Source organism: Mustela nivalis (genome assembly GCF_964662115.1).
Source record: "Mustela nivalis genome assembly, chromosome: 5".
NCBI lineage: Eukaryota > Metazoa > Chordata > Mammalia > Carnivora > Mustelidae > Mustela > Mustela nivalis.
In genome coordinates this window covers 156,658,450-156,792,203 of record NC_139024.1, presented here as the reverse complement: position 1 = coordinate 156,792,203, position 133,754 = coordinate 156,658,450, and the positions used below count along the sequence as shown (strand labels likewise).

The following is a 133,754-nucleotide window of genomic DNA, read 5'->3' as shown; positions in this document are numbered from 1 at the left end:
GCACGGTGACAGGGGCAAACCCCCACGGCGCCCCCTCCCGCCCCGACCCCGGGGACAGCAGGGTCACCTCTGCAGAGGGGCGCCCTCTCCCTCCTGACCCGGCTCTCCCAGCTCCGCGACCTCCCCGCACCGCGCGGGACGCGAACACTCAGACAACACGTGGAAAGATGCGTGCGAGTGTGCGTGGCGGACGCCTCCGTCTGACCCCACCTGCTGGGGCCCGGATCGGGGTCCGCTGCGGGCGCGGGGTCCCGCCCGACTCTCGGGGTCTCAGAAGGCCCTTCCGGGGGCGGCGGTGCGGGCGGCCTGCGGCGCGGGGCGGACCCTCTCAACCTTCCCGCAGCAGCCACAGCACGCAGCCCCCGGCCCGCTGGGCTTTCGGCGCTGGGGACGCGGGGCCCCAACTGCGGAATGGGAGAAAATATTTACAGAGCACAGGTCGGGTGGGGGTCACCGCAACTGCGCGCACTTCGTTGGGTGGCGCGTCACTTGCCTCCCCAACCCCGCAAATGTCACGCGGCAGCCCTCCCTCCCGCGGGGCGCTGGCGCCGCTTTCCAACACTTACTTGCTCACTTGGGGTTTCGGCCTTTTCATTTCAACCTTTTTCAGCATTAGTCTGTTTTTAAAAGATTTTATCTATCTGAGAGAAAGAGCGCGACAGAGGGGAGGGCACGAGTGTGGTGCGGTGGGTGAAGCAGGCTCCCCGCGGACAGGGAGCCCAATGGGGGGCTCGCCCCAACTCAGGACCCTGGGATCCCGAGCTGAGCCGAAGGCAGAAGCTCGACCGACTGAGCCACGCGGAGGGGCTCCTAAACTTTCCTATCGCTGCATCTGGTTGCCACGGAGTGAGCCTTTAAGAAAGGCTTGAGAATGGGTACGTTTGATTTTGGATATCTTCCAGCACGAAAACTGCATCATTTTAGTGCTTCCGTCTAGCCTGGGGAACTGTCGCTAGGATTTCAGTATCTAAGAGGTAAGTGGGGAACGAGTCCATGTTAGAGGAGACTTGAGTCTGGAAAGAAGCTTGATAATCATCCAGTAGAAAAGGGAGAAGCTAAAATAAAATACTTCATAAATTGACCTCTGGTGGAAAGAAGGGGTCAGTGACAGAATTCCGTAAACGCGAACCATTTTAGGTGGTGTTGCTGTCGATTCCATGCAGAATGTAAGGAAGACTAGTCGTGTCTCAGAGGACACCCCAACCTTTCCTGTACTGAGGTATGTTCAGCATCTGCCTCACTTACTCTCTAAAATTCTCCAACCAAAATCAATCTCATATTCACTCTTTGGGTTTATTTTGGTGTATTTTTATCTCAACCTTTACTTAGAAAAGTAAAGGAGGAACAATGGGATGAGAGCTGTATTCCTTTCCTCTAGACTCACCTACGCATGCTTGCCACTTGCTCTCTCCTTCATATACATCTTTACTGCTCTTATCTGCTAACCCACTAACCCCCTTGAAAATGTGCTGCAGGGGCCCCTGCGTGCCTCAGTTGGTCAAGTATCTGCCTTTGGCTCAGGTCAGAACCCCAGAGTCCTGGGTCGGAGAGACCCTGGCTGGGCTTCCTGCCCATGGGGACTTCTGCTTCTCCCCCTACCCCCAGCTCATGCTCTCTCTCTCAAATAAATAAAATCTTTTTAAAAAAGAAGAAAATGTGCTGCAGTACCAAGAACCTTTACTCCTAAACACTTCAGCATGTACCTTCTCAGAGCAGAGACATTGTCTTGTGACCACAATACAATGACTGACTCAGGAAACCAGACCCTGAGGCAATGCTGTTACTAAACATATAGTGTGTGTTTATGCCAGCTGTCCCAATAATGCTCTTCACATATGTTATTCCAATCTAGGATCCAACCTGAGATCACACTGACTTTAGTCATTATATTTCTTTAATCTCCTTTAATCTAGAACAATTCCTCAATGCTTCTCCTTTATAACATAGATACTTTCGAAGACAGGCCGTTTACCCCAAATTTGGGTCTGTCTGATGTCTCATGACTAGATTCGGGTTACACGTTTTTGCCAGAAGTACCGCATAAGTCATGATGTGTCCTTAGTGAAGCAACTGTATCAGAAGTTCATCCCGTTCCTAGTTGTTTGATCGCTCGGTTAAGGTGTTGTTTGCCAGATTTCTCCATGGCAAAGATGTCCTTTCGCCTGGATTATGTGTTTGAACTTGGGCTGACAGCTCCTCAGGCAGGGTGGTCAGGAACCTCTGACCACCAGCGCCTGCAGGATCAGTGCGTTGTGGGCCCCTGGCCTCCACTGCTGGTGATTATCTGCACAAGGAACCTCCTTTCCTTCCTTCCTTCAGTATCTACGCAGCAACTAATACCTGTCAGGTACTGCTCGAAGTGCTGAGATATACTGAGAATAAAAATGGTTCTCAGCTCAAGTTGATCCGGAGGCCTCCCCCACTGGGTCTCCTGAGACCTAGGACTTAACAGGTAACAAAAAACCAACGCAGACTTGTAAGAATGCACTCTGTTTAATCCCCCATGCCAATTACAATGTCTGTATTGTTGTCTAGGGCTGTTCTCAAAATAAGGCTAACCAAAACCTATTTCTTGGAGAGAAATGTAGAGAGTATATGTGAGTCGAAAGCCAGTTCAAAGTAACAGCTTTTATCAAGGACAATGATGCTATACAGAGAGAAACATCCGAAAACATAAACAAATCGAGATGGGCTTTTATTTTTTTTTAAAGCTTTTATTTATTTGACAGAGATATAGAGAGTACAAGCAGGCAGAGCAGCAGGCAGAGGGAGAGGGAGAAGCAGGTTCTCCACCATCAGGGAACCTGATGTGGGGGTCGATCCCAGGACTCTGGGATCATGACTTGAGCTGAAAACAGTTGCTTAACCGACTGATCCCCTCCCCCGCAGGCGGCCCTCGAGATGGGACTTCTAAAATCACATTCAAGTAACCCACAAGAAGGCAGGGAAGAGAAACCACAGAAATGCAACACAGTGAATAAAAAAAATAGCAGACGTAAGCCTTAAAGTACCAATGATTTCATTAGATGGAAATCATTTCTATCCTCCAATTAAAAAACAAAGATTGGGGGTCTGAATTCAAAAACGTCACCCAAGCATATGCTGTCTACAAGGACCTCACTTTAAATTTAATGATATAAGTAAACCAAAAGTAAAAGGACGGGAAAAGATACATCAGGCAAACCTCAATGCCAGGAAAGGAGAAGCAGGGATTATCCTTTTGCTGGCTGTCTAGATTTCGCAAGGTGTTGCAGACAATGTTAGTAATGTACATCACACTTAAAAATGTTAGATCTAGGGACGCCTGGGTGGCTCAGTTGGTTGGACGACTGCCTTTGGCTCAGATCATGATCCTGGAGTCCCGGGATCGAGTCCCGCATTGGGCTCCCAGCTCCACGGGGAGTCTGCTTCTCTCTCTGCCCTTCTCCTCACTCATGCTCTCTCTCACTGTCTCTCTCTCAAATAAATAAATAAAATCTTTAAAAAAAATGTCAGATCTATCTATAGCTGTTATGAAAGACCCTGGAGCCGCAAATTGCAAGAGGTTTATTGATTACACAGGCGCCTGCAGACGCATCAGCCTTTGTGGGCTGAGCGCGCTGGGCTAAGTTGGGGAGCAGATTATATAGAGCAAGGTTGGGGTGGCGGGAAGCGAGTTTACAGAAGCAGATGCTTGGTTACAGGCATCTGATTGGTTAACTTAAATCAAGCATTGTCAGGCACTGGGTTTAAGGTGCTGTGGGCACATCAGGTTGCTAAAACAAGCCTTTACCAAGGAGGAAGGGGATCTTTCAGTTACACTGTGGGTAGCACAAAAAAATGAGAAAATACTCTTCCATTATTTGGAAAACACCATGAGCTTCAGCAAAGAAGTCCCTCATGTCATTGCCTGAGGGTTGAAGCTAAAAGAGGTTTCAGTTTTATAATTTGTAGGACGGTAAAATGCTGGAATGAAAGGTTTGGTTTTTCCCTCCTTCCTTTGGTCCTTCTCAGTTGTGGACTCAAGGAGTATATTCACAAGGAGAAAAGTCTGCCCTGGGCTTTCGCCCTAAAGGCCCCACTAAATTTTGAGCTACTGGAGGCCAATACCCTTCTGTTCTCCCCATCAGTAAGACTGTAACACATCTTCTATTCACCCAGAAATGGTAATGCTAGGGGTGGGGATCAGGAGGCGTCTGCAGACCACCCACTTCTGGTCAAAGGCTTGGTTAGGGAGGTAGGGAAACGGGCAAGTCATCTCACACGTCCCAAACTTGGATATTCTGGTGTCCTCGACTGGTACTCAGAGTAGTAATTTCAATACTGGGAACGGCTAAAGCTGGTTAGAAATCCAAGTGGTTCCGGGTGCCTGGGTGGCTCAGTCGTTAAGTGTCTGCCTTTGGCTCAGGCCATCATCCCAGTGTCCTCAGGTTGAGCCCCATGTCTGGCTCCCTGCTCAGTGGGATCTGCCTCTCCTCCTTCTCAAAAAGAGAGCTCATGCTCTCTTTTGGCTATCACTGTCTCAAAAAAAATCTTAAAAAATAAAAGGTTTGATAAAACATAAAAAAAACCCTCATGAATTCAGTAGAAAAATGTAATTTATTACAGCTGCCCTTGTGTATTTTTTCACCATACTAATTAATACTTCATTGTAGTTAATAAAAGTAATCACAGGTAAATTTCTTGTTGATATTTCGTTTTTTAAATTCTCAACTCTTCCAGTATTTATGACCTTTATAAAAACTCTGTGATGTGGCATCTCTGATTTTCTTTAAATAACGAAGTTCAAGAAACACTTTATTTCAGATTTTAAAAGTCCTGGATTCTTCCTGAAGTTGTCACCTAACACCTGGGCAAGGTGTCCAGTTGTCCTGAATCCTCTGGTCCTGCATCAGGGCTGAGTTCCCATGGCAGGCTCCACGCCGCTACTCCGCCGCCAGGGCCTAGCACAGTGTGGCCGTCAGATCTCGGAGAGCTGTGCTCACTGCCTGCCAGGCTTCCCACACTCTTCACATTGACAGGGTTTTTCCTCAGAGTTCCCTCAGACTCTTAGGTTTATTGAGCTCTGACTTCCAACTGAAGACACGCCCACATTTCAAACACTCAAAAGGATTCTCCGCTGTGTGGATTCTGAGCCGGTGACTCAGACCCTTCTTCCGACTGAAGGCTTTGCCACACTACACTAATAGGACTTCACCTTGGTGTGAGTCCCCTGGTGTTCGATAAGATGCTCTCCCCTTGTGAGGGGCTTCCCACACTCAGACCACGGGTAGGTTTTATCCCCAGTGTGGACTCTTTTATGGTTCTGCAGGCCAGGTGACTGAGTAAAGGAATTCCCACACTTGTCACACTTACATTTTCTTGGCTCAGGGTGGTTCCCGTGCTTCGCTCCCAAGCTGTGTTTACGAAGACCCGACCACACTCACCGCATTTACAGGGCTTCTCTCCAGTGTGACTTCTTTGATGTATGTATGATCACACTAAAGACTTCCCACACTTAGCGTGCTCGTAGGGCCCATCCCCCGAGTGGATTCTGTGATGGATCATGAACTCTGAGCTCCGGCTGAAGGCTCGTCCACACACAAGATGTTTAGTTTCTCTCCCATATGGGTTCTCTGGTGTTGGTTAAGTCCTGCATCCCAAGTGAAGGCTCTTCCACACACTCTACTTTCATAGGGTTTTTCTTCACTGAATTCGCCAATGCCCAGTAACGTGTGAGCATTGCCTGCAGGTTTTTCCCACACTCATTAGGTTCATAAGGTTTCTCTTTGCTGTGGAATTGCTCACGTTCAGTGAGGTCTGAACTATGGCAGAAGGCTTGCCCGCAGCCTGCACACGCAAAAGTCTCTCTCTAGTATGGGGTCTTTGATGCTTTGTAAGAATCGATCTCCAACTAATACACCGGCCACATTTACTACACTGAATGGCTTTTCTCCAGTGTGGAGTTTGAGATGTTGGAAGAGGCCTGCGTTCTGACTGAAACCCTTGTCACACCCTTTACAGTGATAAGGCTTTTTGTTGCTGTGAAGCCCTTGGTGCTGGGTAAGTTCTGCAGGTCTGACGAAGGCCTTTCCACATTCCATACATGAGTCCGGTTTCTCCCCAGCGTGGATCCTCCTATGCATGAGAAGGCCTCTTATCTAGGTGAAGGTTTTCCTACATTCCTTACATGTGTGTATTTTTTTTACCTGTGGCATGTCCATTCTGCATTTCCAAATTTCCATTAGGCTCACTGTCTCCAGTGTATTTGGCAAGCTGAGACAGTTCTGTCATGTGTGTACATTTGTATATGTGTACACAATACACTCATATATGTAGCAACACACATATGCATGCCTGTACTTGTATTTATATATTCATATGTATATAGAAGACATGTACAACAAAAACAAAAAAATTATGTTAAGATCAAACATAATTGTCCTAACAGACATATCGATAAATGCAAATGGATTAACTCATTAAAAAAAATTTAGATTTGATCACAGACCAAAAATCAGCTCTATCATATCTACAGGAGACACATATGCAACATAATGATTGAGAAAAATCATGGATAAAGGTTGGAGAAGGATATGTTAAGCAAAGGCAAATAAAAAGAAGGCAGAGAAAGGGGAGATTCAGGCCAAAAGCATGAAATGAGACAGAGGACTACTTAAAAGTGCTAAAATAAAGAACACGATTTGCAATGCAGATGTAACAAACATGAATAATTATGCAGAAAACAAAAGAGTGACAACTTTCCTGAACCAAAAAGTATAGGTGATATAAAAAGAAACAGACAAAACAAAGAACAGACTTTAGTCGTCCTTTCTATATCTGAAAAATGCCAAATGGATAAAAAATATTGATAAAGAATATTCAGAAAACAAACTCAATAAATTCAATCTTATAGATACACATGTATGTCAAATTCTGATCCTGAAAATAGAACTTTCAGATGTGCAATGAACATTAATGAAAACTGGAGCACCTGGGTGGCTCAGTGGGTTAAGCCTCTGCCTTCAGCTCAGGTCATGATCTCAGGGTCCTGGGTTCGAGTCCCACATTGGGCTCTCTGCTTGGCAGGGAGCCTGCTTCCTCCTCTCTCTCTCTCTGCTTGCCTCTCTGCCTACTTGTGATCTCTCTCTGCCAAAAAAATAAAATCTTAAAAAAAAAGAACATTAATGAAAACTACTGGGTCACAAGAAAGCCATAGTAAATTAAAAAAAAATAGGAATCACACTAACACTCTATAATCACAATGCAATAAATTAAAAACAACATTAGAAAACAAGCTCTTTCATCTGTCAATTTTTAAACTCCAATAATTGCTAGTTCAAAAACAAAATGTAGACATACATTTCAGATTTTCTGGAAAATAATAATGAAAACACTACATTTGAGGACATTTGGAATTCATCTAAACCAGTGTTCAATGAAATATTCACAGCATCAAATACTTTTTTAGTAAATAGGAGAATGAAAATATATAAATCAACCCAGCTCAAAAGTTAGGGGAAAAGTGGGTTGCCTGGGTGACTCAGTTAGTTAAGCAGAGTCTGACTCCTGATCTCAGCTGAGGTTTTGATCTCAGGGTCATGAGCAAACCCAGCGATGGGCTCCATGCTGGGTGGGCGCTGGAGCCTATGGAAAACAAACAAACAAAAAAACACAAAAAAGCAAAACAAAGACCGCCTGCTCATTTATGCACTTATTGGCTTTTCTCGCTTCAGTGTCTCAATTCCCACTCCTTGTGCTTTTTGGGATCACCTTTGCTACAAAATGTTAAAACCAGAAGTAAACCAACCAACCAACAAAGGAGAACTCAAGAAAGCAATGTTAAAAATGAAGAAACCAACTACAATTAAGTAGTGATGGAACATAATGGTAAAGCAGAACGAATACATCAATATAAATTCATGTTTGTTAGGAAAAAAAGTCTATCTAGCTCTGGCCATGAAATGTCTAGAAACAGTGTTATCCACGTGATGACGAACACCCCTAATACCCAGATTTTATTCTCCAATAGCATTCTCTGTTAACAAGATCACCAGTCTAACAAGATCCAAGGCTCCTTCAGGAATGGTTGATCCCAGATCTGGGTACAGGGAAGATACAAGGTGAGCCTGAAACAAGTTATTTTGTTCTAAAAGCAAAAGCAATCAGTCAAAATGAATAGAGCCATTATTAATAGAGCAAAACAGAGTTAGAAGCAAGACCAAAGACATCCACACAAGCCAAAGATGTGTGGAATGAGAGTGGATTTTTAATGTGGGGGCTGAAATACACGGACTCAATAAAAAACTGAAGTCCAGGGCACCGGGGAGGTGGGTGGCTCAGTCAGTTAAGCATCTGCCTTCGGCTCAGGTCATGATCCCGGGGTCCTGGGACGGAGCCCCATGACAGGCTCCCCACTCACCAAAGAGTCTGCTTCTCCTTTGCCCACTCCCCCCATGCTCTCTCACTCAACTAAAAATAAAAGCTTTATAAAAATAAATTCCTATGTCCATAATGATACCAACCCAGAAAAAGTCTGAAAATCTCAAGTTGCCATTTAAGATGACTAATAAACTGCTTCTTGAATTTGAAGATTGGTAAATAAAGGGGAAACAGCATCAATCATGACTACCTAGAAGGAAGTGAGCCAACAGACAGATGTGATGAAGGAAAGCTTTAGTACGAAGAACGCCAGTTACTTACATAGAAGGAATAAAGAATTATAAAATCATCCCATAACCCTTAATAAAATCGTTGACCCACACAAAGATTATCAAACAGCTGCCATTTGTTGATGGGAAACCATTTGCATAGTGCCAAGGTGACACCACATAGTTAGCTACAAGTGGAAAAATTAGCTCTTCAGTGAAGGGATCACACTGTCATCGGGCCAAACCAGTGATTTTTTTCCCCCAAAACCAGTGATTTAATACTGGGCCACCAGGTATTAATGTCTCTTATTATCTAACACTAATCCTAGCCAAAAATGTTTAACTTGAATCCTTCAAGCCTGGAGATCTAATTTCCAGTTCATAGGAAATACAAGGCACATGGACAGCAAAGTAAATGATACAGTGTGGAAGCAAGCAGAAAACTCCAGAGCGTGGGAAACTGGCTTGGGCTCAACAGAAACTCTGGGGAAAAAATGGGAGAAGGAAACTGTTCTACAGTAAAAAAGAATTAAGAGGCATAACGGCAATGTATCATGCCTCCCTGAGTTGAACAAATAAGCTTTAAATACATTTTAGAGGGGCACCTGGCTGGCTCAGTCAGTGACCTTTGGCTCAGGTCATGATCTTAGGTCCTGGGATCCCCAGCCTGCTCCTTGGTCAGCCGGGAGTCTGCTTCTCCATCTTCCCACCTGACTGGGACTGTCTCCCAGCACCCCCACTGGTGCTTTCAAATACATAAAATCTTTAAAAAATAGATTTTGAGGGGCACCTGGGTGGCTCAGTGGGTTAAAGCCTCTGCCTTTGGCTTGGGTCATGATCCCAGGGTCCTGGGATGGAGCCCCACATTGGGCTCTCTGCTCCGCAGGGAGCCTGCCTCCCTTCCTCTCTCTGCCTGCCTCTCTGCCTACTTGTGATCTCTGTCTGTCAAATAAATAAATAAAATCTTAAAAAAAAGAGATTTGGGAAAAAACGAGACTATCCGAACTTAGACTGCATTTAGATAACATGAAAATGTACTGATAGAGGAAAGATCATGAACTCAACAAAATACCTGGTTATAAAACAGCACAGAATATGATCTCTTTTTGGTAAAAGGTACATGTGTGTACACACATATGCATGTAAATACATATGTACATAAAAAGATACACAGATATAGAATAAAAAATCAGTTATAATCTCTGGGTGACAATATCATGCTTTACTTTATGTTGCTATTCTGTATTTTCTAACTTTGTACAATTCATATATACTTCTCTGGCAATATTAAAAGGTAACCTTCAGAAAAGTCAGCATAGTTTTATATATTATAATGTTATATTTTTATATAGTTTTTATATTATAGTGTTAATATTCTATGTGTTTCTACTGAAGGATATAAGCATCAAAATACTTGAAATAATATTTGCTACTAGACCATAAGTAGAAAATTCAAATATGGATATTTAAAACCCACCATACTACTGAGGCTGCTCTGAAATGACTTATTACCTTCTAATCATTATTACCCCAAATGTCATCTTTGTCATGTTCTTTAAAAACCCTTGTCACAAGGAATTAACGTGTCACACTCCACAAAAAAACAAAATCCAACTCAGAGGTCATTTCAGTCCAAATTCCCTAGAGAAACTCTTGCCTCACCTCCTTTCTGTGATGGTTGGGGCTCAGGTCCTATGCCCTTGAACTGGATCGCTGGGGGTTTAACCCATGTGCATGAAGATTCTTCATCTAGTATCTGAAGGGTCACTGTGTGCAAAAGGATTTCCTGTTCCAGAGCATGGGCGGAAACCTAAAGACAAGCAAGTCATTAAGCTTTAAGGATATCAAGCATTTAACAGAGATTACACCTCTGGAGGAGTGCACAAGAAATATTCTCCCAGAGACTATGAAAAAGAAGTGAGAGGGACGCCTGGGTGGCTCAGTTGGTTGGACGACTGCCTTCGGCTCAGGTAATGATCCTGGAGTCCCAGGGATCAAGTCCCACATCAGGCTCCCAGCTCCATGGGGAGTCTGCTTCGCTCTCTGACCTTCTCCTAGCTCATGCTCTCTCCCACTGTCTTCTCTCTCAAATAAATAAATAAAATCTTAAAAAAAAAAAAAAAAAGAAAACGAAAAGAAAAAGAAGTGAGAAACCAGGGCCTTATTTCCCGTCTGGGGCACTGAGAAGCAGCCAGAAAGGTAAGCTAAGCAAAGTCTGATCAGGTCCTGTTTCTGTAATTTCACTATGTGTGTCGCCAGTCTACCCAACCTCTCTGAATTTAGTTTCCATGTATGCAAATTGGGAATAATTTCACCTACTTCTCTGTTGCTGTGAGAGTCGAGTGACCTGTAACGTAAGGAGCATGCTGCTGCCCGTTCTGTCTGAAACACAAAATGCCTTCAGTATCTGCTCACCACCCCAGAATCTGCTGTTCCCCCTCTGCTCTTTACCGGGCTGGCTTAGCAAGAAGCTCGCTTCCCTGCCGACACTGGGTTTTCCCAGTGTTCTCTGAATTCCACAATAGAGAAAGTTTTGTTCCCAGCTTCTCAAAACCACATTAGACCAGCGTCTTCCTGTTTGTGCATTTCTCTTCCCAGGTCCTCCAGCATGGTGACCGCCTGCTGCCCGCTCTCCGGCGGCTGCTGAGCACCCGGGCCTGCAGCGCCTCCCGCAGGTCAGAAACTGCTCCAGCACCAGCAGCTCCAGGGCCAGACTGGGTACAAGGGAACCCCCTTAGCAGAAGTGTCTGAACTGTTGCCTGAAGATCTCCCAAGCAGGGGCTGGTTCTCTGGAAAGCTGACAGCCTGACCCTTTGGGTAGTCCTCCAATTCCATCTTCACCATCGCACGCCCCTGCCAACCCCATCTGGCTTGGAATAACCGGCCAGCGGCCTTTCTTGTGCACAGCGCCATCCTGCCTGGCTTCTGCTGGACTGCCAACTGGAGGCTTCTGAGAGCATTCTAGGGAACAGAATTAAAGGGGATAAATGGCAAAAGCTGAGAAGAACTCCACAAGAAGGAAGACCCGTAACCAGAGTGACTAATTTTTTTCATTCATTAAATCCACAAATATTTATTAACAGAGGCCTCCCTTGTGCAGAAACTGTTCTAGGTGCTCGTGCCCAAAGCAGACCCTGCCATGCTGGAACGTCCGCTGCACTTGGGCGATCAGCAGACACAAGGGTGACCAGCACGCGCGAGGTCAGGGGGTGCTACGTTGTTGCCGGTGGGCAACAACGGAGGCGGGGTGGGCAGAGGACACCAGCGGCGCGGGAGAAGCCCGCAAGTCCCGCAGTAACTACACCAGTGAGGTCCCAGCCCAACGCAAAACTTACAAGCTTGTCCAGGAACAAAAGCCTGGCCTCGCCACGTGGCGAGAGCTTCTCATCAGCGGATGCACGCTGCGGGGGTTAGCTTGCTTCCACTTATGCACTCCTCCCTGGCAGAAACAACCTGCTTTCTTGGGATGTGCAGACCGCTGGCCTTGAGCAGCGAAGGGCCAGGCTTTCCCAGAAGGCAAGGCCTGACTGCATTAGAGAGCAGCCAGCCTGTTCAGGGTCGGGTCCACATAAGAGTAACAGCGTGGACACCTGCTTCTCCCACGTGCAACCCCTCCCTTTCCCCGTGCCTTCCCTTCACAGCCCTCCAATTCGCCCTGGGTGGGGACGATGGTGCGTCATCAGCAGCTCCAGGATCTGCTCCTTTGTGTGCACATCTGGCTTCAGCCACTGACAGCAATGATCCTGGGGCCTGCCTAGAAATTCGTGGGGTCCTCCTGGTAGCAGAACCGCCTGAAATGCTAGTGAGAGAGATTCCGGAGAGGAGGCACATTCCCAGTGTAGACTGCTCCCAAACATGTTCTTCTCTTCCAGTTTCCCTACGTGCAAACCTTTCCTTTCCTGGGGAGTTCAAACGACAGGAGTCAGGGTTACAGGCAGCGACGGCTCAAGCCTCTGACTCTTGGTTTCTGCTCAGGTCGCGATCCCATTGGTAGTGAGATGCAGCCCCACAATGGGATCCACACTCAGCCAAAGATTCTCTCCCTCTGCCCCTTCGTAACGTGTGCACTGGTTCTCTCTCTCAAATCTTTTTTAAAAAAGTAAAAGTTGACTTCTTCTTGTCTCTATTTTCTCTGCCATTAAACATAAACCTCTTCTGAAGTAGTCACTCTCCAGATAAGCAAATTCACATCTCCAGGGCCCAGTCACATAATGAGCTGGAGGGTGATGATGCCAATGAGGTCTGCCCCAATGATGCCAGATCTTCATTTTTCAAAATAAAATGGAAGTCCCATTTTTTACATAAAAATTTCTAGATTTTTTAAGTTGGCAACTAATTCAATTCTTAAAAACAATGAATGAGCTACACAACTGTCCACAAAACGTATCAACTTTTGACTGCCAGGTTTCATCTCTGGCATAAAATTCGTACTGCCAGAAAGTTAGTGCATCAGCACATTTCATGGGAGAATTCCTCCAGTTGGTTGAAAATTCCTCAAATATACAGGTCTTCTGTGAAAGCCTATATTTTAAATTTCAAAGTGCCTAACTTCCGGGAGATTTATCCACTTCTGTCTTATATTTATCGTATTTATCAACTTCCCTCTGGTCTATAGACTTCCACCTCCCAAGTATTTCCTATCTCAGCCTGGAAACAGAGCTTAACAATGAAAGTATTCTGATGAAAAGAAAAGAAAAGAAAAGAAAAGAAAAGAAAAGAAAAGAAAAGAAAAGAAAAGAAAGTACTCTGATGGCAGTAAGTATGAACAATTAGCACCTCCAGAGTTTCCTTGTTTGGTATTTATTCACACCATCCCCCCCCCCAATAGGAATATAGAGAAATACCCAATTCTTATATATTTTATAATTTATAAGCTTTCTAATTTCTCAAGTCCTAATAGTGATAAGCATATTTCATTCAAAGTAGAAGACAACAGCAATGCTTCTCAGACTGTTTATCCAAGGCTAAAGAGACAAACTAAAGCATAATGAGGACATAAGCATCCAGATGATTGGAGTGGAGAGCGCAGGAGCTGAGCTTGAAACATCTGTTGGTTTTTGGCATAAGAAAGTCACAGGGATGCAGGAGAAGCATTACAGATTGTGGCACCTGATGCCTCTTCAATCCCAACACTAGTGATCCTCTCCAGCTGGAGTGCTGGGTGGCCAAAGGTAATTCTGGGATTTTTTTTTTTCTCCCCAGAGATAAACTAGAGGAGAAATATGTATCACTGAGATTTAAAAAGACAGAAAGAGGACACATGAATAAAATAGAGTTGAGGATACAAATATCCATAACTCTTTGCCAAAACCTGGGCCTTTCTCCTAAGCTGACAAAGTGCACAGCAAGGACTACAATTGTGTGTACTGCTTTGATATCTTCAAGCCTTGTGGGGACCCAAAGGCTTAACCATGGGTTCTCCTGCTCTTGCTAGGTGTGCCCACCCAGCAGGAAGTGCTCCCTCCACCTGACTAGTTCCACATCAACAAGAGTAGCTGTAACCCACCCCGTCCTCAACCCAAGAGATTTCATCTCCTTACCTGCACAGAAAATCATTCAAACGACATCCTCCCAAGACCAGGGGTCACCTCATCTTCTTGTTTCTACAAACCCTGAATCCCAAAGCCCCTGTTCGTTCACTGGGCTCCCAAGTGGCCCCCATATGGTGTGCTGTCCTCCTGCCCTGGGCTGTGAGTGTGATTGATAAACCGCTGTCAAACCCATCTCTCCAGTGGTCAGGTATCCTTGTTTGGCCATCGTCAGAATACTGGGGCGAGCTATCCCCCTCATCACCAGGGTGAAGGAGAGACAAACAAAAAGGGCAAGCCATAGTCATTTTGTTTTGTAATTCTTTTTAAAGATTTTATTTTAGAGAAAGGGAAAGCACATGTGGGGGAAGGAGCAGAGGGAGAGGGACAAGCGGACTGTGTGGTGAGCAGAGTCCAACATGGGGCTCAGTCCCACAACCCCGAGATCACGACCTGCGCCAAAATTAAGAGTCCAATGATAACCAACTGAGCTGCCCAATAGTCATTTAAAAACCTATTCCTGGGGCACATGGCTGGCTCAGTCAGAATAGGCAACTCTTGATTTTGGATCAGGAGTTTGAGTCTCATGTTGGGTTTAGAGAGTGCTTTAATAAAAACTAAACAAAAACAAAAAACAAAAAAACTAGCTTCCTACCTAACCCTTACTTACAAGACTTTATAAACATCACATGCCCCACTCATCCTGCTAAGTTCTCCTTTGCAGAGCATGCGTACCAACGGGCTCAGTGGTCCTCTGTCCAAATCATGGGAGCCACTGTATCAAGATACTCAGGGTGAGACAGGGTTAGGGTCTGTGATCAAAGGAACGAGACCGACACAAAGCAAAAATCAAACAAAGCTTTATTTCATGCCCAGCTTCAAAAATCAAACTGACTGGTAGGGGCCATCTCTTACCAAGAGAGGACGATGATGACCCCGACAAGGTCACTCCCAAGAAGGCCGCTCCAGATGAGGCCACTCTGGACGAGGCTGCTCTGCAGAGGCAGCCACTCCAGAGGAGGCCGCTCTGCAGATGAGGCCACTCCCTGGTTGGAGCCGCTCCCAAGAGGCCACTCTGGATGAGGCCGCTCCCAGGACAAGGCCGCTGACCAGGTCGCTTCCCAGACAGGGCCACACCCTGAACAGGAACTGCTCCCCGGTCAGGATCGCTCCCAAGAGGCCATTCTGGACAAGGCTGCTCCCCAGAGGAGGCCGCTCCCAACGACAAAGAGGCGATGACGACAGCGATGATGACAAGGAGGACAACCCTGATGACACAGACTCTGCTCCCCATGACGCCACTCTGACAAGGCTGCTCCCCAGAGGCCACCATTCCAGACGTGGCCGCTCACCAAGGAGGCCGCTCCCTGGAGGAGGCCGCTCTGGATGAGGCTGCTCCTGACGAGGCCACTCAACGACGAGGCCGCACGCCCACGAGGCCGCTCCCTGGAATGACGCCGCTCCGCTCCTGCGAAGTCCCTCGCGGCAGGGCCACGGTTCTAGGCGGCGAGGCTGCTAGAGACCAGCTGAGGCTCGGGGCTGCAAGGCCCCTCAGGGCGGGGCTGGCGGCTCAGGGTGGCCAGGCTGCTCGCAGCTCAGAGCGGCAAGGCCGTTCACAGCGGGGCTGCGGCTCGGTGGTGGCGAGGCTGCTGGCGGCTCTCACGGCTCTGACAGAGCGCGGTCGGCTCTGACGACTCTGGCGGCTCCTACGACTCTGACAGTTCTTAGAGCTCTGGCGGCCCTGGCGGCTCTGGCAGCTCTGGCAGCTCCGATGGCTCTCCTACGCCTGCGCACCCTCGCAAACTAACCTTTATAGGGGTGGTTGAGCCCCGCCCACACATAGGTGGCCAATGGGATTTAAACTCACCTCAGTAAATATATGTGCGCCCCACTGATTGGATGTCTTCACCTGGCCTGACCCACCCTTGTATCTAGGCTTTGCGAGTAAGTTCCTCTGGGAGGGGCAGGGTCAATCTAAGTTCACTGCATAGGGTCAATCTACGTTTACTGCAACAAAATGGCTCCCTCTGGCCAATTAGGCCCTTACAGACAGCGACTTCGAGAAGAGCCCAGGGACCACAGAGGAGGAGCCTGGAAGACCAGGAGAAAGAGAAGCATTCATAGCAGACACCAGCACGATGCAGCAGTCTGCTCCCCGTGATGTTACCAACTTCTTTCAATGATATCACAATGATATGATATCACTCTATTGCGATATGACTGACTAGAATAAGAACGGAATGGATTTACCACATTCCTGATTTCTTGAATTTACTACAGAGTGATAGGGTCTGTATTCCTCACAGATCTCTAAAGTGTTCCGTGAGCCCTGATTTATGATTAAAGGCTCTGTTACAATTAGGATACACACACAGACTTCTGCCCTCTGTGGATTCTCCAATGACAAGGCTTGACCTCTGAATGAAGGTTCGTCCACACTTCTCACACTGGTGGGGCTTCTCCCCAGTGTGGATCCTCAGGTGCTGAGTAAGGCTGGCTCGCTCAGAAAGCCTTCTCAAATTCCTTCCATGCTTCTCCCCAGTGTGGCTTCTCTGACATTCCATGAGTCCTGACCTCTGACTGCAGGCCCTCCCACACACATTACACTTGGAGGGCTTCTCCCCAGTGTGGATCCTCATGAGTCCAATAGGGTGTGAGCTTTGGCTAAGGGACTTACCGCGCTCTTTACACCCATAGGGTCTCTTCCCAGTATGAATTCTCTGATGAAAAACCAGGCCTATGTTTTGACGGAAGGCTTTCTCACATTTGTTACGTCGATACGTCGATAGCGTATTTCACTGTGAATTTCCTGGTGTGAAAGAAGGGCTGATTTATAACTCCCAGCTTTCCCACATGGATTACATTGATAAGGTTTCTTCCCAGTGTGCATTCTCCAGTATTGAACAAACCCTGAGCTCTGACCGAAGGTCGTCCCATACTCCTTACATTTGTGTTGTTTTACTCTTGTGGGGTTGACCTTTTGCTGTGCTGATTTATCCTCATATTGAAAAGTTTCTCCACACATTGCATCCTGGAAAACACCCAGTGGATTCATTTCTGCAGAAATCCGCTTTGGAGCTGATTCCCTAGTCATATAGTCCTGGTTTCACCTCCTGCTGGAAGAGCAAGTCAATTACTTAAATGCCACATGCCCCGTATAAGGGTTTTGATAGAAGATTAGGGTAAATAATCAAGAACCATCATCCTAATGGTTTTTGACACTCACTGCACCCATAAGTCACAGAGAATACAAATAAATAAAAAAATAAAAGCCTTCTGAGCCCTCAGTAGGATCTAAAAACTCAAAATGGCAGGAAAGAAATGAGAATTTCCTGAGAATCTTCAAAAGGTCCCTTCCAGTATTCGTCCCCTGTGTAGGGGATCTAGGCTGGCCTCTGACCTACCTCATTCAACAGAACGTGGTGGAAGAAAACCCATGTCAGCTCAAGGACAGAGGCTTTACACAGGTGCAAGTGCATCTCTGCGACCCCTGAGAGATGGCAGAGGAGCGAACGAGAACCTGAGGCCTAGCCGCCCCAGAGTCTCGCTAAGCCCAGTTTTCTGGCCGTCTCCTGCTATGGTATGAGCCAAGGGGGTGAAGTATTTGGGGCCTCACAGTCCAGGAAGCCCCGGCTGATGGCAGCTCACACTGGGATCCCACGCCAGCAGAGAAACCACCCCTGGGGGTGTGGGAGAGAATATACTGGTTGTTCCCTTCAGCCAGCTTTTGGTGACAGGGCAACATCATGAGCGGGGTCATAGTATAGAAATCGAAACTAAGACTTAAATGCGTGGCCTGTGATCACGTGGTACATAAGCAGTCAGATGTGGCCTGGAGCACAAGTCTGGGGGAATCCCAAGCTTGCGTTGTTTACTACAAAGGAACAAATGCTCCTGGTAAAAATGTCAACAGTACAAAAGGTATGAAACTAAAAAGTCCAAATCCTCATTCACCTGTCTCCGTCACCCCGTGTCCCCCTCCCCCTTCCCTCAGTCGTAATCATGGTGGCCTCGCAGCCTGTGTGACGATGCATCTCCTGCTCTTCCGTCAGCAGCTGTCAATCTGCAACTGCATTTATACACACTTTCCTCTCCCAGTATTTTCACATAAGTGCCAAAGATTTTCACATAGAGACACGCATGGAAGCATCATTTATTCTAACAAAAATACTCGCAACTACTTTAATCTACATCAGGAGAAGACTAGGAAGTTAGGATGTATGTATGCAACACAAAACTCAAGACCCATTAAAAGATAAAGTATTCTTGGATAAGAGCAGTATTATTTCTTCAGGTGGTGTCCAGGCCACACCCACCCACCGCAACTGAGCAAAGGAACTACGACCATGGCATCCACTGATTTAACTACAATGTGAGGACAGAACAGCAGAGACAGGTCACCTTGCTCATCACTGTCGCCGCGGGGCTCACCGTGGGCTGGACACACAGTCAATGCTCAGTGGATGTTGGTTGCAAGAATGAATAATATCTTGAATATTCTCATTAGGTTAAAAAAAGGAAAATACAAAGTGATGCATGTGTGTGTTAAAATTTACCCAGGATCTGTGTTAATCAGGGAGGCATGGAATGCACTATTCTGAAGAAAGAAGCTTTACTCTCACAGACCCCTCGCAACAGCTGTGACACGTCATGCAAGCCATGCAGGAAAGCATGCAGGTCAGTCAGGAGACAGAAGGGGAGAATGGGAGGGGAGAGCATGGTCTAGAGCCTTACTTGAGACCCCCACCCCCCAAGAAGGAATGGGCAAAGTAGGGTTGGTGTGCCGGGTAAGTTTAGGATTGGATGGTTTGAATAATTTTGGCAGGTTCTGGGCTATAGGGATGTTCTCTAATGGTCCGCTACCTGACCCTGGGGAGGGTGGTTTACAGCAGGAGATATAGGGATTTGCTATGTGAGAGTTTGATTAGGGAGATGGCTGGGGATGGTCTCTGGATTGTTTGGTTTGTATATGAAGGGGGTGCTTGCAGGGGGGGTTCTCTGCTGTCTCTAGGACTCATCTAGCCCTGGGAGGGGCAATGTCACCAGGATGAAGGCCCCAAATACCAGAGCGTCAAGAATATAGAAAATAAGAAAACAAAGTCAACACAGCATAATACCATATGACCTAAAAGAGGGACATGGGCTTGAAAACACAAAGATTTTAGAAGTATATATTAGAGGTGCCTGGGTGGCTCAGTGGGTTAAGCCTCTGCCTTCAGCTCAGGTCATGCTCTCAGGGTCCTGGGATTGAGCCCCGCATCAGGCTCTCTGCTAGGCGGGGGGAGCCTGCTTCCCCCACCCCCCCATCTCTGCCTACTTGTGATCTCTGTCAAATAAATAAAAATCTTTTTTAAAAAAGTGTAAATTAAAGAGTGTTAACAGTGGTTAACTCATGGAAATGGAACTTTTATTTTCATTTTATGTTCTTCTCTATTAATAGAATTTTTTGTAAATATAAACTACTAGTATTGTTCTATAATAATAGCACTTTTAATAACTAATTTAAAAATATAATAGTAGGATCCATTGGAGTAAATCTGTGGTAGATCTGGGCATCTCTCTCTCTATATATATATATATTTTTTTTTTTAATTTTTTATTTATTTATTTGACAGAGAGAGATATCACACGCAGGAGCAGCAGCAGGAGAGGGAGAAGCAGGCTTCCCGCTGAGCAGGGAGCCCAATGCAGGACTCTGTCCCGGACCCTGGGATCCTGACCTGAGCCGAAGGCAGATGCTTAACCAACTGAGCCACCCAGGCGGCCCCCGATGTATTTCTACTAGCAATTGCTTCTCTTGGATTTTCTTTGTGTCATTTGTTTTCTCATTTACCTAGTTTTTAAATCGGTTTTTAAAAATTGCTTGTAAAAATAATTTGAGAGCTAAGAGAGTATCATGTCCTTTTAGAGAGGATTTCCTGGTACCTGAGGCCACTGGCACTGTGGAATCACTCCGTACAGATTAAGATTCAGAGCAGAGCAGAGCAGCAGCCCCGTGTGTGGTTATAATTTAAGTGCAGTATCTGGGGTCCCGCACACAAGAGTGAGCACATTTACCAGCACTAACTCCTACCTTGGCAGTCTCCAGAATCCATTTTTTTTTCCCTCTGTGAACCTATCAAAATTACGACTCACCCTCTTAGGTACCCCTTCCAGAATCAAAAGATGACCAAAGAAGAGATAATCTCCTTCAATACACATTTTCTTCTTGCCCATAATTTTACTCTTGAATTAGTTCTTTGGTGTTTGCCCAGCATTCCCACTTCTTAGTGGGAGAATAGGTCTATGTTACTTTGTTGTCATTATTGGAAGCAGAATTCTGGATGCATGTTTTTGCAGGGTGAATAGTTATTAGGTGATTTCTGTTCCAACTCCTATTTTAACATTCTAACTTAAGAGGACATTTACATATAACTGATTTGATTAAATGTTCTTCAAAAAGATGAGAATATACCGCAGGTACTGTTTCCTAAGAAACCATGGACTTGGAGGTTAGAACTGATCTGTCATAATTCTCAGAGGCTGGTAGTTTATCTCATGCTGTAGGTTGAAGTCAGACAACTTCCGCATGTCATTCAGCAATTTAAATCTACATCTTTCCTAAAATGTGGGTACTGCTTTAAGTCCTTGCTCTTTAGGAGTATCTGGGTGGAGGGAGAGGGGAACCGCCTATCATAAAAGGCCTTCATCTGGGGCTCGCCAGGTGTGGCTGAAGGACGCTCTAGGCTGAGAGGCAGACTGTGCCGAGAATGTTCCTCTTCTTTTCTCAAACATCAAGATTTCTAGGAGGTACTAATATATACCCCAAGTTTAACTTGTTCAAAAATTAATTGGTAATTAATTACTCACTACTAAGGCCACTCCATTCTTCCAGCTATTCAACGCCATTTCTCATTCTTGCCTTTTCCTTTTCCCTTGATTTCATTCGTTTTCTCATTGAAGGCCATTGGCGTGGCCTTCAATGTGTAACCAGGACCCATCACTTCTCATCACCTCTGCTTATCACCTTTGTCCAAGTCACTGTAAGTTTCTGCCTAGATTACCTTGATAGCTCCTAACTGCTCCAATTTCCACTCTTGTCCCTGTATACTCTTCACAAGGCAGCTGGAAGAATCCTTTCAAAGCCTAAGACAGATCATGCCACATCTTTGCCAAAATCTTGCAATAAGCTTTCCATTTCACTCAGGGTAAAAACCAAGGTCTCTGAATTGGCCTACAAGCTCATTGCCATAGGCATCTCCCTTCATCTCTGCCCTTGTCTCCTGTTCTTTCTCATCGGCTGAGCTGTTCCTCCAATGTCAGCATCTTTGCATCTGCTACACTCCCTTTCTGGGATGTTCTTAGAAAATATTTTATTTCCCCTTTACCCGTAGCATGGTCTAGTATGTAGCTCTTATGATTACACTGCATTTTAAGCAGCAGAATCAAGTTTTGCACCACCAGATCCTGGTAAGTCAAGTCTTATTTTTGAAGTTGAAGTTTCATTTTACTCCTATCTTAGAGCTCTGCTCACCCTAAGCTGTCACCAGATAAGAAGGTGCCTACCTGGGACGCCTGGGTGGCTCAGTTGGTTAAGCAGCTGCCTTTGGCTCAGGTCATGATCCTAGCGTCCTGGGATCGAGTCCCACATCGGGCTCCTTGCTCGGCAGGGAGCCTGCTTCTCCCTCTGCCTCTGCCTACCACTCTGTCTGTCTGTGCTAGCATGCTCAATTTCTCTCTCTCTCTCTCTCTCTGACAAATAAATAAATAAAATATTTAAAAAAAAAAGAAGAAGAAGGTGCCTACCTAGTTTGGAAGTCTGCAGCTCTTGAAAACCCATGTGGAAAAGGTGACATCACAATCAGATTAAGATGCCAGGTAGGGGGGCACCTCGGTGGCTCAGGCATTAAGCATCTACCTTTGGCTCAGATCATGATCCCAGGGTCCTGAGATCGAGTCCCACATTAGGCTCCCTGCTCTATGGGAAGCCTGCTTCTCCCTCTCCCACTCACCCTCCTTGTGTTCCCTCTCTCGCTGTGTCTGTCAAATAAATAAAATCTTAAATAAATAAATAAATAAAGATGCCGATAGGTCCCTTAGTTCATAAGGAACAGGAACCATTACATGCTAGTGAGATTTACACTGTGCATAACCTGTGGCCCAGCAATTTCGCTCCTATGTTCCCCAGAAAAATACTCCCAAAAGGTGTTCAAAGCAAAAGTTGGTTAAAACCCTAAATAGCTTTCATTAAAAGGATGAACAAATGACTAAGTAAGCACTAAGCAGTTAAAGGATTGGACCTACATATATTAATGGATTCATAATTAAGTGATTTCAAAAAGCAGAATGGCATAAAATGAGATAGAACACACCAGTTTTTAAAGTAAGTGTGCCTGCAGGAGATTGGGATGGGGGTAGAGATAAAAGTAAAATGTATAAAAACAAAAGTAAGGCCACACACAGACCAATGATTATGATGCACCACGAACTGAGTTCATAACAAATCCACAGTGAGTACCCAAGCTTATTTGTGGACCAGGCCTGAGAAGGGGGCACATCCTGGGACAAACTATTAGAGCTCCCTCTTCAGGCTGACTTGATAACAACCCACACACAGAAGCCTTGAAGCAGTCCTCCAATGAGAATCCGTTCCAAGCCTTCTATCAGTCACTATTCAACATATCAGACACATAAAAGCAAATAAGGTAAATATGTCGTTTAGCAAATCACAAGTTCACATGGCCCACCGACACTTCTATTTTTCTCTTCCCAAAGGGACAGAAAATTCTGTGAAATGATTTACCTAACCACAGGTATTTGCAGCATTTCCCAGATCTATCAACACTATAAAAAAAAAAACGGGGTAAGTATGGTAGAAATGGTATACTTGTTGCATCAGAGGAATCAATGTCAAAATCACTCGTAGAAAAACTATTTTAATCAGCATCATGAATTCCAAACTAAAAAATGTAATAAATGATTCAATCACCAAAAATTATGAATAGTTATAAAGACTTCTCCCCATTCTCTACCTTTACTACAGAAAATGAAAGCTAACTGTGCCAAAAAGAGTTAAATACCCATGGAGATCTGCCATAGATTTGTATCAGTTCAACTTTGCCCATGCAGTGACCTGACAAAGTCTCTTATAACACTTGTCTTCAATTCCATAAAATACTGCTAAAGTGACTGATGCAATTGGGTCAATTCTCTCTCTCTCTTTTTTTTTTTTTTAGTGATCTCTACACCCAATGTGGGACTTGAACTCACAACCCTGAGATCAAGAGTCAAACGCTCTTCCAACTGAGCCAGCCAGGTGCCCCAGTTGGGTTTTTTCTTAATGGTGATGTTTTATGTTTTAAAAAATCCTGGGCCTTTACCACATTATTTCATAATTGACGTTTGTATTTGTTTTGTATTCTCTGATGTCTGGTAAGAGACAAGTTCATTGAAAGGTTTTCCCACACTTGTCCCACACATAAGGCTCCTCTCTAATGCAGACCAGTGTTTGGTAAGATCCGAACTATGAAGGCTTTTCCGTATCACTTACACTCACAGAACTTTTCTCTGTGTGGCATCTTTGATACACTTTAAGAATTGAGCTAATGCTAAAGTGTCCCCAGAGCAGTCGTACATCAGGATTTTGCTCTGGTTACCAATACAGAAGACTGCTTTTAGTGAAGGCCTTCCCACATTTTTATATTTATGGGTTTTGTGGTAACAAGCACTCTTTCCAAATGAAGACCTCCCTACTCGCTCCTGTCCAAAGTCAACTTATATTTAATGAGACTTGAGCTCACATGGAACGTTTACAAACTGAAGGTGTTCCCAACAGTTCTCTGGCATCTGACAAGACCAGTCCAGTACGTGAGGTGTTTGCCACACTCTTTACCCCGCTGGGACTCTTCTCTGGGATGGCTTCTCTGTTGTGTAGGGAAATGGGATTTGGCTTTACACTGAAGGTCCTTCCAGACTGTGATGACTTGTAGGGTCTCCTCAGATCTGGATACACTGGTGCTTGCATGCAGACTGCTGGTGTTCCAGGGTTTGTACTATTAGGGAAAGACATTTGAGATCACTCATTTTACGGAGCAGCTGCTTCTCTTATTAGTTTATTACACGATGAAACTGTGCGCAAGGTGAAGGGAGAATTTCCCACTCCCAGAGCAGGGACAGAAGTGAACTTCAGGGCAAGTTCTCCCAAGTGCTTTAGGTCTCTTTTTCAGAGAGAGTCTCTGCTTGGCTTGAAGCAATATAAGCTGTGATTCTTCAAAGAGGCTCCTCCCTCACTTGATGAAGAACTTCTGCAAAACTCTGCTTTGAAATGGAACCTTGTTTACAGCCAGGAGTCACCATCTGAAAGAACAGGTTGATCATGAAATTAGCATCTTTTCCCCTAGAGGCAGAAAGAAGTCAAACATAACAAATGAGAGTAGCCTACAGAGAGAAATCACCTAAAACATGGCTTTTTATATGTGGAAGTTCTAAGTAAGGATATATACTTGCTTTTTCATTAATTTCTGCTCTTAAGTATTTTCTTCTTTTTCCTTTGGGTTATTTTCCTGTGTGTGTTTTATTTTTTAAAGTCAGTGGGTTAAAGCCTCTGCCTTCGGCTCAGGTCATAATCCCAGAGTCCTGGGATAGAGCCCTGCATCTGGCTCTCTGCTCAGCAGGGAGCCTGCTTCCTTCTCTCTCTGCCTACTTGTGATCTCTGTCTGTCAAATAAATAAATAAAATCTTAAAAAAAAAAAAAGTAATCTGTACACCCAAGATGGGGCTCCAAGATCAAGGGTCACATGCTCCTCTGAGGCACCAGGAGCTCCTTTTCCCGAGTTTTGTTTGTTTGTTTTGGGCTTCCAACAAAAGATAGTTATTCTCTCACAGTGCTGGAGGTTAGAAGTCCTTTTTTCCATGTTTTAAAAGCTCTCAAAAATGGATGTTTAGAACATTTTCTTCAGCTTTTCTTCTTTTCTGTAGCATCTGCATTTTTTTAAAAAAGATTTTATTTACTTGACAGAGAGAGACACAGCGAGAGAGTGAACACAAACAGGGGGAGTGGGAGAGGGAGAAGCAGGCCTCCCGCTGAGCAGGGAGCCAGATGTGGGGCTCGATCCCAGGACCCTGGGATTATGATCTGAGCTGAAGGCAGACAACCAACAACTGAGCCACCTAGGCACCCCAGCATCTGTATTTTTTTAAAAGATTTTATTTATTTATTTGAGAGAGAGAGACAGTGAGAGAGAGCATGAGAGGGGAGAAGATCAGAGGGAGAAGCAGACTCCCTGTGGAGCTGGGAGCCTGATGCGGGACTTGATCCCGGGACTCCAGGATGATGATCTGGAGGCCGTTGCTTAACCAACTGAGCCACCCAGGCGTCCAACTGTATCTGTATTTTTTTTTTAAAGATTTTATTTATTTATTTGATAGACAGAGATTACAAGTAGGCTGAGAAGCAGGCACAGAGAGAGAGAGGAGGAAGCAGGCTCCCTGCTGAGCAGAGAGCCCGATGTGGGGCTCGATCCCAGAACCCTGGGATCATGACCTGAGTCGAAGGCAAAGGCTTTAACCCACTGAGCCACCCAGGCGCCCTGGCATCTGTATTTTTAAATGAAATAATTAATCTAAGGAACTTGAAAAAGCATCTGGCACAGACTAGGTCTCAATAAACAGAAGCTACTACTAGGAGTACATCACTTGTGTAATGCAGGAGAAGTAGAATAGGAGGAAAGTACTGCGAAGGAGACATATTTATTCAAGATCTCCTGTGAACATAACATGTAAAACAGATTAAAGGGGCCATCACATCTACGAAGCATTTTACTCTCTCTCTGGAGAGATTATAAAAGTCTCAAAGCTGCAAGGAGTATTGGAGAATATTTGGCCTGTCTCCTTTATTTTTAAGGATGCAGACACTGAGGCCCAGCTAGGTGGTATGAGTCTCGTCTAATAGAGTTACTCAGAGGCTGAAAACAGGTTGAAACCAAGAGCTCCTGGATCTCATGGGGCTCTTGGATCTCACTTTAAAGATTTTACCAGTGTACTACACTGGCTCTTAGAGGCCACTGGGATACATAAACACCTTCATATTAAAGCTCATATTATAGTTAGCTGTTAAGAGAACAGATTGTCAGGTTAGACTTCTGGTTTCAATTCCTGGTTTTATCATTTCCTAGCTGAATGACCAAGTTTTTTAATGTCTCTGTTCCTCAATTTCTTCAGCTGTAAAACGGGAGTATAGTAGTATGTATCTCATATCATTGTTTTTTGTTGAGGAAAAAATATACATAAGGCACTCAGAAAAAGCCCTGGCATAGATAGCATTCCATAAATATTGGCCATCATGGTGGATATCCTATCTCCAGGTGAATTACATTAATTTCTTCTTAGTTACTCATTGCCATCTTTGTAAGCAGTTTCTCCCCACCATATAGTTAAGAAGGCTGGTCATCTGACCCGCTTTGGCTAATGAACTCTAAGTGGAAACCACATACCCTCCTCCTGAGTATATGCTGTAGAAGCCGTTGTGTGGCCCTACTATTGCTTTTCTTTTCATCCTCAAGCCTGGATCCTGAAGTGGAGAGAATGTATCGCGGAGCTGCCACTGACCCACAGCTGACGCGTAACATAAACAAGAGTAAGTTTCGTACTGTAAGTAACCGAGATTTGGGGCAGTAGCAGAGCAGGGCAGGGGAGGGAGGCGGTGTTGGTTACATAAAACAAATCTAGTTGGTCGTAAGTAGGCCAAGCCAACTTGTACAATCTCACAGCCCTTCAGCGTGCCAGCCACCAGGTGTGGCCGTGGTCCGTTAACACAGGCAAACAGGAACGTAACAGCTAAGCCTTTCATCGCGTATACACTTGCGTCAGCAAGATGTTCGACAAGAGAAAGTGCCGGTGGCTGCAGTGTTCCCATCTACCCACCAACAGTGCTAGGTGAAGGTCAGGTGGATCAGCACATGTGTGGGACCTGTGATTGCCAAGAGAGCACTAAACAAAAGGGTCCAGTCATTTTATGGATCTGGTGGCCAGGAGAAGAAGAGGGGGAAAGGCTGGGATTGAAAAAGTACTGAGTACTGAGTTAGAGCTGGGAAAGTGTCTTCAAGTTCCTTCTACCCCAAGAAGGGAGTCTTGGCAGAGCTGCTTGGGCAAGGCCCCAGGGACGGGCCTGATGGAGCTGCCTGGGCTAACAGGACAGAGATGCCTCAAAGCACCACTGTCCAGGCAGTCTTGAATCCTTGCGTGCAACTCAGACTGCATGCACGAGCTGTGCCTCTGAGTCTAGCATGAGACGGTGGCTTACCCCTAAGAGGAGCAAAGCATTTCTAATCGCCTATAATGAGGTCTAAAAAAATCACACACAGAAATGGAGCCAGACTCCTCAGGTAAGATGATTGGTTCCACCGAATACCTAAGCATAATGTAAAGGTACAGTAATTAGGAAAAAGTGGTACTCATGCAAGGAAAGGCAAATAAACCAATGGAACATAACAGAGAACCAGAAACAGATCTCTGTGTATACAGACTATTGATAGATGACAAATGAGCACTGTACAACAATGGGGAAAAGACAGTCTTTCCTATAAGTGATGCAAGATAAACCGGATAGTCACATGGGAAAAGAATAAAATTTAACTACCTCATTCATACATAAAATCAATTTCAGCTGAATCACTATGCTTTATACCTGGAACAAATATAACACTGTATGTTAAATACAATGTGATTAAAATTTTTAAAAATCAATTTTAAATGGATTAAAGATATAAATGGAAAGGCAAAACTGTATGGCTTTCTAAAAAAATTTTATTTATTTATTTGACACAGAGAGAGAGATCACAAGCAGACAGAAAGAGAGGGGGAAGCATCTCCCTGCTGAGCAGAGAGCCTGATGTGGGCCTCGGACCCAGGACCCTGAGATCATGACCTGAGCCAAAGGCAGAGGCTTAACCCACTGAGCCATCCTGGCGCCCTGTATGACTTTTAAAAAAAAAAGATTTTATTTATTTGAGGGGAAGAGAGCAAGAGAGAGAGCACAAGTTGGGGGGAGGGGCAGAGGAAGAAGCAGACTCCCCACTGACCAGGGAGCACATCCCAGGACCCTGAGATCATGACCTAAGGCAAAGGCAGGCGCTTATTTGGCTGAGCCACCCAGGTGCCCCCAAACTGTAAGACTTTTAAAGAGTAGGGGTACTGGGTAGCTTAGTGGGTTAAGCCTCTGCCTTCGGCTCGGGTCATGATCTCGGGGTCCTGGGATCAGGCCCCGCATCGGGCTCTCTGCTCGGCGGGGAGCCTGCTTCCCCCTCTCTCTGCCTGACTTTCTGCCTACTTGTGATCTCTCTCTGTCAAATAAATAAAATAAAATCTTTAAAAAAAAGGCATAAATATAGATTAACCTCATGAACTCAAGGCAGAGAAAAGAATTCTTCAAAAGACATACCAAACAAAAAGACACAAAGAAAAAGATAGGTAAATGGGACTATTCTTAATTTAAGAAACTAATGCTCATCAAAAGGCATGATTATTAAGAAAACTGAAAGGCAAGCCATAGAGTTGGATAGGGTATTTGCATTTTCTGTGAAAGGGACTCATATTAACAATATGTAAATAATCCCTACAACATGTGCAGTAATCTATACATGAACTTTCCATAAAGAACCCCAAACAACCAACAGGCACACAGTGAGCTTGTCTATTCTGTGTCCAAGAGATGGGACCTCATCTCCCAAGACTTTCAGGGGCATAAACAACACAAACAAGTGGCCTGCATCAGAGTGTGGCCCGGGTAGAGCAGGACATGCAGGAGTGCGAGAGGCCCAATGAGGGCTCTCTCTCAACAACGGCCGAGTTACAAGGTAAAATGCACTTCTCACTATATTTCAACACTAGCCCAGAGAGGCTGTTTCACACTTTCAAGCATACATAACAAGGAATCTCATGGTCTGGCCCCCAGCTGTCTCCAGTGTGATCTGTCACTATTTCCCTATAACCAGGGAAAACCTCCCTCATTTCTCCCAGACACATACTTTTTCTTTTTTTTTAAGATTATATTTATTTATTTGAGAGAGAGAGAGAGAGAGCACATGAGTGGGGGAGGAGCAGAGGGAGAGGGAGAAGCAGGCTCCCTGTTGATCAGGGAGACCGACGCGGGGAACTTGGTCCCAGGGCCCCAGGATCACGACCTGAGCTGAAGGCAGATGCTCAACGGACTGAGCCACTCAGGCACCCCCAGACACATACCTTTTAGGATGTGATTCCCAGTATACCTTCCTTCATCCCTTTTCCTGTGGCTGAAGAACTCACTCTTCCTCCAACATTTCTTCCTTCTCTGAGACCTTACCAGCCCTTCCACAAGTGGCTGCTACATCTTCAGTGCCAAGCCCTTTGTACAAACCTAGTGGCTTTATCACTGCAATTGCTGTTTTCATCCACTCTCTTCTCCCTGTCCCCAATCAGACTTTAAGCCCCAGGAGGGTAGGGAGCTTTCTTCATTTATCTTTGTATTCCTAGTGCCTGGCAAAAGGCCCAGCCCACAAGAGATGATCATTAATACCTCATTAATACCTTAATTTGAGCTCATAAGAAGTAACCATGTTACATGAATCCTGATCTCCTAACACTATGCTCGTCAGTAAAACAATTTTTTCCCCCCTTCAGAATGTCTGCCCCTTCAAAGTCTTCAGAATACTCACCACTTAGTGCTTGGGATTCAGCTGTGCTGGTTTGGGATGGGATACGGCATCTCTTCAGTGCTGATCCCAGAAGAAGAGTCTGCCTGCAAAGCTCCATCCTAGGGACAAACCAAGACAGCTGGGGCCAAAGAGGTAAACACTAAAAACACGGATAACAATACAGAAATAGGGTGGCAGGGAACTCTCTCTAGAGCACAGCAAGGAGCAACCAGTCTCCTTCAACTGTCAAAAGGCAGCAAGAAGGGCGCCTGGGTGGCTCAGTTGGTTGAGCAACCGCCTTTGGCTCAGGTCACGGTTCTGGAGTCCCGGGATCGAGTCCCGCATCGGGCTTCCAGCTCCATGGGGAGTCTGCTTCTCCCTCTGACCTTCTCGCCTCTCATATTCTCTCTTACTGCCTCTCTCTCAAATAAATAAATAAATAAATAAATAAATAAATAAAATCTTTAAAAAAAAAAAAGGCAGCAAGAAGAAGGGCAGAGGAATTCACACTCTCAATCCAGCATAGCAAAGACAATTTCCTAGGGTTTTGCCGAGGCCCTCAATTTCTGCCTCTAAGTAAGTACCTTACTCCCTCTTGTGTGCCCCATGCCCCAGGTGAGGTCCTGTCTCCTCAGTTTGAGCACCATAGCACCATAACCACGACCTTCTCTGTGTTCAGCCCCCGTGTCCATGCCTACAGCTACCTGAGCAGAGGGGTAAGCACTACCTCAGTATCGGAGACTCCGTGACATGCTTTTCCATATGCATCTCGGACTTCAGTGCTTGGCGGCACAAGCTGGTACAAAGCTTCATGGAACCCAGTGTGTCTATGGGCTGACTGGTCAGAAGCGCCGATGAGAAATTCTGGAAACTGCGCATTCCTGTACAGCACAGTCATCCTACTCTGAGGAGTGAACACCATTTCACCTTCCCAGAGAATGTTTCCTTCTGCCTGTCTACACTGTGGACCAAAGCAACCTGCAACTTCTATTAATTTGGTGTTCATCTTCAACCACACGTGATTTAGCTTCAAGGATCAAAAGAATTTCAGGCCTGTTACCCAGGAGTTAGAAATCACTTCCTACCACTTCTCGAGTCCACCATACTCCGCGTTGTTAGCAGGTATCAAGCTTCAAGGAGTCACTCAAACAGACCCTTGAAAGTCATCCTACAACCAATGCCAACTCGGCTCAACAACAGTTCCCAAGTCTGTCCATCCTCACACCTCCTGAATCTGCAGATGCCATACCGTACTCTGAGAAACACCAAATATAAGGGTGTGGAGCACCTGATGCTTCTAGAAGCTTTTTGTTTTTGTTTTGTTTGTTTTGGTTCAGGAAGCTCTGTCAAGTTTAGGGGGCTTATCGGATCAGTAAGTCGAAAGGCCTGGGACTTCGTTGGTGAAGAAAGAATGACCCTGAAGAATTATCGACTGGATTCCTACCTAAAAAGAGGCAGTCTTATCTTCTGCCGAGGAAGTTGCTAACACACCTATCTAATTACTCCTGAGAACAGAGATACATCCAAGGCAAAGGAAGGAAAATCAATTGGTTAGTATTTCCAGATACAACGAGAATATGTGGTTCCTGTCTCACCAATCAACACAACTTCCAATTTCAAAACTTAATCAGTTTTACCCATGATACCAGTAGCAACAATAACAAAGGCTTGTACATGAGAAAAACAAAGACAGTGGTTGAATTACTGACGTCTGCTCTTACTAAGCCGAAGTAAACTACATTATGGTATATGTTTAAATGGCTTTACCTTATTGCAAAGTGGCAATCTCAGAAGTAGATGTGATTTTAGAACTTTAGTTACCATTCTGGAGTTATTTCCACTGACTTCTCACTTCTCCAATATTCTGAGGGACCAAATATCAATTAAATTTTTACCATATCCTTCTTTTGGTGTTAACTTCTGATTTAAAAAAAAAAAAAGGCCTTTGGAATATCTTCACCATATAAATCACTGTGGACACTTTCCTTTGGCATGTATTTTCTGGTGTTTAGTAAGATTAGAACTCCCACGGAAGGCTTTCCCACACTCCTCACACTCATACGGCTTCTCTCCAGTGTGGATTCTCTGGTGATGGATGAGGGTGGAGATTTGGCTGAAGGCTTTCCTGCATTCTCCACACTCATAGGGCTTTTCTCCAGAGTGAATCCTCTGATGATTGATAAGGGCGGAGTTCACGTAGAAGGCCTTCCCACACTCCTTACACTCATACGGCTTTTCTCCTGTGTGGATTCTCTGATGTTTGATGAGGGCTGAGCTCACGCTGAAGGCTTTCCCACACTCGACACACTCATAGGGCTTTTCACCAGAGTGGATTCTCTGATGCTTGATAAGATCTGAGCTCACACTAAAGGCTTTGCCGCACTCATTACACTCATAAGGTTTCTCCCCATTGTGGATTCTCTGGTGGATGATCAGGTGTGCCCTCACGCTGAAGCCTTTCCTGCACTCGTTACAAGTATAGGGCTTCTCGCCAGTGTGGGTTCTTTCATGCACTGTGAGGGTTGAGCGCACACTGAAAGCTTTTCCGCAGTGATCACACTCATAGGGTTTCTCTCCAGTGTGGATTCTCCGATGTCGAACAAGGCCTGAGCTCTGAGCAAACTTCTTTCCACATTCACTACATGTGTGCCGTCTTCCTTCTGTGAGCCTATCCTCATGCTTTTGTACCTGGTTCGTACACTGGGAAGTTTTTTCATACTCGGGAATCCGTAATGTATCCCTATTATATATGCTGGCGATCTGCTGGTGTGGGTCCATTCTTACAAAAATCTTCCCTTCAGAATTGCCCCCTTATTCATACTACTGGCCTTGATTCCTGAAATAATAACAAACAAACTTTCAAATTGTATTTATTCCCTGCTGCTAAAGCAGTAAGACAGGATACAGACTTACCTAGAACTCTCAAACATGTTTGATAAATCCAGGACACACCACTTGTATTACAGTCAGGTCAGATGTTTTATTTAGTCTGTACGTCGTAACATATCACAAAACTAACAGAATGAACATCTGACTCAAACACCTATTTAAATTCTATCCTTTATAAAGGTACCTAAAGCACAGAATCTGGAATATAAGTGAATATAAAAATAATACATAGTTCCCACTTACAGAGACTTTCTATCATATTTAACTAAATTGGGACACAGGACAGGAATTGAAGAGATTTGTGGACAGTAGAGCAGATGAAGAAGTATTCAAACAGAGAAGGCAAAAGAAGCAGAAATTCAACTGATAGTAAGTCTGGGAAAGTGACAGTACCATCACTGACAGCTGTGTTTTTACCATTCACGAAGTCCACGGGATTTGGGCTGTAAGAGAAACACGGGGTAAAAGCAGCTCTGCCTCTTGCTACGCCACTGCTGTGGCTGCTGCTGCTGGGACAGCACCTGGCACCAGGGACGCTCCGTCTCCCATGGAATTGTGACAGAACAGACCCCTCATCTCTCCCCAGAATGGCGCTCCTTCAGCCCTTTCCATCTTGACAGCTCAGACCAAGGTGCGGAAGCCTGGTGGATTGTCACCATTCTCTTATCCCCTGGGACCAAACCCAATTCTGTCTCCAAACTTAGTAGAAGTTTTGCCGCAAACTCAAATTACACATACTATATCCTCTTTGCTCCTTTCCATTTTACAAATTGTTTTACGTCTCAACAGTAGTAAGTGGACAGCAGATACCCTTGATATGATGAGAATGGCACTTCATCTTTGGGGTCGTCCTCTCTCAAACCTCTAACATCAGTAAAATAATGAGAAACACCAGTCAAACCCCAAATGAGTGGCATTCTACAAAAAAAGTGGACTCCTCAAAACTGTCAAGATCCTCAAAGACAAGTCAAGTCTGAGAAACTGTCACACCCAAGAAGAGCCTGAGGAGATGTGAGATGTGACAATTAGAAATAAAATAGATCCTACATGGGATCCTGGAACAGAAAAAGGACAGTAGGTAAAAAATGACTAAAATGTGAATAAAGTATGGATTTTAATAATAATCAACAATGGTTCAATATTTCCCCTATTATTAATGTAAGTCATTAATAATAGGGGAAACTGAGTGTGGTGTATATAGGAACTCTCTGTACTATCTTCACAATCTTTCTGTAAGTCTAAAATGTCTAGAGTATCCAGAAACTATTCTTAAAATTTTATTTAAAACCTGTCTATGCCGGGAGCCTGGTTGGCTCAGTCACAAGAGCATGAGACTTGATCTTGGGGTCATGTTGAGTGTAGAGATTACTTAAAATAAATAAATAACCTTAAGGGGCACCTGAGTGGCTAAGTGGGTTAAGCATCTGCCTTTGGGTTGGGTCATGATCTCAGGGTCCCAGGATTGAGTCCTGCATCAGGTCCCTGCCCAGCGGGGAGTCTGCTTCTCCCTCTGCCCCCTGCTTGTGCTCTCTCTTTCTATCTCTCTCAAATAAGTAAAATCTTTAAAAAAATAAAAATAAACTTCAAAAAATTTGTTTATGCATAAGGAATAACACGGAGGACATTAGGAGAAGGAAAGGATAAGTGAACTAGGGGAAATCAGAGTGGAAATGAACTACAAGAGACTGCGGACTCTGAGAAACAAACCAAGGGTTTTGGAGGGGAGGGGAGTGGGGGATGGGTGAGCCTGGTGGTGGGTATTAAGGAGGGCACGGATTGCATGGAGCACTGGGTGTGGTGCATAAACAATGAATCTTGGAACAATGAAAAAAATTAAATTAAATTTAAAATATATTTGTCTATGGGGCACCTGGGTCCAGTCACTAGTATCTGCCTTTGGCTCAGGTCATGATCCCAGAGTCCTGGGATTCAGCCCCCTATCAGGCTCCTTGCTCTACAGGGAAACTGCTTCTCCCCTGCCTGCAGCTCCTCCTGTTTGTGCTTGCTGTCTCCCTCTCTCTTTCTCTCTGTCAAATAAATAAATAAAATCTTTTTAAAAAATTGTCTATGCAACACAAAGAAATGGAAAGATATTCCCTGTCCATAGATTAGAAGAACAAATATTGTAAAATGTCTAGACTACAGGGGTGCCTGGGTAGCTCAGTCGGTTAAGCATCTGCCTCTGGCTCAGGTCATGATACCAGGGGCCTGGAACTGAGCCCCACATCGGGCTCCCTGTTTGGAGGGCAGCCTGCTTCTCACTATCCCTCTGCCATTACCTACCCGCCCTGCCACCCCACCCCCAGCTTGTGTTCTCTGGCTCTTTCTGTCAAATAAATAAAATCTTTAAAAAAAAAAAAAACAACACACGTCTATACTGCCCAAAGCAATCTACACTTTTTTTTTTTAAAGTATCTATTTATTTGACAGAGAGAGCTCACAAGTAGGCAGGGAGACAGGCAAGGGGGTGGGATGGGGGGAAGCAGGCTCCCTGCTGAGCAGAGAGCCCGATATGGGGCTCGATCCCAGAACCCTGGGATCATGACCTGAGCCGAAGACAGAGGCTTAACCCACTGAGCCACCCAGGCGCCCCCAATCTACACATTTAATGCAATCCCTATCAAAAAACCAACAGCATTTCCACAGAAATAGAACAAACTATTCTTAAGTTTGTATGGGAGCACAAAAGACCCCCAACATTAAAAGCAATCTTGAAAAGCAAAGCAAAGCGGGAGGCGTCACAATTCCAGGCTTCAAGTTATATCACAGAGCTGTAGTCATCAAGAAAATAGACACACAGTCAATGAAACAGAACAGAAAACCCAGAAATGGACCCATACCTATATGGACAACTAATCTTTGACACAGCAGGAAAGAATATCCAGTGGGAAAAAGACAATCTCTTCAACAAATGATGTTGGGAAAATTGGATAGCCACATGCAAAAGAATGAAACTGGACCACTTTCTTACACTGCACACAAAAATAAATTCAAAGTGGACGAAAGCCCTAAATGTGAGATAGAAAACCGTCAAAAGCCTACAGGAGAACACAGGCAGTAACTTCTTTGACATTGGCGGTAACAACTTCTTACTTGATATGTCTCCTGAGGCAAGGGAAACAAAAGCAAAAATGAACTATTGGGACTACATCACAACAAAAAGCTTCTGCACAGCAAAGGAAGCAATCTACAAAGCTAAAAGGCAAGCTATGGAATAGGAGAATATATTTGCAAATGCTGTATCAGATAAACAGCTAGTAACCACAATCTTTAGAGAACTTACACAACAGCAACAAAATAATCCAATTAAAAATTGGACAGAAGAGGGGCGCCTGGGTGGCTCAGTGGTTAAGCCGCTGCCTTCGGCTCAGGTCATGATCTCAGGGTCCTGGGATCGAGTCCCACATCGGGCTCTCTGCTCAGCAGGGAGCCTGCTTCCTCCTCTCTCTCTCTCTCTGCCTGCCTCTCTGCCTACTTGTGATTTCTGTCAAATAAATAAATAAAATCTTTAAAAAAAAAAATTGGACAGAAGACATGAACAGACATTTGTCCAAAGATATGCATGTGGCCTTGGGGTGCTTGGGTGGCTCAGTGGATTAAGCATCTGCCTTTGGCTCAGGTCATGATCTCAGGGTCCTGGGGTTAAGCCCTGCATCGGGCCCCCTGCTCAGTGGAAAGTCACCTTCTCCCTCTCACTTTGCCTCCCCTGCCCAGTTCCTGCTGTCTCCCTTGAATACATAAAATCTTAAAAAAAAAAAAAATTAGAACTGAAAAAAAAAAAAGATACATATGTGGCCAACAGACACATGAAAAGATGCTCAAGGGCTCTGGGGTGGCACAGTCAGTTAAGGGTCTGACTCTTGGTTTTGATTCAGGTCCTGATCTCAGTGTCATAATATTGAGCCCTGGATTGGGCTCCTGGCTCAGTGTGGATTTTGCTTGAGATTCTCTCTCCTGCTGCCCCTCCTCCTTGTGCTCTCATTCTAAAATAAACAAATAAATCTTAAAAAAGAAAAAAAAAGATGCTCAACATCACTCATCATCAGGGAAACGCAAATCAAAACCACAATGACATACTACCTCATACCAGTCAGAACGGCTAAAACTAACAAGTCAGGAAACAACAAAGGTTAATGAGGAAACAGAGAAAGGGGAACCCTCCTACACTACTGGTGGGAATGCAAGCTGGTGCAGCCACTCTGGAAAACAGTATGGAGGTTCCTCACAAAGTAGAAAACAGAGCTTCCCTACGACCCAGCAATCGCACTGCTGGGTATTTACCTGGAGAATACAAAAACACTGAGTCAAAGAGATACAGGCATCCCGATGTTTACAGCAGCATCGTCTCCAACAGCCAGAGTATGGAGCCCAAATGGCCACTGACTGATGAATGGGTAAAGAAGAAATGTCTGTATATATACACAATGGAATATTACTCAGCCAGAAGATGAACAAAACCTCGCCAATTGCAACTTCATGGATGGAACTAGAGAGTATACTATTCTAAGTGGAGAGAAAGACAAATATAGCATGATTTTACTCATATGTGGAAGTTAAGAAATATAAAACAAAGTGAAGATAAGAGAAAGAGACAAATCGAGAAACAGACTCTTTATCACAGAGAACACAATGATGGCTACCGGAGGAGGGGGTGGGGAGATGGGTTAAACAGGTGATGGGGATCAAAGAGTGCATTTGCCATGATGAGCACCTGACGGTGTACAGAATCGAGGATTCACTCTTATACACCTGAAACGAGTATAATACTGTAGGTTAACTAGCTGGAATTAAAAAAGATAAAAATTTTAAAAATGAGTGTTTTTGAATAGGCTAATATACCCGTTGAAAAGTCAAAATGCTCTAAAAAGACAATTAGAAAGTCTTGTTTCCACCACGATCCTCCTCAGTTTACCACCCAAGAAGTAAGCATTTTTATTAGTTTGTTGTGACTTTGAATGTTTCTTTATATAAACATGTATTTTTTAAAAAGATTTTATTTATTTATTTATTTGACAGAGAGAGAGACACAGAGAGAGAGGGAACACAAGAAGGGGGAGCGGGAGAGGGACTCCCTACTGAGCAGGGAGTCCAATTTGGGGCTCCATCCCCGGACCCTGGGATCATGACCTGAGGTGAAGGCAGACGCTCAACAACTGAGCCACCCAGGTGCCCCCAAATGTGTATTTTTTAAAGTATCTGGCTGCCTTGCTCCTGTTGTGCAGTGGGTTATGAAGGTTTCCACACAAGTCTGACACAGGTTTGTTGTCACGTGGACACTACCCTTCATGGCTTAGGAGCTGAACCATCTCTCACTGACACTGTTGTATCATGTTTCTCTAAGTAACAGCTCCCTAGTACATACTTCTTATCTCCTTTAATTCCGCAAAGATGACATTACAGTCTTTCTCTCATATATAAAAAACTTAGAAGCAGACAGATTTTTCGAGGTTGCACAACTAATCAAACAGCAGAGATGAAATTTGAACCCATCTCCACGGCAGTCCCAAATCCTTCCACTTAGCACTCAGAAACTACTTCTTAAATTATAAACACTATTCCGATAAAAATACCAACTTTTTTAGAAGTAGATTTTAACGTTCACATAGATAAGTAAGTAAGCAAGACTCCCTGGAGAAACTGTGAAAAAGGAGGGCAATGGGGGTGCCTGGGTGGCTCAGTGGGTTAAAGCCTCTGCCTTCGCCTCATGTCAGGATCCCAGGGTCCTGGAATTGAGCCCCACATCCAGATCTTTGCTCTGTGGGGAGCCTGCTCCCTCCTCTCCCTCTGCCTGCCCCTCTGTCGACTTGTGATCTCTGTCTGTCAAGTAAATAAATAAAATCTTAAAAAAAAAAAAAGGGCAATGAAGGAACACTTGTTCTAAATTATCTTAAACAGATGATAAAGCCTCAGTGGGAGAGTGTCATACTGGCGAGTGAGACAAATGGCACAGAATAGAAAGTCCAGAAATAGACGGAATCAGAGGCAGAAATTTAGCACTGAACAAAAGTACTAAATCAGTAAGAAAAAATGAGTAGAATCCTCAATAAATGTATGGTAAGAACAATGTAATCAACTGGAAATATGTTAAACTGGATTCCTTCCTTGGTCTATACACAGGTAAATATTCCAAATAAATTGAAGTTGTGTTACAAATGTAAACTATAAAAAGTACCATAGGAAAATGGGGCACCTGGTATATATCTCTTCCATACAGAAAACCAAAATTTCTGCAAGGTAAAAGAAACAAAACCACCTTAAGCAGACTCAAAGAAAAATAAGTAAAAAATGGAAAACATATATACAACTTATGGCTCAGACAACAGGCAGCAAACATGGAACTCTTGAACAATAACATACTGTGGAAATGGCAGCTGTGAGCTGGGTGCCCTACTTCTCGCTCCACCCTCACTTTGAATCAGATTCTGCTGAGAATTCATAACAATACACTTATCCTGATCTTGTTAAATAAGTTAAAAAAAAAAAATCTCCCCAGGTCCTTCACTTCCAGAGCCTTCAGAAGACCACAGAATGTCAAACTTTTAACACTTACAACTCTCCTGTGGGGTAAAGAGTCCCTATGATTGATATTTCAATGGCGTATTCTTGGGAAGGAGCTCAAGAGACAGTGATTCTTCCTTTGCTCCTAGAGCTGGTATTTCTTGCAACATTACTTCTTAAATGTGTGCAAGACCTGGGACCTGGAAAAAAATTAAACACAAGAAATTTGAATGAATCATTGTATAAACAATTGAATCAAGAGAGCAGACTCATCTTAGGGAGTTACAGAGAAAAATAATGACAACCAATATCTAGATACTACTTCTGTCCCTATAATCTTGATAACAATTCTAGGCAGGTGCTTTTATCATCCTCATTTACATTTGAGCAAATGGAGGCACAGAGAGATTAAGTGATTTGGCCACAATCATGGGTTTAGACCTACATGCTCAAACATAGAAGAAAAATAAAAAAGACATGCCTCAGAGACTAAGAGTTTTATGAGGACTTAATGAATACCTCTCCCTTCCCCTGCTGCTGTCTGGGTTCATCCAATACAGCCACTTTCCCAACCACCCTTTGCCCTTCTGCTGGTTCCTCTCCCAGACCGGCCTGGCACTCCTCAGTCCTGAGGACTGTCAGAAACTGGCTTCAGCCACTGTCAACCAAGCTGCTGTAACCAGCTCAGAGACAAGAGTTTTCTGGTAACAGAATTCTTGAAACCAGCAAAAACAACTCTACTTATGCCACACAGTTTTGGAGTCTGCAATTTGGTAATAGTCCTCTTTTCTTTTTTTTTTTTTTAAATTTAAGATTTTATTTATTTGACAGAATAGGAGAGCACAAGTGGGGCGGGGCGCGGGAGCGGCAGAGGGAGAGGGAGAAGCAGGCTCCCCACTGGGCAGAGGGAGCTCCCTTGTGGGCTCGATCCCAGGACGATGGGATCATGACCTGGGCCAAAGGCAGAAGCTTAACCATCTCAGCCAGCCACTCAGGTGCCCCTGGTAAGATTCCTCTTAAGGCCCTTCTTCTGTAAAAGAAACACTATTTTACTCACAGAAAAAGCAAAGACTGCCATAGCTGCTACACTAACTACCGAGGGGATGGGAGAAAAGAACGCAAATAGGAGGCTAATTGGCAAAGAAAGGCTGTCACATCGCCTGCTGGGGTAGCCCGCGTGGCCTGTGCCACGGACTCTTCCCCCGCCGTGGTCGCAGAGCACTCCCGGGCCCGGAGAGAAGAGCAGCACGGTGGCTGCGAGGCGGTTCTGCGCGGGAGTGGATGGAAAAGTGGCTGCTTTCGGGCACGGGCGATTATCTCCCGCCAAGCCAAAGTAGAGGTGTGCTCTGCTTTCAAGAGAAACGTCCTGGCAGAAGAAGTGGCAAGAGAAGCCTCTCTTAAAAACTCCTTTCGAGTCGTCCGCCGTGTCCCCCTTTCCTTTGGAAAGGCGAGCTGAGGGTCTACAAAGAGGGCACGGTGTTGGGACTCAATAAACCTCGGGAGGTCATAGGAAAGCCCAGGCTTACCCCAAGAGGGAGCAGCCCCGAAACGCGAGAAAACCCCTCTGGCCAGGCCGCACCTGGGCGTCGCCTCGCGGCCGGAGGGACCGACGTTCTGGCCCCAGCTGACTCCGCCCGGGAGAGGTAGGCTACACCTGCAGGTGCCGCCGAGCAACGTCCGCCATTTCGCCGCACGCGGACCGGAAGTCCCGGCACTTCCGCCCCCCCCCCCCCCCGAAAACTCCCGCGGGCCCTTTAGAGACCCGGAGCGCCTGTGCCGCACTTCTCGCGAAGGTGCTTTCTGCTCCTGATTTTGAAAGTATAGCACGGACGACTCTTGAATTTTGAAACATCTCCAGGTGGGCCCTACAGGATCCCTAAAACCGACACGCGGGACTGTAGGAGCTCGGAAAACCAGAGCTGCAGATTCTCTGTGGTTTTAAATTAGGGACCAGGTCCAGGAGAGCAGGGCTTTTAAAACTTGACTGTGATAATACAGCAAACGCCCTCAAACTATTTCCATAAGAATTTAACTCAAGATACCAGTCGGTATACTTGTATGGACATACAAGCTGATAAAAGGAGTTCCTAAAGTGAAACATTACAGTTGTAGGTACTAAATATGAATCCATCCCATGGCAGAGTACAAACTAAGAACATACTGCAAGGTTCAGACTTGAGGGTATAACCAGCTGGAAAAGAAATGGGCAAAGTAGCAGATCTCTTTCTACCTGTACCACCAACTTTAACGGTTGACCCAATGCAAACCACATGGCCCCTCTGGACCTCCACTTACAGAATGGGTTAGAAAATGATCTCGAACATCAGTTCCCAGACTAGCATTCTACGGACTTTGAATAATTAAACACCAGAGAAATGCAGTCATTTTTCCGGTGTGTTTACACACTGAAACCAATTGTCTAACTTAAGCTGATCCTTTTCAAATCTGTTTAGGTGCCAAAGGGCTGCAAAAGATTAATGTTCTTTAAAAAACCTTTTGAGGGGTGTCTGGGTGGCTCAGTGGGTTAAAGCCTCTGCCTTCTGCTCAGGTCATGAACCCAGGGTCCTGGGATCGAGCCCCTCATCAGGCTCTCTTCTAGGCAGAGAGCCTGCTCCCCCCTCTCTGCCTATTTGTGATCTCTGTCAAAAAATAAATAAAAATTAAAAAAAAAAACACTTTTAACTATAGGAAATCACATTTTCTCCTTCGTATCTGCCTTCCTATGTAAGATGGTCTGTTAAAAACTTTATACAAGTGGGTATGTGTTTTACTTGGCAAACTCTTTAACATTCTGGCTTGCAGCTTCCTTGTAGTTAATTCTGTTTAGAGGGATTGCCAGAGGGACCGTTGAAGATTATGTGTTGTCCCTACAGGTAAGTCGGTTATAAGTTAGAGGCCCCCTGCCGAAGTTTTATCTTTGATTCTACATAATGAGCCAAGATAGGGAAGGCTAGCACTAGATTTGTAGTCCTAGAACACCTATTTGGTAGAATGATGGATGCAGATCTGATGCTGAAAGCAACCTTGGAACACCATCCTCAATCATTTTATGGTTTACCATCACCCCAACATGTATAATGCTGTGAACTCCCATCATTTAAAGTTTTTTTCTTTTCTAATCTTACATACTATGAAATATCTACATAAGATTCTTTTAAAGCTTGCCACAGTTAATTTTTCTAACTGCAGTGCTGGCATTCATCTCTTCTTTCTCCTATATATCTTAAATATATCTAGACCAGGGCTTCTCATGGCACTATTAAACATACACAGCTAGGTCACTTCTTTTGTTGTGGGGGCTGTTTGGGCATGCAGGATGTTAAGCAGTATCCCTAGCCTCTATCTGCTGGATGCCAGTAGCATCACAACTGTCCACTGATGGTACAACCCAAAATATCTCCAGACATTGCCAATTTTCTCCACTTGAGAACCACTGGATATAACCTCAGATATAAAAGCCTATTCTCAGGCACTTTTGCAATGATAGCTTTAACACAGAAATCTCTAGTTTCTTATTATTTTCTCCCTCAATGAACAAATAAGTTTGGCTAAACAAATGGAGAGCTTCATATTTCAGTTTTTGCATATATTCTCCTAAAGCTGAGATTTTTTTTTTAAAGGTTTTATTTATTGGTGGGAGAGAGCCTGAGGCAGGGGAGGGGCAAAAGGGAGAGGGAAGGGGAGACGCAGACTCCCCACTGAGCGAAGAGCACTGATGATGCTGCAATGGATGTGGAGCTTGATCCCATGGACGCAGAGATCATGATCTGGGCCAAAGTCAGATATTTAACCAACTGAGCCACCCAGGTGCCCTGGAAGTTGGATTTTTTAATCTTAGTCTGAGGAATAGGCAGTTATAGATGTATGCGCAAAGTGGTAAGAGAGACATATAACCTTGAAAACAGCTTAAAAATTTTTGTAGAGAACTCCATAAATAATCCACACAATGATTTGACAAGCATTTATTAAACACCTACTGTGTGCTCAGCACTGTACTAGGCACTGGGGGGGGTGCAGAGATACAAATGTAAAATTCATCATTCCTGCCCTCAAGGAGCTTACAATTTAATTTTAGAAATAAATACAAATGTGAACTACAATACAGAGTGCTAGAAAATAATTACAAAGCAACATATTAGTAGTGCATGGACCACAGTACAAACTCAAAGGGTAAGTGCTGAGGCAGCACAGAACAAGGGAGGTCTCAGTGTGAGAAGTCAGGGAACGCTCACTCAGAAGATACAAAGAAGCTAGGCTTGAAGGGAGTGATGAACAAGAGCTGGGGCCAAAAACAATCTCAACAAAAGACACTGCATGAGAAAGGCACAGAGGCAAGGGCTTGTAAGACAACAGTGTGAACAAGAGGAGTTGAGCTGAATATGCCAGAAAATGAGGCAGAGGCAGATTAAGCATGAAGGGCAAAATAATGGTAGAACTTGGAACACTAGTGCTCTGATAAGAATTATCTGCCAAGTGTTCTGGACTAAAAATGGATTCTGAAGAAAATCACCTTAGAAGTATGGAGAGAGGAATCCTGAAAGCAATGAAATCTTGAAATTTCTTGAAATCTTGGAAGAATGAGATTACAATCACCTGGGCATCAGAATATATGGATCTGCAGAAGGCTAAAAGGGGATGGGAGAAATGTGAAAGATCCAGCCTCATGGAGAAAACTAAGAACTGGAATGTAGAGTGGAGAGCAGAAAAAGACAAAGACAACACTGAGATGGCAATAAGAAATAGGAAAGACAGGGCACCCGGCTGGCTCAGTCAGTAGAGCACAGGACTCAATATCGCAGTCATGAGTTTGAGCCCCACACTGGGTATGGAGCCCACTTAAAAAGAACAAACAAACATATATGAAGGGCAGTAAGTCTATTCAGGATAAAGAAGATAAGCAATAATGCCTATTTAAAAGGAAAATGGGAGCCGGGGGATAAGCATGATGAGGTCTGTTTTCAAATACCAAGTTCTGTAGGTATCTGATCCACAGGGTGGGAAATATTAAGTTACTGAAATGAAATACACAAGATTAAGTGTAAACAATCGAAATAGGTAAGTACAAGTAAATACAGAAAAATACTGGATAAAATCAAGACATAAGGGTTATTTCCTGTAGAGAGGAGAAACAAGACCAATAAAGAAAAGCTAGAAATTGGGGAAAATGATCAAGAAGGACCCCACAAGCCAAAGAAGAGAATTCCTGGGTTGCAGGGTAAACTCAGGAGTGTGAAATATAGATTGAGAAGGACAAGAACTCAGAAAAGGCATTGAGATTTATCCACAGGACACTTAAGTGGAATACTGAGTGCAAATGCCAGTAAGAAGTTTCAAGAGTATAGTAATGAGAAAATGGGGTTGAGTGATGGATGGTACATTTGAAAAACTGTGAGTGATAGAAGAAAAAGAGAATGGCAGTTGGACATGGCAGTGAAGTGGAAGGTTTTCTACCCTTCATGCTGTAGGTAAATTTTACTGTCATCCCAAATGACCATATGCCTGGCCTGGCATGGCACATGGATATCACATTTCCCTCCACAATTCTAGTTCCCTGGGGCAGTTTAGGGAGAAATATACTTGAATCTGTACATTACTGCTTAATCCTCTGAATTACTTTTTTTTTCTTAAGTTACTCTTTTAAACATGTTTTATGTGTACCACTTAACTTTCTAGTACTACAAACATCAAAAGTATCTATCAAAACAACATTTTTCAACCAATTTTCCAGTAATTGCAATGGATCTGTACTATACGATACTCTACGTTCCCTTCCCCAGTAGCTCTTATGTCCAGGGATACCAAATTTTCAGATGGCTGGCCAGGGTCAGGGTGTTCATTACAGACATGGTAGCACAGTGGGCAACAGCACAGGCTTGAGAACCTGGCACTGTAGGGCAGAGTCCCTGCTCTGTCACTTCCCAGCTCTATAATCTTGTAAGCCTTTTTCACTCACCCTTCTAAAGCCTATTTCATCATCTGTAAAATGTGGGATATATTATCTATCAGAACCATGAGAAATGCTTAGCATATGGCTTGGCACACAGTAAGTGCTTAATAAATGTCAGCTATTAGTATTTAGAGCCTCAGGACTGAGAGTAAAGCTAACTGCTCTGTATGGGAATCACCCACCACATTCTAGTGCTGCCATCTTGCTCAATGGCAGAAATCTTTGAAACCTAAGACACGTCTTCTAGGACTAAGTTGAATGGCCGCAGAGTTACAGAAGAACCACTTTACCATGCTAGGCCCTAAAATGAGATCATGATGGGAGAAGAAAGTATTGGTGAATAGCTCATCTCAGATGAAGAGCATAAAAATAGAATCTGCAGGATATAAAGGAACTTAGCACACATCACTTAGTCAGGAGATCAAGATAAGGTCATAAAGATGGATCAACAACATTCTAGTACAAAGAGTGAGAAGTGGAGACCAAGAATGGACTTCTACATGTGCCCCCAAAGAAACAACAGCCTTTTCTACCTTCTTACACTATGTGGCCATTTTTGTATGTGGGCTAAACCAACCTTGATAGTTCCTTCAAGTCACAGTCTTTCCTTTTTTTTATTTTTTAAAGATTTTATTTATTTATTTGACAAAGAGAGAGAGAGAGGGATCACAAGTAGGCAGAGAGGCAGGCAGAGAGAGGGGGGGAAGCAGGCTCCCCGCTGAGCAGAGAGCCTGACATGGGGCTCGATCCCAGGACCCTGAGATCAGGACCTGAGCCTAAGGCAGAGGCTTAACCCACTGAGCCACCCAGGTGCCCGTCACAGTCTTTCCTCATTCTTCCCAGCATCACACTAATCTTTCTAGGCATATTTTATTTTCTCTGAATTCCTGCCAGATGCTTAGTAATTATAGATTTAAGTAGCATGACTACACATTACTGTGAGTAGAGAGATGTTAGCTGGTACTCTTACAGGCATTTGAGTATGTTGTTCTGAGAGCTTTTACCAGAATAGAAGACAAGTGCTCCTCGGAACTACGTGGGAGGACTGTGTGGATGTGTGCACATATTATCCCTCTGACGGTGTACCCGTCCTAAACAGTATCTGCACACAGGCAGCACTGGCAGAACTGGTATCTTACAGAGGGTAAAGGCACAACTGAAGCAGAGAGCAAGGATCTAGAAACTACCAGATTTATTTCTGGTTTCTTGAATTTTCAAGTACAAGGGAATGAGGAATGGAATTCCCTTCAAGTGCAAGGGAACCTATAGGCCAAAAGAAAAAAAAAAATAGGATAAGAAAACAAAGGATAATGGAAAGCACTGTTCTGAGAAAGTTAACCAAGGAAGCCACGATGACAAATGACAGACAGGTATCACTCACTCAGTGAAACAGGGGTGATGTTGTTAGTGATCAGGGTGGGCCACAGTGGGTCAGAGAGGGGATTTTATAGAGAAGGAATTCATGACCCAAAAGGCAGACCTTTATGATGAAAGATTTTATGACCTTTTGAAAAACATCAATACATGTTAGTAAGTGTTTTTCTTGTTGAGTACAGTCAGTGTGAAGTTGTGTAACTTCTCCTGGCGTGCATCCTAGTCTCCTGAATAGGATTAGTAGAATCAATTCCAATTCTGAAAGCTGATTTTGGAAAAGAGCCAAAAGTAACTCCAGTCCAAATGTGATGAACAAGTGGGCAGTGGTCAAAAATGAGATGTTACTCAGAGGTCCAAGTCATAAAGATGGATCAAGTGCCAAATTTAAAGGACAAACCATGTTTGGATGCAGAGTCTGGTATGTTATTTAACCCAACCTTGTCACTTTACCGAATATCCTTTGGTACACTGAAAGCCTCCAAGAAAGATAGTGCCTGGTGATGATGAGTTAAGATACTGTGTCTGCTGGATTGCATCATGGAGTACAACAGAATTTAGAAGATGAGGAGCTGTGAGGGAAGTATTCAACAGATTGCCACGGAGACACACAGAGCTAATGGCAAGAAACAGATGGAGAATGAAGGGTGAGGAGCTAAGGCCATCTGACGAGGTGGGAGCAGGGGGACGACAGGAGTGACAGACCGTCCTGTCAGGGGTTTGTGCAGACTGGTAAGAACCTGAGAGGGCAGTGCTGTAATGCGCCAGGCGAGCTGTGTGTACATTCTTTGTAAGGATTTTTAGGTCTTCTTCAAGCACCTCTGTCTCCCCTTTCTCCCATGTGATGCAGTAACTAGGACAGTGTCACCACCTCTGTGCACCACAGTGTACCGTGGAAAGGTGGAAAGGAGAGCCACAAGTCACCACAAGGTACAACCACCCGAGCTCAAGAGCAGCCAGGCTGAGTCTCCACTCACCTCTTTCTCTGCTTCATTCCCACAACCATCACCTCCTTTGCGGACACACGTACGGGGGCTGGGGGTGGTGAAGGATACGTATGGACGCTCAGTGACTCATTGGAGTCAGGGAAGGTGAGATATGAAGAAAAATGCTGCAGTGCTGTTAAAAATATAGCATTCTGAGTTTGCGTGGGAATATGGGTTTCCACTGACTATCAGGAACATCAGAATAAAACAAAACGCACACTTAAGCAAAAAATACATTAAGTGTCTGTAAAAATTTTCCCTAGAACTAGGTTCTTAGGAAGCTAAGTACAAAATAAACTTCACACAGAGGCTGCTTCAAACTCTAAAGTGGCTTCTCAGATCAGATTTGCAGCACAAGTGCACCTCAGGGAGGTAAACGGGGGAAGGGGATCACAGGAGACGGGAAGAAGCAGAGGAACCAGGAGTAGCCTCTCTCAAAACCTACAACTACTCCTCAAAAGACAGAATTAAGTGCCTCCATGACAAGCAACTTGCTCTAATGCTATTTTGTTTCTAAAGGATACATCAGGCCATCAGGAGCTCCACTCCCTCAGACACCTCCCCGGACAGTCAAGCTAACCCACCTCACCAAGGCACTGGCCCAGACTACTGAAGAGCTACTCTAATCCGCCACAACGATCCGTTCTGACTCTGGTGAGGTTGCAGTGATGACATACTTTCTTTTTACTACACTGAAAGAGCCCTCACCAGCATGTGGTTTCTCTAATGTGGAATAATGCCCAAACTACGACTGTGCTTTGTTCCTAAACTCCTATGGATTCCGATTTTTCTCCACTGTGGATTCTCTGATGCCGAATGAGACTTGACCTCTGAATAAAGGCTTTCCCACACTCATTACATTGATAGGGCTTCTCCCCTGTGTGAATTCTCAGATGCTGTATGAGGCCCGTGTTCCCATTGAAAGCTTTCCCACATTCTTTACATTTATAGGGTCTTTCTCCAGTGTGGATTCTCTGATGTTCAATAAGGCCTGACTTCTGACTGAAGGCCCTCCCACACTCATTGCATTTGTAGGGTTTTTCCCCAGTGTGGCTTCTCTGATGGCCAATAAGATGTGAGCTCCGCCTGAAGGTTTTCCCACACTCATCACACTCATAGGGCTTCTCCCCGGTGTGGATTCTCTGATGTCCAATGAGGTGAGAGCTATGACTGAAAGCCTTCCCACACTCATTACATTCATAGGGTCTCTCCCCACTGTGGATTCTCTGGTGCAGAATAAGGCCCGCACTCTGACTGAAAGCCTTCCCACACTGATTGCACTGATACGGCTTCTCCCCAGTATGGATTCTCTGGTGCAGGATCAGGCCTGTGTTTTGACTGAAGGCTTTACCACACTCCTTACAGTGATAGCGCTTTACTTTGTTGTGGATATCCTGATGGGAAAGAAGGGCTGACCTGTAACTGAAGGCTTTACCGCACACATTACACTGATAGGGTTTCTCCCCAGTGTGGATTCTCCAGTGGCGAACAAGGCCCGAGCTCTGAGCAAAGCTCTTCCCACATTCATCACATTTATGTCGTCTTTCCTGGGTGGGATTTCCCCGCTGCCTCTCTAATCTGCCCAGAAGATCTCGGGCTTCTCCATGCTCAAGACCCCCGATAACATCCCCGTTGCATTTGGCAGCTGTCTCTCCATGTGGTTGGAGTCCAGTAGATATTACCTGTTTCGAAGATAATTCCCTGTTCTCATTCCTGGTCTCACCACCTGAAATTAAAATGGGGGAAACATTAAGCCAATGTCACTTTTTATTCTCTATGTTAAAAAGGAATCGAACATCAGGGAAATATATATGGAAAACTGGCAGGACACACAAAGCTGCCACCTGCCTCCAAATGCTGTCACAATACAGAAGGAGAAGCAAGCAGGGTCAAACACAAGTACCACAGGCCAAATGGGGAAGAAGTGCCAGGAACGAAGTGGGGTTTGTGAGGTGGGGGGGGGGGGGGGGCAGAAATGGAAAAAAGCCACAGTCACTGAAAGGGTGGAGCACAACGAGCTTAACAGGGTGAAATCCAGGTAAAGATTTCATGGGACCGGGAGCAGAAAAAATGAGTCCCATTGCACATAACAGTAGCCAAGGTACGTCCCGGCTTGGAGAGCTGAAGTCCACTTTATAGCACTGTTTCTCTCTGTTAGTTCCTGAGTTTGAACTCAACAATGTCTTTCAGAAAGTTCACAGCTACCATCACATAACAACGAAGCAAAACACCTTAACTGATAACAATAACCAGAGTGCTCCTTACCCAGGGAGAACATGTTTCGGTAATTCTCTGGCCTATTATCTCTACTGGGATCCTTCTGGGATGGATCAAGAAGCCACTCCTCTCGAATTAGGGACACAGCCATGTCTTCGATCTTCTCTAAAGTCTGAAAGAAAACAAAATCCCCATGTGGGACTGGCACTGTTCCATAGCCCCAGCCCAGAGCATCAGAGGTCCGCCAGGCTTGGAGAGGATCAAGAGTTGGGAACGTACTGTGTAAAGGGATCTCAAGAAACTTGGAAGAGGAGAGAAATGCACCAGATTTATTGGGGTTAGGGAAAATCAAGAAACAAGCAAAAAGAATCTGGGGCAATTCCTGGTCAGTATGGGTACAGAGTGCAGACAGAAGGTAGATGCCACCCACGCTGTCAAGCGGAGCTACCAGGTTTCAGGGAGAAGGGGTACAACTCACCTGGAACCCTGCTGTGAGAAGTGTTGCTGTCATCTCCTGGTCTCCAGGACTTCCCTTCTGGGAAGGGGTAGGACTCTGGGAAGTAGAGATGGCTAAGAGAGGAGAAAGGAGCTGAGTGAGACCAGTGCTGTCCCACAGCTGCAGCAGCCAGCGCTAACCCATTCCAAAGATGCTTGTATTTCAGAACATGTGCTTGCCACAGATTTTGCACATAAAATGCTGAAGGACCCCGGGCTGGCTCAGTAGGAGCATGCAGGTCTGCATCTCAGGGTCGTAAGCTGAAATCCCACGCTAGGTACAGAGGTTCCTTAAATAAACTTAAAAAAAAAAATCTTTAAAAAATAAAAAGTATAAAATAGAATGCTTATATCTTGGGCTCTGGGTCTATACCTATGGCTGCACACAAGACAGCACTTTGATGTCCTACTCAGCCTGAAGTTACATGTCAAAAATAGAGTACTGATTTACTTTTTAAAATTTTTATTATTTTTAAAATTTATTTGATTTGTGAGAGGCAGAGAGCAAGAGCAGGGGGAAGAGGGAGAAGCAGACTCCCTGCTGAACAGAGAGCCGATCCCAGGACCCTGAGATCATGACCTGAGCTGAAGGCAGATGCTTAAATGACTGAGCCGCCCAGGTGACCCTGACTACTGGTTTCCTAATAGGAACTGCTTTACAGTTTCTTCTTTCTCACCAAAGCTACTTTCTATCCTTGTGCCTCTGTATGGTGTTTCTTTTAAGTCCTCATCTCATTGGCAAATGGAATATGAGAACCAATTTATCTCTGTTAACTCTATTACCTCTCTGAAATGTCTACCATGACTGCTACTATCTGCTTCCTACAGATGTCAGACATTGCAATACCAAAATTAACAGACCACTGCATCTTGGGCAATAGGCTTTAGAACTTTAGACAACAGCCATATTACTAACTCAAATATTAAAAATCAGTTTACATGGAACAAACTACTATAAATCACATAAATGAAAAAAAAAAAAAAGGAATGTGGAGCAAGTATGAGAGAAGACTAGAACATCTTGTTCTGCAAGAAGGTAAGAAGTTCTCAAAAAATGATGGGGAAATCCAAAAGGTTGGAGGAGCCAGACTGAAGGGGCCTCCTCTGACCAAATCTAAGACAATTTAAGCATCAAAATAAAGACTGTGACAAAATAAAGACAGATACAGGTATTTTATTTCTGGAATAAAATAAGACCTTATGAGTCCATACTAACAAATTAACAAATAAAATAAAATAGGGAGGAGGGAACACTCTCTATCACAACACATAAATGTAGAAGGCATGACACAGAAAATCATCATTTGGTAAGTCTTAGTCATCACCGATTCATTCAAGCAGCATCAATGAAAATTAAACTCGTGTTTTAGCAACAAAAGTTTGATGAGGACCAGATACTTAAACACACTCAAGAGTATCTCTCCACAAATTACTTACTAATTACAAAGGGAAAAATAGTAACTTTACAGTGATTAACCTAGCAAGAATAATTTTAACCAAGTCATCAAAGATGCCAACACGAGTAACAGGACAAATTCCTGTGGTGCGGCGGCAAAGGAGGCAACGGCCCTGCCGGGGTGCTCCAGCCACACACATATAACTGGAATTTATGTGTTAAGGAAACGTCACACAAACCCAAACTGCAGCCACTCTGTGAAATAACCGACCTGTATTCATCAAGAATGTCAAAGTCATGAAAGGCAAAGAAAGGCTGAGGAACTATTCCAAATTAAAGGAGTCTAAAGAGACACGGTAACTGCCTGCAAAGGGTACTCTTGGCCTGGACTCCAGAGAACATTACTGGGACAACTGGCAACAGAAATATGAGCTGTGGACCCGATTAGTACTGGATCAGCATGACATCTCCTAACTGTGATGCGTTTATTGTGGCTATCCAAGACAATGTTTTAGTGTGAGTAGTTATAGACTGAAACAGTTACAAGGAAAGTGGCATGATTCCAGCAAAACCCCCAAAACATCTCTGTTGTTACTACACTGGGATAAAGAAATGTGTGAAGATATAAAAATCCCCGAGTTCTTTCATTTGTTCATGAATTTACCAACGGGACCGATAGTCTGTCTTTGAAGCCTAGATAAACATTCAAACCCAGATCCTAGGACTGGTCTGTAAACAAAAATTCCACTTCCTGGTTTTCTAGGAACTCAACAGGCACTTTCTTTTCTACTCCTCCCTCCTTGTCAATGAACTCTGGCCCCTCACCTCTCTCTTGCGGCCCTTGGGGCACTGGAGATTTGTGCTGGGTTGTCACAGATCGGAGCGGAGCATCTGGAAGCTCTGCTGCAGACTCTGAATGCACCACCTCCTCCCAGAGTCCATGTCCATGTGCACGGGCTGGGACCTGAGGACAACGGGACAGCTGCATTACAAGAAATTCCTTCATGCAAGGAAGCGAACATTACGAGGACCAAGAGCACAACTATAGGGCTATGTGCTTGTTAAAAGGAAGAAGAATTTCATCTACTTCCTAAGGGCAGTGAGAACACAAACATATCAATTAGCACCGAAAGGCATCATTTCTGCTGACGTCCTTCCTGCCTTTTGCACTTGCAGGGCATGGGAAGAGTGATAAACGGAAACTTAAAGCAGGGCTATTAGACAGAAAAAACTTTTGGTAACACCAACGAAACCTGAGTTCTGGTCTAAGATCTGCCTTTCTGAGCGCCCAGAGAAATTCAAGTAACTGAAGGCCTCTGCGTAGCAGTTTCCCACCTGGCAAACAGGAACAATCATAGTCACAAGGATGTTATGAGGATAAAAAATGTACACACAGCCTTCGCAAAAATAAAAAGAACTCTACAGATACAAGCCACGCTGCGCTAGAGCCGCGTCCATCCTCCTACAACAGAAACGGGACGACTGGCATTTATTCTCCTGCTGCGGAGCTCATGTCCCTCCAGGCCACTTCCAGACCTCCCAGTCCCAGTGCGCACACCTCCTTCTGCTTACCGGTCGCCCTAGTATGTCAATCTGCCTTTCCAAGTCCTCCAGCAGGGTCACCACCTCCTCTCCGTTCTCCAGCTGATGTTCCTTCACCAGCGTCTGCAACTCCTCGGGCAGGATGGTCAGGAACTGCTCCAGCACCAGCAGCTCCAAGATCTGCTCCTTGGTGTTCAAATCCGGCCTTAGCCACTGATGGCAAAGTGCACGAAGTTGGATCAGAGCTTCTCGGGGCCCTAACGTCTCCTGGTAGCATAACTTTCTGAAGCGCAGGCGGAAAAGCTCTGGGCCGGGAGGGTTATTTTCATGCAGACTGGATTCCTGGTCCCAGCCATGATCTTCCTCTACCTTGACGATGACAAGGTCTTCCTCAGGAGCTTGGTCAGATGGGGATGGGGCTAACAACTTTCTTGATTCTGCTGCCATTTAGGGCTGGAGCAGCTCCGGAGGCTCGTCCCCACTACCTTCTTTATCTTCTCAAGAACCTTTCAAGGAGCTCTTCAGTCAGGGCAATACTTGGGGTAGAGAAACTGCCAAACAATATTAAAGCAAGACAAGTTTACTAAGACACCTTAACCAGCTTCTTACCACAGCATGTCCCTCGTGGCTCAGTCATTTCAGTGATCCTCTCCACCATTCCGGAAGTAACTCCCTACCTCCTTAGCTTCCTGCCACACTGAACACCCATCGGGGCAATATTCCCTTCCTTCTGCTTCCTCTCTCTGGGGATGTGGTATACAGCAAAGTCAGGAAACCATGCAGACTGGGTCTAACTGAAGATCTGCACTTAACCTCAGCTGGTTCTCAAGTGATGCTGATGAACTTTCAGCATTTGCTACCCCAGCGATACCATTTCTACCCATTTCAGCTCTCAACTTAGCCCTCACACTCAGTAGATGAATCTCTGTATAATCTAGCTCAGGGTATTGTCTAGAACCATCCTAACACCATAGGCTCTTCTCCACCGGAGTCATTATCCTACTGTGCTCTCCATCCTCCCCCCGTCTCAAGGCTAACCACTTCTGCTGGGGACCTTATCTCCCTCTACAACTCTCTTTGGAGCACTGGTCCTGCCTCTCCAAGGAACCTAAATGCCCTAACACACCTGTGACCCAAGTCTAGTCCCACACACTAATGACCTTTTATAAATAAAAGCACACAGTAGGTAGTCTTTTGAGTCTGACATCTTTCACTTAGCATAATACATATGAGGTCATCAATGCTATAGAATGTACCAGTTTATTCCTTATATGGATGTATGTTTATCCATTCTGATTGAGAGATAATCTCAAGGCATTTTCAATTTTTGATGACTACAAGCAAAGCCACTATGAGTATCTACTATGAGTTTTTGTGTGAACATGTTTTCATTTCACCTGGGTAAATATCTAAAAGTAAAACCGCTGGGTCATATAGTAGGCATATGTATAACTTTATAAGAAACTGCAAAGCTGTTTTCTAAAGTGACTGTAACACTTTGCAATTCACCATCAGTATGTGAGAACAGCTATTGTTTATATCCTGACAAACAATAGATATTGTTTTATTTTTAATTTTAGATATCTGAGTGTGTAATGGTATCTCACTAAGATTTGCATTTTCCTTCTGACCAATAATGTCAAGCATCCTTTCACATGCTTATTTGCCATCCGTAGATCTTTGGTGAAGTGTCTGCTCAAAAACTTTTGTCTGTTTTCAAAATTAATTCTCTTTTGAGTTTGAGGATTCCTTACATATTCTGGATACAAGGCCTTTATAAGATATATGATTTGCAAGTATTTCCTCCTTTTCATACCTTCAACAGTGCCTTTCGAAGAAAAGAAATCGTAACTTTTTGAAGTCAAACTGGTCAACTTTTTTTCTTTTAGGGATTGTGCTTTTGGGGTCACATCTAAGAAACCTTTGCTTAACCCACGGTCACAAAGATTTCCTCCTGTTTCCTTCTAAAAGTTTTATAGTTTGTTTTACCTTAGGTCTATGATCCCTTTTGAAGGGTTTTGGGGGAGGTCTGCTTTTTTAAGTAAAATCTACACCCAGCCTGAGGCTCAAACTCACGATCCCAAGATCAAGAGTTGTACACTCCACCTGCAGAGTATGAGCCAGGCAGGCGCCCCAAATTCCGAGTTAATTCTTACATAGACAGAGTTTGAAGGGTGAACAGCACACAGATACCAAATTGTTCCAGTGCCATTTGCAGAAAAGATTACTCTTACCCACTGAATTATCTTTGCTCGTCTTTGTCTAAAATCAATTGGCCGTGTATGCGTGGATCTATTTCTGGAATCTCTGTTCTGTTCCACTGACCTACACCTTTATCCTTTCACCAAACCAAGCTGTCTTGATTACTGTGGCTTTCAAAATCTTGAAATCAAGTACTAACGTTCTGCAACTTTATTGTGAATTTTTTAAATTGTTTAAAAAAATTTTAAGATTTTATTTATTTGACACAGAGAGAGACATGGCTAGAGACGGAACACAAGGAGGGGGAGTGGGAGAGAGAGAAGCAGGCCTCTCACTGAAAAGAGAGCTCAACTCCAGGTTAGATCCCAGGACCCTGGGGTCATGACCCGAGCTAAAGGCAGCCATACAACGACTGAGCCACCCAGGCGCCCTGTTTTAATTTTTCTAATTCCATTGACTTCTGATATAAATTCCTACAAAAAGAAATCCTGGTGGGACGCCTGGGTGGCTCAGTTGGTTAAGCAGCTGCCTTCGGCTCAGGTCATGATCCCAGCATCCTGGGATCGAGTCCCACATCGGGCTCCTTGCTCAGCCGGGAGCCTGCTTCTCCGTCTGACTCTGCCTTCCACTCTGTCTGCCTGTGCTCGCTCTCGCTCGCTCTGACAAATAAATAAAATCTTTAAAAAAAAAAAAGAAATCCTGGACTAGGATTTGCGCTGAATCTATAGCTCACTGACATTTTAATCTCCATTCTGTAAACATAGTCTGCCTCTCCATTTATTTAAGTCTTCCAATTGCTTTTGTTAGTGTCCAAACTACATATTCTTAAAGGACAAAATAAAATGTTTTTTCCATTAAAATCCTTTCCTGGAGTGCCTGGCTGGCTCAGTCGGAAGAGCATTGACTTCCGCAGTGACTCTTGATGACAGGTCCGTGAGTTCATGCACCACACTGAGCGTAGAGCTTACTTTAAAAAAAAAAAAAAAAAAAATCAAGTAAAATCCTTTCTTGATGATTCCATTTGGAAGTGACTGCCCTTTTCCTTATACTTGTTGCATAAATGTTTATCATTTTACTTTATTTGTGATGGTCAAGTGATTTTTATTTTAGGAATATGCGAATACAAAATTGGAAAATGTATTCTCTCACTCATCATATTCATAGAAAAGATGCATAACTTGTTTTTTTTAAGGTTTTATTTATTTATTTGACAGAGAGAGATCACAAGTAGGCAGAGAGGCAGGCAGAGAGAGAAGAGGAAGCAGGCTCCCTGCTGAGCAGAGAGCCCAATGCAGGGCTCAATCCCAGGAACCTGGGATCATGACCTGAGCCAAAGGTAGAGGCTTATTTATTTATTTATTTATTTTTAAAGGTAGAGGCTTTAACCCCCTGAGCCACCCAGGTGTCCCATAACCTGTTTTTTTTTTTTACTTTTTTTAAAACTTTTCTTGTAGTTATATATTATTAGTTGCAAGAAATTGCATATTCCCAATGAGTACAGATCTATATCTTTTATTTTATTGATCGAATTGAAGAACATGCAAAAGCTATTATTTATAATACCTAACACAGAATATATCTATATTTGCTGAAAAGCAAGGTTTGGATATGAACCTGGAGGTCCAAAGAGTTCACTAATAGGGTCCTATTTCTTTGTGGGATATGTCCTATTTCCTTTATCTTTGGTAACAGACATCACCTCTCACTGGCACTTAAAAGTGGGTAAGTGGTCTTCCTGCCTTTTGGTTATTCTTTTATCCCATTTGTGCTCCACACTGCTGCCTGCTGCGAGTTGAACTGTGTGCTCCCAAAAAGATTATGCTGAGGTCCTAACCGCTGATCCCTGTGAATGTCACCTTATTTAGAAGTAGGGTCCTTGGGGCGCCCAGGTGGCTCAGTTGGTTAAGCAGCTGCCTTCAGCTTGGGTCATGATTCCGGGGTCCTGGGATCGAGCCCCACATCAGGCTCCCTGCTCAGCGGAGAGCCTGCTTCTCTCTCTCCCCCTCTTTCTGACACTCTGCTTACTTGTGCTCTCTCTCTCTTTTCAAATAAATAAAATAAAATAAAATAAAATAAAAGAAGTAGGGTCCTTACAGATGTAATCAGGTTAAGATGAGGTTATACTAGAGTAGAGAAGGGCTTTAGACAGTATGACTGGTATACTTTTAAGAGAAGAGACACAGAGATTGAGACATATGAAGACAGGGCCATGTGAACACAGACACAGAAGAAAACTATGTGACTACAGAGGCAGAGATCAGGAGTTAGGCAGCCACAAGCCAAGGAATGCCAGTAACAACCAGAAGCTAGAAGAGCATAGCCCTACCAACCCCTTGACTTTGGACTTTTGGCATCCATAACTGTGAGAGAATAGATTTCTGCTGTGTTAAGCCACCCAACTTGTGATACTTTGTTATAGTTATGTTACCCTATGAAATTAATAATGTGCTAGAGAGACTGTTTTAACAAATATGTAATACAACTCATGACTTTAAAATCTTTCAACAAAGAACCCAACTCTTCAGCCCAATACCCAAGGCCCTTTATGGTATGTATACCTGCCTACCTTTATCTGCTATAAGCTTACCTTCACATAGCTTTTTCCAAATGTGGCTTTCTTTTTTTCTTAAGATTTTATTTATTTATTTGACAGAGAGAGAGAGATCACAAGTAGCCAGAGAAGCAGGCAGGGGTGGAGGATGGGGAAGCAGGCTCTCTGCTGAACAGAGAGCCCAATACAGGGCTTGATCCCAGGAACCTGGGATCATGACCCGAGCTGAAGGCAGAGGCTTAACTCACTGAGCCACCCAGGTGCCCCTCTTACATCCTCTTTTAAGAATACCAGGTCAAGGGGCGCCTGGGTGGCTCAATGAGTTAAGCATGGGACTCTTGGTTTTGGCTCAGGTCTTAAACTCTGGGTGGTGAGATGGAGCCTGGGGAGGGCTCTGCACTCAGAATGGAGTCTGCCTGAGATTCTCTCCCTCTGTCCCTCCTCCCTGAGCTCGCTCTCTCTCTCTCAAATAAATAAACAGGTCACCTGGGTGGCCCAGTCAAACATCTGCCTTCAGCTCAGGTCATGGTCCCAGGATCCTGTGATCGCTGAAGTCCCCTTCTCTCTCTCCCTCTGTCCCTCCCCTCTACTTGTATGTGAGCACATGCACACTCTCTCTCAAATAAATAAATAAATAAAATCTGTATAAATAAGCAAATCTCTTTTTAAAAATACCTAGTTAAGTTTGTTTATTTAGGAAGTTAAACTAGTCAATCTTTAAAGACTCTTCTAATCTCAAATGCTATACTCCTGTCAACTGTCAAAGGTACAACTCAGATTTTATTTATTATTTTTTTAAACATTTTGTCAGCATTTTGGGGGGGGGGGGAGATTTAGTTACTTCAGAGAGAGAGAAAGCAGGGGCAGAGGGAGAGAATCTCAAGCAGTCTCTCTGCTGAGCTCAATCATGGGGCTCCATCTCAGGACCCTGAGATGACCTGAGCCCAAATCAAGAGTCAGAAGCTTGGGACACCTGGGTGGCTCAGTCAGTTAAACGTCTGCCTTCAGCTCAGGTCATGATCCCAGGGTGCTGGGATCCAGACCTGCCTTCAGCTCCCTGCTCAGTGGGGAGCCTGCTTCTCCCTCCGCCTGCTGCTCCCCCTACTTGTGGGCTCTCTCTCTCTCTGACAAATAAACTAATTAAATCTTAAAAAAAAAAAAAAAAAGAAAAGAAAAGAAAAAGAAAAAAACAGAAGTCTGGAGCTTACCCTACTGAGCCACCCAGGTGCCCCAGAACTCAGATTTTAAGGCATTATTCTTTTAAGAGGTGAGAAGGAATATTTCCTTCCTTCAGACTAACTCAGTCTACTTTGGGAAGTTTGGGAACTGAAAATAAAATAAAACAAAACAAGAAAGAGATTTTTCAGGCTTTAAAGGTCAAGAAAAAAATACGTGGGGCAAAAACTGTTCTTAAGAGTTATCTCCAGGGGCCCCTGGGTGGCTCAATGGGTTAAAGCCTCTGCCTTCCGCTCAGGTCATGATCCCAGGGATGTGGGACCGAGCCCCGCATCGGGCTCTCTGCTAGGCGGGGACCCTGCTTCCTCCTCTCTCTCTGCCTGCTTGTGATCTCTGTCTGTCAAATAAATAAAATCTTAAAAAAAAAATTTTTTTTTTAAAAAAAGAGTGATCTCCAACCGCAGAAGCCGGTTTTAATACTGACCACACTTCACAGCACCCACAGCACTAATCCAAAACAACTAGGCATCTGTTAAGTCGATGGTTACTGCATAAATACTCTTAACTGAACCGCACGACCGAAATCGGGAGTGTTCCCAGCACGGAAGCGCAGTCTTCCCGCTGCCTGACAGAATGACCCGTGAGCCGTGAGCCGACGGGGCTCCTCCAGGAGAGCTCCCGGGCGTCTACTTCAGCGACCGTCGACAAACGAGCTACGGGTTTCCAGTAAGGCTGAATTCCAGGTGTGAAAGACGTGTCTTCTGTACAGTGACCCAGGGAACACACCACCATTTCCTGAGTACACCGCGAAGGGCCGAGGAACAGCAAACGTAGGTGTCCAAGGATAATCACGGTTTCCAAAAAGCAAAATATTGAGGCAAAAAAAAAAAAGGGGGGTGGGTGGGGTGGGGGTGGGGGTCGTACTGTGAAGGAAATGCAAAAAACTGCGAAGTAAAACCAGTTCAGACGGTGGACGCGCCCGGGGAAAAGATAAGGTGCGGGCGGCTCCCGGTTTCAAGACGGACAACATCACAAAAAGAGGGGCGGGATGAAGGAAGCGACCCCCCAGGACAGGGCCCCTGTCAGAGAGTCCGGGGCCGCGGCCGAGGCTTGCGCCCGCGGGGCACCAGCCCCCGAGCCCCCTGCAGCCCCGGGCGCCCCCCGCGTCCAGGCCGCTCTCCAGACCCTCAGGTGCGTCCCCAGCGGCGGCCTAGCTGGCCACGGAGCGCTCCCCTCCTCCACCCGGAGCCCGAACCGTTACTCACCGCGAGCAACAGGGGCGGCCCGGGGTGGGGAAGGCGGGCTGCAGAGGACCCACGGACCCGGAGGAGCGGCGGGGAGGAACCCGGGAGCAAGCTGCAACCGGACCAGGGCCCTCGGGCCCGTAACTTCCAAACCCGCTGAGGCACGACATCGACCAACGCGCATCTTGTCTCGAGGCACTTCCGGAAGCTCTCTAGGAACCCGGGAGGTCTGGAAGCTCTATGGTCGGCCGGCGCGGAGGGCTTCGGCTCGCCTGCGCCTGCGCGGCGCTGGGTCCGCGGGTGCGGGGGTGAGGGTCGGCGTAGGCTCGCGACCTGCGAACCCTTATCTGCCAGTTGCTTGAGGAATTCCTGCCCGCCACAGTCCATAGCCTTTGGGTTCCCCTTTGGCACCGAGTACAACTGACAGTGTCATGTTAAAAAAAATCATGGTGATTGAGTGTAAATGCCCCACGAATGTTTACAGGCGTTCAGCCCTTTCCTGGCTGGCTGAACCGAAATCTGCCAAAACCTGCTTCGCAGTTGAGCGTGTGAAATGCTCAGTTTGGGAAGGTCGCTTCGCTAGTGGACCCTAGTTTTCACACCACAAAGAGGGAAACATCTACGTTCACACCTGCGTTCATTCTTTTGTTGCCTGAAGGAAGCGCGTCTCAGCAGCTTACTGGGGACTACGGCCAGGCCGCTCCGAGGACTGCTCCCCAGCGGGTTCCCTGGCAGGGGATTTTGTGCAAACACCGGAAATTCTTGACTCACAATGTATAATCTGTTCGGTTGTAAAAGTTAAGATTGACTGATTTCCACAGAGGCATAAATCTTAATGTACACGTCAGGAATTCCTCAAGCAACTGGCAGGTCTCTAAGGGTTTGCAGGACCCGAGCCTACGCCGACCTTAACGATGCATGATGCTTCTAGCATATTTGACTGTTCAAAACTAGCGCCCGCAGGCCTGTGCGTTACTGGTTTTCCCGTTCTTCCTGTTTGGGGATCTCCTTGAGGTCACTGGAGATGATCACAAGGCTGACAGTTCCTGCTGCAGTGTTAGTGCACGCTTCGTATATCCGTTTAAAGTTTTAACTTTTCAGACTAAATAGGATTTGGTGGTGGGGATTGAAGAAAAAGTCTTATTTGTGCTGTTTTGCGCCCCCTCCTCCATGTTTATTCCTTCACCACCTTTCCTAGCCACCCACTTATTTTCTCAGATGCCCTTCCAATCTTCACCTTAATTTCCCCTCTTTATCTGTTCCTGCTGATAGCTGATGTGGGGAACAAAAGCAAAAGAAAAAAAAAATAAACTTCCTTACAACTTGTAGCCCATTGACAAGTGCCTGAGATGGGTAGAGTGACCCTCCTCTAGGAGCTTAGCTGCCACAATGTTAATACTTGGCTAGCAGCAAAAGACAGCTTTAGCTTGACATTAGCCTGACTTCTAGGAGCCTATAAAAAATCCTTTGGAAACTTCTTTCCTCTCTATCCCCTAAAATATATGTCAGCAATCATACCCCAAGCATAGGGGCCACTGATATACATCTGAAGGGTCTCATGACTAAGGATTTAGATAGACAGTAATGAATGACCTTCCCTAACAATAGCAAACACCTCCAGGTCCTGGAAACCTTATTCCAAAATTCCTCAGAGGGGCACCTGGGTGGCTCATTGGTAAAGGGTCTGCCTTTGGCTCAGGTCGTGATCCGGGGTCCTGGGATCAAGTTCCACTTCTGGATCCCTGCCCAGCAGGGGAGTCTGCTTTTCCCCTTGCCCCAGCTAATGCTCTCTCTCTCTCACTCACTCTCTCTCTCTCTTTTAAATAAATAAATAAATCTATCTTTTTAAAGAAAGATTTTTTAAAATTTAAAAAATTTTTAAATTAAAAAAATTTTTTTAAAGATTTTTAAATAAATAAAATGACTGATGGTGCCCCTGGGTGGCTCTATCACCACTTTAATGGTGGCTCCATTAAAGCCTCTGCCTTCAGCTTGGGTCAGGATCCCAGGGTCCTGGAATGGAGCCCCACATCTGGCATTCTGCTCAGCAGGGAGCCTGCTTCCTCCTCTCTCTCTGCCTGCCTCTCTGCCTACTTGTGATCTCTGTCAAATAGGTAAATAAAATCTTTTTAAAAAATAAATTAAATTAAGTTAAAATGACGGACAGCACCAAGTGCTGGTGAGTATATGAAGCAACCAGAACTCTTATTCACGGCTAGTGTGAATGTAAAATGGTATGCTAGTTTGAACAACTGGGAATTTTTTTTTTAAAGAGAATTTTTTTTTAAGATTTTATTTATTTATTTGACAGAGAGAGATCACAAGTAGACAGAGAGGCAGGCAGAGAGAGAGAGAGAGAAGCAGGCTCCCTGCTGAGCAGAGAGGCCGATGCTGGAATCGATCCCAGGACTCTGAGATCATGACCTGAGCCAAAGACAGTGGCTTAACCCACTGAGCCACCCAGGTGCCCAAAGAGAATTTTCTTAAAGAGAATTTTTTTTTTTTTAAATAGAGTCCTGGGATCTTGACCTGAACCGAAGGCAGAGGCTTTAACCCACTGAGCCACCCAGATGCTCCCAATATATGCCATCTTGAGAGGCTTCCTTGATTTACCCAGATGAAATACAGAGTATAAAGTAAAAATCTTCAGAGCCAGCAGATTTCTCCTTTGACCATAATCATCATTCTCAGTTCTAGTTCTCTCAGACCTAAATGACTGCAACCCTGAGATAGTCTTCATACCTCTAGTCCATCTCAGATATGGTCATAGATTCATGTTCCTTCAGTATCATTATCATTCCCCCAATCCCTGACCATGAGTGGCTCCTTATCTTTCACTAAAACAACTTTAAACTTCTTTGTCTTTTGTTTTTTTTTAAATTATATTTTAAAATATTTAAGTAACAAAATATGATAAAAATTAGAATCTACATGTATATGAAGTAAAAAAAAAAAAAAAAAAAAGCTGACATCTGTACCCCCAAATGTCATTACTGAGAATGTTGGGAGACAATTCTTCAAGGAATTCTTCTGACCAATTCTTCTAACCAATTTTCGTTTAGATTATCTTTTCAAAGTTGTAACTCCTTTTGGATCAGACCTACTTCCCGACCAGGATAATAAAGAGAATGCCTCATTCTGGGACAAGATTGGGCAATGACTGGGTTTTCTCAAGCTTGGGGTTCCTCTGCAGGATGCAAACCCAATGTGTGAGCAGCACCTGGGCCCTCCACGTCCCCCCTGTGGGCTGAACACAAGGGAAACACGAAGGGCCTGAGTTTGTGTCATTAAATAAAATCCTTTGTTTCTGTCACAGGAGTCTAGTGATTTCTACCAGGATCCATGAATCTGGCACATGAAATTGTTAGCTTGCAAATACTGCAGAGTTTCTACAATTCTTAACATGAGGGAATTACTGTTCAGGTTGGAGTCCATCCTTTTCTTTTAGGTTCACAAGCACAGCACATAATTACATATATATACACACATAGTTTTCTTCAAGGAAATATGGAATACGTTTTGTTCTGACACTTTTTTCCAATGATAATTTGTCATTTTAAATGCTGAGTAATGTTTTATTTTATTAAAAAAAAAATTTTACCTATTTGAGAGACAGTGAGAGTGCGAGAGAGCTTGAGCAGGGGGAGGAAGAGATGGAGAGGGAGAGTCAGGGAAAGGATCCTGACACAGGGCTCAATCCCAGGACCCCCAGGACCTCCAGGACCCCTGGTTCATGACTTGCGCCCAAGGCAAACAATTAACTGACTGAGCCACTCAGGCAACCTCTGAATGGTATAATATGATACAACATATGTAATTATTCCCCTATTTATAGATATGCAGATTTTTTCCTTTCTAACATTAGCAATCCTGTCTGTGTTTACTGCCCTGTAGAATGTCCCTGTCCCTACCCCATAATCACTGTAACATTTCCCCAGAACTCTGAAGTCAAGGATTTGTCTCACTCTTTCCTAATCATTTTAGATACTGGTCTGTTATTTGAATAACGTGTCTCTCTTCTCAGGATTTTATCAATCTACCTACTGCATTGTTTTATTATTTACTATTATTGCATTTGCTCTTTAAATAGAGTGTAAACTTCTTCATTTAATATTTATTCTGCGATCTCTCTTCCACTTCCATTATGTAGTGGCCTTTAAAATATGCAGACGTGTCATATATTTCAGACAGGAAAAAATGGTTTGTTTTGTCAATTAGCGAAATTTAGTCGATCTGATTCTCTTTCCCCTTCCTTTTCTATTAATACTTTCCACTGAGATCTGTCCTTATTCGTCCAAGTAACTACTGTTCAAGAGCCTACCTGCGCCAGGTGCCGAGTTCAGGGAGCTGAGATGCGCACCTGTACGAAGCTCACAATGACCACAACCTTTTCCTTTCTTCATGGTTTGTCTCCCAGTCCTCCACTTTACTCTTATGAGGGAGACAAAATAACTTCCCCTCTACCCTTCTAGGTTTTTGGCTGAGACCCCTCCCCCCAAACACCCAATAAAAAGGTTAACGAGAAAAACAGTTTAATGACAGGTGTACCTCCTGTACACATGGGGAGATCCTTGAACGGCCCAAGCCACCACCTGAAATACAATGTCAGCCTATCAGCAAATGAAGATCTTTGAGTTCGGGGAGCCCCGCCGGCGGGGTTGTCAGGTGAAGCACGGTAACGAACGAGGGCGTTGTTGTGCAGACTTGTTACCGTCTCACTGCCCAGGAGCTTCGGAAGTGTGGAGTCCTTCGTCCTCTTCCCGGGCGACACCGCTCCAAATGGAGATTTTCCTTGCAAACCTAAATGTTTCTTAAAAGGGGTAACTGGGGGCGCCTGGGTGGCTCAGTGGGTTAAGCCGCTGCCTTCAGCTCAGGTCATGATCTCAGGGTCCTGGGATCGAGTCCCGCATCGGGCTCTCTGCTCAGCAGGGAGCCTGCTTCCCCCCCTCTCTCTGCCTGCCTCTCTGCCTACTTGTGATCTCTGTCTGTCCAATAAATTAAAAAAAAAGGGGGGGGGGGGTAACTTTTACATGGTTTTCAGAGCTCCTGTCCCGTTTGTTAAAAAACCAAACGAAACAAAACCACCAGCCCAAACTATCCTTATATCAAAGAGGCGCACTTGGGGCGGTCTATTTTGCTCCCCTTCACGTTTTTTCCGGATGAGAGGTTGCGGGGCCCAGAGGCCTGTCCTTACAGTCACTCTCGGGCGTCCTGCGACTCCTGGAGGTTCGCCCAGCCCCGCGGTGGAGGGGCTTGACGGGAGCCCTGCCCCCTGAGAGAACCTCCGGGGCCCCCAAACCCGCCTGCCCCGCTTGCTCTTGGGGCTCCCGGCCTCTTTCAGGCGGGAACCCCATGTTTCGGGCTTCGCGGAAGACCGGACCCCTTGCCGGGCGCTCTCACGACTGGAGGCACTTCCTGTGCCGGTCGTTATCGGTTCCGGAGCAGCTGGCTGGGAGGGCGGGCGCCGGGTGGGAGAGAGGGAGGGAGGGGCTGGCGGTGAGTGCAGGGGCGGGGCGGGCGCTGCGGCCGGGTGGGGACGTGCGGAGGTGTGCGGGGAGCGGCGAGGGTGGAGGGCGGCCGTGGAGCACGCAGAGCGGCCACGGCGCCGCGAAGCCGTGGAGACGGGATGCCCCTGAGCTGATGGACGCGGCTCTGAGCGCAGAGTGCGGGCCGGGACCCCGCGGTGGCGCCGGGTACCCGCAGGGCGCTCAGCCGGGGCGGGGCACGACACGCTTCTTCCAGGCTCTTGAGTCTCTTTGGGGGACACCGCCCGGCGGGGTTCCTGGTGCCCGGCGGGGTCTCGTGCTGCGGGGCTGACCCGGGCTGGACCAGGAGCTCCAGCTCCCCAGGAGCGCCGACGGCCGGGGGTGCTGCTCACCGGTGCCGCGGTGTCTTTTCCATTCCTGTTCGCTCTGCGAGCCCTCGAGCCCTCGACTGTAGGACGGGCTTGGAAGAACAGACGTCGTCTTTGTTGTTGTTGAACGCGTTTCCAGGCACCACCCTCAGCGCCTGGGAATCTGTATTTCTGCCGCTGAAATGATGCTGGAACAGTCAGCCTGGCCCTGGTTTCCTGCCCAGGTGTCCCGGGTGTACTAGTTGGAGTTGAAGAAGAACATACTCCACTGGGTGACTGTTCCTGTTAAATACTGACTCATGAGATCTCTTCGATATGTATGTGTCTCTGTGAGCACCTGTGTGGTTGGCTTCTTTAGGTTTTTGACCTCCTTCAACCCATGCCTGCCCATGTTCTACATCTACATGGTTATTATTATTTTTTTTCAGAGTCCACATAGAAGAGAGAGACCATGTAGTTTTTTTCGTTTGCTTGTGTTTTAAGTAATCTTTACAGCCAACGAAGGGTTGGAACTCACGACCCAGAGATGAAGATTTGCAGGCTCCTTTGAGACAGCCAGGCACCCCAAGAGAGATGTTACAGTATTTGTCTTTCTCTGACTGATTTTGCTTAGCATAATGCACTCAAGTTCAGCCTCATTGTCACAAATGGCGAGATTTCATTTTTTAAAAAAGAGCTGAGTAACATTCCATTTCTTTATACATGCATCCATCCATGGACACTTAGGTCGTTTCCTTGTCTTGGCTGTCATAAATTATGCTGCAGTGAACATGGGGGCACATATATCTTTATCAGTGTTTTTTTTTTTTTTCCTTGAATAAATACCCCGAATAAAATTGCAGGATCGTATACTTCTATTTTTAGTTTTTTGAGGAACTTCATACAGATTTCCACAGTGGCACCACTTTACTTTCCCACCAGCAGTGCATGAGGGCTTCCTTTTCTTCACGTCCTCGTCAACATTTGTTATTTCTTGTCTTTTTGATAATAGCTATTCTAACTGCTATGAGGGTATCTCCCTTGACAGTAACATAGGCTTATAAGGGCAGAGATCTTATCTCATTCTGCACTGTGTCCTCAGTACCTAGAATAGGGGCTTGGCACTAAAGGGGAAGAAAAAATTCTTCCTGTACCCTTTGTGGTCTCCCAGTTGGACTAAGAATTAAATTTAATGGAAACAGATTAACAGTAGAAAAGACCAGATGGAAGCCCAATAATGAACTCAAGACCTAAGGAAATGACCAAAGCAGGCAGTTTTTAAACTTTTCAGACAAAGAGATGATAAATCTGAGGATTTGACAGGACAAAGAAAACAACTTTGGGAGCTTCATTTAGTAAGGAATTCTAAACAGAACTTGGGCTGGGGTGGTAGATTAGTAAACAGTAACATGGGGTCTAAATTTCCTATCTCTGGTGATAAGGATGTCTCCTTACCTCCTGGTACTGGGAAGGTACCTTTCACACGGGAGATTAATTTCCTGCTTTCAGGGGGACACAAAGGAGGTCTCAGTGTCCTTGCACCATCTGTCTTAAGTAACTTTTATTTAAAATAATCAGTCTGCCATCGTGGTCCATTTTGGAGCAGCCTGCCCTTGTCTCTGTAGCACATAGCATTGTGCTCAGTAAGTACTTGTTGAACAAATCGATAAGAAGAAATAGGGAAAAAGTCCTTGGTATTATAGAACTTAGTCTCACAGAATTAAAGTCGTTTGAGGGATGCCTGGATGGCTCAGTTAAGTGTCTGCCTTTGGCTCAGGTCATGATTCTTGGTCTTGGGATCTAGTCTTGCAACATCAGTCTCCTTGCTCAGGCCTCCTTGTTTGGCAGGGAGCCTGCTTCTCCTCTGCCTCCCACACCCCCCCTGCTTGTGTGCACTCTCTCTGACCAAAAAAAAGAAAAAGAAAAAAAAAGTGGTTTGAAACACAGAGAACTGGATGTACCCTGAGGTGAGACCTTGATTAGGCTGTCCAATAAATAGGAATATAATGTGATCTACCTATGTAAAGTTTTCTAATTGCCACATTAAAAAAGTAAAAAGACAGGTGAAACTAATTTTAATAGCATATTTTATTTAAACTAGTATATCCAAAATATTAACATCTAATCAATATAAAAATGAAATATCTTATATTCATATTTTATACTAAATCTTTAAAAGTGGATTTTTTTCTAGTTATTGTAAATTTCAATTCAGTTTTCATTGAAAATACTTAATTATTGAGATTATACAAAATTTAAAATGTTAAAAGTAAGCTCACATACCCAAATTATACCAAACATAAAGGTTTTCCAATAACTGAATTATGTTTTAAAATTTAATTAAAATTAAATGAAATAAAATATGTAGTTTCTTATGGGGCACCTGGGTGGCTCAGTGGGTTAAGCCTCTGCCTTTGGTTCAGGTCATGATCTCAGGGTCCTGGGATCGAGCCCCACATCTGGCTCTCTGCTCAGTGAGGAGCCTGCTTCCCCCTCTCTGTCAAATAAATAAAAATCTTAAAAAAAAAATAGTAGTTTCTTAGTTGCAAAGCCATATATACGTGATGACTACTGTACTGGACAGTGCAAATCTTGACCAAAAAGTCTCTGTTCATGGTAGGGTCAGGGCAAAGGAGTGGGTAGCACCACAAGTATGGGGGGCGGGGGGAAGAGGAAAGTCTTAAAAAATGCAGTGTAAGCTCATCTGAGAGCTTACGGACGGGGGCCCCAAGAGCAACTCTGGTCTTCAATAGTGAGGTGTGGCTTCCTAAAGCAGACTGATTCTTCAGCATGATTATCATTTAGACCTTAGGTACTCTGGGAATCATTTTTTGCGGTAGAAGGGTCTAGCAGTGCTGGTTATAAGCACCATCTCTATATAGACTCTTACTGCATATGGTGAGGAACAGTTACGGAAATCAGATTATTTTCCTACAGACCAGTTCTCAACTAGGAGTGATTCTGCCCCTCAAGGGGGCACTTACTCTCCCATTTAAAAAATGCTTGTCACAAGTAGGAGGTGTGGTAGCATCCAGAGGCTGGAAGCTGGGAATACCCCTAAATGCCCTGCCCTGCAGGGGACAGGGCACTCAAAGAAATGTCTGGCTAAAAATGTTAACAGAAGCAAGATGGAGAAACCTTGCTTTATATGATTCGAGGAAGAAAGACTGAGCAAGCTGATCCTTTATAACCTCAACATGACTCACTTGTGGGGTCAGTCAGGGGAGAACAGCTTGTTTTGTTGATGTCAAGATTTCTACTTGTGTTTTCACTGTTAATGGACTTTTTGGTTGTAAACAAATAATGTCATGCTCAGGATGAGAATGACCTGTTGGATAAAGATAGATACGCGCTGTGCTCATAAGATTCAATGTACCTTGGGATAAGGAGCTCATCTGTTCTCCTTTGTATGGCTTGTATCCTGTGATCTAGGCTCAAGTATGATTGATGCCATTATTAGATTGTTACTCTCTTCTCTCTCCCTATCACCATCTTGATTTATCTTTGTTCTTTTCCCTGTATCCTTGTTCATTTTATTTTCTCCCTTTCCCTGATCTTATTCACCAATGCCCACAAATGCCTCCTATAGCCCCCCTCCCCCAGCACTTACTGTTTTCTCCCTTCAGAGCTGTTAGTTCCTCATTCAGAATCACCACTTCACCAGCATCCCCATCTGTGTCTAAGAGACGGGCCCCGTACACCCTTTAGGTGCCTCTTACAATCACAGCTGCACTAGTTCACAAAACTTCAAACTACAACTTCTTGCCTCCTTCAAAACCAAACCAAACCAAACCCTAATCTTTCCAAAAAGATGGAAGGAGCAACGCATATGCTTCTGACACAACTGTTTGAGAAACTGGGTTCTTCTAGAGCGGGTGCTGTGTGCTGAGGAAGGCTCTCTGCTAGACCCACGTGGCTGTAGCTGCCGTGTCTACCGTATTGCAGCTTCTCTTCTGGTAATCGTGGCTGTTTGAGCGCCCTCCCCAAGTCTTTCCTTTGGGCTTCTACACACTTACAGGACACCACCTGCTGCTTTTGGTACCAGCAACAACTCAGATCTTTAACCTCATGCCTCCTTGCCTGTACCTGCTTTTATCCCAGGTTTCTCTTGCCTGCAGCACTCCAGGCTGTGTCTGGCCCCATATATTTCTGTTCCTGCCTCTGTTATCAGATGGTGGACACCGTGGTGGCAATTTGGAATCAACACCAAACCTAAAAAAGGGTAGCATGGTCTGTCTCAGTGCTCCAAACTAATCTTCACTAGCCTTTGAAGGTATACAACTTGAAGACTAGAACAGTATTCAAAACTATCTGAGTAGAATGTTCTAGCATACAGAGGGTAAAGGAAAATCAGTAGGTCATGTCTTTATCAATCTTAGGAAACCTAATCTTTTGGTAGCCAAAATGATCTTTCTTACCATTGCAGAAGCATCTCTAAATTTAAGAAGGGATCATATCATAAATAGGAGCTTTTCTTTTACAGAGACTATGAACAGCTTCTATGCTTCTCAGCAAGACAAAAAGTAAAGGGGGAAACGCTATCACTCAGCACTGAGCTTTATTTTTAAAATAAGGATGTTTCTAATATTAAAGATTTAATACTTTTGTCTTCATGACCATTAAAAAATCTTTTGTTTCAAATGCTTTGAAATATGGCTCAGATAATTATAAGTCATAAAAACAAGTAGGAGTATGAAACTTGATGTTTTAAAATTTTCTACCAGTTGATCTAGACATTCAGAATAAACTTACATTTTCTTTTAAAGCAGCATTACATTCAAAATACGTAAAAGTTCAGTTTATGGTGTTGGTTCTCAAGAAGTGATTTAAGATTCATCTTCCAATAGTAGTAAAGACAGAGAAATGACTGTGGTGGTTTAACTCCTCGGGCAGAAGCAAGTGTGTGTAATTCTTGTTCTCAGGAAGAGATTAGATCCCTTCCTGCTTGTTCTGGGGATGGCTGTTCCTAGAACCAGTGATTCACGGTTCCATGGTGGTGTACATTTGAATGTGCTGGGCCTCTGCTCACAATTTATGTCATTTTATAGTATTTTCAAACTAGGGATGTAAAACTGTTGCAAGTATATGAACTGCTAATACATTTCCAAGCCAAACAAAAAAATTGGATTGTTTATTAAACTCCTGAGAGTCTCAGTTTCTTATCAGCATAGGTATCTGATGGGATGCTACTTTGTAAAGGTAGTTACACTCTTGTTTTAGAGATGAGGTAGTAACTTAAGCTTTCAATTTAGATTATTTGGTTATTATATTTACTTTAATAATCTTCAGTCATTCAGTTATAATACACTCCTTTTTTAAGGCTGGAAAAGTGCCATAAAGTTATTATTAAGTCCTTTTTTAGAGTGTATTTTATCTCCTGTTGCTACTATAGTCTCCTTAGGCTTCTCTTTTACTACCTTCCTGAACTCAGAATCACACAATATGTAAGCTGGAAGACATGTTACTGGTGATTAGTTAGACAGCAGCGTCCTTTAGAACTCTCTGCAATGATAAAAATGATCTGTGTCTGTGCTGTCCAGTTTAGTAGCTGCTACCTGCTTGTGATAAGGAACAGAATTCTCTACTTTGAGTGAATTTAATTTTAAATTTGCCCCACAGCCATGTGTGGGCACTGGCTACCAAACTGGACAGTGCAGTTTTGGACGAATCCCTCCCCATGTCTCTCAGTTTACAGGGACCTGAGACTCAGAAGAGGAGTGATTTATCCTCATTACGGTCATCTCCCTTCCCAGCAGCTTCTACGCATCACTCACTGCTTTCCTTTCCACTTGAATGTTTTCCTTACTCTGCTTCTTTTCTGATGGTTTCCTCTTTTTTAGCATTGGCAAACAAATTCCACAAAACGATTACATGCCCTGTGTTAGGCTATTGTATCAGTAGTGATGGGAAACAAATATATAGTACTGTTTGAGAAGCAGCTTTAACTTAATACAGAAGACCTTTAACTTAATACAACAGACCTCTACTGTGTCTTCGACAGGGGGAAATGAGGGCAGAGGAAAATGCGAATGCTTTGCCTAATGTCATACACAGAATAGTCAAGTAAAAAAGAAAACTGAGAAGCAGAATTCACTATCTTTCAACCAAGAAACATTGTTATTTTGGGCTGCAAGTGAGCAGTCTTGTCAACAGACAAGGGTTTCTGAAATAACTTTAAATGCTTCCTAAGAAACTGAACTAATTTAGAAAGAAAAGGAAATCTTCTCAGATAGATTCTCTGGTGCCAGAGAAATGTTCCATGATGACTGAAGCTTTGCCTGCATTCAGGATACTCAGTCCCTAAGGCAGATTCTCTGGTAACTAAGGAGACCTGAGTAGCTAAAGAATTTCTGTTACTTCACCATCTTAGTAGAGCTTATGTGCTGTATGAATTCTTTGATGTCTGATCAGGGCTGAACTTACACGGAAGGGCCTCCCACACTCATCACATTCATAGGGTTTTTCACCTGTGTGGATTCTCTGATGCTGAATAAGACCTGTGCGCCCACTAAAATCTTTCCCACATTCTTCACATTTATAGGGTTTCACTCCAGTGTGCACTCTGTGGTGTCCAATGAGATGGGAGCGTTGAATGAAGGCTTTTCCACATTCATCGCATTTGTAGGGCTTTTCTCCAGTGTGAGTCCTTCTGTGCTTACTAAGGTCTGAGCTGTGACTGAAACTTTTCCCACAGTCCTCACATGCATAGCGTCTTCTTTCCCTCTGCTGCCACTCTAATCTGCCCTCACTTTCAGTAGCATTTCTGGATTCAGGATGTTGAGGAATGTCTTTGTTAAGTCTGTCATTTATCTTCCCAAGGAATTCTGTGTCCTTGGGCATATCTTCCTTCTGGGACAATGCTTGATTCTTAGTTTTGGTTTGATCACCTGTAACAAAGAGTACACAAACATGTCCTAGTCTAGGTTTGAGAAGCAAAGCCTATGAAAGAACGAACACGTAAATGTTATAAATGTGTTATAAAAAACAAAGTCACACACAATGCACAAACTAGATATTTGGCACCGTCAAAACATATATGACAATGTAAGGAAGAGATTAAGAGGCAGTGGGGAAGAGAGCAGTGGAATACGTTCTTGGGAGCTGATTAAGAAGAGAGGAAAAGGCAGTGATGTGGATTCCAATGATGTGGATTACCTGGCAACCCTGTGCAAAGGCAGAGTGAGTGGTAAATGGGGACTGGAGATGTGCTGAGGAGAATTAAGAGGAGCAGACGGGGATCGAGGAACAGAGCTGGGAAGGGAGGTAAGTTTGGGAGAAACATGTAGGGGCCTGAAACACAGGTGCTTAAGTGCTAGTAAAATTCAGTAAAAGTGGAGGACAGTGGGATTAGGGATCTGAGAGGAATGCAGTGAATAAGAACCATCAAAGGAGGGGAATGTGTGAAGGATAATAATTAAAAGCAGACTTAAGAGCATGTAGGTCAAGATAAATCCAGGAAGATTAGTAGGAAGTAACAATGGATGGTCTGGTGTATGTGCTGGGTTGAATCCTTTTTTCTGAAACTATCATCATCTCTTGCTGTCAGATCCTAGCACTGTGGTTCTCAAACTTGACTGTGCATCAGAATCACCTTGGATGACTTATTAAAACAGATGCCATGCTTCCTGACCCCAGAACTTACGATTTGATAAAGCTGGAGTAGAGCTTAAGAATTTGCATTTCTAACAAGTTTCCTGGTGTGACAGATACTAATAGTCCAGGAACCAAACTTTTGAGAACCACTCTCCTAGGTATTATTCAAGGTCCATCTCAAATGCTCTGTCCTCCAGAAGTCTTCCCTAATATCACAAATTGGATGTGTTCTCTCCTTCTTCCTGCTCCCCATGTCCTTAACCCCAAGCTTAGTACAGAACAGCACACAATAGCAAGTACTCAATATTTGCTGAGATGAATTTTATCAGACAATACAATAGCTCTTTTGATGATTTGGAGGGAATGGAAAGTGTCACCTATTTGGTCATGCTGTGACCACCATCTCAACAAACCTAGGAATCTTCACTGTGACAGTCATTTTATTATGATTTTCAGTGGTTGGTCACCTGGCATGACAGAAGCAGTGCCTGAGCTGGGGGAGGAACACTGGCTCACATGGCTGAGTGCCATTCTATGAAGTCTGCTCTGCACTGTCATCACCATGTCCCCTTGCCTTGCTCCCAGTCTTTCTCAAATTGGTTCTTCCTTAATGATCATTTTTTAAAAAAAGATTTTATTTATTTATTTGACAGAGGGAGACACAGAGAGAGAGGGAACACAAGCAGGGGAAGTAGGAGAGGGAGAAGCAGGCTTCCTGCCAAGCAGGGAGCCTGATGCGAGGCTTGATCCCAGGATTCTGGGATCACAACCTAAGCCAAAGGCAGATGCTTAATGACTGAGCCACCCAGGTATCCCCTTTTTTCTTTTTTAAGTCAGGCAGTAGACTTTCTGGAAGTTTGGATATTTCCTCTTAGATGATATTGTTCTGGAACCTAAATGCCGTATTATCTTTGGCTAGAAATGACAGGACTAAGTTAGAGCCAGGAGGTCTAAATTCCAGCCTTGGAATTGTCTGATAACTGCTTAAATTTTGGCAGATGACTGCTGTTTTGGTTTCCTTATCACCTCTGTGCCCTCTTTTCCTATAGTTTGATTAGATGAGGGAATGTGTAGTAAAGCATTTATGAAAGTATAATGTGTGACAGAAGTATTGCTGAGTTAGTAGGGTAATAATGATCAAGCAAATCATGGTAATCAGAGACACCCTCATACCATTAAGAAAAGTATTCTCAAACATCAGCATATCGGTTGGCTCAACTGCTTCTTTTATGTACAGCTGTCACCACTGGTTGGCTTTCCTGTGGCTTAATGATGAAGATGAATATTTAAAAAAAAAAAAAAAAGGACACAAATCTGAGTGGTCAGTCCACCATCTTCAGTGTGATCTACTAGTCCTCAGGATGAGTCTCTTCTACCATGATTTCAGGAGAAATCTAGAGAAAAATCTCACCCGGACTTCAAGAGGCTTTTTTTTTTTTTAAACACAGAGTTGGTTTTTCTTGGTCAGCAACTGAAATGGTAACTCTTAGATCTGTAATTGAACAATGTACAGAATAATATTGTATGGAAAGTGTCAAATGGGAAGTTTTCTCATCTTAAGGATCTATAGTCTATTTCTGGGTCAACTGGAATTTCAGAGCCTTGTTTATGTATCTCTTCCAAGTGCCAGGTAATCCCAGGCCAGCAGGATTCCAAGAGACCTTCTTTCAAAGATTTACTTATGTGAGACTCCCCACTAAGTATTGAGCCCGATGTCATGACCCTGAGTTCATGTCTTGAGTCAAAATCAAGAGTCAGATGCTTAACTGACTGAGCCACCCAGGTGCACCAAGAGACCTTTGTTTAGAACAGACAAAGTGAAAAATATTTGGATCTAACATCTTCTGCCAGGGCTGTCCTTCCAATGTTATTTTGGCATATATAATACTAAGAGTCCTTATCAGCGAGAATTTGAGAGAAGTCCAGGTCCACAAAGATCATCTGTATGCACTTGCTTGACAATCTAGGGGAGCAAGGACAAGGTTAAATGCTGAGTGAAATGAAACTGGAATGGAGTTAAGGAGACTGTCATTTATTTGCTAATGGAGAGACAGTGTTGTGGGTTACCTAGTTCCCTTTGAAATACTTTAAAATGTGCTACAAAGAACTTCTAGATACTCAGCTCTCCGAGTTCTTTTGTCATCTACAAATGTAGTTTTCTATTAAGTGATTATTGCTATTGTAATTCCCAGTTATGTTTATGGAGAAGAGTCCTATTATCCTAGCCAAAAACTAATACAAATAATAATACCTTGTTGGTATGGATACAATAGCTTTTTAAAAAAAGATTTTATTTATTTATTTGACAGAGCGAGAAAGCACAAGCAAGAGGAGCAGCAGAGGGAAAGGGAGAATCAGGCTTCCCGCTGAGCAGGGAGCCTGAAGTGGGGCTTGATCCCAGAACTCTGGCATCATGACCTGAGCCCAAGTCAGATGCTTAACCAACTGAGCCACCCAGGAGCCCCACAACAAGTTTTTTTTAAACAAAAAATAAAAGTCTATTTAACAATAAATTTATATTTTGAAAAACAGTGACTTTTTGGTACATTATCCTGATGGCTTTTAATAATTGTTCTGGACCGGTAGGCAGGAACCTCAGGTTCTGACTGTACTCTCAGCGTTGCCTCTTACTCTTTGGAAACCTAGACATGTCACAAGCACCGTGGGTATATTTCATCAACTGTAAAATGAGGATTTGAACTGGACATCACATGCTTTTAATAAAGTTGAGAGATACGTCCTGAAATGTGTTGTGATTTCTGCAGTTTGTTTTTGTATTGTTTTGGTGGGTTTTGTTTTTTGCTTATCTGTTATTTTGGTGGGGGGGTATGATGGTGGTGGTGGTGGTGACACAGGTAAAAACTGTGTATGGCCCTTGGTGCTTGCACCTTAGGAAAAAGTCCTATTCCCACTGTTAAGTGTAGACAGAAGGGATTCCTTAAAAGTTCTCAGGCCTCACAGGATAGCTAGATTGCATGAAGCACCCTTCAGTAGATTAGATTAAGAAAAGACCATTCCTATTTTTCCTTGCAAAGTTACTTTAATAGCCGCATATGTGTAAACCTCTACAATTTTAGGTATAAGAACTGTGTATTTTTCTGAATTTGTAACACAAAATAGTGGAACTTGTCTAGAAATATCTATTAAAAAAAGGGAAAGTCCATCTAGACCTTAAAAGTTTTGCACTGACTATCCATTAGTCATAATCCTGTATTCTCCATAGAATTTAGCATATTGACATGTTAAAATATTATTGTGACCTGTTTTATGACTGACTGCTTGTCTTGTCTCCTTCCAAAGGCAGGGAGAGAAATTTCTTACAGTATGCCTGCTCACAAAGAAAAGGTGAAGAGGTGACTAAAGCTTATTCAAATAGCCTGCGTCTTTTAGCTTCTACCTTCTGAAACTATTCTTGACTACCACTAACGAAATGCCAAATCAGTAAATGATTGCTTCTCAGTTCTGATCCTGTGTGCCACTGGTAGCAGGGGCTATAGCTGGCTGCAGCTCCTGGTGTCTTCAGGGACACCACCCTCTTCTGCTTCTCATGTCTCTGATAGTCCCTGATCTGTCTTTTTTATAGAATCGTCTTCCTCCACTCAAACTTCAAATGGTGGCATGCCTTCAAAATGTGCACGTGCCTCTCTTCACTTTATACATTCTTGGTAAACTTCGTCTATAGCCATGTCTTCTATCACCTACCCAGGGATGATTCCCAAATTTCTTATCTCCTCCCACATCTTTCTCCTACATCTAGAACCTTATTTTATTTTTTTAAAAGATTTTATTTATTTATTTGACAGAGAGAGACACAGTGAGAGGGAACATAAGCAGGAGGAGCGGGCGAGGGAGAAGCAGGCTTCTGGCAGAGCAGGGAGCCTGATGTGTGGGACTCAATCCCAGGACCTTGGGATCGTGACCCGAAGGCAGACGCCCCTAGAACCGTATTTTAAACTGCACTGCCCATTGGATGGATGCTTGAGATACAGCAAATTCACATGTATAAAAACTGAACCCACTTACGTTTTCACACATTAAGATACTCCCACTTTATGGGGCACCTAGATGGCTCTGTCATTAAGCGCCTGCCTTCGGCTCAAGTCATGATCCCAGGCTCCTGGGATCAAGCCCCACACTTGGCTCCCTGCTCTGCGGGAAGCCTGCTTCTCCTTCTCCCACTCCGCCTGCCTATGTTCTCTGTGCCGTTCTCTGTGTAAAAAAGAAAACAAAACAAAACCAGAAAAAACAAACAAACAAACAAAAAAACCAAACAACACAACTAACTAAAAAGTAAGTAAATAAATAAAATAATATAACAGACCTCCGTCTGTTTCAGCAACCTTCACCACTGGCATTTGGTTTTTCCCTTCCACAAAATTCTCTTTATCAAAATCAACTCAGAGCAACTACTGTTCTTAGTGTTAAGCTTTCATCCCCACCTATTCCCTGGATGTTCTCCCTTCCTAGTCCCCACCCGTCTGACCATCTCAGCTCAAGCAAACCTACTCTGTGACACTTCTGTGGGCCTGCCACAGGGATAGCTGTCTTTTTTTGTGTTTGTGTGGGATCATAGCACAACTGCTCACTTCTGTTTTTTGAAGAAGTCATTCCTTTGTATTCCTGACATCTAACATGGTGCCTAGCATGTAGCTGCTGCTCAACAAATGTTTAATAAAAGAAGAATGAATAGAACAGGGGGTCTAAACCTCACCTCAAAAGGTAACCAGTAACCAACACTATGCTTTAAAGCATGAAAAGACTCCTTTAAATTATACATAATTGAATGCCATCTTTCCAAGTATGAACTACAAATATCTTAAAATCATTTATCAGATTAGACAAATCACATGGCAGGGAACCTAGAGAATGAGGAAACCGTACTGGTAAAATTTAAAATAGTGAGAATGGATTGTGTAATAGGCCAGGCGAAGCAGTATGGACACAAGAGCCTGCAGAGAAAGGACAGGGAGCACTGAAAAAAGCAGTGTTTGGGCAAACTGGAATTTAAAATTTGTTTACTTTTTACTGAAGCCTGGGAATACACTAGACATTTGGTTTTCAATTAGTGAACTGATTACTGGGTGGTGAAGCAAACCACAACCCAAACCCAGTCAACCTAACATGGAGAAACAAAAAGCCTACTATACTAGTTCTTGCTCCCTCTTCCCTATTTCTTTCAGTGTGAGCTTGTATTAAGGACTGAATTGTGCTCTGTATCTCCCCACCCCTTGCCCATTTATGTTGTAGCTCTAACCTTCAATGTGACTGCATTTGGAAAAGGGGTTTTTAAGAAGTAATTAAGAATAAATGAGGTTATAAGAGTGGGGCCCTTACCCAATAGGATTGGCATCCTTACATAAGAGGAAGAGATCCCAAGAGTATGTGTGCACAGCAAAAATACCATGTGAAGACACAGCGAGTCTGTGAGTCAAGGAGAGAAGCCTCACCAGAAACCAAGGCGACTAATACCTTGATCTTGGACTTTCCAGCCTCCACAACTGTGAGAAAATAAATTTTTGTTGTGGCTTGTGGCACTTTTGTTGTGGCTTGTGTTAGTCTGTTCTGACAGCCCTAACAGACTAATACAGGGTGTCATATGAATTTAAAAATGTAAATTTAAGAGAATTTAGAACTAGACGCATCAGATATCAACAAATAGAAATGTAAGGTATCATTAACTACAGTATTTAAATCCCAACCCCCATCCATTAAGCTAAAAAGCAGCTTTTAAGTCTAATGAAAAACTAAAATATAATTCTTTCCATGATAAGGCAAGAGTAGGTAAGGGAATAAAATCTTCTACAGTGAGGTGGAGAATAAGCAAGAAAACTTGAAAAGGAGAACATCACAGTGAGAAAGCTCCTCTCTAACACAAGGAATCGTATCTTCCCTCACACACAGAAACTCCTGCTCCTTACCATTCCTCTGGGGCTCACCAGATTCCTGCTCCTGATGAATCTTCTTGGGATGGAGCTGCGCAGTCAGTGAGTCATGGGGCCTTCCCAAGGGGGTCAACTTGTCCAAAAGTGTGTCCTGTCTTTCTGAATTGGCTGGGACCTGGGGAACAAATGAAGTATGACTGGGTTTGTAAGGTAGATTTTCTGAAAGAACTTAAAGAACTTAAGAGAAAAGCTCAAAAGAAGCATTTACCAGGGACCAGGAACACAAATGGGAAAAATTCTCATTCAATTGCAAATGGCAATAATGACTACAAAAAAGAAGAGGCGGAAATTAATCTCGACACTTCAGGCCACTGGAGAGTGAAATTCAGTGTCTTCTCACAATGATCGGCAGAGGTTCAGGATCACAGCCTTGAGACTTGGTAAGAACCTTAAAAATTACCTCGCCCAACCTCCACCACCCCCTCCAAGTGGGGGTATTTCTTCTCCAACTGCATGCTATCGCCACAAGCACAGTGTGCTTACTGGGCGCCTGAAATGTGGTTGGTAGGAATGGAAACAGGCAGAGCATAAAATATACACTGAATTTTAAAAACAATGCTAAAAAGGAATGTAAAATATCTCATTTTTCATACTGATTACATGATTACTTTGGGTTAAATAAAATAACAAAATATATTTAATCTCATTTTCTGAAATGTGGCTACTAGAAAATTTAACTCCGCATATGGCTCCCACTGTGCTTCTTTCGGACAGTGCTGTTCTGCGATATCCTTGACATCTACTTGAACTCGCCCTGACTATTCCCATGGAAAGGGAGGTTTTTTTGTTTGTTTTGTTTTGTTTTACACCAGGTAGCCCATTTTTTAGTAGCTATGAATGCTGGAGGATTCTTTGCTTTCCTGTTACCTACTCGCCCTCCTGTAACTCCTCACGGACCCCAGCCCTGCACCGGACTCTGCGTCGTTTCCCGCGACTGTCCTCAACCACGCTCCAGTGATCTGACCCCGGCGACCGGCGCCCTCCCTACGCCTTGTTCTCCCCTAGGCCGACCCGTGAAGTACCCCCGGGTGTCCCGTCACCGGCTTCGTGCCGGCCCGCTGCGCGCGCCCTGAGCGTCCCCTGCCCACCTGCTTCCGCGGCTCGTCCAGCTCCCGCTCCAGGTCCTCCAGCACCGTCACAGCCTCCTCGCCCGTCCTCGGGTGGTGCGCCTGCACCCAGGCCTGCAGGTCCCCGGGCAGGATGCTCAGGAACTGCTCCAGCACCAGCAGGTCTAAAATCTGCTCCTTGGTGTGGCACTCGGGCCGCAGCCACTGGCGGCAGAGCTCCCAGAGCTGGGTGAGGGCTTCCCGGGGCCCGGGCGCGTCGCGGTAGCAGAGCTTCCTGAAGTGCTGCCGGAAGACTTCCCTCCTGTGAGGGGTGCAGTGTGAGGCGCAGTCCTGTCCGCCGCGACGGTCTTCGGCCTTCACTACTGGCAGTCCTCGTCCGGCGGGTGCCGGGGCTGCGGCCATCGTGCGCTGCGTCGGAGATGAACCCTGCCCCGCGCGACCCCACGGAGAACCTCTCGGAACCGCGTCACAGAACGCCGTTGCGGCGGAGAAAGGACGAACGCTGCCGTGAGCACACACGCGCTGACCGGCACCGGGGCGCCCAGGCCGACTAGCTCTGCTCTCTGACTGAAAGTGCCCGCTGCCGACGCGACTCCCGGTTCTCTCTGGGTCGGGGAGCGGCCGGCGCCCGTCAGCACTCAAGGAAGCCCGAGGGTCACCGCTTTGTGAGGAGAAACGCCTCAGCTTTGCGGAGGCTCGCGGACTCCACGCCCGAGAGGCGCAGGCTCGGCGTTCCGTGGCTGTGGGGACGGTCCACTCGCGGAGGGCCGACCCTCGACCACCCCCGCAGAAGCGACGGACGCCGGACGGATTCGCCCGCGGCCACAGCCACCTCTCGGCGGCCGGGAACAAAGGCTGGACTCCAGCCGACCAATGGGCGCCCCGCCGCGGGCCCCGGGCACTTCCGGCCGCTCTAGGATACCTCGCCTCGGTGGCCCCGCCCGTGGAGGACCAGGTGTGTAAGCGGTTGTTCGCGGGCCCGCAGGCGTATCCTCTTTGTTCTTTTTCAAAACTTTTCCCCTCTCAAGAATTTTTTGGGTTTACTTATTAGATACGTAGTATGAAAAAGTAATGGATTCACACAGTTCAACATTTAAAAAGAGTAAGTGTCCTCCAGCATCTACTTTTGACAGCCTGACTTCTTCCGGGACGCGTACCGTTCCGTACACGGGTCAGGCAGGTACCTATCCCCCTCGCCTTGCTCCTGCACAAAAGGTAGCATTTCTGCGCCTTGCTTGCTTCCTCCTAGTAACTAATATTGGAGATTGTGCATAAAGGGTTTCCTCGATCTGCCCTTTTTAATCAATTGCACAGTATTCATTGTGTGGGCCATCATCCTTTAGTGGTTACCCCACTGGTGGTCAGGCGGGTTGTTTCCCATCTTCTTTTTGAAACGCTGCTGGAGTAAATTACTGTAAACATAAATCTTTCTCATGCCTAAGGGTATTTACATAGTATATATTCCTAGAAATAGAATTACTAGAGTACGGAGTAGGGACATTTGTACTTTAGTTAGTGCTATATTATCAATCAGAAACCCTATGAGAGATGTTCTGTTTACCTATACTTGTCAACACAATGTCATAGATATTTTGATGTTTGCCAATCTGATGGGTTAGAAATGCTTAATTTTTTTCTCCCTCTTTCCCTTTCTTACACAAATATTGATTATTCACCTGCTACACCAGGCACTGTTCTGGAAGCTGGAGCTACAGGTTAAAGGAAAATAATACCTTTGAATTAAGGGGAATTTGTAATTTAGTGTGTGTGCTTCTCTGTATGAGGTAGGTAGGCAGGCAATAAACAAGAAAAATATATAGTATATTAGATGGTGCATGTTAGTGCCAAGGAGAAAATAAAGGAAACATGAAGTTTGGAGTGAGAATGAAGTAATGCAATTTTAAATGGGTGGTCATGGAGGACCTCACTAATATACTTACATTAAAGCAAGGACTGAGGGAGATGAGTGAGTGTATAATCAGGGGTAAAGCTGTTTCAGGAAGAGGGATAGCAAATGGACAGCCTGGAGTGGAGTGTGTTTGAAATATTCTAGGCATCGTAAGGAGGCTCGTGTGTTTGGAACTAAGGCAACAAAGGGTGTTGGGAGTAGAGAGAGGGAACGATATGAGGGTTTCAAGGATACATATATTTTTCAAGATGAATTCAAGGATACATATATTTTTTTTTACTCCAAGATGGGAAGTCATTCAGAATTTCTGAGCAGGAGAGTAACATGTTCAGATATAGGTATTGAAAGAGTTTTTTCTGGCTGCTGTGTTAAAAATAAACTTGTAAGTGAAAGGGGTTGTACAAAGACAGAAGCAGGGAGGTAGGCTGGGAAGCTACTGCTACCTTGGAGTGGGGAGGGATATAAACATGACATAAAACCCTAAAGACATATAACTGAAAACCCACAAAGGAAAAGATAAATGGAACCAATGATGTAAAATTTTGGAATATTAAATGAAGAAAATAAAAACTAAAGTATAAGCTCAGAATAAAATATATCACCATCTGAAAGACACAGGACTGATTTTCCTAATACACAAAGGCCTCTTACAAAAAATAAGAAAAGTACCACCAAGCCAATAGAAACATTGGCAAACAACTTAGGTAAGCATTTATAGAACACAAATAGACAACACGAAAAGGTGCTCAAGTTCAGTAATAATTTTAATTAAAACAATAACAATTAAAAAATTGTTCAGATTACTAAAGATAAAAAGACTGGTCATATTTAGTATTGGAAAGTGTGCAAAAGTACAGGTATTCTTGGGTTGTATATTTTCTGAAGGCAAGACTTTAAAATTAGTATGTCCATACCTCTTGATCCAACAACTTAGCTTCTTGGAATTATTTACATAGAAATACTTACACAAGGGGTGCCTGGGTGGCTCAGTCATCTGAGCCACCAACTCTTGGTTTCCACTCAGGTCATGATCTCATGTTCGTGAGATCAGGCCCCACTTGGCTTCACACTCAGCAGGGAGTCTGTTTGAGATTCTCTGTCTTTCTCCCTCTCCTCCAGCTCTCAAGCTCTAAAATAAGTAAATAAATCTTTTAAAAAATACACAAATACACAAATGTTAAAACATATACAAAGAAACATTGTTTACTTAAATTGGGGAAACCCAAATGTCCACATTTGGGAACTTAAATTTTTTTTATACCCCCAACCTTTTTAAAAACTAAAAGATGCCAAAGGCACATTGAATTTACAAAGTAAGTTATACTGGGGTGCCTGGGTGGCTCAGTCATTAAGCATCTGACTTCAGCTCAGGTCAGGTCATGATCCCAGGGTCCTCGATTGAGCCCCGCATCGGGCTCCCTGCTCTGCGGGAAGCCTCGTTCTCCCCCCTCCCACTCCGCCTGCTTGTGTTCCCTCTCTTGCTGTGTCTCTCTCTGTCAAATAAATAAATAAAATCTTTAAAAAAAGATAAGTTATAAAACAGTATATGGGGGGGGTGCCTAGGTGGCTCAGTTGGTTAAGCATTGGCCTTCAGCTCACGTCATGATCCCAGGGTCCTGGAATCGAGTACCACATGAGCCTCACTTCTCCCCCTCCTTCTGCCTGCCTTTCTGCCTACTTGTGCTCTCTGTCTCTCTGCCAAATAAATAAATAAAATCTTTAAAAACAAAAAAAATAGTATATGATTATTTTTATAGAATAATTATCTTAAATGTGTTCTTAATTGGGGTAAACTTAGAGAACTTCATTTTATATATTTCTGTGAAAGTAAACTTTTTTTTTTTTTTAAAGATTTTAAGTAATCTCCCTGCATCCAATGTGGGGCTCAAATTTACAACCCCGAGATCAAGAGTCACATGCTCTACAGACTGAACCATCCAGGTGCCCCTCTAAAATGTAACTTTTTACAAAAATCTGTTACTCGTATAAACAGGAAAGACACTTGTTTTAAAACCTCATCTCTTCTTCACAACCCACAAACAATTTCCCTGTTTGGGAAATGTCATCAGTATCCCTTTCTCTCTGAAATTCTTTGCCTGACAGGTCATTTTGTAAAAGGATATAACACTTTAAGATGAAAATCAGATTGAACTTCACTATGCTTCGTAGGGTAAATATAAGTGATCAAATAAACTTGGGTGGGGTGTGCCTGGGTGGCTCAGTCGGTTAAGCGTCCAACTCTTGATTTCGGCTCAGGTCATGATCTAGGGTCCCAAGATTGAACCCCTCATCAGGCTCTGCGTTCAGGGGGATGACTGCTACTCTCTCTCTCTCTCTCTCTTCCTCTGCCCCTCCCCCAGCTTGCATGTTCTTTAAAATAAATAAATAAACCTAAAAAATTTAAAAAATAAACCTGGAAGGGTCATTTAAGAAATGCAGAAATGAGTAACATCCAAGTAAACCAGCTTTACAGAACTGTCCTCTCTGGGAGAGAAATTTAAAAACAGCATAACTTCTGCTCTTCTTTCTATTAGAAATACATGATGGAAAGCCAGCCCCTTCCCTTGACTGTGGCATAACACGTCCTCATCGCTGGCTGAGCAAGTGAAAAATGCAGACAACCCTCAACTGGTCCCTGCCGCCCCCTTCAGTGCAGTGAACTGACCGGTATGTCTCTCCCTCCTTACCTAATGTCTTGCATCAAAGTCTCTCACCAGTTTCCAAACACAAACCCTGTTCCAGGTCCTGAACTTCTTAAGGAATCCAGAATATTCTTCAGGGATGTCCCCAGCTCCAGGCAGCCATCAACTTCAGACAATCCACTTGCCAGAGCCTTGGAGCACCTGGCTGTGGAAACGTGAGTGGCTGCGCATCAGTCAGAATGAGGCTTCCTGGTAAAACCCTTGCTCTGGTCCTTGACTTGGTGATGTCCTTCCTCGTCCTTCCTCTACCTGGGTAGAGCCTCTCTGCCTTCACGATTGAGGCATAAGCAGGCAGCCTGGCTATGACACCCAGGGCCCTCTTCTTCTCTGTTTAGATCTTTCAAAGCTAACAAAAACAAACAAAAAACCACCCCACAAATAACATTGTTAAAAATAACAGCGTTCGATGGATGTATATTCTCACTTGCTTTAATTATTAAAAAAAAAAAATGAGGGGTGCTTGGGTGGCTTGGTTGGTTAAGCATCTGCTTTTGGCCCAGGTCATGATCCCAGAGTCCTGGGATCAAGCCCCATGTCAGGCTCCCTGCTCAGCAGGGGTCTGCTTCTTCCTTTCTCTCTCCCTCTGCCTTTCCTCCTGATTGTGCTCTAATAAGTAAGTAAAACCTTAAAAAATAAAATTCAAAAAGAGAAAAACGAATGAACTAAGCACTCAAGAAATTAGAAAAAGGATGAGAAGGAAATCCCCAAGGGAAAGGTTAGAAAATAGATAGGAATAAAAGAATAAGCAAATGAATTAGAACACAGAAAAGGTGACATTAAGAGATCCAAGAATGAAACATTTATAAACAAGCCTGTTAAAAACCACAAACCTGTAAGAACCGTGGTGGTAGCCGCAGTCATGGCAAGACAGGCATTTAGCAAGTTTCTTCCCCTCTTTGATGGAGTTTTAGTTGAAAGGAGTGCAGCTGAAACTGTACCAAAGGAGGTATTATGCTTCCAGAAAAATCTCAAGGAAAAGCGTTGCAAGCAACACTCGTAGCTGTTGGATCAGGCTCTAAAGGAAAGGGTAGAGAGATTCAACCAGTTAGTGTGAAAGTTGGAGATAAAATTCTTCACCCAGATTATGGAGGCACCAAAGCAGTTCTAGATGACAAGGATTATTTCTTATTTTGAGACTGTGACATCGGAAAGTATGTGGACTGGAATCATTGCTAAAATGGCACGAAGTGAAGCTGCCCATTCCAGTAAAGTGAAATCTTTCATCATATGAATAATTTTCATGTCTCTCTTTTATAAAAAAAAAACTAATGGTATTCAAGCTAAAAAACCAAAAAGGGTAAACCTATGGTAAATCCAGTTGAGAAAAAAAAAAAAAAAACATTTAAAAATTGTAAATGACAAATAGCAGATGAAGACGTCTGCTACCAAAAATTTAAAAAATCTCAACGAAATTGGTGGGGGAAAGAAACTTTAATTCCAAAATTCATTCAAGAAGTAACAAAATCGGGGCACCTGGGTGGCTCAGTGGGTTAAGCCGCTGCCTTCGGCTCGGGTCATGATCTCAGGGTCCTGGGATCGAGTCCTGCATCGGGCTCTCTGCTCAGCAGGGAGCCTGCTTCCCTATCTCTCTCTCTCTCTCTCTGGCTGCCTCTCCATCTACTTGTGATTTCTCTCTGTCAAATTAATAAATAAAATTTTAAAAAAAAAGAAGTAACAAAATCTATGGGGCACCTGGCGGGCTCAGTGGGTGGAGAGTCCAGTTCTCGATCTTGGGGCTGTGAGTTCAAGCCCCACGTTGGGTGTAGAGACTACTTAAAAATAAAATATTTTTTAAAAAGGCAGAAAACATAAAATAAACCAGTCCTAAAGGAAATAATTGAAAGGCTACCAAAGAATCATCTCCAGAAAGTTTCAAGTAATTCTGTAGTATTTTAATTTTTAAAAAGTATTTATTTATGCATATGATGAATTCTAACTTTTCCATTGGAATATACAGGTAAATAGAAAGAAAAGGTGAGAATCACTCCCTCTTCATTACCTAAATACACTGTTGACATTTTATTACTTCCAACTTCCACTATTTTATTTTTTTTTTAAAGATTTTATTTAATTATTTGACAGAGGGAGATCACAAGTAGACAGAGAGGCAGGCAGAGAGAGGGGGTGGGAAGCAGGCCCTCTGCTGAGCAGAGAGCCCGATGCGGGACTCAATCCCAGGACCCCGAGATCATGACCTGAGCCGAAGACAGTGGCTTAACCCACTGAGCCACCCAGGCGCCCTCCACTATTTTAAATCTGTTATACATAGTTATTATATTCTAAAAATACTTTTATAGGCTGTTTAATATTTAAATGTATTAAAAACTTTTCATTTGTTATAAGCCTTTCATAAGGCTTACATTGACACATTGTTTGAGATAATAAATAGTACCCTACAAATGAGTTGGAACGTTTACACAAGATGGAACATGCTTGATGCTGGACACAACTGGTGTTCAACAAATGGCAGCCACGATTGTCAGAGTTTGCAAAGAACTTCCCTTTTGCTACATCATTTAATTAATTTATAATGGGTATTTCTATCTCACAACACACTTTCCTCTTTAGGAGGAATGGGTAAATCACATGCTTCCCAAAGAGGCCAAGCATGAACTCTATTTATTTATTTATTTAGATTAATTAATTAATTTTAAAGATTTTATTTATTTATTTGACAGAGAGAGAGAGAGAGATCACAAGTAGGCAGAGTGGGAGAGGGGGAGCAGGGAGCCTGATGTGGGGCTCGATCCCAGGACCCTGAGATCATGACCTGAGCTGAAGGCAGAGGTTTTTTTTTTTTTTTAAGATTTTATTTATTTATTTGACAGAGATCACAGTAGGAGAGAGGAAGGGAAGAGATCACAGAGAGAGGAAGGGAAGCAGGCCCCCTGCTGAGCAGAGAGCCCGATGTGGGACTCGATCCCAGGACCCTGAGATCATGACCTGAGCCGAAGGCAGCGGCTTAACCCACTGAGCCACCCAGGCGCCCGAAGGCAGAGGTTTAATCCACTGAGCCAATCAGTCACCCCAAGCATGACTTCTTTAAAAAAAAAAAATTATTTAGAGAAGGGGAGAGACAGAGTGCGCACATGGGCCAGCCAGGGGCTTGGGGTTGGGGGCAGAGGGAGCGGATGTTAAGCTGGCTCCACGCTCAGCACCTGACTCGAGGCTTGGCTCAATTTCATGACTTGAAATGGTATCAGCCTGATATTTCATGGTATTATGGCTGATATCATAACCTGAGCCAAAATCAAGTCGGAAACTTGACCGACTGCGCCACCCAGGGGCACCAGAAATATATTCTTGCTCCTGGGAGAGAATCCTCCTGCTTGGCTGATTTTGTTAAGAAGGCCAGAGTCCAGACAGACTGAGCAGGATTGAACATATATATATTCCATATCTAAAGAGAGGTGTCCTGTGTCCCAACACTCAGAGACCCATGCAGGGGCAGGGTCCTCAGTGATACAAAGAAACAGCAGTGAACTCAGATTTGGGTGAGGGTCTTTCATGTTAGGCATCTGGCCCACATGGCATAGAATTGAGGGTCAGTTAATACTCAGTGCTCCTACCTCCAGCCTTTCAACCTCCCGCTCCCTCCTTCCTTTTTTTTTTCCTTCCTCCCTTTCTTCCTTTAAATATTTTATTTGCTTTATTAGCTTGAGAGAAAGCAAGAACAAGAGAGAGAGCACAGAGGGAGCGGGAGCAGCAGATTCCCTACTGAGCAGAGAGCCCAATGTGGGGCCTAATCCCAGGATCCTTGACCTGGCCTGGGCTTAACTCACGGGGCCACCCAGGCGTCCCTCCACTCACATTTCTTTAAATCATGCTTTCTCCCTTAATGTTTTCACTACCTTTGCTTTGGCTTCCTGTTTGTAATTTGGTTTCCTGGCATTTCTGGCCTTTCTCCTTCCCTCTGTTTATCCCAGACCCTCCCGTATCTGTAGCCTTTTCTTCTCACCTCTCCCCAGTCTCCCATTTGGGCCTCATCCCACAGCCTTCCCACAGCTGCTCCTGTCACCGAATGCTTCAAATCTCAAAGCTTCTCTTTCTGAGCTGCACCCCTGCTTTCCGCCCCAGGCCTTTTCACTCTGACACTAATGTCCAACCCTGTCACGGGTGTTGTGTCTTCATCTCACCCAAAGAACTAGTCTTCATGGGTTTGGCTTGAAGCTATTACAGCTGACTTTCAATAATTACCTATACATTCTGTCTAAGGAAAAATTTAAAGTGGCTTTCCTCTACCTTCGCGTGCACAAGTGCACACTTTTATTTTTTTAATCTAAATCTTCAAGCTGTTGTTAGAAAGCCCTTTCTTCACAGAAAATCTTATTGGGGGGCGGTGTATAAAATTAAGGTGGAACTCTTGGTGGCAAGTTGGCCTGGAACCCACAAACACCTGAGAAGCCCTTAGAGCACGGGAGGGCTCACACAGGTAGGGGGAGGGAGAGGTGGGGGACCGCAGGAAGCTGTGTGGCAGTGGACTGGGTCTAAACACACAGTAGTGATAATCTGTCCCAGTCAACTGTTGCCTTGTGGGAATATGCCCTCTAGTGTTGCCACAACATGCATTTTTGTAAGAGAATCCGGAAAGTCAGATTTTATGTGAAATTGCCAGATTTTTAAAAAGTTGAGATAACTGGGGCACCCGGGTGGTACAGTGAGTTGGGTGTCTGATTCTTGATTTCGGCTCAAGTCATGATCTCAGGGTCATGAGGTCAAGCTCTGCACTGGGCTCTGCGCTCAGTGCAGAGTCTGCTTGAAATTCTCTCTCCCTCTCTAAATAAATACACCTTAAAAAAAAAGAGCTTTAAAAAATTGAAATAATTTTACATATTATTGAAAAAAAATACCATGTGGGAAAAATACACATGATTTTTCCCAAATACAGCCCACTGGCCTGTTTGACACCTCTGGTGGAAGATGTTAAAGGTCACACTGGAACGTGCGTCGTCCATCCTCTTGGCCCACTGAACTTTCCCATCTACACGAGTCGTTCATCCCAGATTACAGAGTGGGTTTTGTGTGCACAATGTTTTCAGTGTAGATAATTGATAGGCTGCTTTTTATCAAGCTGATATAAAATTCAGGATTTTTAAAATGCAGATGAGATGTTAACTCTAAATTCACACCTCACGCAAGATCATTACTCTAACTCCCAAGAAAATAGGGGGAAGAAGGGAAGGGAGAGGAACACAGCCGTCTCCAAGACCGCTGCCATCTCTACGACTGCGGATACATATCTCGTGGATCACTGAGGCTTCCTGAGCCACTGCTTCAGAGAAGGATGTTTAAGGTGTGGAAGGATGTGCTTGTTTGATAAGCTGTCAGGTGATAACCTGTCTCAGCCTCTAGAAGTCTTTTCTAATGACCGTGAAAAGTGCAGTGGTGATCACAGAATTCCCCACGCCACTGTCACGGTGGTGTCCTCTGCTGGCTGTGCCTTTCTGGCCTTCTGCGGAATTGCTGGTCAGTACCGACAATCACTAGGGCTTCTCTCCAGCATGGACTCGCTGATGTACAATGAGGTGTGAGCTCCGCCGGAAAGCTTTCCCGCAAACGTCACACTCATAGGGCTTCTCTCCAGTGTGGATTCTTCGGTGTCCCAGAAGATGTGAGCTGTAACTGAAAGCTTTTCCACACACGTCGCACTCCTAAGGCCTCTCTCCACTGTGGATGCGCAGGTGTCCCACCAGAGCCGAGCTGTGACTGAAGGCCTTCCCACACTTGTCACACTCGTAGGGTTTCTCCCCACTGTGGATTCTCTGGTGATAGAAGAGGCCCGAGCTTTGGCTGAAGCTTTTCCCACACTCACTGCACTGGTATGGCTTCTCTCCGGTATGGACTCTCTGATGCTGAATCAGATGTGAGCTCAGACAGAAAGCCTTCCCACAGTCACCACACTGGTACGGCTTCTCTCCTGTGTGGGTCCTTTGGTGTCGGACAAGGCCTGAGCTGTAGTGAAAAGCTTTCCCACACTCATTGCATTGGAATGGTTTTTCTCCAGTGTGGGTCCTCTGATGCTGAACAAGGTGTGAACTGTAATAAAAGGCTTTTCCACACTCATCACACTGATAGGGTTTTAACCGGTTATGTAGTCTCTGATGGTCAATAAGCTGTGAGCTCTGGATGAAAGTTTTGCCACACACGTTACATGAATAGGGTCTTTCTCCAGTGTGGATTCTTTTATGTCTAATGAGGCTTGAGTTTTGAGTGAATCTTCTCCCACATTCATCACACTTATACCTTCTCTCAGCTGAAGTGTTTCTCTGATATCTTTGTGTCCCTCCTTCATGTTCTTGGGTTTCTCCACATTCAGGAGCTTTTCCATTCATTTGGCCAGAAGACTTTTTGGGAGACTCCATATCTATAGTAAACTTCTGCTTTTGAATCAGTTCTTCTTTCTCAATTCCGATCACATCATCTGAAACAAAAACAATAGATTTCAAGTTACCAGTGAAATATACAGGAAACAAACTTAAACATGTACACTAGAAGCCCACAGCTTAACTCTCCCAGCAAAATGGTCTGACAACATTTGAGGAAGAAAGTGGGAGACTGCAAAGGAAGAGAGGACTGGCAGTGTCTGGACTGGTAGGGCATGACATGAGCAGAGTGGAGACAAGTTTGGGAGGAGTCAGTCACCAACAGAAGAAAAGATCTGGGATGCGAGTAGGTTCTGAGGGAAGGGTAGAGCAGAGTAGAGAGAGATGAAGGAACAGGTCCACGGGAGGAGCAGAAAGGAAGCCGTGGGGGCCAGTGCTGATGTGAAGCTGTGAAGCAGCTCTGTGTAGGTGCTCTGAGGCTTCAGGGAGAACCAAAAAATGAGGGGTTGGAGCACAGGAAAGTACCCTATTTGCAGATATGCAGAACAAGTAGATCAGAGTCTAAAAACATGGGGCACAAAAGGATGTTATCACGTAGGGACAAACAGAAACTGATTTGGCCCCAAAGATATTTGTACTCTACCAATAAAGGAGAATCTAGGAATCTGTGAAAACTGAAGCTACACTCTACCCCTGGGCTTTTAAATGGAGGGGGAGGGGCTGGCAATGGGAGGAAAGACAAGTATGGAAACAGCTGAAGACCCAGGAGGCAGCTTACATCAGATCCAACCCCAGGCAGAGGCATGTGACAACTGCCAAATGGATACTGTGGGAGGAGAGGGAAAGGAGCTGTGGCCAAGCAGCAGGAGGGAGCTCTCTGAGAGCTGAAGTAAACTGCCTCCTTCGTCTTCCGCTGTCTCTATACCTGTCTTTCCTCCCATTGCCAGGCCTCCCCCCACCGACCGAGTTAAAAGCACATCACTTTTCCCTGCATTACTCCTACGTGGTTACAAATAATGCCCTTCACCCTGGGTCCTAACATGGGATTACTTCAGGGAGAATATGCCTTGAGTGGGACAATCTCACCTTTTTTCAGAAACTGTTGACCATTGAGGAAGTGACCACATTGCCCACCCCGGAGGATGGGGGTGTTGGGACCCTGCTCAGGGGCACCTCTGTAGGAGACAGGCAGGGGAATCATGGCGATGTGCTTTTCTTGGGTCAGGATGGATGGGGGTCTGGGTCTCTTAGAAATCCTCCTTTGTATTCGTGACCATTTGCCCAGGAAGTCTCAATGGTCCAGAGTGTAGCTTCAGGCTTGACAGATTCCCAGACTCCCAGCCTCAACCCATGCAAGGCTCAGGTCATGATCTTGGGGTTGTGAGGCTGATGCCCATGTTGGCCACCCCCCTCAGTGCAGAGTCTGCTTGGGATTCTCTTTCTCCCTCTCTCTCTGCCCTTCCTCCTGCTCACGTGCTCGAGTGTACTGTCCCTAAATAAATACAATCTTCAAAAAAACAATGAAAGAACATCATCTTTCAGAGCCATTAGCAAATATAAAATGAACAGTAGGATGGGGGCCAAAACATCACTGCACATACAACAGGACTAAAATTCCTATCAGCACGAGAAAAAACTTTTGGATTATTATTTTAAAAATATCATAGCATAGAAACATAATTTCTGACAATGCACCTCTTTCCCATCTGTTTTGCACATGCTCTTAGGCCTATGTTGCTTTCCCTTCTCCGACTCACCTGGCTAATTTCTATTCTACTTTCGGGGTTTAGCTCTCATGTTACTTCCTCAAAAAAGGCCTTCTCTGCCTGCCTTCTTCTTCCCCCATATACAAGCTGTTATGGTACATTTATTTGGTAAGCTCCATGAAAGCAAGGATCATGTCTGCCTTGTTCACCATACCCAGTGCCTTCCATGGTGCCTGGCACAGAGTAAGTACTCAATATTTACGTGACAATGACGAATGATTCTAAGGTCTCCAGGGGAGCCATATGACCCAAGTGTCAACACTAACCACAGTCTTGTTGGTGTTGAGGGTCCTGGATCTCCATGGGTTGAGGCTGAAGATATGTTGCTTCCTTCGCTGGATCCAGAGGTGCTGATGTCCCAGAAAGCAGTTCCTGTGCACAGGTCTGGGTTGAAACCTGAGAACAAGCAGGCTCATCTGTGCATCTGAAGGGCCCACAGTGTACATGATCCCGAGAGCCCATAAAGGATCGGCCTGGATGCCCACTCCAAACCATCCCCCCACTGAGCACAGGTCCCTTTCTACCTGTTGGCCTGGTTCATCCAATTCCTTCTCCAGATCTTCCAGCATAGCCACGGCCTCCTCCCCGCTCTCCGGGTGATGCTCTTTCGGGCAAGATGGTGAGGAACTGCTCCAGCACCAGCAGGTCCAGCATCTGCTCCTTGCTGTGTATCTCAGGCCTTAACCACTCACAGCAGAACACCCAGAGTTGGCTCAAGGCCTCACAGGGTCCAGGAGTCTCCTTATAGCAGAACTGTTGGAAGCGCTGGCGGAAAACTCCTGGCTGTTTGGGCTGCTGCCCTGTGGGCCAGATCCCTGAACCTTGGCAGGACCTTCTTTTTTGTTTACTTTGAAGAGCCCCTCTGGCTCTTCATGAGCCCGAGGAAGGAACACTGCAGCCATTCCAGCTCCAATGGTCAGAGAGGACAAGAACAAGTGTTATCTTTCAGGGCACACTCCTAAGGTTATAGAAACCACAGTTAAAGACAGAAACACACACATACACACAGGCTGATTAAATACTTGAACTCACTAAGTCTAATGCTTGTGTTTCAGAGGAGCAAGAAAGCTTCACCCAAATTTATAGAAAATTTAAAAAATGTGCTTAAGGTCATTCAAGCCGTTTTCTAAGTAGAAGGAATGTCAAGAAAGAGCATTTTTCATAATGCCGAGAATATTGTTGGACCCCTGCTTTCCAAAAATAATAGCAAAACAATCCACTGATTAGGGTAAGGTGAATTAATTCTTATGAATGCTAGCACTACTTTGAGAGTCTAAGTAGTATCTCCCAGGGAGGAAGGCAGAGTCAGGATATTTATGAGGTTTTGGAGTTTAAGGCAGATCTTTCAAAGCAGAATAAGGATTGGGGAAGGATCATGACACAATAGTTTAGAACTGATGGACACAAGGTGAAGGTTTTCAGCTGAGAGTTTCTGGATCCTACCCACTTAAATTTGGGAGTCTGATAGTCATTCAAGTGGATTTTTTGAGGGGTAATTTCTCGAAACAAATATGATTATTTGCAACTTGATCTTCTGGGGCAAGAATTTCCTAGAATACTAATGTCATGTTGATAAAGATAGTGGAATAATGTCATACCTGGTGTAGATAAATGAATAGCTAAGTCACCTTAACCTAGGTAGGTAGGAGGCTGTGTGGGTGTAGATGGTTTCAGTCTTCCATGTAATAGCAGACTTAAGCAGGGCCTATCTGTTTAAATGTGCACCACCGCTTCGGCAGCACGGTGGGCTGCGGTGAAGGACAAGGGCTGTGGATTCCGGAAGACCCACGCTTGAATCTTGTGCTGTTCTCTTACGTGTCGTGACTTAATCTCTCTAAACCTCTATTTTCCCCCTCTGTAAAAATCTTACCTTTTAAAAAATGCATTATTTTGAAATAGTTTTGAATTAAAGGAAACTTCCCCAAACGGCGCAGAGAACTCCCTACACCGTTCACCCAGGTTCCGTTAGCATTAACGTCTTACAGAACCGCAGCATAGTAGCAAGACCAGGAAAGTAACTGGTTGGCTAAACCGTCCGGGTAGCGTTGCTCTGAGAGTGACTACGGACAGCATTAGATCCCGGCCCCCCGCCCTCCCCACGGCAAGGCCTCCGAACAGGCTGCAGTTCTCGCCGGGACCCTGTCGTCTGCCTCAGTTTCCCCGCACAGAACCCGGGGCCACGCACGGAGGCCCCGCTCCTGTCTTCTCTGCGCCTCGCACCTGCGCCCCACTCGGCATCCTTCAAACACACCTTCACTTCCCCGGCCCTGAGGATCAGAGGACGGGCTTCTGCAGAGGGCTGGCAGAAAGCCGGTTTTAGGAATCATTCCGAGCGAAGGACGCGACTCGCAGCAGGTCCCGCCTTCCGAAGAACGAGACAGTACGGCGACTGCGCCAGCCCTGTCCCCTGTCCCCGCGCCGACGAGCGGGCACAGCGGCCCGCACTCGGAAGGTCTGGCTGTCGGTCCGCGCGCCGCAGGGGCCGGACTCCCGGGGAGGCCCACGCACACGCCGCCCGGGCCAAGCCGGGAGGTGGGCCCCGGGTCGCGGCGCCGCGGTCCCCGAACGCGAGTGTTACCCGGGCCCGGCCCGGCCGCCGGCAGGGGAGCGCCCGCCAATCCCGCCCGGCCTGCGTCTCCGGCGGAGACGAGGCCTCCCGGGGCGCCGGGGGCGCAGAGCCGTCGGCCCGCACGTGGAGGGGACCGGCGGTCGGGCCGCGAGGGGCGGGGGCCGTCTGGGTGAAGACGGGGATCGGGCGCCGCAACCTCGCGCTCCCGGGAGCCTGCCTCCCCGGCCGCGACCCCCGCGCTCCGGCCGAGGACACACCTGCCCCGCGGGCAACCTGAGGTCCGCCGTGCGTCCGGTCTCGGCCTGGGAACCAGCAAGAAGCCCGGGGACCCGCTGGCGTCCGCACGCCGCCGCGAGCGACTCTGCTCTGTAGCGGGATTCTTGCCGCGCGGCCACGCTGGAGACAACTGCGTGAGCGAGAGCGACGTCATTTCTGGGTTTACTGTGTGTCCTGAATTCAAGACAAACTTGCGCGTGACCCTTACACCTGTGTACAGTAGAACTGCGCGCCCAGAGGGTGTAGTGTTGCTAGGAGCCGCTGGGTCCCAGTGGATGCGCCCCAAAGACGGTTCTGGCCTAGGCTTGCAGTGCATTGCTTCCCAGCTTCTGCTATGGAGTCGGGCAGACTTTCTACTGGAATTTCGAGTTATCCGATTTTTAGCGGAACTCGTCTGAAGTCATTTCCCCTACAAATCGGACAGACCTTCATAGACGTGTTCTGATCAATTAGGAAATACCGCATTGCTGTTATAACGATTAGTAACTTGATATTTTCATATGGACTACAGTAAAAATCAGTTAGTAACTGGATTTCTTATTTTAGGCAGTGAGCTCCTTGAGGTTATTCTCTTCATTTTTGTATTACTGAGCTACTGTGTCTTGTGCAAAGGGGTAATTAATTTGTTCCAGGTTTCAGTTTACCTCCTGCGTGAGTGCTGTGGAGAATGAAAGTTAACAGACACTCCAAAAAATTTAAGCAAATTGAAATCCCAGGTAAAGAACAGGGTACTGGAAAAGCTGAACAGCTGATGTGCGGGGGCTTATACATCTACTGGAAGTTTTTTAAGTTGGGTTAAGCGGGAAGCAGAGAACCACTGATGGGCTTTGCTAACTTACAGGACTAGCAGAGAAACTGCCTAAAAGGTAACAAATGAGTAAAACTTCAGTGTTGAGGAGGCACACATAGATGAGCTGTGACAATGCAGGTCACCGTTGTAAGAAGAGAGATGTATTGGAAAGCTGGTTGACTGAAGACTGATGGTAGAACAGTGAGGTTGGTGTTGAACGTCTTGCAGAGTTTGAGATTTTTTAAAAAAAGATTTTATTTGGGGTGCCTGGGTGGCTCAGTGGGTTAAAGCCTCTGCCTTCGGCTCAGGTCATGATCTCAGAGTCCTGGGATCGAGCCCCGCATCGGGCTCTCTGCTCAGCAGGGAGCTTGCTTCCTCCTCTCTCTCTTTGCCTACCACCCTGACTACTTGTGATCTCCATCTGTCAAATAGATGAATAAAAAATCTTTTAAAAAAAAGATTTTATTTATCTGACGAGAGAGAGACAGCAAGAGAGGGAATCAAGCAGAGGGAGTGGGAGAGGAAGCAGCAGGCCTCCAGCTGAGCAGGAAGCCCAAATTGGGGCTCAATGCTGGGCCAGATCCCAGGACTCTGGGATCATGATCTGAGCCCAAGGCAGATGTTTATTTTATTTTATTTTTATTTATTTATTTTTTAAATATTTTATTTATTCATTGGACAGACAGAGATCACAAGTAGGCAGAGAAGCAGGCAGAGAGAGGAGGAAGCAGGCTCCCTGCTGAGCAGAGAGCCCAATGCAGGGCACGATCCCAGGACCCTGAGATCACGACCTGAGCTGAAGAGGTTCAGGAAGTAACAGAGTAAGAACATGGTGGCATGGTGGGTTCCTTGTTCCTGTTTCTCAGACCCTGCCATCTGCCAGCTTTTGAGCTATGAGCCAAGTTCTGGTTCCAGCAAGGAAGTATGTTCTCACCTGGCTGTCAGCACCCCAGCTTACTCACGTGTCGATATAACATGCCTACCTTGCACAGGTAAGGGCAGGAAATTTTCTCTTCGTCCCTTCTAGGTTCTTTGGCTGGTCTAATAACTAAGTTGACCTAAGATTAGCAAGAGAAAAGCAAATTTAATTTTGTACATACAAGAATCCCAAAGATACGACCAGTCATCTTGAAACCCCCTGAATGCGGGGCAGCTGGGTGGCTCGGTCAGCTGTGTCTCACTCTTGCTCCATCCCCCCAAATAAACAAAAAATCTTAAGGAAAAAAAAAAAAAAAAAAAAAAAAGCAAAGCAAAAGCCCTTCACTGAAAGATTCAGTGTAAAGGGAAACGAGAATCCTGGTGAATCTCGTCATGTGTGACAGGAAGCACAAACTAGAACTTCTAAGGCGGAAAGAACGCGAGGCTTGACTACAAATGGAATGAAATGAAAGTCACCAAAGCAGACATGCTGGTGTTTTGCAGCACAAGCAGATCCACAGATAAGACTTCTGACCCTGACCAGAAAACGGGCACCCTGGGCGCCGAGCTTCTCCAACATGAAGAGGCAGGTCTGAGGGTCCTGTCTCTCCGGGAGCCCGAGCCTCGCACAGGCGAACGGGCGCGGGAGGGCGGACTCGGGCTCGCTGCCTCCGGGGCCGGTCGGGGCGGACGGTAGCCGCCGCCTTCGTCTCGGAATTGTTCCTAAACCTCACCAGCAGCGCCAGAGAAGCGAGAGACGGGCGCTGTGGACGTCGCCCTTGGCCGCGGTCCCCGCCTCAGGCCACGCAGCGCCCCTCACCGCCGCCACACAACCCTCGCTAGCTGGGTGGCAACCACCGGCGGAAGTCGCCGCTTCCAGCCTCTCGGGGAGAAGCGCCGGAGGAAAGCTCCGCACGGCCTCCAAGGGGCGGCCCCCTGGGGCACGGCGCCGCCTCCGGCTGCTCTGGGAGACGCTCCTCTCGGGGGTGGCATCGCGCTGTCTGAGGTAACCTTTGCGCGGCCTCCGAGGGGCGGCCCCCGGGGGGCACAGCGCCGCTTCCGGCCTCTCTGACCGACGCTCCCCTCGGGGGTGGCCGCCGAGGGGCCGCGCTGCTGTCTTGAGTTGCGAGTCGTTCACCTTCTGAAAGGCTAACGACGTGCGTGCGAACCGAGTCCCCCCGCTTTAAAGTTGTGGGGCAGGAGGGCCGTTTCGGCGTTACGTCACGTGCTGATACTGTTCGGGACGTAATCCAGGTCAACGGTTAGGCGCGAGGCCCGGAACCGCGCGCGTTTGAATCCGGGGTGCAGCATTTGCTGTCCACGTGTTTCGAGCAGGACAGCCACAGCTCGGGGTTCACCGCAACACGGGGCGTATAGTCAGCGCCGGGAGCGGTCACGACGCAGGGAGCATTAGCACGGGACGTGTGGAACGGGAAGCTACGGTTCAGCACCAGCCACACACGTGGGGCTACTTCGATGCTATCAGGACATTTTTAGTTCAAGGTAATTGAAAGACTTTTTTTTTTTTTTTTTTTTAATAAAGCCTATTAGTGAAAGATTTTGTACATTAGATTATCCTAATTCTACACTGGGGGTTGTTTGCTCGTTTTCAGATAAAGACATTATATACACATGGGATATTTAAGCCTTACGTAGTTGCTTATATTTTCAAATTAGGGAAAACAGTAGGGCAGGGTTTGCCTTTATATCCTGAAATCACTGGTGTTCTTACTTGCCGGATTCATCTCTCCACTCTTCTCTTGGGTACCAGCCCTCTACACGGTCTTTAATGGAGAGAAGAGCATCCAGCGGTCATGAAACAGTTGGAGGAGCCTGACCTTCAGTGCTAATTCCCTCAGCCCTCCTCCACAATGGTCACTTGCCAGAGAACCCTGTCTCTGTCCACTCACCCCAGGAACGTGCCAAAGGCATATGTGGCAGTAAGATCCTAGTTGTGGGTACTGTCTTCTCCAAATTTGAGGTTGAGGTACAAAATGACTTTAAATGATCTGGGAAATTCAGAAAAGGTCATTTTAAGACAAAAGATTAAGCTCTACTTTATAGAGCAAGTGCTAAATGTGACCACCTTCTCTTACCTCTAATTCCAACTCCTGACAAATTTACTTCTCTCCTGTCTTGTTTGGATCTCTATGGATTATGGCCTCTTCCCTCGGATTCTCTCCTGGTTTACCTCCTGGCATGACCTCTAGACATAGACTTTGGTCTACATACTGGAATGCCACCACTGCACAGGTCCTCGTTTGACATGACTAATTTAGTTTTGCTGTGCCTTCATTTAAAGGAATGTTCTGAAAGCTCTGTATTGCTCATTGCTCAAACTATTCCACTTTAGGGCTTAGCCTACCTCCTCTTGAGGAGAATCATTAACTAATAGTGATGATCAGCTTCTTTACTGAATCTTTTCCCCTCCATACTGCAATCATGGTTATTTCCTCTCTATCTCCATTGCCATAGAATAGCCTTTTTATTAGCCTCCTCCCAATTCTGCTCTTCTTGCTTGACTTTAACAGTCAATAGAAGAGAGGAAGATCCTGACTCACAGAAAGCATTCCCCCACCCCAATAGGTGAAGACCATAAGCAAAACATTAAGCCTCAGAATGAGAGAAAAGAGATATTGGTCTTTTAGTCATTCATCTCACTCCATATTTTTTATTCAATATTTTTCATGTTGCTATTTCTTTTGCATTTCCATGAAAATTTAAGTTCTTTACATTAACAGGTTTTCCCTCTTGTGAATTCTTTGGTGTTGACGAAGGTGTGAACTCTGACTGAAGGCTCTCCCACACTCGTTGCATTCATAGGGTTTCTCTCCAGTGTGGATTCTCAGGTGTCGAATGAGGTGTGAGCTCACTCTGAAGGTTTTCCCACATTCACTACATTCATAGGGTTTCTCTCTGGTGTGAATTCTCTGATGCAAGATGAGATGGGAGTTCAGGCTGAATGCTCTCCCACATTCTTTGCATTCAAAGGGTCTTTCTCCAGTGTGAATTCTCTGGTGTCTAATAAGATCTGAACTCCCCCCAAAGCCTTTCCCACACTCATTACATTCATAAGGCCTCTCTCCAGTGTGGATTCTCTGATGCCTGATAAGCTTTGAGCTATGTCTAAAAGCTTTCCCACATTCATTACACTGGTGGGTTTTCTCCCCACTAAAAATTGCTGCATGTTGAATAAGGTTTGAGCTCTTGAGAGATGTTCCATATTGGTGAATTTTCTCTCCAACATAAATTCTTTGATGCTTAATAAAATCTGGATTCCATTTGAAACTTTGGTCATAGGTACTGTGTTTACAAGATTTCTGGTGTGTCAATTCACTTGAATTCAGGTTTAAGCTTCTCTCACAACCATCATGGCTACTGCTACCTGTAAGTGTATTTTTGTGGGTAAGGATTTTACTAAAACCTCCATCCTGAGCAGATGATGGTCTCTGAGCACCCCCTGATTCTTTTTCCCATTGCTTCTTTAGCCTGCCTGCAGACTTACAGATGTTTTGAGGCTCAGCAGTTCCTTCTGACATGAATCCTGAAATTCTTCCTGATAGAATCCTCTGTGATTCCATTTTTTCAAAAATGTCCAACTTTGGCATGAATCCATTGTTTTCACTCTCATTATCTAAAAGAATGAAAAGACAAAGTGGTAAATATCTGTTTGCTGGGTTGGAAGAAAAGAAAATTTTGAGCTATACCCAAGACAGTTACATATTGGTACTTCAACTGGCCACTCTAAAAATGTGGCTTTTCAAGAGAAAGTTGTGCTGGACAAGGACACAAAAGAGAAAATCTGGTAAAAGCAAATAGAATGCCTGTGGAGAGGAAAACCTCATCTCTCTACCTACCCTTTCTTCATGTCCATGGCTAATCAAGTTCTGTAAGTACTTTCTGCTGAATGTGCCCTGAACACATCCCCTTCTTTACATTTCTGGTACCACTACCCTTGTCACTCTTCCTATTTGGGGACTGTCACAGCTTCCTGCTTTCTTGACTCTGAGCTATTCTTCCTAGTCATCCTGAATACCCTCACTAGACTTACTGTCCTTAAAATCCTGTCACCTCCTGTATCCTACTCAGAACCTTTCTTCTCTTTTTCTTCTACAACACCTGAACTCCTCCACCTGGTTTCCAGAATCCATTTATGATCAAGTCCTCGCAATTCCTGCCCGCTGGCTCACAAATTTATACTGTGCCTATGACTCGATATTATGCTGCAATCAAGCACCTCCTCTTTTTGTAGGGTTTCCTTTGTCTAGAATATGCTATAGCAGGAAAGGTAGTTAGGTACTGCTAGTCTTAGGCTGGGGGAAATATATGATTTTGGATGGAGTGGATGGAAATATCTCCAGAACAAACGGGAAAACAGAATTTGGGTATTTTTTTTAACTGACTATAATTTATTTATTTTTAAAAAGATCATGACTTTTTTTTTTTTAAGTTTTTAATTTATTTATTGCAGGGGGAGCAGAGGGAGAGGGAGAAAGCAGGGGAGCCTGATGTGGGGCTGGATCCCAGGATCCTGAGATCAGGACCTGAGCTGAGGCAGATGCTTAACCAATCAAACCACCCAGGTGCCCCCAAAACTAATTTATTCTTGAGTTTATTTTTGAGATCTTTTACACCTAAAGTAATACTGAATCCATGAACTCTTTAAACAGAGGAGTTTTAGAACAGTGATGACTATTCCATGGAGGGAGTCACCAGAAGTATGGCTGACTTCCTATAACAACATGAAAACTTTGTAAGACCAAAAGTGCAATAAAAAAGACAATAATGTGGATCTTGTTCTATGTATCTGTGAATTACATCCACTTCTGGGTATATCATTATGTATCTGCTTTTCTACTAACGTGTTATTTCTCTTGATGTGTTTCTTCCTCTTTTTTTTTTGCTTATTTCCTGATGTTTTCTCACACATTAATTTTTCTTTCTTTTAGTTTACTCATAAAAATATCCTGTGTTTTGGAAATATTTTGGATGAAGAACCAATGGGAAAATGTAAATATTCTGGATAAGGAATCAAATTCTCTATCTCTGTTTTTGTTTTAATTAGCCAATGACACACAGGGAAAAGTTCTCTACTTCTCATGCGGTGATAAAGGACCATGTATGGTAATTGAGGCAACTCTGAGAAGGGACATTCACAGCCCCACTCCTCCAGCCACGAACTGCACATGCTACTGCCCCTTACCGCCATCCTGCAGAAGGGATGCTGAGGAACCACAAAGGGCCTTGGGGTCCACTGGCTGCAACTGGACACTCAGTGCCGATCCAGGAGGCACCAACTTCTTCCCGAGTATCTCTTGTTCGTGTGCATGGACTGGAACCTGAGAAAAATAAAGTACATTTGGGCTTGTGAGAGAATCCCTGTTGGGATTTGAATATCTTCCAAAAACAAAGAGAACCCGCTGTAGGAATACAAAACTGCAGGACCGATGAAGTCTGACTCAAATGTAAAATGTGGCATAGCATGAAATGCAGTGGAAAGACACAATGCTCTAACAGCCCCTGCAGGTCTCCCTGGGTGCTCAGTCTCAGGCCCTTTCCTCCCACTGTGGGGCTCTGTCCATGTGGGGTTCTTAGATCTCCCATTCCCTGTGTACCTGGACTACTGCTTCATCAGCACCTCTCTCCAAATCTTCCAGTAGAGTGACCACCTCCTCTCCATTCTCTGGGCCATGTTCCTGTACCCAGGTCTGCAGCTCCTCGGGCAGGATGGTCAGGAACTGCTCCAGCACCAGCAGCTCGAGGATCTGCTCCTTGCTGTGTGTCTCGGGCCGCAGCCACTGATGGCAGAGCTCCCGCAGCCGGCTCAGGGCCTCACGGGGCCCAGCGGAATCCTGGTAGCAGAACTGCCTGAAAAGCTGTCGGCAGAGCTCCTGCCTAAAGGGGTCGCTTCTCTGGAGGGAAGTGTCCTGCCTCCAGACAAAATCTTCCTCTTCTATCTTCACTATCAGAAGCCCTTCATGCTCCTGAAGGTTCTGAGCTGTAGCTTTCTTTGATTCTGTCGTCATTTTGGGATGAAATGTATTACCAGGAAACCCACTTCTGCTTTGTGAAGCGTCCTACTTAGTTTCAAGGGCTCTTCTAAGGGATAAAAAAGAACTATTACTGTCTATGAAGATGAAAGATCACATCATAGAAATAGTCATTTTCCATTGCCCAGAAGTGTACTTGGCATTTACTCTATGTAAAAGCACTGAAATACTTTGTGGAATAAAATTGTTACATAATTTCTACCTCAAGACACTTTCAAATTTAAATTTAAAAACAAAATACTGCTCTTTGGAAAATTCATTTATTTATTTTAGAGAGAGAGAGGGCGCATGTGTGTAAGCAGGGGCATGGACAGAAGGAGAGGGAGAGAGGGAATCTCTAGCGGACTCCTAGAGCCCTAGCGGGCTCCATCTCAGAACCCAAGGCTGGGCTCAGTCCCACGACCCTGAGATCATGACCTGAGCAGAAATCAAGAGATGGACTCAGTCAACTGAGCCACCCAGGCACCCATAAAAACAAAATACTTTAAGGTAGAAACAATAAATATAAGATTTAAAAATTTCAGGCAATGCTACATGTTAATATGTCACTTGCAATTAAATTTTATGTTAAGTCATAAAGACAATAAGGACCAGCAGAGGAAAACAATAAAGTGCTTCACAAAGTTGGAGATGCAAAGGAGTTGCAATGCAGGGAAATGCAAAGCAGGCTGCAATGGTCAGGGAAAACTTCATGAAAAATTAACTTCTGAAGAATGGAAAGCATTTGATAGGATGAAGGAGAGAGAAAAGTAGGAAATTACAAGTAAGCAAACAGTCTGAACAACTGGTTAATGGTAGGATCACAGAAGTGGGAAAGCAAAAAGTTCAATAGGTTTGTATAAGGAAATCACAGAGGCAAAGGCTCTACCATAGAAAGTCTCAATGCCAAGATCCTGAGTGTATCTTTTAGGCACTGGGGAGCCAAGGAAAGCTTCTGAGGAGAATGACCAGACAAATACTGTTTGTGGAGATTAACATGTTCATTTCTAGGATGGACTGCAACATGAAAAGAGAAAAAGAGAGAGGCCATACTTCTACAAGTGTGAGGAAAATACAAGCTCGAAATGATAATTATTAATTCAAAACCTGGAATTAGGATTACTTACAAATCTCTTAATAGGGTAACTTTTCTTAAAAGATTTTTTTTTTTAAAAATAGATTTTATTTATTTGACAGAGTAAGAGAACACAAGCAGGGGCAACAGGAGAGGAAGAAGCAGGCTTGATCCCAGGATTCTGGGATCATGACCTGAGCTAAAGACAGATGCTTAGCCATCTGAGACACCCAGGCACCCCTAAAAGGTTTTGAGTAGTCTCTGCACCCAGTGTGGGGCTGGAACTCACACCCTAAGATCAAGAATCACCTGTTCCATCAAATGAGCCAGTTGGGTGCCCCGGGGCAACTTTCCTTGAGAGCCAGAGGCTAAGTTTCAATCAGTATTAACTAGTTCCTTCCCCAAAGGTCTCAAATACATAGGTTTCCTGTTATCCCAACTGTTCCTTCTCTATCTTCCTAGTTTTGTGGCTCAGTTCATTTCTTGGACTTTAAGTCCTATCATCTCACCAAGAAAGTTAAATATAATAAACCAGCACCATGGACTTATCCGTCGACTGTGAGTCTTGTTATTAAACACCAGTTCCTCCAGTCTTAGCACATGGGAATGTCTGGTTTCTGCAGTGAAAAACTGAGTAACAGGAATGTAGATGCGAAGCCTAGAATGCGAGAGCAGAATGCAGGTATTAATCTTGCACCGCCTTCTACCACACATTTCACCAGCTGATTGCGGATCATTGGACTGATATGTACTTTATTACGAATCCTGGGGCGACTGGATGGCTCAGTGGGTTAAAGCCTCTGCCTTCTGCTCAGGTCATGATCCCAGGGTCCTGGGATCCAGCCCCATATCATATCGGGCTCTCTGCTCAGCAGGGAACCTGCTTCCCCCTTTCTCTCTGCCTACTTGTGATCTCAGTCAAATAAATAAATAAAATCTTAAAACAAAGAATCTAAATACAAGCCAAACTCTGGTCTTGAAGTTGTACAGCAATGGTTTCCAAGGAAGTCTGCGTTCCCAGCTCATTAATTAGCTGACTAATTAATCATGTGGAAACTTTGTTAGAAACTGATTGTTGGGATGCTGTCTGGGTGAGTATGGATATACCTGGAAAATCCGTATTCCGATGTACAGCTCCAAGGAATCAAATGGTGCTTGAGTTTCTAAAATCAGTTGGGTAAAATAAAACCCACGTGGATTAAAAACCTTTAAATATCTAAATGTTTCACAGAACCCACACTGAAATGCTGATCAATGCTGTAAACCGAAGGACTGAACAAGTCGTAAGGTAGCGGTCTCCAACACCCTAACGGTTTAGAGGCAGGGAGACGACGTGTGTGTGTGTGTGTGTGTGTGTGTGTGTGTGTACACGCGGGCGTAGTGTGTGTGTGTGTGTGTGTGTGTGTGTGTGTACAAGCGGGCGTAGCAAATACTTCTTAGAGGTGCTGGTCCTTAAGGCGGACAATACAAGATTCAAAAGGGAAAGACTCAAAAGGCACAAGGGAAAGCTGAGGAAACGGGAATGAGCAGCCATGCCGGGAGCCGAGCCGGCAGGGCTAGTATTTGTTGTGACAGCTCAGCGGAATTCCTACCCAACACCCGTGACTACAGCACCGATCGCCGCGACTTATTTTTAGCTTGGGCTGGTTTTCTTCAGTGACCGTTAGTCCTTGAGGTCAAGGGCCACGCTCTCGCGCTCTCCGAGTTCTCAGTCGTCGGACGCGAGAGCCCGAGAGGCCGCCCGACGCCGCCGGCACCCGCAGGAGGGAGGGCTCGTGCCGGGAGGCCGGGCGCCGCGGTGCGCGGGGGAGCAGCGGGCGTCCCGCACCGAGCACGCCGCGGGCTGCACCGCCGCTTCCACCGGTCCCGCGCACACGCCCAACGACACACACGCCGTGCGAGCGCGCGGCTCGACCGGGCCGGGGCCGCCCGCTTTCCCGACGGGAAGGCCGGCCGTCTCCTCGCGAGAGGCGGGCGTCGGCACCCGCTCCCGGGCAGCTGCTCGCGGCTGGAAGCCGCCCTGCAGACGCCGCCGCCGGGCTCGACAGCTCCGGCAGCGACTCCGCGCCGCGGCCGGACGCCCCAGCCCGGCGCCCCGCCCCGCCCCGCCCCGCCCGCGGCGGTGACGTAACGGCGGCGCGGGTAACCATGGCAACCACCGCCCCTCTGGAAGTAGGCGGGCACAGAGTGCTCTGAACGCCGAGCCCCCGCGCCACTTTTCCTCGGGATTCCTCCGCGGTGCCGGCTCCGGGGCGTCGCGGGGCTGCAGCAATCCCGAAGTAAAGCGGTAGGGACTGGGTGCTCGGAGGGGACAAAAGGTCGGACCGGTGGGTCCTCCAACCCGGACTCACCTCTCCTACAGGGGGGTTCCGATCGGACACTTCCGGTGGGGGCACGGCGCTGCGCCCTCTCTCAAAGCTTCCGGCCTCGTGGGCTCTGAGCCTGCGCAGAAGGCAGCCCGGCGCTGGACTGCGACTCCCAGAAGTCTTGGCGCCTCCGCCGCGTTCTGACTCGCGTTTCCCCGGCCGCTTCCGAGGCTGCTGAAATTCTCGGGTCTCCAGGGCGGGGGTCCTTGCACCCTGCGTGGCGGGGAACGCGGCCTCGCTTGGACTTCTTCAGTCGGGGGCGTCGAGCGCAAGGGCACGCACGGCGCCCCGACCTCGCGGGGCTGGTTACAGCCCGGGCTGGCGACGGCCGGCGCGGGGCCCGAAGCGCGCCGGAGTGTGAGGTCCGGAATGCTGACGGTCGCTTCGGGGCGCCGCGCCGCGCGTCCTCGGCACCTCCCCTCACGTGCGGGGCAAACAGCCCGAGTTCGACGGAGGGAGCGGCAAGAGCTGCGCCTCACTAAGCCGCAGGGAGTGGAGCGGAGGCCGAGCGGTTCGGAACCCAGGGCTTCGTAGGGGGGAGTGGGCGAGGACGCGTTAGCCAAGGAGAAGCTTTGTCTCCCGGCAAGGGGCCTTCCAGGAGGGGCGGCGTGTGAACGGGGGCTCTACCATGCAGAGCACCTCGTCTTCTCGGGGGCCCATGTGACCTTACTGGTGCCGACGAGAAAATCCTTGGTTATTGATTCAAATTTCACTCCTGAAGAGAACGCAGCTGTAATTTCGTCCTGGTTTGCTATGGTGGGGGCGAGTAACTCCACCCTGGGCCTGTGGTTTTCTTTTCAGCAGAGGGAACCCCTGTAAACTGTGTTTATTCACTTTGAAAGAACAGGTCGGCTAGATATTTACGCATGGTCAAACAATATATGGTTTAGTGTTCTTGTGTCTCATCTAAAAGGCATCACGCCATAGGTAAGCCTCTGATACTTGCTTTTTTTCACTTAACAATGTTTCTACGGTTTATCTATGGCGTTGAGTTACAATCAGTTTTCTTTATAATAGTCTGGTTGTGAAAAGAGCACTGCATCCATTTTCCTCCAGTTGGGCTGATGGGCTCTCTATTGCTTAGGGCAATAAACCTCTTAGCAGTTGCATCTGCTTCTACCTGTGTTCCCCACAGTCTGTTCTTAACAGCAGCCCGAAGGATGCTGTTGCAGTCTAAGTTCTTTTGCGCTGCTGAAGGGTAGCAGAACACACCTCCTCACCTAGGCGCCTTTGAGAGTTCGGTCATTTTGAGCTGTAGGCACTTGAAAAACAGCAAATGTGGAAAGAGACTTTGTCTGAATTTCCCTTATCTGTTTAGAGACAAATCCTCCAGAATAAACTCAATTGTTGCAAATACCCTTCCCCAAGACTTTCATCAGCTAGGGAAGATTGACTTGTATCGTAGGAAAGAAGTTGACACCACACCCTGACAAACTTGTCCCAAATGATCATGATGTAGAAATGGAGTTTGGAGCCCACAGCCAAGAAAAAAATCTTGAGACATCTTCAGTGGAAAAAGGTGGTTTTATTAAAGCACAGGGGACAGGATCGGTGGGCAGAAAGAGCTGCACTGGGGTAGTGACGGGTGACTGATTATAAGCTGTCAAGTTGGGAGGGGGTTGGGGACAGCACAAGCCTTCAAGGTATTTTGGAAGCAAGGTTTCCAGGATCCTGAGGGCTAGCTATTGTTAGGAAAATGTCATTTATTACTGTTTAGTAAGAACTCAGGCACGAGACCCTTCAGATGTGTATCAGTGGGCCATATCCTTGGATTGCTAACATATATCTTGGGGGGGTGAAGATAAAAGAAGTTTCCAAAGGAATTTTTATATGTTAAAGTAGCATGAACAGGATCCCGAGTCATCAGGATAATGTTAAGCTAAGATTGCCACTTTAGCAAAATGTCAACACCATCAAGGCAGCTGAGATTCCAGAGGAAGTTCACTCTTCTGTTTCAGGGACTTGTCACTGGGCTATAGGCAGTAAGAAAATTTAATTCTTTTGCCTTTGTTTCCCACATCGGTCATACCTCCCACCTGTTCTCTTAAGGGCCCTATTCATCTTTACTAAAAATCATTTACTGTCCCCTAAAAGGCCTACATCTCCTGTCCCCTTTCCCTGTTAAATTAAATCCTGTTACTTTTTCATTGCTCATTTTTCTCTAGATATTTTTTTGTGTACCCATGAAGTATACATGTTAATAAACTTCTGTTTGTTTTTCTCTTGTTAATGTTTTTTATGACAGGGATTTTTTTTTTTTAAGATTTTATTTATTTGACAAAGCAAGAGAGAGACCATAAATAGGCAGAGAGGCAGGCAGACAGAGAGCCTGATGCAGGGCTCGAACCCAGGACCCTGAGATCATGATCTGAGCCAAAGGAAGAGGCTTAATCAATTGAGCTGCCTAGGTGCCCCTTATTACAGAGATTTTAACTGAGAACTCAGAGTGGTAGAGGGAAAATTATTTTTCAATCCCTAAACTAGCCCTCAGCTTAAAGCCTTTGAGTAGCTCCCTATTTCAGGCAAGACAAAAACCTGAAGTCCTTAAAATGGCCTATGAGACCCCATATAACCTATACCCTATATAATCTATTACTCTCTTCCTTGCCCATTCTGCTCTGTCATTCCCAATGAACTTCCTTGTTTTTCCCAATTAATAACTTTATGAAAAAGCACCAAGCCCAGTAACTAGTTTCATTAGTGAATTCTATCAAGCAGTTGAAGAGTAAATATATACCAGTTTCCCAACTAACTTTATATTATACCTAATACCAAAGCCAGTTAAAGACATTACAAGAAAAACACTACAGACCAAGCCCTCTCACAAACACAGATGGAAAAACCTTCACAAAATATTAGTCCAACTATATAAAAATTATATACAACAACGAAGTGGAATTTATTGCAGACATGCAAGAGTGGTTCAACATTTGGAAATAAGTCAGTATAATCCACTGATAAAATTAACAGGCTGAAAAAGCAAAATCCTGATCATTTGATTCAGAAAAAGCATTTGACAAAATCCAACAGCTGTTTGTGATTAAAAACTCTTAATAAGCTAGTAGTAGATGGAAACTTTCTCTACTTGATACATCTACAGAAAACAACCCACCCCACCTACCCAGCAAACCACAGCTAACTCCATACTTACAAAGGAGAAGCTGAATATTTATGTCAAGCTTAGAAAATGAATAAAGCTGTCCTCTTTCACTATTTCACAACATGCTGGAAGTCTTAAATAGGACAGTAAGACAAAAAATAAAGGTATACAGAAAGGAAAGGAAGAAATAAAGCTGTCTCTTCACATATAAACTTTCTACGTAGAAAATCCCGAAGACTCTAAAAAAAATACAAAACAAAAATCGAGCAAGCAACTAAGGCAATGTTGCAGGTTTTAAAGTCAATATCTGAAAGTAAAAAAAAAATACTTAGATATAAACTTGACAAAGTATAGGATCTGTATTCAGAAAATTACAAAAAACTAATGAAATAATTCAAAGAAGATCTAAACATATGGAGAGATACTCTGTGTTCTGTATATTGGAAGACTCAGAATGGTTAAGATGTCAGTTCTTCCCGACTTAATGTGTTGATAAAACATAACCATCAAAAATCACACCAATCTATTTTCTAGGTATTGACAAATTAATTCTAACATTGATATGGAAAGGGAAAGACATAGAATAGCCAACACAATATTGAAAGAGAAGAACAAAGTTAGGAGATTAACACTATAATTTCAAGATTGTTATAAAACTACCATAGATAGTTTTATACAACAGACACATAGATCAATGGAATAGAATAGAGCCTAGAAATAGACTCAAAACAAATATAGTGGCTGATTTATGACAGAGGTGCAAAGGCAATTCCATGGAGAAAGAAGAACTTTTTCAGCAGATGGTGCTGGAACAATTAGACGTTTATATGCAAGAAAATCACCTTGTAACTTTCACAAAATTAACTCAAAATGGATAGTAGACCTAAATGTAAAATCCAAAATTATAAAACTTAAAACATGAAGAAATTCTAGCGACCGTGATTTTAGTGGTTATATTTTAGATGACAACCAAAAGCATAATCCATGAAAAAGTAAGTTGGAATTTATTAAATATAAAAATGTTTGCTCTATGAAAGACACAAGAATGAAAAGATAAGCCACAGACTGGGAGAAAATATATTCAAACACATTTCTAAGAAAAGACACACCCCAAATAGGCAAAAAATCATTAAAATTCAATAATAGGAAAACAATTTAAAAATGGCCAAAATACTTGAATAGATACTTCACCAGAGAAGATGTACAGATGAAAAATCAATGTCTATGGGTTGAAAAGGTATTTAACACCACTGGGCAATAGGAGAGTGCAAATCAAAACGAGATATCACTACATATCTATCAGTGGCTAAAATTTTCAAAGCTGACAATACCATGTCTATTTAAAGGTTACTAAGAGAGTAGATCTTAAAATTCACATCACAAGAAGAACGGATTTGCAACTATGTCTGGTGATGGATATTAACTAGACATTTTAGTGATCATTTTACATTATATACAAATGCTGATTCAGCATTTGTTGTACACTTGAAATTAATATAATGTTACATGTCAATTGTATCTCAACAACCCCCCCCCCCAAATTGACAATACTAATTGTTGGTGGGGATGCAGACCAACAGGAACACTTACTCATTCCTGATGGGAGTGCAAAAGGGTACAGCCACTTTGGAAGACTGATGGCAGTTCCTTACAAAGTTAACATAGTCTTACCATGTGATGCAGTCATACCATAGGTATTCACACTCACAGGTATTCACTCAACTGCCTTGAAAATTTATATTTGCAGGAAAAAAACCCCTGCAGGTGAATATTTCTAGCAGCCCCCCCCCCTTTTTTAAAGTAGGTTCCACACACAGCATGGAGCCCAACATGGGGCTCAAAATCACAACCCTGAGATGAAGACCTGAGCTGAGATCAAGAGTCAGATGCTCAAACAACTGACCCATCTAGCAGCTTTATTTCAATTGCTGAAAACTGTAAGAAACTCACTGTTGAATAAATTTAAAAAATATGATACATATTTTTTGGTTCCGCCCACTGTAGGGGCGGAGCCAAAAGATACTGAATTAAGTAACATTGAAAATGAAAATGAAAATACTAAATACAAAAGGAGCCGTATCTAACGGCACTCTAGTTGATAATGCTTTTTCTAGTGGGGGCTGTGGGTTAACAGTTCTGAAACCATTATATATGTATGGTAGAGTTGAATAGTTAAATAAATGGGTGGCAGGTGGTGGGATGTAGGTATCTCACTGCTGGAGTAGGAGGTGGCAATCAGGCAAGGACAAACAGCTAGAATAAATATAAACCCATGATTATCTATATCTATATCTATCTATAGATCTATCTGTGCTAACAGAGATAGATAAATAAGTGTACCTATACCGGTTAGCATATACATATATTTCCTGTCAGATGAGATGGCCTAGAAGCAATTATACTTCAGTAACAACCAGCACACCTAGTGTCCATATCTGGCTTTCTGACAGGACTCTGCAGTTGAGAAATGGCTTATTCTAGGGCTCACAGGAAATATACAAGATGAGTCCAGCCTGGGTGGCTCAGTCAGTTAAATGTCTGACTCTTGATCTCAGTCCAGGTCTTGATCTCAGGGTCCCGAGTTTAAGGTCCATGTTGGGCTCCATGCCACTACATTAAAAAAAAAAAATGAGTCCAGACAATCTTATGGTGTCAGAAATAGTTCAAAAACTAACAAACACAGAACAAACAGATGAAGTAAAAATGATGAGCCATGTGAAGGTACTCAGAAGCCATGTGGAAGAATTTCCAATGGCCAAAGTTTGGCTATTGGAATGGCCAATTTGCACAATTTGAGCAAATTCACAATTTGAGCAAAAAAAAAAAAAAGTAGTTTTGGATTATTAACCAAAATATAATTTGAGTACCCGTGAGCACATACTGATATAAATGACTGATAAACAAGTGGGGAAGGATAGACAAATGTGCAGAATAATGAAAAATTTATGCAGATACTCTGCCCTCCCTACATGTGGATGTGTGTAAAGATTTCCTCTCCATAAGTACTATATAGAAAGGGAGGGGGAAAAGAGTATCTTTACAGTGGAGAAACTTGACAAGCCCTCAGCCAGTTGATCAAAGTTTCTATCAACAGTGATACATCATGTTGATACTATGTGCCTGTGAAAGAATGTGGCAAGGATGGCACTTTACCTCTGTGGTCTTCCTCTCAAAACACCATAGCTCCATTCTATCATGAAAAAAAAAAAAAAGAAATAAATCCTAGTAGATGAACGTACTAGTATAAAACACCTGACTAGTACTCTTCAAAACTATAAAGGTCATCAAAAACAGGGAAAGTCTGAGAAACTGTCACATCCAAGAGGAGCCTAGTGAGACATGATAACAAAATGTAGTGTGGTATCCTGGATGGAGTCCTGGAATAAAAAAAAAAAAAAAATAGACAAAAACTCAGGAACCCTGAGTTAAGTGTAGACTTTGTTTAATAATAATGTATTAACATTGGTCCATCAATTGCAACAAGTGTACCCTACTGATGTAAGATGCTAGTAATAAGGGAATCTAATATAAAGGAAATCTTTGTAATTCTTCTGTAAATCTAAAACTTCTGAAATAAAAATCTAAATAAAAAAAGTAATGCATTCTTTACTTACTTTTATTATTCCTTTTGTCTTAAAGCAGTTTTCTTTTTCTCAGGACAAAAATGAGGTTTATATTTTCCATTGTTGTCTCAAAGTTTTGTTTTTTTTTTGAAAGATTTTATTTATTTGACAGACAGAGATCACAAGTAGGCAGAGAGGCAGGCACAGAGAGAGGAAGGGAAGCAGGCTCCCTGCTGAGCAGAGGGCCCCATGCAGGACCCTGGGATCATGACCCAAGCTGAAGGCAGAGGCTTAACCCACTGAGCCACCCAGGAGCCCCTGTTTTCTCAAAATTTAAACCTTGGGATCACAGATCATTCCTTAAACAGGAATTTTCTGAATAAGTAAAATCCCATGTGAATGATATCAGAAAGATTCCCAAAGAAACTATAACAAAGACTCAAGTTTGGAAAACTCAAGGACTGTGAAATCTACAGAAAAAGGCAAATCATAGAAAGGACAATTATCAGCAATCTTTTCCCCAGATTTCAAATTAAAAACCATCTTTAGTAAGAGTTCCTGTGGAAAAACAAGGCCATGAAAATGATTTGTATGAATAAATTAGTTTAGTTTTGTGGAAGGCTATTTGGTTTATATATATTCAATTTGTCCATTGACTTCGCTCCTTTTTTTTTTTTTTCAGATTTTATTTATTTATTTGACAGAGAGATCACAAGTAGGCAGAGAGGCAGGCAGGGGGGGGGGGTAGCAGGCTCCCTGCTGAGCAGAGAGCCTGATGCAGGGCTGGATCCCAGGACCCTGAGACTGAAGGAGCAGGAGGCTGGCTGAGGACAAAGCAAGAGCTGGCGCCTTGCACCCCCCCCTTCACCCGCTCCCCTCCATATGTGTAGCATTCCTCAGGCACCCCTCACTGCCATAAAATGATAAATGGTTAACTTGCTGAGATCACAATCCTGCAAGACAGGAGTCTCCCTTGGTTTGCAAATGTCCTTGAGATTTACAAACAAAGAAGTTACCTTATCAATAGCCCAATTTCCAGGGACACAGAACTCAGTTCCTCAAGCCCTGATGTCACCCTCCCCTCCATAAAAAACCGAAGGAGGCGGAGGTAGAAGGAAAAGTAAATAAAGTTAAATTTCTTCTAAACCTAAATCTCATTAACAAGGATGCTTGATAGCAGGAATGTAACATTCCACCAGGAGACTCCCAATTGTCTTTACTTGATAGTAACCAGGCCTTCAATATCCTGATAGTGCTTTTTTCACATGCGTGGGCTAACCGGCCAGTTCTGCTTCTGTAAGATTGCTTTGTCTGCTTTCGCATGCGGGTCCCCTGACCCAATCCACTGACGCCAAGTACGCCTGTTCAAACTATCAACCAATCAGCTCAGCCCCACCCGAAACTTGTTTGTATCTGTCTATAAAAATCCTGCATCGACCCAGCTCCGGACTTCTCCGCCTTATTGGCAACCAGCCCCGCAGAGGTCCAGGTTCGAACCTGCAATAAACGACCCTTGTTGATTGGCTTTGACTCACGTCTCTGGTGGTCTTTTAAGGTGGGGGTAATGCTCTATTGGCATTTCAAGACCATGACCTGAGCAGAAGGCAAAAGCTTAACCCACTGAGCCACCCAGGCACCCCAACTTAGCTCTTTTTGAGGAAAATATCCTGCAGATATACTTGTACACTTTCAACTTATTGCATGTACAAGATAACTAGTTGTCGCATTGCTTATGATAAAAAGGAGAGGTGGGGGAGCTGTTGTGCCCAAATTTCGAGACCCCCCCAAAGACGACCACCACAGTCCGGAGTCAAAGCCAAACAGCAAGGGTCGTATTACGAGTTGGAACCCGGACCTCCGCGCACTCTTGCCGGTAACGCTAAGAGGTCCCGAGCTCAGGATCACAGCACTTTTTATCCACTATTTTTGGGTAGGCAGGGACTTAGCATACATCATAGTATCTTGTAAAAAATCGCCACATACCGCGGGAAAATCAAACGGCAGCTCTATAATATGACTGGCGCGCTACAGAGCGGGAAAAGGCTGGGAACAGATTCTTCAAACTGCTTAGTTGGCACCGCTAGGGTATGTGCCTCCTAAGGATTGGCCGGGGTCTCCCTGTCAAACCGCGGGGTGCCAGATGATTATTAACTCCTGCACCCAGAGCTGGATGGTGGGTCCGGGAGCAGTCACTTTGTCATGTCCAATTCTGGGTGGGGGTTTCTCTGGCGCCAGATGGCTGTTATCTCTCGGCCCAGAGCCGGGTGGGGGTCCGGGAACAGCCGCTCTGCCAGGTTCAATTCTGGGCGGGGGTTGTGTGGTTACAGAGTGCCTATAGAAAGTCTGCTGGTATTTTTCCATCTCCTCATGGGTTAGTAAGCGAAGGTGCAGAAGCAAAAATAGCAGTAATGGTTATAAATTAGGCATCTCAGAGCGCCTGGGGGTCTCAGTCAGTGAAGCGTCTGCCTTCAGCTCAGGTCATGATCCCAGGATCCTGGGATTGAGCCCCGCATTGGGCTCCCTGCTCAGTGGGGAGCCTGCTTCTCCCTCTGCCTGCCACTTTTGCTTGTGTGGGCTCTCTCTCTGACAAATAAATACATACAATCTCCAAAAAAAGGGGTGTGTGTGTGAATATTCTCAAAGTCCATCAATAAGAGACTGGTGAGAGTCAGTCCATACAGCGAAACACCATGCAATGGCTCTCTTTATAATGTTGATGTGGCAGGGACCTCTAGTATGTATGTATGTAAAATGTAATCTATTTCATTTTGGAAGCTTTTATGATCTTCTCTTTATTTCTGATGTTCTTAAATTTCACAGTACTATGTCCTGGTGAGAGACTTTTTTCATTCACAATACTGGATAGTCAGTAGAACCTTTCAGTCTGATAATACACAAATTTAGGACTGGAAATTTCCCCCAATATTTTTTGCGTGATATTTACTTTCCATTTTCTCTTTTTTCTTCTTTTCAATTTTCTAAAAGCTGTGAATGGATTCAAAGATATTGACAAGAATAAAAAATAATATAACAAACTTCACGCACACAGCACTTAGCTTCATTCACTTTTAAAAAAATTTTTTTTATTTATTTGACAGAGAGAGAGAGATCACAAGTAGGCAGAGAGGCAGGCAGAGAGAAGGGGGGGAAGCAGGCTCCCTGCTGAGCAGAGAGCCCGGTGGGGGCTCCATCCCAGGACACTGAGATCATGACCTGAGCCGAAGGCAGAGGCTTAACCCACTGAGCCACCCAGGTGCCCCAGCTTCATTCACTTAGGAAAAAAAAAATTATACAAGAGTTCTTGAGACCTCTTTGGTGCAAAATTTTTGCTTTTGGTGCAAAATTTGGTTTTATTAAAGCACAGGGACAGGACAGGCAGAAAGAACTACACTGTGGTCAAGAGGAGTGGCCCATTATATACTTTCAAGTTGGGAGGGGGTTAGGGAGAGCATAAGTCTCTGAGGAATTTTGGAAGCAAGGTTTCCAGGACCTCAAGGGGGCTGGCTATTGTTGAGAAAAGGTCATTTATTATTGTCCAAGGAAACCTTAGTCATGAGACACTTCAGATGTAAATTAGTGGGCCATTATGCTTGGGGGATGATTGTCAACGTGTATCTTGGGCGGTTTAGAGATAAAGGAAATTTAGAGATAAAGGAAATTTCTAAAGGTATTTTTATATGTTAAAGCAGACTTACTTTTTTATATATTAAAGCAGACTTCTGTTAAAGCAGATCCTGGTTGGGGGAAGGGGTTCAGTTTAGGATTGCCTTTTGCCCTTAGCGAAATATTAACATTGAGGCAATTGAGTCCCTAGAGGAATGTCACTGCCTGTTTCAAGGATTTGTCTGTGGGCTCTAGGTAGTAAGGAAATTTAATAATTTTTCTCCTGCCTTTGTTTTCCATATCAATACCCATCTCTTAAAAAAAAAAATATCCATCTCTTAGATTTAGGTTTTTTTTCTTAGATTTAGTTATTAAGTCTTTTTTTTCCCCTGTTATGTGATTCATTAATTTCTGTTGCAGTCTTTCAGTTTATTTTGCTATCCTAACTTTTCTGTTGGATCTTTAATTAATGAGATTTCTCTGCATTCCATTTAGATGTTTATGGCTGAGAACTGAGGTTTCAAAATTTCCTCAGCATTTAAAGTATTGCATTCTATTGTCTCAACTAGTTATGATTGTCATGCACACCAACTGGAATTTAATTATAATATTGACCATAAGGTTCAGGTCTGCAACAAAATTTATTTAATCTGAAAAATTTTTATTTGAATGAACAATTAAAAAATAGTTGTTACAGAATCAATGACCTTCTTGAGAGAGCATGGAATGATATTAGAAACATTAAAGTAACAGGATAAATGTATTCTTCTGACTGGGCTGAATCTCTTTTACAATTAGACACCTCGAGACCATCGGTTGTGACAATACAGGGCAATGCAAACTTTCACTGTTGAGACTATTAGGAGGTCAAAGCCTACTAGCATATGACACATAAGTTGTGTCACAGCAAACATATGGTGGTACTACACTTCTAGCAACACATGCACCCCTGTGGATTGATGGATATTTATTACCCAAAGAAATGGCATTTCAGGGGCCTAATAACGTACTATACCTGGCATGAGTTGGAAGTCAAAGCTAATCTTTTTCCTTTAACAAGAACATCTGTTGACATTGTTTTTGGACATGGGACACTTTAATTGGTTAATTTGTGCTAATGATTCTTCAGAGGTTACATTCTTTAATCATACTAAAATGAAAGCTACTACTATCATCACAATGAATGTATTAAATATTGTATGCTATTAACATAACATTTAATAAATATTACCAAAATGGGCACCTATATCTCAGAATATTCATACAAAGATTTCCCAACATCTTGCCATGCTAAAATAAACAGAAATGCCTGGGGATAAAACTGACAAAATTGATCAACTTTTGGACGAAAACATGGAAGAACTCAAAGTAGCCCAAAAAACCTTAAGCAACAGGCTAATGCACTTTACACACGCCACGCAGGCCCTTCATGCTGCTTCAGCCCCCATTCATACTAACTCAGTTGCATTAAACAAAGACAGAGAAAACTTACATAAGAAATCATATAAAATTCTTACTAAATAAATAAATAAAATTTCCTTTGTAGAATTGTTAGCAAAACCCTTCAAATATGTGATTTTTTTTTTTTTCTGGCTCGTGGTCTGACCATAATCCTTTAAAATAACAAAAGATGGGATAGAATTCTCTCTCTACACGTTTGGGAATCTATTAAGGAGATTCTTCTATTAGTTTTAGTTACCATTTTTGTTATATATCTTATTAAATATGCTATTAGAATATTATGCACTCTTAAACTTAACAAGAAAAAAAATCAAGGAAAGACTTTGATTAACCATACCCTCATTGTTCTTTTCTGGATATGCCGAGAGCCTACGTTGAAGATTCTGTACATATTTTTTGTGTTTTTACCTTCTTTTTGTCTGACTTTATTCAGTTAGATATGACTTTGAGTTGGAGGGTTTTTTTTGTTTTTGTTTTTGTTTTAAGATTTTATTTATTTATTTGACAGACGGAGATCACAAGTAGGCAGAGAGGCAGGCAGGGAGAGAGAGGAGGAAGCAGGCTCTCCGCACAGCGGAGAGCCCAACGTAGGGTTCGATTCCAGGACCCTGGGATCATAACCAGAGCCAAAGGCAGAGGCTTTAACCCATTGAGACACCCAGGCGCCCCTTGAATTGGAGTTTTTATCTGAGTTTGCTTGATTCATTTTAATATACCTATCTTGTTTGGATTTGGTGTGCTCTTTACATGGTTTGAATTTTATTGATTTTGTTTGATTTCGACTGAAAACTTGGTTAAACAACCTAATTGTACCTTTGCTATGTCACCGAACTACGACTCCCATCCTGCCCTAAGACATACTTGATTCCCGCGTGTCCCTTACAGAACCTGCCAGGAGGAATCCTGGTGTGCACGAAGAGAGCAAAACGGAGTCTCTCCCGTCAAGCAGGAGCCTGTGTCCGGCAGGGCCTGTGCCCAGCAGCGACACCAGCGCTTAAGGTTCCCGCAGCGGGGTTTACCGCTCGGACCGACGTCAGCCTCTACCCTACAGCTGATAATGCGCAGAACCAGAGGAGCCTGCGGAGACCCAAGACCGGTTAAATCCCTTTATTTTTATTTTTATTTTTTTTTTAAAGATTTTATTTATTTATTTGACAGGCAGAGATCACAAGTAGGCAGAGGCAGGGAGGGAGGAGAAAGCAGGCTCCCTGCGGAGCAGAGATCCCAGACGCTGGGATCATGACCTGAGCCGAAGGCAGCGGCCTTAACCCACTGAGCCACGCTTTAAAAGCGAGGATTTGGGCAGCCGACTGCCAGACGCCTCAGGCCTGGCCCCTCTGCGTCTGAGCTGAAGACAGGCAGCAGCCGCTGGAGCCTCTCCGCGCGGATCTCCGCACACAACCGAGCGCGCCGCCGGGACACCAGAAGCGTCAGCGCGGGAGCGCGCCGGGACCGGACCCAGGACCCCACCCGGGACCCGACCCGGACCGGACCCGGGACCCGACCAGGCCTTAAGCCCACTGCGCGCGCACGAGCTGACGCCGCGTGGGGTTCGCTGGCTTCCCGCGCGCTCCTGTTAGCGGGTCTGCGGGGTGGCGGGTCTCCTGCTCTGCTGCTCGTCCTGCGTCAGAAGCCAGGTGTGTCAGAAGCCAGGTGTGTCAGAAGCCAGGTGTGATCACGTGGTCGGCTGTCCTCGCGTTTGCAATCCTGAACCTGCTCACAGCTGTGACTTACCTTCGCTTTACGACTGATAGAGCGACGCGGCGGGAGGACACAGCTCACGTGTGCGCCTTCGCGAGGTGCTCGTGGCCTGGTTCTCCGGCCCTCCGAGCATCTTTATGAATTACCCAACACTCTGATTAAATCCTGTTTCTGCTGAATGAAGCAGCATCGATTTCTGTTTCTTTGCAACTAAGAAAGCTGATGCATACAAAGGTCTTTCAAGAGACTGCGGATTGGGATTCGATGGGTCCCTTAGAGCTAGTGCTGCTCTGTCCCATCCGGTCAGTGTTGCTTACATGAGTCCCTCCAAGCTCCAGCAAAATTTTCTGATCTCAATCTCATAAGAAAAAAGTAAAAAACACAAGGGTAACTTGTAAATGGTCTTTTCATCATAAAGAAACAAAACAAACATTTATAGCAGGATTTTAAAAAATCAGTTTTTATCTTTATTTCTGCCTGTTAATTATTACATATATGAAAATGATTGAGCATTTTATTTATTTACTTTTTTTTAAACCAACTTTGAAGAGATGTTTTGGATAGTATGACTTAAAATACGGGACATATGGCATATGGAAAAGGGCACTTTTCATGGCGCTGGACAGCACAATGGACCCAGAAAACAATCTGTAAATCAGCTATGAGTTCCGAATCAAATATCACAGAGGCAAATGTTATCAATTGCAGTCGTTTCTCATATAGGCAACTCTAAATAACAGCACAGATGTTTCATTAATTAACTAATTAATTTTAGAGAGAGAGAGAGAGAGAGAGAGCATGAACAGAGGGAGAGGCAGAGGAGGACGAAGAGAAAGAATCTCAAGCAGATTCTGCACCAAGTGTGGAGCCAGACGTGGGGCTTGATCTCATGACCCTGAGATCGTGACCTGAGCCCAAACCAAGAGTCATATGCTTAACAGACTGAGCCACCCAGGTGCCCCAGACTTTTAATTTTAAAAATGATGATTAATAGTCTTCCAGGCATTCTTTGCCACCATCATAAGATTTATATACATATATACAAGGAAGATATAAGTGGTGCTTTTTACACCAGGGAATAAAGACAGGTTATAGGAAATACATACAATATAATCATAAAATATGACTAAATATAAAAAACACTAGGGTGAGAAATAATCCATCCCCTCATTCCCACCAATCCCTCATTGGCTCCTTCACCACTCCAGATTAATTTATTCAATACACTTACTCACACATACCATGCTCCTGCTTACCTACAAGTCTTTCTCCTGGATTTGGAATATTTTCATTGTTTCTTTTCTGGTTTTTTTTTTTTTGGTTGTTTTTTAAGATTTCATTTATTTATTTGACAGAGATCACTAGTAGGCAGAGAGGCAGGCAGAGAGAGAGGAGGAAGCTGGTTCTCTGCTGAGCAGAGAGCCCGATGCAGGGCTTGATCCCAGGACCCTGGGATCATGCCTGAGCTGAAGGCAGAGGCTTTAACCCCCTGAGCCACCCAGGCACCCCATTTTCATTGTTTCTATGTAAAAATCACCTACGTCCTGGATCCAGATCAAGTGCGGCTTTTTTCTCAAAGCTTTGCTTGACCTCTCATACCCTCACCAATATCTTTTCTCTTTAACCTCTCATTGCAGTTATGATTTGAACCTTTTATTACATAATAGTTTTCCTCTCTACTGTTTTTCATGCATGACGATGTGGTTACATCACTCCTGTCTACTCCCGGAGGACAGGCCTGTGGGGGCTGCTGTATTCCACACTCCCCATGGTGCATTTCTGTGTTGACCTGAGCCATCTGGGAGTTCTTTACCATGCATTCAAATGTTGATCTCATATTCTTACTGTGATTTTCAGGGGCTTCGTCTGAATGTGTTTGCCCACAACAATAATACCTTCAGGAACTCAAATATATAAGGTCTGTGATTAGGTAGCAAATTTAGGTCATTGCCAAGTTTAGTTAGGTATTTTATAACAGCTTTGTAACTATGACTAGAATGAAAATGATGAACCCATGAGGATTTGCTTCTGGTTGAATGCCTTTCAGTCAGTACAGATCACTGGGATATGGTTTTGGTCTGACTTACAGCCTTCTTTAATGCCCGTTTCAGCTCACTGTTTCTTAGACTGTATATGAAGGGATTCAACATAGGGGCTATGACCATGAAGACCACTGATGTGGCTGAATCTTTTTCAGATGAATGGTTGGACGAGGGGCTCATATAGACTCCTGTGATTGCGCCATAGAAAAGAATGACCAAGGCAAGGTGAGATCCACAGGTGGAGAAAGCCTTGAGTTTTCCTTGAGCAGAAGGGATTTTCATCACAGCAGAGATGATGAAGATATAGGATGCCATGATACACCCTGCAGGTACCACAAAGATCAGCCCCACCGCGGCCAGAACTATGAACTGATTGAGACTGGTGTCAGAACAGGAGAGGGGGAAGAGAGAGCTGATATCACAGAAGAAATGGTGGATGATGTTGTTAGAGCAGAAGTACAGACGGGTGAGCATGAGGGTGTGCAAGAGGGGATTCAAAGTGGCGAGGACCCAAGGCACAGCCACCAGAGAGGCACAAAGGCGCCGAGTCATAATGGTGGAGTAATGCAAAGGGTGACAAATGGCCACATAACGGTCATACGCCATCACTGTGAGAAGGAAGTTGTCCATGTTGGCAAACATCATACAGAAATACATCTGAGCCAGGCAGCCAGGGTAGGAGATGGTCTGAGTCTGTGCTTGGATGTTCAGCAGCATCTTGGGGACGGTAGATGAAGGGAGACAGATGTCTACCACAGAGAGATTGGAAAGGAAGAAATACATGGGTGTGTGGAGGCGACGGTCTGAGACGATAGCCAGCAAGATGAGCAAGTTTCCAAAGAGCCCTGTTAGGTAGAGACACAGAAAAAATACAAAGAGGAGAGCCTGTTGCTCTGGCCAACCTGAAAAGCCCAAGAGGAGAAATCCAGAGACACTGGTTTGGTTTCCTTTTCCCATTGAGTGGATATATCTGCATGAAAACCAAGAGGATGAAATACTTTTGACAGGAAAAAAAAAAATCCCCTCCCCCACCTTTTTTTGTCTATTCACCTAGTCTTGTCTCCTTTACTAAATATTTTCTTTAGGCCATCCTGCCTCCTCTCTGGTACTTTCTCCTGAGCTTTGCTGACCGTGGGTATGTCTTTCCATTTCATCAGCCGACTTTTCATTTATCCTCCCTCACCTCACCAGGACGTCCAAGTGACCTTCGTACCTCTCCCTCTTCCTACCTGTGATGTCAATAGTGGCTCTTGTACATTCTGCACTTTGTGTGGTTTCCTGGCTGCCAGCCCTGTGTTGGAACACATCCATGAGTCTGACACACGGACTGTAAGCCAAACTTTGAGATTTAAAGGAGAAAAAATTTCCAGATATTTATCCAATATCCTATGAGCCATCCGTCAGACATCTACCATTTAGGATTTATAAGAAGATAAACCATCTTAGCTTTTTAAAATTTAAAAGAGAAATACAGTAACATGTTTGACAAGCATAAAAAAATTAAGCCTCCCCAAAATAGTTTACATGAAGACTATGAGCAACATAGGAAATTATTTACAAAATAGTTAAAAAGTTATATAACACACGTAGTAACTACTTTAGTTTTAGTAGTTAAAACTAAAAGAACACAGAGAAAGTTATATCAAAGGAGGGGGCATTTACAGGATTCCCTTTCAGTGGTTTTTTTTTTTTTTTGTAGCATTTTAACCATAACTACAAAAAACTGGGTTCATGTTTATAAGATATCGTGGTTACTTTGGGTGCTGCATGTCTTGGTGTTATAGAAAACACAATTCAATGGAAAGTTCCTGAAACTTAGATCAAAACGTAGATGAAAAATACTACCCTGGAAAACAATTAAGAAGACAAACATTCACTTCCACAGATGAGATAGTTGCCCAAGAACGGAGGGCTCCCTGAGAGTTAGAAAAGTTCTTGGAGAATGTGGGCTATGGCTGGCCCAGTTGGAACCAGACCCCATTACTTGTGGGCTGGGTGACCAAGGCACTTAATCACCCCGAATCTTACAATCTTAATTCTCCTTTGTGTGATAATGACACCTGCCTTAAAGGTTGTTGTACAAATGAAATGACTCAATATGTGCAAAATTCTCAGCAAAGAATGATTACTTAATAAATGCAAGTTGTTGGTGACCCAGCCATAACTGGGAGTGTCAGGTTCTTTCCTAGTCTCCACAGTGGCTATTGTAAATCTTCCCTCCTTGAACATCCAGTATGTCCCTTCACATCACAGAAAAAATGGAGCCATGGTCAGATGGATGTGCTCAACTTTATGCCACCAACACAGGAAACTTATCTGCATCTCTACTCATCATTCCTTCTCTCCTTTCCTCCTGTGCCAAGTCTCCAGAGCCTCAGCTTCTCCTTTTTTTTTTTTTTTAAATAGGTAAATTCTATCCTCAACGTGAGACTCAAACTCACAACTCCAAGATCAAGAGCCACCTGCTTGGCTGACTGAGCCAGTCAGGTGTCCCCAGATCCTCCTTTCTGTAATCTATATGTTCTCCTGTTCTGCTGGACTTTGACTTTCAGCTGAGGTCTCTCCCACCTTTGGCTTCCCTTTTCAGATCCACGTCTACCTCTGGGTATCTTCCTGATTCTCTCCCCAGTGCAAAACTCCTCATGGACTTCATTTCCTCATACCCACATGCCACTCGGCTGCTGCCTCAGCCACGCCAATGAATTGCTCTTTGGAGTCTTGAAAAACCCAATGTTTACTTCTTAGTCCTTTTGTTTTTAGACCTCTTAGAATTCTTTTCTTGAGAAACTCTTCCTTGGATTTATTTTCAACTTTCTCAGATCTTTCTGGCCATTCCTTTTCAGTTGCCTTTGCAGAATGCATTCCCTTTGCCAGCCATAAAATGTAGGCATTTCTCTGTTTTGTTTTTGTTGTTGTTGTTTTGTCTTATGCTTCCTTTTCTTTCCATCCTACCCATATTCCCGTGTGATTCTATTCACTCTCATGGCTTTTCTGTCTATATGCTGCTCTCTTGTAAATTATTTCTCTGGCGCAATTCTCTCTCATCTTCAGACTCGTATTTCCAGTGCTCTCTGGATGTTTCTACTTGGATGTCACAGACATCTTATGTCTAATACTTCCCAAAATGAGTCCATCATATTCTCCCTGCTCAAAGACCATTCCTACCTCCATGTGCCCTTTATCAATGAACAGCACCACAGTTTGTCCAGTTGTTCAAGAATAGAAAACTTGGGAGTTAGCCCAGGACTTCTCTCTCTCTCTTTTACTTACCTCCAATCAATCATTAACCTCTGTTGATGTTATTTTTGGGAACTTAGAATATTATCAAACAAATAGATTTTTAACTTCTACTACAACTAAAGCACTGTTTTGGGCGTTGGGAAATATCAGTGAATAAGAAAGGCATAGTCTCGGGGCGCCTGGGTGGCTCAGTGGATTAAGCCGCTGCCTTCGGCTCAGGTCATGATCTCAGGGTCCTGGGATCGAGTCCCGCGTCGGGCTCTCTGCTCAGCAGGGAGCCTGCTTCCCTCTCTCTCTCTCTCTCTCTCTGGCTGCCTCTCTGTCTACTTGTGATTTCTCTCTGTCAAATAAATAAATCTTTAAAAAAAAAAAAAAAAGAAAGGCATAGTCTCCATCTTTGAGGAGCTTCAAACCAAAGCCAGGAACTTTAGAGTTATCCTTGACTCATGCAGTTCACAACCAAGCCATGTTGGTGTTCCGACTTTGTCACACCCATACTGCTTTTCTTTGTCCTTAGTTACACTGACTATGCCAGACTCTCATCTCCTCTGTGGATACTTGCAATAACCTTCCCATTAGTCTTCCTTCCCAGGAGGGCAGGCAGGAAGGAAAGAAGACTGTAGTCTTCCCCTTTCAATCTTTCTTCATCCTACCTAAGAAGTTATTCTTCTAAAACAAGAATTTCCCTCCTTCCCTTCTTAAAAATTTCCAATAGTTTTCAATTGCCTTCAATCCAAACTCCCGATTCTTTATCATGGCACACACGGTTCTTCATTATCCCTTTCTTACCTGCCTAGTCTTATCTCTTGCTGTGACTAATTTCCCACCCTTAGAATTTCCTAACGCACACTGAAACTTTATGTCTCCCCGGCTTTTCTCACTTTGAAATCCTCTGACCACCTTACCTAAAGCTTCCCCCAAGACATTCTCTATTGCTTTTTGTCTTCGTATCACAACCACTTGGAATTTTCTTGTTTCATATAAAGCAATTTATTTGTTTTGTGATATGCATCAATAAAATGTGAGGTCCATAAAAGCAGGAAACTGATCCTTTTTTTAAACCAATATATGGGTGGAATATTGTCTGATAATACAGCAGACATACAGATCAATATGTATTTGTTGAATAAATGAAAATACCTCTAAAATTCTCAGAAGACTTTTCTTATATCAGATAGCATGTATACTTTAGAGTGACTTTAATTCCAGCCTACATAGCATTTGAAAATACATATATAGATATAAATATTTATATATTTGTTTTGCATGCTATTTTGGAAGGCACATAGACTGTATATTATTCATCTCTGCTTAGGGAAACCCAATTTCTCAAACAATGATTTATATTTGCCTGTGAAGAGAGGCTGTTTTTTTGGGTGGGGTGGGCTGCATGCCAGAGTGTGCAAGACAACACCATCTGGGGTTCTATTCTTGGTTCTCCACCTAGCGCCATTGTCTTATATCTTAGCCAAAGCAGTGGAGAGTCTGGTGACAGAAACTAAAGGAAATGGAGAAACTCTGTTGAACTATTTTTCCGGTGATTGAATAACAGAAATGTGAAATGCAGTCTACATACAAATTCAAATGACTGGGTTCTCTGGATGCGAAGTGCCATGCCTTTCTCCACTTAACACGTAAGTTGTAGAATGCCTCTCTGCCTTGTCAGTTGCTACTGGTGTGTAAATCCATCACTTCTACTCCAAGAGAAACACCCAAGAGAAAAAAGCCACTGTAGTCTTCACTCTTCTTCCATCAAAGTCTCTGCCCTAGTCCTGCCAAAGTCCTGCCCTAACCAGGAGCTTAGGAGATGGTGGGGGAAATGGCCACGTGAAGTGACTTAGTTCTTGGACCAAGTAGATATAAAAATTTAGAATTTGGGCCCTTGTGGACCAAATAACAGAGGAAGCCTACCTGAAGAGAGGAAGATTAAAGTAGATTTTCAAGGAAAAGCGAGAGTCATTTAACATTCTACTTCAACTCTGACTCCTTTGCTAATTGCGTTGTCCACCTCAAAGGATATCCCCTATTTATTTTCCCTCTCACCTTTGCACCTTTGACTTTCTTGACCTAGCAGTTCTTCCTAAGCTCAGTTCTGAAGACTCTTCCTAGATGGGGCTAAGTTCATGCCCATTGGCATTTGGTCCTCATTTACCCAACTCTTCCAGCTGCAGATACGTATCTTCCTAGTGTTCTTTCATTTGGACCCAAGCTTATTGTTAACTGTTATCCTAAGCTCTTTGTATGATTCTGTTAAAGAACTGATCTGAATATTGAAACATTCATTTACAGAGAATGTACAAAAGAAATATTCCAGAAAACAAATGCTCTGGAGGGAACAGAAAGAGCTTTTCAATAATCTATAGGAGACATGAAGAAGGAGTCATGGGCATGTAAAAATACTCTGGATGTGTAAACATAGATTTTATTGATTTCATTCGTGCATAAGGATGGGGTAGCAGTGATAACATTAAAGACCCCTCCTCTCTACTTTCTATCATCCAAATGTTTTCACTCTGGAAAAATGATAAAACAATGGAAAGTACATGAAACCTGCTGAGTAAATTCTGAAATTGTATAAAAATAATAAAATTTTCACCAAGATAAGAAAACAGTAAAGATAAAGCTTACCACTATCAAGTACTAGATGCCATACTAAATGCTCTCATAGTTTGCTAATCCTCATAATACCTCTATAATATAGGTCACATATCCTCATTATATATTCACTGGGTGTTCACAGAGCCAGGACCTGAGTTAATTGATGTGAAATCTCACCCACTTTTCACTAAACCACTACTGAATCTAGGCTTTAACACCTTCACAGGGAGGGCTCCCATTTATTAATCAACTCATTCATTCAGTCCACAAATGGCATTACTGTATGATAGACAATGCCTGGTGGCCTTGAGTAGAACCTGAACTTGTCTTACTTAGGTAAAGACTTGCTTCCTCCATTCTTCTCAGATCTGCTCACTTTCCAGCACACTTACCAAATCCTCATATGAGGAATCTTCTAAGAAGAGACTTTAGCTTCTAAGTCTCAAAAGTAATGGGAAAGTTTTTAAAAAGAGAATGTTGCCCCTCCTCCAGGACGTACAAGGCTGAGGGATGGGATGCTTCTTGGGCAGCTGTATCTGGTGCAGTGAGAGCTGAAGTGACCTCAGGACTCTCCAGCACTGGCGTTTATAGCTTCTTTGTAGTGCTTGAGAACCCAGTCTTGCCAAGTTTCCTCAGCTCCAGTAATAATTACTTTATCCCCTTGTGGGTTTCCCAATTGCAACCCTAGGGATAATGTACGTGGCACATAATCCTCCAGGGAGATTCAAGAAATTAAAAGATCTGGAAATTGTTCACAGACTCCCAGGAAGGCTTGTAACACATATCTCCCCTTCCACCTTCCAAGAAGCTCCAAAATAACAAATATCCAACATTTCACCAGAAACAAACTTTTGCAACATGAGTTGACTTATTCTCTAAATATAGGATTTGTCTTCCCTGATTGAAGCACCCTATAAACAACACCATCCTTGAGCTTCTGAATACTTGATTTATCAGTGTTGCCTGAGACAAGAGGCCCCTCCCCCCGTTTTTGTTTTTGTTTTTTTTTTGGCAAAGGAGACGAGACAATGGGCACATGATCAGGATTCAGTGGTTTTATCATGTACTTTATCCTACAAAGCACTCAGCCTGATATAACAGTGAAATGGCCTTGTAAAACTTCAGCTAATATATCAGCTTGGGGATAACACTCAGAAGTTTGGGGATGCCATATTCCAGGATGGTGTATATGCATGGAAAAAAACCATATATGGTAGTGTGTCCTTAGTGCTACAGCCTATGTGTCTAGATGTCAAAGGGTGTGCATCTGTTAGATTTTTCTATATAATAAACCACTCTAAAACTTAGAAGCTGAAGACACCAACCATTATTTATTTCACAAATATGTGAGTCAGCAATTTGGGCTAGGCTTAGCTGGGTAGCTCTTCTGGTCTTGGCTAGACTCATTCAAACCCCTACATACCTGTAACTGGGTTCATTTAGGACTTAGTGTTCTAGAATGGGCTACAGATGGGATGACACCTGTCTGTTCAATGTGATCTCTCATGCCCCAGAAGGATGTTCATATGGTAGGGGAAGATTTCTGAGAGAGTAGAACCATGAAAGGTATATTGAAGCCTAGGTTTAAAACTGGCACAATGTTACTTCTACTGCATTCTGTTGTGCAATGCAAGTCACAAGACTAACCAGTTTCAAAGGATGGGGAAAGAATCTGCCTCTTGGTGGAGAAACTTAAAAGTCACATGGCAAAAAGATACAGATTCAGGAAGGAGGGCAAAATTGTGGGGAGTTTTGCAATCAACCAAAGATGAAAGTAGGAGATTATATACATATATATAATCTCCTATATATAAATGTATCTATCTATATTTATATCTATATCAACATAGATCTATATTTATTTACTTATTTTTTACACCCCCCCTTTTTTTATCATTTCTCCAAATGGTATGCTTTTAGAGTTTGTATTTCTCATACCTGTACCTCTAGGTCAGCCAGATTTGATCCTAAGGAAGAGAATGTTACCACAGGAGGGGTTTCACTGAACTTGAAGCTATGACTACCTCATGGCTACTCTGGGCTCCTCATGCCACTAGACCAGTAGGTGAAGAAAGGGGTTATGAAACTGGAGGGGGATGATTGACTTTGATTATCATGTAGGTGGCTGTGTAGATCATGCAGATGCTACACACAAGGAAAGGAAGGCCTGTATCTGGAGCCTGGGTGTGAATGTGGAATTAGAGTAACCATGACTATATAAGAGGAAGACAAGGAATGGTATAGTTCTCTTGAGGATAAATGTCTGGACCACCATTCCAGGCAAACTACACAGGCTAAAGTGATAGCTCAGGATAAATCAAATCTATTTTTGGTCAAAAGCTTCTGAATGGCTTGTAGCTTGGGATCATAGCATTTTTACTAAATCGCTCTCTCTTTTTTAAAAAAAGATTTTATTTTCAAGTAATCTCTACACCCAACACGCGGCTGGAACCCACAACCCCAAGATTACCCACTGAGCCAGTCTGGCGCTCCACTAAATCTCTTGCATTAAGATTTTATAGAGATTGTGGGGCGCCTGGGTGGCTCAGTCGGTTAAGCATCTGACTCTTGATCAGTAGGCCTGGTGTGGAGTGTCCTTAAAAAAAAAAAAAAAAAAAGATTTTATAGAGATTGTGCTGGCAGCTACCTTGCAAGGGACTCTGCTTGGACACAAAGGGATCTTAATGTTGCCAGGGGTGGACTGTTTCAGGAGACTCTTGAGTACTACCTGAGATCTTCAGAGCCTCACATTTTTCTTATTTCAACCACTGGTGCAATAGTTAGTTCTGCGAGCTCTATTTTTATTTGGGTGCAACTTGACAATGCCTCATCTTGGGCCTCTACAGCTTCTCTAATGCTCCCACACCTTGGTAGAGGATAAGGAGACGGGCAGTTAGTACCCCATGGAGTGAAATTTGGCTAGTGGGGAATGGGAACTGATGGGTAATAGGTCTCCCTAAGACCTATTTCAGGGGCATACATGTGACTGAGCACCCAGTTACTCACACTGGTGGCAAACTTGATGACAAGCCCACTTTTCTTCCCTGTTCTGTTCCCCTCCTTTTACTCCTGATGCTGTATAAATTGTGTACTAAGTACTTGTGCACAAACCTTTGTTTCAAGTTCTGTTTTCTGAGAAAGCACTGACTAAGACAAAGAATCTAGGGCCCTATAGGAAAGATCTTGATTCTAAACAGGGATTTTCAAGTTTTTGCGTGTCATAGACATTTGTAGCCATAAGGTTGGAGATCTCATGGGGAGAGATTTTAGAGAAAGAAGAGCACATAAGACCAAGGTTTGAGGCACATCAAAATGCAATGATTGGGCATTGGAGGGTTGGAGTCTAAATGCAACTGGAAGGAAAATCCAAAGAAGTGGGTGTGAAACTCGTAGGGTGAATTAAAGGACCTTAGAACAAAAGGTCCTGAAAATGTAGCAGCTTAAAGAAGTTCCTAACTGTGCTTCCACCTCCACCTCTGTCTCTGTCTCTGTCTCTCTCTCTCAGACTTGCTCCCAGGCAGTGGTGTAGCTGATCAACAGCTGCGAAACATTTCTGCTCCATTTTGCTCTAAGTAGCCCCTAGTACTGGAGGATTTGCCAGGACCTGTCCGTGTCCCTAAAGGGAGGATCTCAGAAAACACCTTGATGTAGACTGATTGGAAGGAGGCATCAGACAGCAGGTTTGAAAGTCTATAAGTATACTCTTTCAAGGGAAGCTGGGCAGATGGCATGTCTGGCTGCTCTCTCTGCATTGCTGGTGAAGAACTGTCTCTGTTTTGCTATTGTCCTGTTGAACCCAGGAACACAAGCCCCACTGGCCACCAGAGTGAGGCTTTGGAGGAATGTGTCCTCTAGGCAGCCGCTACAAAAGCTGAAACGCTAGACGTGTGTATGAGCTCCTTTCACAGAGACCCACAGGTGCACAGTGAAGATGGTACCTGCGGCCTCCAGGACTTTGGAAAGCCTTGCAGTTGGCGCCTAGGTGGGTGTTCATTTACAACCCCCCTCCCCACTCCAATGCAGCAGCTATTAAGATCCGAAAATTGGCTTCTTTCACAGAATATGTGGGTGTGTCAGTTTGCTGCCCTGTGGGGGATAGCCAGTAAAGAATTGTTTCTGTTTGCTTCAGCCCTGTGGGACCCACGAATGTAAACCCACTAGGGTTCTACTAATACCACACTGGCTGGGAGGGACATGGGTGCCTCCTTACTCCTCCCCACAGAGCCTTCACTGACAGCAGGGGGGAGGCATGGTCACATTACTCCCGGGTGCTGGTAACATTTGTGCATCTCCACCAGGCTGCCATGAAATCACATCAGCTTGGCATTGGTGGGGTGGGAAAGGGGCCACAGGCTTTCTGGAATACAGTGGTTAGTGTCTAAAAGTTTTTAAATTTTCTTTTCTTTTTTTAAATTAACATATATTATTTGTTTCAGGGGTACAGGTCTGTGAGTCATCAGTCTTACACATTTCATAGCACTCACCATAGAACATACCCTTCCCAATGTCCATCACCCAGCCACACCATCCATTCCACTCCCCTCCCCTCCCAGCAACCCTTAGTTTGCTTCCTGAGATTAAGAATCTCTTATAGTTTGTCTGTCTCCTCAGTTCCATCTTGGTTCCTTTTCTCCCTCCCTACCTGCCATGATGCCCCTGGTCTGCCTCTCAAATTCCTCATATCAGAGACATTATATGATAATTGTCTTTCTCTAACTTATTTTGCTTAGCATAATACCCTCTAGTTCCATCCATGTCATTGCAAATGGCAAGATTTAATTTTTTCATGGCTGCATAGTATTCCATTGTGTTTGAGTGTGTGTGTGTATCTATCTGTCTATATATATCATATCTTCTTTATCCATTCATCTGTTGGTAGACATCTATGTTCTTTCCATAGTTTGGCTATTGTGAACATTATTGCTATAAACATTCATGTGCACCTGCCCCTTCGGATCACTACATTTGTATCTTTAGAGTAAATACCCAG

General features: G+C 44.3%; 6 protein-coding genes, 2 long non-coding RNA genes and 1 pseudogene across 17 annotated transcripts; 3 read left to right on the top strand and 6 right to left on the bottom strand.

The window, feature by feature from the left end:
* Nucleotides 1–23,035: 23,035 nt before the first annotated feature.
* Nucleotides 23,036–47,608, bottom strand: LOC309865359 (uncharacterized protein). Of its 9 annotated transcripts, none has more exons than XM_082731633.1 (7): nucleotides 47,467–47,608; nucleotides 39,224–39,371; nucleotides 31,757–32,620; nucleotides 31,552–31,648; nucleotides 30,512–30,665; nucleotides 29,806–29,903; nucleotides 23,036–24,472 (listed from the first exon to the last, which is right to left on the bottom strand). In XM_082731633.1, the coding sequence occupies exons 3-4, from the start codon at nucleotides 32,560–32,562 to the stop codon at nucleotides 31,633–31,635; spliced, it is 822 nt and encodes a 273-aa protein (XP_082587759.1). In that variant the 5' UTR covers nucleotides 32,563–32,620; nucleotides 39,224–39,371; nucleotides 47,467–47,608; the 3' UTR covers nucleotides 23,036–24,472; nucleotides 29,806–29,903; nucleotides 30,512–30,665; nucleotides 31,552–31,632. The 9 variants fall into 9 exon arrangements, with proteins under 9 accessions (XP_082587759.1, XP_082587753.1, XP_082587760.1 ...); XM_082731627.1 differs by lacking the exon at nucleotides 47,467–47,608 and adding an exon at nucleotides 40,698–41,815 and having other exon boundaries at nucleotides 31,552–31,643; nucleotides 31,760–32,620; XM_082731634.1 differs by lacking the exon at nucleotides 47,467–47,608 and adding an exon at nucleotides 40,751–41,815.
* Nucleotides 41,822–48,333, top strand: LOC309865380. Its single transcript, XR_014312051.1, has 2 exons — nucleotides 41,822–47,221; nucleotides 47,995–48,333. It is a non-coding gene; the product is annotated as an uncharacterized lncRNA (long non-coding RNA).
* Nucleotides 43,119–60,511, bottom strand: ZKSCAN8 (zinc finger with KRAB and SCAN domains 8). The gene is made up of 6 exons (XM_082731588.1): nucleotides 60,320–60,511; nucleotides 53,156–53,676; nucleotides 52,409–52,547; nucleotides 50,171–50,262; nucleotides 49,741–49,864; nucleotides 43,119–49,201 (listed from the first exon to the last, which is right to left on the bottom strand). The coding sequence occupies exons 2-6, from the start codon at nucleotides 53,570–53,572 to the stop codon at nucleotides 48,240–48,242; spliced, it is 1,734 nt and encodes a 577-aa protein (XP_082587714.1). The 5' UTR covers nucleotides 53,573–53,676; nucleotides 60,320–60,511; the 3' UTR covers nucleotides 43,119–48,239.
* Nucleotides 60,512–68,201: 7,690 nt separating this feature from the next.
* ZSCAN16 (zinc finger and SCAN domain containing 16) lies at nucleotides 68,202–81,750 on the bottom strand. The gene is made up of 3 exons (XM_082731608.1): nucleotides 80,755–81,750; nucleotides 79,643–79,781; nucleotides 68,202–73,018 (listed from the first exon to the last, which is right to left on the bottom strand). The coding sequence occupies exons 1-3, from the start codon at nucleotides 81,133–81,135 to the stop codon at nucleotides 72,498–72,500; spliced, it is 1,041 nt and encodes a 346-aa protein (XP_082587734.1). The 5' UTR covers nucleotides 81,136–81,750; the 3' UTR covers nucleotides 68,202–72,497.
* A 4,248-nt stretch (nucleotides 81,751–85,998) lies between these two features.
* On the top strand, nucleotides 85,999–86,520 carry LOC309864186 (10 kDa heat shock protein, mitochondrial pseudogene; annotated as a pseudogene). The gene has a single exon. The product of its transcript is annotated as a 10 kDa heat shock protein, mitochondrial pseudogene (transcript).
* A 1,865-nt stretch (nucleotides 86,521–88,385) lies between these two features.
* On the bottom strand, nucleotides 88,386–96,432 carry LOC309864183 (uncharacterized protein; the record flags this gene model as incomplete). Its single annotated transcript, XM_082729484.1, has 2 exons — nucleotides 88,386–91,765; nucleotides 95,685–96,432. The coding sequence occupies 2 exons, from the start codon at nucleotides 96,430–96,432 to the stop codon at nucleotides 90,996–90,998; spliced, it is 1,518 nt and encodes a 505-aa protein (XP_082585610.1). The 3' UTR covers nucleotides 88,386–90,995.
* Nucleotides 96,433–98,132: 1,700 nt separating this feature from the next.
* Nucleotides 98,133–104,243, top strand: LOC309865381. The gene is made up of 2 exons (XR_014312052.1): nucleotides 98,133–99,489; nucleotides 103,052–104,243. It is a non-coding gene; the product is annotated as an uncharacterized lncRNA (long non-coding RNA).
* Nucleotides 100,629–104,012, bottom strand: ZNF165 (zinc finger protein 165; the record flags this gene model as incomplete). The annotated part of the gene is made up of 3 exons (XM_082731591.1): nucleotides 100,629–101,620; nucleotides 103,190–103,325; nucleotides 103,602–104,012. 3 exons carry the CDS (start codon nucleotides 104,010–104,012, stop codon nucleotides 100,716–100,718), a joined length of 1,452 nt encoding a protein of 483 aa, XP_082587717.1. The 3' UTR covers nucleotides 100,629–100,715.
* An 18,698-nt stretch (nucleotides 104,244–122,941) lies between the features above and the next one.
* On the bottom strand, nucleotides 122,942–123,883 carry LOC309865348 (putative olfactory receptor 1F12P; the record flags this gene model as incomplete). Its single annotated transcript, XM_082731621.1, has 1 exon — nucleotides 122,942–123,883. The coding sequence occupies one exon, from the start codon at nucleotides 123,881–123,883 to the stop codon at nucleotides 122,942–122,944; it is 942 nt and encodes a 313-aa protein (XP_082587747.1).
* Nucleotides 123,884–133,754: the final 9,871 nt, after the last annotated feature.

Bases quoted from the DNA above. Each gene is read 5' to 3' on its own strand.
- LOC309865359 (XM_082731626.1), bottom strand. From the start codon at position 32,562: ATGGACCCACACCAGCAGATCGCCAGCATATATAATAGGGATACATTA. The intron at 31,644-31,759 runs ACAGTGATTTAT...CCCTCAGAATAT, and splicing joins CATGCCAAAGGAAAGTGTCC to TGGAGAAGTGAGAAGTCAGT.
- ZKSCAN8 (XM_082731588.1), bottom strand. From the start codon at position 53,572: ATGGCAGCAGAATCAAGAAAGTTGTTAGCCCCATCCCCATCTGACCAA. The intron at 50,263-52,408 runs GTGAGGGGCCAG...CTCCTCTCTTAG, and splicing joins CCAAGGGCCGCAAGAGAGAG to CCATCTCTACTTCCCAGAGT. The intron at 49,865-50,170 runs GTGAGTTGTACC...GTTTTCTTTCAG, and splicing joins TTCTCACAGCAGGGTTCCAG to ACTTTAGAGAAGATCGAAGA.
- ZSCAN16 (XM_082731608.1), bottom strand. From the start codon at position 81,135: ATGGCCGCAGCCCCGGCACCCGCCGGACGAGGACTGCCAGTAGTGAAG. The intron at 79,782-80,754 runs GTGGGCAGGGGA...TTTGTTCCCCAG, and splicing joins TGGACGAGCCGCGGAAGCAG to GTCCCAGCCAATTCAGAAAG. The intron at 73,019-79,642 runs GTAAGGAGCAGG...TCTTTGTTACAG, and splicing joins TGGTGAGCCCCAGAGGAATG to GTGATCAAACCAAAACTAAG.